Here is a 144,179-nt window from a genome sequence, read left to right as displayed (position 1 = left end):
GCACACAGACAGACAGACACACACACACACACACACATACAAATAATGACATAAAATAAACACTCTTCCTGGATCCTGCAAGATGGCTCTCAGCTCAGCACATCACATCCTTTTTTGTTACTTTTTCATATCCAAGCATTAGCAAACACAGTTGGCCATACAGGAGAGTCGGCAGCTGAGAAGCAAACAGCATGAGGGCACCATTTTCAAGCTGTGGTCACCAGTGGCTCCTGGCCGTCCGTGGCCTCACAGCGTTGCCTCTGCACCGGTGGCTCAATGCAGGTATTCACACACTGGATTCCACTGGCCACCAAACCTCTTACTCAAACAGACACAGTGACTCTTCTAGGTAAATAGTGACCAGTGGCAAAATCGAAAATTCAGAGCTTCTCTCACATAGACTCCCTGTGTTAGTTTGTGGTGCTCCCTGGCTTTGTTTCCCTTTGCTGTTGATGCCTGTCTAAAAATTGAAAATTGCCATGCTGTTGCACAGACCATAACTTACATCAGATAATTAATCAGTAATAACATAAGCACTACATTGCCGCTATCTTTTTTCAAAAAGAGGAACAAATAACGGTTTGGACTGCGATGCTTCCATTCCGTTTACATAAATATGTATCAAATTACATTACACTGTGAAAAACAAATGTACTGAGCAACAGAGAGTAATTTCCCTTATTTTATTGGTAACTTGTGTAATTATGATTATTATCATTCTACATTTAGCGCCTCAACTGAGCATTACGGTGGACTGGAGGAGAAGTGAATGATTTGGTATTCTCTTGCCAGAAACAAAATACAAATATGGGGCTACTGATGAGGCAGAGACAGCTCATGAGAGTACAAACCACACCACAGAGAGCAAAATCAAAACCAAGATCTGCCTTCTGATACCAGAAAGTTCTATTTCCCTGCACACCTCAGCTCCGATTTTTGATTGATTTACTGTCTATTTAAGTTTTCTTCTTTGGCTAATTGACTCATTGGTTTTCATCTGAGAGGGGTCGGACCCCCAACTGTAATAGCTTCAAACAGTCTTTGTCTCCAATAGTTTTTAGACCTACTCTTCATACAGGACGGTTTTGTTCGTTGGTTGTGTTTTTCTTTGTCCTTTTGCTATTTTTCTTTTATTTAATCAATTGTTGTCGCATATCAACAAGAACCTCATTATCGATGATATTCAAACTAATGCAATACTGAACTCATTTACTAATGGAAATGTAATGATACTTCTCACTTATATTTCTATTGCTGCATTTTCAAGGATGTTATTGTCAGAGGTGAGATATGAGACAAGGACTGTGGGATATGGTGGGATAGGGGCGAAATGACTGTTCTAACTGTTTTAAAGAGGGGGTTTTATGTGGTAAAGGTTATTTAGTATCCCTGTTATGTTGTAATTGTGCTGTCAAATGTTTATTTAGTCTTGAAGCCATGAGGGAGGGAGCCAGTCAGTTTAGTGGATGTCAGCTGTTGTCCTGTATTTAGTGCATTAAAAAAAGGCTTTAATATGGATATATAATACACTGTGTGAACAAGCTTTTGAGTCTATCATTATAGTATCACTATAATATTCTAGGAATGAATAGAACCCAAGAAATCCATTAACGTATGATTGTAACTGAGTGTTCTTTTAAGCTGTTCTCCTGGACATTTCTTCTTTCCTAACATTTTTTAGCAAATACATGATAACCGTTAAATTCTGCTGTTAACATAAATATTTGATGAAAGTATGTGGACAAGAGCAGTTCCTCTGTTTAAAAATAGTCAGTTCCATGCCAACGGTGGGTCTAAACTTTTTCAGGCTGGATGGCATATCGTTTTCAAGTTTTAGTTTGGTATGTTTTCATCCACCCCTCCGTGAGCTGCCAACTTACCGTGGTGGAGGGGTTTGAACATCCCAGTGATCCTGGGAGCTATGTTGTCAGGGGCTTTATGCCCCTGGAAGGGTAACCCAAGGTGAACAGTTTCTAGGGGAGGGACAAGACAAAGACCCCAATGAAGAAGAAAAACTATGGATCCAGTCTTCCCTTGCTCAGACGTTGGTCACTGGGGTCCCTTAGTGGAGCCAGGCTCCAGGGTGGGGCTCAATGGTGAGCAAGTGGTGGGGCTTGGCCTTCACCCATGGGGCTTGGCCACGCACAGACTGGAGAGCTGACATGGGTCGCTCTTCCGCAGGGCTCACTACCCACAGGAAGAGCCAGGGGGGTCGGGTGCAGTGTGAGCTGGACAGTAGCCGGAGCGTGGGACCTTGGCGATCCGATCCTTGGCTGCAGAAGCTGGCTCTTGGGACATGGAATGTCACCACTCTGGAGGGGAAGGAGCCCGCACTGGTGCGCGAGGCTGGGAGATTCCGACTAAATATAGTCGGACTCACCTCGACACACAGCATGGGGTCTGGAACCAGGCCTCTCGAGAGGGGCTGGACTCTTTTTGACTCTGGAATTGCCCCTGGTGAGAGGTGTTAGGCGGGTGTGGGCATATTGATTGTCCTTTGACTCTGTCCGTTTGGGTTCAACCCAGTGGATGAGATGGCAGCCTCCCTCCGACTTTAGGTGGGGGGACAGGTTCTGACTGTTGTTTGTGGTTATGCACTCAACAACAGCTCAGTCTACCCATGCTTCTTGGGGTCCCTAGAGGAGCTGCTAGAGAGCGCACTTACAGAGGACTCCATCCTATTGGAAGACTTCAGTGCTCACGTGGGCAATGACAGTGCAACTTGAAAAAGCATGATTGGGAGGAACGGCCCCCTGATCTGACCCAAGTGGTGTCTTATTATTGGACTTCTGTGCTTGTCAGGGATTGCCTGTAACAAACACCATGTTCAGGCATAAAGGTGTCCATATGTGCACTTGGCACCAACACACCTAAGGCCACAGGCCTTTCTGGCCTGCCTGTGGGGCTCCAGAGGTAACAGACAGGTGCTGGCAGACCAAGCAGCACGTGATTGCTGTGGCAAAAACTCAGGCGGAGGAGTTCGGGGAAACCATGGGGAATGACTTCCATTGGGCGTCGAGGAAATTCTGGTCCATCATCTGGCGTCTCAGGAGGGGGAAGCAGCACTCGATCAATGCTGTGAACAGTGGGAGCGGGCTACTGGTGACTACTCCGTGAGATGTTGTCGATCAGTGGTAGAAATACTTTTGATATCTCCTCAACCCTGTTGAAATGCCGTCCAATGAGAAAGCAGAGCCGGGGGACTCTGGGGCAGACACAACTATTTCCAAAGCTTAAGTTGCTGAAGCAGTCAAAAACCTCCTCAGTAGCGGGACCCAGGGGTGGATGAGGTCAGCACTGGGCTCCTCAAGGCTCTTGATTCTGTAGGGCTGTCCTGGCTGACACACCTCTGCCGCATTGTGTGGATTTCGGTGACAGTTCCACTGGACTGTCAGACTGGGATGGTGATCCCCCTTTTTAAAAAGGGGAATCAGAGGGATCACACTCCTCAGCCTCCCTGGTAAGATCAATTCAATGTTGCTGGAGAAGGCCTGCCGGGTCCTTGAACCTCGGATCCTGGAGGAGCAGTGTGGTTTAGTCCTGGACGTGGAGCAGTGAACCAGCTCTATACCCTTTGCAGCGTCCTTGAGGGGATATAGGAGTTTGCCCAACCAGTCTACATGTGTTTTGTGCATCTGGAGAAGGCATTTGACAGTGTCCCATGGGCAATCCTGTGAGGGGTGCTCCGGGAGTATGGGGTACCGAACTGCATTATATAGGCTGTTCTGTCCCTGTATGATCGGTTTCTGAGCTTGGTCCGAGCATAGCCAGTTTTAAGTTGGACCCATTTCCGGTGCGAGTTGGAGTCTTCAAGGGCTTCCCTTCGTCACTGATTCTGTTGATAACTTTTATGGACAGAATATTTTGACACAGCCAGAGCATCGAGGGGATTCGGTTAGGTGGCCGCAGGATTGAGACTCTGCTTTTTGCAGATGATGGCTTCATAAGGCATGATCTCCAGCTCTCACTGGAGTGGTTCACAGACAAGTGGAGACAAGCAGACTAGCAGTTGAGATGTGGATCAGCACCTCCAAATCCGAGACCATGGTGCCCAAGAAGAAACGAGTGGAATGCCCACTCCAGGTCGGGTAGGGGTCATGCCCCCAGTGAAGGAGTTAAAGTATCTCAGGGTATTGTTGAAGAGTGAGGGGAGGATGGAGTGGGAAATCAATAGGCAGATTGGTGTGACATCTGCAGTGATGCAGACTCTTTACCAGTCTGTTGTGGTGAAGACAGAGCTGAGCGAGAAGGCAAAGCTCTTAATTTACTGGTTGATCTGTGTTCCCACTTAACACCTATGGTCACGAGCTGTGAGTAGTCACCGAAAGAACGAGACTGGAGACACAAGCAGTCGAAATAAGCTTTCTCCGCAGGGTGGGCGGACTCTCCCTTAAGGTTGGGCGAGAAGTTTGGGAGGAGCTCAGATTAGAACCGCTGCTCTTCCTCATAGAGAGGAGTCAGATGAGGTGGTTCAGGCATCTGGTCAGGATGTCTCCTGGACACCTCCCAGAAGAGGTATTGCGGGCATGTTCATCTGGGAGGAGACCATGGGAAAGACCCAGGACATGTTGGAGAGACTATGTCTCCAGGCTGGCCTGAGGACACCTTGGGGTCCCCCCAGAGGAGCTGGACCATGTGGTGGGGGAGCGGGAGGTCTGGGCCTCACTGCTCCGGCTGCTGCCCCCATGACCCGATGGATAAGCAGGGGAAGATGGATGGATGGAAGTTTTCATCCACTATCTCTCTATAGGGGAAACAGTGGAGGGAAAAAAACAATTGGACACAAAACCGGATATCTACAAATGACAGGAAGATAAAACATACACAAAAGTTAACAGAGTAACTAGACACTGTGTAAAATATAAAAGTACCATTAAATACAGTGAACGGACAAAGAGCGAATTATGATAAAAGTACTGATAGTTAAAAATATTCAAATATATCATCATATATTGAGACAACAAGATGATAGAGACAGAAGAGGTGTGACAGTAAGGGCAGCAGGGCAAGACACACACTGTATGAATGGGAGTTCCATAGGTCAGAAACAAATATAGTACAATAGTACAAGATAATACAAAAATGTAGCCTCAGGGCGGCATGATCGGTGCCTTCCTGAGCCAGCCTCGGGGGGGCCATGGGCAAGTGTCTCCCTGAGCCGGTCCCAAGCCCGGATAAATGCAGAGGGTTGCGTCAGGAAGGACATCCAGCGTAAAACTTTTGCTAAAACCAAACATGTGAATCAATCATAATAACCAGATCATACCAGATCGGTCGAGGCCTGGGTTAAGAACGAGCACCATTGGCACCGATGACATACAGGGAACCAATGGAAACTAGGCTACTGTAGGTCAAAGGAGAGGAGGAAGGCATGTTCGGAAGCAGAGAGAGAGGAGGAAAGGCAAGACTCTAGGACTGAGTGAAGGAACTTTGAATATTGGGACTATAACAGGAAAAGGTAGAGAGTTGGTTGAGATGATGCAGAGAAGGAAAGTGGATATACTGTGCGTCCATGAGACGAAGTGGAAAGGAAGTAAGGCTAGAAGCTTAGGAGCAGACTTCAAGTTGTACTATCATGGCACTGACAGGAAGAGAAATGGAGTAGGAGTTATCTTGAAGGAGGAGTTTGTTAAGAACATTCTGAAGGTGAAAAGAATGTTAGATAGACTTATGAGTCTGAAACTGGAAATTGAAGGAGTGATGCTCAATGTTATTGCTGGCTATGCCCCGCAGGTGGAATGTGAGTTTTAGGTGAAGGAAAAGTTCTGGAATCCGCTAGATGAAGTGATGCAGAATATCCCAGAGATGAGAGAGTGGTAATTGGAGCAGACTTCAATGGGCCTGTTGGTGAAGACAATTGAGGGGATGAAGAAGTGATGGGCAGATTTGGTATACAGGATAGGAACCCAGATGGACAGATGGTAGTAGATTTTGCAAAAAGGATGGAAATGGCTATATTGAACACTTTTTTCCAGAACAGACAGGAACATAGGGTAACTTATAAGAGCGGAGGTAGGAGCGCACAGGTAGACTACAGCTTATACTGTATAGACAAGGTAACCTGAAAGAGACCAGAGACTGCAAAGTAGTTGTAGGCGATAGTGTAGCCAGACAGCATAGGATGCTGATTTGTAGGATGATTCTGGTGACAAAGAAGATCAAGAGGACAAAGGCAGAGCAGAGGACAAAGTGGTGGAAACTGAAAAGGGAGGAGTGTTGTATGGTTTTCAGGGAGGAGTTGAGAAAGGGTCTGGGTGGTTAGGGAGAGATACCAGATGATTGGACAACAACAAGGTGGGAGAGAACTTGGAGTGTCATCTGGAAGGAAAGTAGATAAGCACCCTTGGTGGTGGAATGAGGAAGTGCAGGGGTATACACTCTATACACAGAGAAAGCGGTTAGCAAAGAAGTGGGATACTGGGAGGACTAAAGAGAACAGACAGGAGTACAGGGAGATACAACGTAAGGTAAAGATAGAGGTAGCAAAAGCAAAACAGAGGGCGTACGATGACCTGTATACTCGGTTGGACAGTAAGGAAGGAAAGAATGATCTATACAGGTTGGCGAAACAGAGACATAAAGATCAAAAGGACGTACAACAGGTCAGGGTGATAAAGAATAGAGGGGAAAATGTATTGACAGGTGCTAGAAGAGTGATGGGATGATGGAAAGAGCTGATAAATGTGGAAAATGTAAGACAGGCAGGGGTAGAATAGGTGACTATTGTAGACCAGAAAGTGACACAGATTAGTAAAAGTGAAGTTAGGAATGCATTGAAGAGGATGACGAGTGGAAAGGCAATGGGTCCTGATGATATACATCTGTGGAGGTGTGGAAGTGTCTAGGAGAGGCAGTGGTAGAGTTTCTGACTAGATTATTCAACAGGACGTTAGAGAGTGAGAAGATGCCTGAAGAATGGTTACGAAGTGTGATTGTGCCCATTTTTAAAAATAAGGGGGATGTGTAGAATTGCGGCAACTATAGAGGGATAAAGTTCATGGGACATAAAATGAAGTTATGGGAAAGAGTAGTGGAAACTAGACTAAGAGGAGGAGTCAGCATTTGCGAACAGCAGGGTGGCTTCATGCCTAGAAAGAGTACTACAGATGCAGTATTTGCTTTGTTAATAGAGAAGTACAGAGAAGGCCAGAGGGAGCTGCATTGCATTTTTGTAGACCTAGAAAAAGCATATGACAGGGTGCCAAGAGAGGTGCTCTGATATAGTATGAGAAAATCTGGAGTGGCAGAGAAGTATGTTAGACAGGTGCAGGACATGTATGCTAGCTGTGAGACAGTGGTGCTTGTGTGCTGTAAGGGTAATAGACAAGATCAAGGTGGAGATGGGACTCCATCAGGGATCAGCTCTGAGCCCCTTCTTGTTTGCAATGGCGATGGACAGGCTGACAGATGAGGTTAGAAGAGAATCTCCATGGACCATGATGTTTGCAGATGATGTTGTGATCTGTAGTGAGAGCAGAGAACAGGTTGAGGAAAATCTAGAGGTTGAGTTATGCGCTGGAAAGGAGAGGAATGAAAGTTAGTCACAGCAAGACAGAGTATATGTGTGTGAATGAGAGGAACTCCGGTGGAATCGTGAGGCTACAGGGAGTGCAGATGAAGAAACTGGAGGATTTCAGGTACTTGGGGTCAACGGTCCAGAGCAATGGAGAGTGAGGAAAAGAGGTGAAAAGACATGTTCAAGCAGGTTGGAATGGGTAGAGAAAAGTGTCATGGGTATTATGCGACAGAAGACTATAAGCCAGAATGAAAGGAAAAGTATATAGCGATGCTGTATGTCCAAGTAACAGTTCCAATGACCAAAAGACAGCAGGCAGAACTAGAGGTTGCAGAGATGAAGATGTTGAGGTTCTCTTTGGGAGTGACCAGGATGGACAGGATCAGGAATGAGTCTATCAGAGGAACAGCACATGTTAGATGTTTTGGAGAGAAGGTCAGAGAAGCCAGACTGAGATGTTTGGGTCATGTACAGAAGAGGGATAGTGACAATTTTGGTAGATGGATGCTGGAATTGGAGCTGTCAGGCAGGAGGTCTCAAGGAAGACCAAAGAGAGGATTTATGGACATAGTGAGAGAGGATATGAAGGTGGCTGGTGTGAGAGAGGAGGATACAGAGCATAGAGTTTGGAGAAGGTTGACTCGCTGTGGCAACCCCTGAAGGGAAAGGCCGAAAGGAGAAGTACAAGACAGTACAAAAGTTATCTGTAGTGTTAGTGAAATTTTCCACCAAAAATTGCAAAAAAAAAATTGGATTGCCATTTTTATTTAAGTCAAGTTTCTATGCAACTGTTTTAAAGCCAGGGGAAAGGTAAAGTATCATGATGTTACAGAAATGTTGTTTTGTAAAGTAACGCATCTTGAAAGGTCAGAAGTATAGTTAACCTCCTGCCGACTGAAAGATGTTGGAATGTGGAATGCCTGATCAAAATAATGTATCAGTTACTTATTCACTGGCTTCATCTCCTTCTGGTGACTTCGGCATTATACCTGTCATGAAAACAAATACTTCTGATTACCTTCTTCTAAATGTATCAGATTTTGACGTTTGGTGTATTTTTGCAGAAACCTCACCAGTGTCTAGCTCCGGCAAGCAGTGGTCTACAGGCTTTCCACATTTATCGAGTATAATTGCCGCTTAAAGTCTTAAATTATTTATTATTGTGAGATCTGACAGTGCTGCTCAGAACCAAATTGGGATCATCTTCCATGACCACCAAGGATTTGCAGATTGGAGGCAGAACTAAGTTTATTTCCTCTGCTCTGCTTTTATCCCTGCAAACGAAGCGTTTAAAAGGATCACCCTCGACAGATAACCACGTTACTGTACAGACGAATAACGCTGCTGCTCTTAAGATCCTGATTTTGTCTGTGGCTTTTTTTTTTCTCTCTCTTCTCTTCACCCCGGTCTAATTGTGCTGATGCTCTCCCTGTGGGTTTTAATGTTTGACACGCCGAAACGCTCTTAAATCTTCCACACTGCTCCCTCCCTTATGATGCCTCGTATCTTAAAAGCAAAAAGGATGTATGTCTAATTCACAAATTTATCACTTCACAAAATGATGCATTAAATGAAAGGGGACACGCTCTGATTTTAAATGCTGACTTTAGAAAAGAAGTTCTGATTTTCAAAATGAGTTTAGCTGGGCTCCCCTTCACCCATCACCCACCCGCTTGCCTCCCACATCCTCCTGCTTTCTCAGTTATATGACTCTTTTTCCTTAAAACTGGAAGCCATAGGGCTGATTCTTCATCTGTCGTCTCACTTAATGTCTCTCACATACAAACCTGTAACTTACATTGAATGGTCTGAATGGATAACAGTCAATTTTGCTTTTGTATGTCCATTTGCAGTGCTTTACACGAGTGCATATCTTGAACCTCCCAGACTTGTTGCCAAAGACATCTCTAGCATTTGTATTTCTTCCATATAAAAAGACACTTCAGTTCTATCAGTAGATAAAACTGTCACTCATGTACCACTTGGTCTTAACATAAAGTTTAATTAGAAAGGTGTGAAATCATCATAAAAATACAAACTTTCTATTTCACCCCGTGTATAACCCAAGCAGGTAAATTGATGCATAATTTATGCATTCATATGTGAAATGCACACCAGATTAATGGAGTAGTTAATTTTTTTATTAACAAAATTGTATATTCTTGAATTTAAAATAGATGAAATATTTATCCCCTGGAGCTCCCAAGAGGCTAAAACCAGTAGAGGCATTTTGAACACAGAATGAACAGCTTTTTGAACACAGATCCACGAGCTGTGAAGGACCATTGAGCTGCCTCTCGATAGGTCACTCTGCCAAGAAACAAGTTTAGAGAGGAAAGAAGTGTGTGAAAGAATAAATGAAAATGCATGTGTGCGCTATAGATGCCGGGATCCCTGGAGATGTGTTGTAACAAGGGTGAGGACTAAACTGGTGACAACTCAGCCCCCAGTGGCTACCTTGTAGAAGAAGAAACAGGGTATGCAGAGCTTTGAAATCCACTTGCTTGTTAATGACATTTTTCGGCTATTGTTCAAATCGTGAGGTAAAGTAGTCCAAATAAGTTGTAGAGGCCCAAAAATTGTAGCTGTTACAAGATGTAAAAGGTATTTTCAAAACCCTTTTATGATAAAAGCTATTAAAATTGCTTGGAATAATCTCAAAAACTAACCCAAATTTAAAGTAAATGCTTTGTATCAGCCCTCACATACAGTGACACCAAATTTGTTTATGGTAACACGAAATCAGAAGAAATTTGTGGTAACAAGATGTGATATTCCTGCCAACTTAGTTACATAGTCCACTCAGAAAACCCAAACATAACATGTGTTGCTATCATCCGATATAAACTACTTGGTATAGCCCATACTATATGTCCTATACTAATGTCCCAATGCCAGTCATTCAAGGTCCTACTCACCAGAAAAACAGCTGTAAGCAAGAGGGAGTCACCAGATCACTGAAGCACGGTATGTGGTTCGAGGCTGCAGGTGTGTGTTCTCAAATGTGAGAAGCGGAGGGAGGGAGAATTGTGAGGAAGTCCAGAGCAGAACTGAGAGTGTACTTAGATATGGTCACTTCCTTTTACTCTCCAGGTGCAAAAACATTGTCGGAATGACTTTGCTCACCCATGTAAAAAGATGAATATATTCTCTTTCACTTAAATTTTTTTTTCCAAATGTAGGTGAAAAATTAATATAGATCCATAATCATTTACTATAAGACCTTGTTTGGCATTTGAATGGTAATAAGTGCTTCTACTACATTGGTTACATTCCTAGAATTTAAAGTTTATTGGTTTGGTAATGTTTTGCCACTAGTGGTTGTGTCATTGCTATTACTACTTTCAATCCCCTGCAGTTGCAATTATTTTAACTCTATTGTTGATTACCAGATCAGAAAATCCACTCGCACTGTTTTCAAGAACTGATTTTGCATTGATCTTAAAATGAGGCACGATACAGTAAATGACATTTCTTTGCCTGGTCTAAAGTTTTATCGGGCACACCTCATCCATCTATCCATTGTCTGCCATTTATCCTGCACTCAGGGTCACGGGGGGATGCTGGAGCCTATTGGGCACAACTCATTTTAGATAACACTGATGGTGGTGTAAAACTCAAGGTGACAATGTTAAGATGTCTCAGAACCCAAAAGAAAAAGGATTATGTTCATATTTTAAATTTTTTATTCATACATTTTTAATTAATCTATTTAAATTGGAGACTGCAGGACAGGATGAATTTTCTGTTGGTCAGTATAGAAAAATAGGTGGAAGACTGCTGACTTGCAACTGGTAAAAAACAGTTGAATTTCTTCTCTATTACAGTAAACTGATGGTATTTGTATTATAGGTTCAGAATGAACAATCTATTCATTACTCTAAACTCTGAAAAAACACTTGTCAACTTCTCCTGATAATAAAAATCCAGGCCAATATCATCAAGGAAGGTGCTTTCAGCTCAAGACAGAACACAGTTTTGCACCCCTTTTCATATATATTTGTCTTGTCCGTTCACAAAGGACTGAAAATAGATCAGAAATGGATCACCGGAGGCAGAGAATTAATTTACATCGACTAATGATGGGCAAATTACAAAATTACACATTTCTATCAGCCCCTACAAAGCACTGCTGCTGCTATATGGTAATATTTTGGCAAATATGTATCTCACAAATACATATTATTCTGATATTTCTTTTGTATTTAGTTTTTTTGTATCAGAAACATCTATGGGAGGGAAAGGATGTGCAGAGAGTATTTTCATTCTTTTTTGTTTTGTTATACACCTTTTCAATAAACTGTCATATTTTACTCCCGGAGACACTGCTAAGTTGTTCCGCACCGCACCGCTGGCGGAAGTAGGATTTTGATATGACACATGGCTCTGGAGGAACAAACATCAGATTGGTTTATCAGCATTCGACAAATAGCCCAGTCTGAAAGGACATGGGACAAACCCAGTGAAATCAGCATTTTTTTCAGCAAAATTTGATAATATAGTTAGTTAATTAATTAAATTAGATTATCAATAATAATAATAATAATAATCAATACTTCTTGAGCTTTTGTCCATATGTTCTTAATCAGCAAAAAAAGGTTTTGTATGTTCCTCTGCATGTGTATCCATGCACAGATACAAATGAGTCCCAACGCGTGGATCATATTCTATGTTGCATGATGTTTCATCTTAAATATGAATCGAGGGCCATTGTTCCCATCTGTGTTTATGCATTCCTCAATCTTGATCAAAAAGACTCCTCATAGCCTCATTGGATAAAAACAAACACACACACAAGCAAAACAAAAATACACACACTTACTTCCACAAGCACAGACACACACATGTACACGCGCACACACACAGATACAAATAGAAAACATGCATATACACACACGTGCATAAATATCCAATTGCAATGTCCAAAACGAGCTTAGAAAGAATATTCATATTGCAGTTATGTAGTTCACTCGATACACGGACTCATCACTGTGTCCCTGAGATTTCTATCCATGCTACAGATTAGCTCTCCATCTCAGAGTTTATAGATTTACGATCTACTCTCAACTTCAGCTGAGATAAGGAGAACAAGTGAAAAACAAAAAAAAAAAAAAAAGAAATCAAAACCGCACACCCGCTGGGTGTTCGTAACGGGTGGGGGAGAGTTTGAAGAGACTGTAAAGGTGAGCAGGTGAAAGAAAAAGCAGACGAGTGTAGCTATCCCAGCCACCTCTCTGCCCTCCATTGCACCCCCTCCTCCCAGACCCCCATCCCTGCATCACCTCGCCTCAGGGGGTTGAACAACTACTCTTGATGGGGGGGCAAGTGTTCTCTCTGTTCTTTCTCATTGCCTCCGGGTGTACTACTGACTCTCACTACCCTGGCGATCTCCTGCCTCCTCACACTCCCAGAGTTTCACGCATACGGAAACACAAACACACTTACTAACACACAAGAGCTGTGCTGCATCTGAACTCACTTCGCTCTCTGCTCCCTCTCATCTTCCTATGTGGGGCTCTTTGTAGCCGCTGTGCCTGAGCTCAGTGAGGAGAACAGGGAGAACAAAGCCAAAGAAAAAAGAAGGGTGGAGAAAATAAGGCTGAGGTGGTGGGCGAGAGGAAGAAGGGGGGATGAATAAGGGAGACAGAGGGAAGGAGCTAATGTTCACATCACATGTGGAGTGTCGCCTGTTGTTGCTCACTGAACATCGGTCGGCGAACGTTTGTGCAACACAGCTTGATTTTGGGGCTGTCCTAGGTTGTGCATGAAGACGGCACAGAAACGTGGCAGAGACTCTAATTAGACAGGCCTAAGTGTATTGAACTGAAGGAGAACCCTAGAGCGCAGGCAAATGCTGCTCAGCCCCCCTGCAAACAGGGCGGGTGGAGACCCCCAACAGTAATTACAACGTTTCACAAACCAAGCAAGACAGCTTCAGGAAGGTTTCAATCAGAGAAATCCTCTTCCACTCACTGGGGAGCTAGGGAAGCGCTGTATTTCATTAGCCTTCACCATAGGGTCCTTTTAAAGAAAGGGAGATTAGGCTTTGGCTATTGCGTCAGCTGTTATGGTATCCCATCAACTGTGATTCAGCATTGTTGATGAAAATATATGAGGCACAACATCTCTGCAAAAAAAAAAAAAAAAAAAGTAATAACAATAAAAACCGACACCTCACACAGACACTGTTTGCAATAGGCCTTTGTAGTAGACTACTTTTAATTGAAATCAGACAAAGTACTTAATGTTCTTATTCATGCCTTTTACTAGAAAACATGGTATAAAATCAAACTGACTCCTCTTTAAATTTAGATATTTTACTTTTATGTAATGAAATTACTTAATTCATCTTTCTCTAGAAAGCTTGCCAGAGTCAACCCTAAATGTATCTTTATTATGCGTGTTTATTACTGTAATTTTTGAAAGCTAAGCTCTTTCTGTGCCGCAGAACACAGAGATAAACACAGAAAGTCCGGTGTTCACTCCAACCAGCATTCACTGGTGTTGGTTTTAAGCTTATGTCTGTTTCAATGCACTTGATCTAATCACTAATCATTATGGATCCCACTGCCAATGCTCTCTCTCTCTCTCTCTCTCTCTCTCTCTCTCTCTCTCTCTCTCTCTCTCTCTCTCTCTCTCTCTCTCTCTCTCTCTCTCTCTCTCTCTCTCTCTCACTCTCTCACTCTCTCACTCTCTCTCTCTCACCCACACCCACACCCACACCCACACACACACACACACATACAAGTACTGTTTACGTCCCTATATGTGGGTACAAAATTATCTGATAATTACTGCCCAAACTAATAATCTCTTAATTTTCCAATTGATAATTCCAATATATTTAATCTATTTCACAATCATATAGAGGCAGTTGTTGAGGTACTTTTAAAATCAGCTGTGCAGGTATTATATGTCACATCTGTGCTTTTTTCTGTTTAGATGACCAAAGCACATCATGGTATGGCTGTAATGAAACACTAAGGAATAAAAAAGAGGAGCATCAGTGATATAGGACACATTCAACTTTACCGTCAGATGAACTGCAGTACTTAAAGAAAAGGATGCGAGAGCTCAAGAAATAGACGTTATCTACCCAGGTATTCATTTCCAGACTTGATGAAAGTGGCAAAACTATTAAATGCTACACATGCTTAAGTATTGTGGATAATATAAGCACTGAAGTAATGTATTTTATTGACTGATGTAAATATATCCCTTTTACATGTATTTTATGTATAGGATTTACTAACATCTGAAATATGAATTTGAATTAGCTTTATCTGCTCTTCTTAAAACCCACATGCTTTTATTCCACAGCAAAGATGGCAATTGCAATCATACTAAATAGGCTTTAACCGTATCGAAAATTAATTAATATCAAATTTATTTGGGTTATCCATTTCTAAAACACTTGATTTTTGCATGCAAATGCCACACTTTTTTAAACATTCCTCCAATTCAATTAATTGGAATATCATTTAAGTCAACACGTTCGGTGAGTTTAATTCTTGTGGACTATTTAAATTGCTCCAGAGCAACAGAATCCCCTTCCTCTGTAAGTGGATTAATTAATTTGAATCAATAAAGTCTCTTGCACCACTCCCCCCAGAAAATACATAAATGCACACAAAGCCTTATCAACTGCAACTGAGGTCCCAGCTTTTGGTTCTCAGCGTGAAGAGAGATTTTCACTGAGACGACTGGATGTTGAATATTTCTATCCTGACATATGCTCTTTCAGCAATTTAGATGTTGTTTTGTGGTTTGTGCTGCAGGGTCTTATAGAGGCCATGACACATCGCTCTCTATTTTTTCTGTCTTTATTTGTTACTTGAAGAATAATTACTCGTGTTTGGCTAATTGCCCATAATTTGAAGTTTTCAAGTATTAAATGACTATTCAGAGCTAATGTCTGCATTTATGTACCAATAAAAAACATAATTGCTCAGTAAACTTTTATCCTGTATTTGAATTACACTTCAGCTCTCTTCCAGATTCCATGCTGGCACGCACAATCATTTTGATTTCTCACTTCTTGAAGTTGAGCTGAAGCCTTTGATTTAATTTATAATTTGCAATCTTATTTTAATTGACCATTATGTTTTTTTTTCAATTTAAATCGTGTGTTAATTATGATGCGGGGGGATTCCCATTATCTTAACGGAGTAGTCATAATCTTGTGATTGTTGATAAATCTTGTCAAGCTGCTGTGTTTCAAAAATAAACCTCATTTCAGACTCACTAAAAACTTATTACTAACCAGATGTATTTGACATTATTGATTTATAATGTACAGAATACTGTTGTCTTTTAAAGATTGAAAGCCTGGAATTGATTATGCTAAACCAAGAACAAAGCATCAAAATTGGATGAAACCATTGTCTCTCATACTATTTCGCAACATAATACAGGATAAGTTAACCTGAAAGCTGTTTTTCAAATTAAATGCAGTTATCTTACTACAGTCTGAAATGTAAAAATACACTGTTACAAAATAAAACTCTTATTTTGGAAAAGATGATCTGACATTATCAAACGCTTAACGCCAAAAACTGTGCCGATTTAATTTTATTATCAATATATCAAAATAGCCTCCTGTGACATAATTGGATCTTTCAAGCCTACACCACTGTGAAAAGAAGAAAAAAAGAAAACATTTTATAGTATAATTGTACATTAAGGACATAATAGTAAAGTACAAAATAACAATAGTTAAAATAGCACAATGACTGACCCTAAATACAAAAAAAGTCACATATCATCCTCCCTGCAAGCTCTGGCAAGCTTTAAGAAACTGCAGGTGGTTGGAGGACATTGGAAAGCATAGTTGAAGAAATACAATGAGAAATATAGGAGAAGAAAATCCCTACTGTTTGGAATTGTTTGTACTCTTTGCCAATAATATGTGAAAATGACTTTTTTCAATCAACCTAAAAACATCGTTTTTAGTTTCAGAAAATTTGATTTTGTGTAGCCCTTGAAAAATATGGCTTTTGAGAATGTATTTCCATCATCTTTCCCATTAATACAAAGTTCAATAATAATTACTATGGAAATTACATTTTATATATTTTTTGTTCATCGTTGCAGTACTTGCACTTATGTTTGAATGGCATAGCTTGTATAAATAAAGGTTGAATACAATTATGAAGAAATGTGAACATGGAAAAACTTTTGAGTTTTTTCCAAAATATCAAAAACAAAGCATATTATTTTATTTAATATTAATAGTATAAATGGTACACTCCGTACGTAATCGTAAAGTATAATAGTAAAATAGTTAAAATAGCACAATAACTAACACTAAATACAAAAAAGATGCTTATCATCCTCCCTGCAAGCTTCACACAGTTGACAGGCTTTAAGAAACTGCATGTACTTGGAGGACATTGGAAAGCCTTGTTGAAGATACAGTATACAAGAGGAAATATAAGGTAAAAATCCCCTCAGAGCTACGGGTGATAAACTCAAACCAAACTTCAGTTTCACAATGGTGGCGTTGTTACCCCGATTATAGATAGCCTCAGTGAGGTCACCGCTAAAACATCATGAGCAAACAAAACAAAACATATTTTCACCAAACCTGACTGATCAAATGATTATTTTATTTAAAAAGAATGAAAACCCCATATGATGAGTGCCAAAGCTATGTCTAAAAAATCTGAACATATTATAAGTCTAATTTTACATGATTGGGAATAGAAAATTATAACGCTACCGAGATGAATTGCAAGTTAAGCTTAAAAGAAAAAAAAATGTATTTGGAAAAAAATGCTTATCACTTGACAGGTTTTGTGTAAGGCGCCACGGGACAGAGTTGCCCGATGAGTCACGATGACTACCTTGAAATGTAAAATTCATGTAAAGAACAATGTTCAGCCTCCACATGTCAATGTTAAACATTAGTTTTGCTGTTTTAGTGTCATTTTACATTATTGGAAAAGCATAAAAGTGACTCGCTATGCCTCAACATATAAAACAGCTATAGTGGATTACTTCACATTTCTGTGTGCTCCCTTAAACTTGTAAAGAAGATCAGTCATGGTACATTTGATTCCTACTTTCAATTAAGGATTTAGTACAGCTGTCTTTAAACATAAAGATTATTTTGTGTGATTTGTGTCAACTGTCTCTACAGATTTTAAAAGGAAAGCCCAGTTTAGTTTTGATATCCATGGAAGACTGTGTCTGAAAATAGGGTTGACGGATGAGACAGTGTGAGAGCAAATCGTTCTCCCCTGATTTTCTGTGCTTTCCGAAAAGTCAGGAAAACTAAATAGTTCTGCATTAATATCGTTACGTACCAACATTTTCATTCCATATCGGCCGCTTGTAAATGAGTGCGAACAAACGCAAACACAACCCCCTCTCCCCCCTGTTCACCTCCCCCACTTTTCTTCAGCTAAGGTGAGGAATCTAATACCCAGGTGATGCATTTCTGTTGTGGGAGTGCATGTCAGGAGTGGAGTTGGTAAAATCCTCATATCTCAATATCTAAAAGATAGCTAATGATAGGGGCCTGTATAAAATGAGAAATTAAAAAGCCATATTTAAAAACTTTGTTGGTCTGTGATGTGATGTTTTGGAAAATAAATGTCTCAAGTCTGATTTGACTTTCCCAGAAACTGGCTCTGGAAAATCACAGATGCATTTTTCACACGTACTGAAAGTGTATGCCCACATTTTACTCTGCTTTTTTCAGCTCCGGCTTGTCACTCAGCTAGATCAAACTACTTGTCATAAAACAGAAATTGCAATTAACGTCTAATACAGGACATTGGTATAAACTACTCTAAACAGATGGCAATAAAAAAGGGTGGTATTTTGATGGAAAGACCACACAAAATAAAAAATATCAAACTGTTGTAAAGCTGCAGCCAACTTCTTTTTGGAGTCTTTTCAGAGCAGACAGGAAGTGCATTTCACAGAGAGAACACTGCAACAAAATTATCAGCAGATGCCCTCTACTTTCAGACTGATATAGAGGCCGACACCACATTATTAGTCAAAAACAAAATTGTTTTCAAGAGTGGCACTGAGAAGTTTGATTTTCTCCCTAATTCAGTATATTTTCTCATATGCATTGGTTTTAAAAGGACAAAAACGATAAAAGAATGAAATGGCGATCAAAGTACCCGATAATTGATTTCAATGTATTTGTTACTGAGTTGTTTAGATGTAAGTACTTTTAGCGCTGTCAGTTGCCAAGTAATGTGAGGTGCCTAAACAATATCGGGCCATGAAATATAATATTTGGAAGATGAATATAGATTATAGCTGTACAGTTTACACACTGTAGGACGGTTAATGGCAGTCATTGTGACTGTGTAGGGGAAATCAATATTAAATATGGAATTTGGTATTTGGGTGGCACGTGTGCCGCAGTTGTTAGCACTCCAACCTCTCGCAGCAAAAAAGGTGCCTTGTTCAATTCTGACATGTTCTCCCTTCGCCTGTGGGTTTTTTTTCTCAAATTGTCCAGTTTCCTCCCGCAATCCAAATCCATGCAGTAGGTTATTTGAAGAATTTAAATTGTAAATCAGAGGGAGAACAGTCAAATGTTTCTGTATATGGCCCTGTGATCGTCTGGTGACTGGTCCAGGGTGAAGCTCACTGCTCACCAGCGACAGCCAAGTACCTATGTAAGCAGTACAGACGATGAATGAATACATACTTGTGTCTTTCCTGTCATTCTGTCTATGGAATGATATCATATCAGCGGTTTTGTTCCCATAATAAACAAATAACCCAAATTTAAGTTGATTTATTAATTCATTTAGGTTAGATAAGGTCACGTGTTTCCCCTAATCCATTCACATTCCTAGATGAGGATTAGCGTGTCTTGATGTGGATCACTTGGCTCCAGCTCATTTCGGAAGTTGATTGATTTGATCAGGTATTTGAATCAGAACCAAGAACACGTGTTCCATTTCAAGAGATCTCTTAGATCTAATGAGTACAACTGCAATCCAACACTCTTTGTATTGCCGGTGGAGCTAAAGCATCACATTTGTTCATAACAAGCTGCAGGCAGTCTCTTTCTCTTTCTCTCTTATGATCCATCAGTTCTTGTCTTCAGGAGCTGTAGAAAGGTTAACTTTTCAGTCCAGTACAGACTTGCGATCCTGAGTTAATCATGTTGGAAAAAGGGCGATTACATGTATTTTAGTTATGTACAAAGAGAATAACAAGGAGAAAATGATGCTGAAGTCAAGCAGTATATTTCAGTTCCAGAAATAAAAGTAAAATGGAAGAAAGCAGGGGCCCCCATTTACTGTCCTTTTTATATGCTTTTTCAGTTTTAAGAGTGGTGGGCAGTTGGGCACTTTAACCTAAAACAATGTAATGGGTGACAACTCAGGGTTATACTGGCACTCCACATCCATCTGCTTGGAGCAGCACTAACAGCACTAACAGAAACCAAGCTCAACCAAGAGCTGCCCTTTCAAAAATCCTTTTACCCCCCAGAGGTTCCACACAAAAGTGTGTTATGGACTGTATCAGAAAAAATCAATACTAAGTCGAATCTGAAATAATTTGGAGCACAACTCAAAAGAAGTAATTCCAGGACCTAACCCCTTTTGCCGTTGTTGATATTTCTATTTTCAATCTTTCTTGCCCTCAAAGCAATTTGAATAAAGCAATTAAAAAATGATGAGGTATAGCATAGAATTTATAGAATTAATTACATAAATAAACAGTATATAATGCATTAATGTATTAGGTGAATTCTGATTGTTTTATTACTCTTAGATTCATTCAAGGAAGACAGGGTTTTTATACGACAAGAAATAACCATTAGTGCTCCCCATAATGACACAGAAAATCCAAGCGGACGTGAACCGTAATCCAACAGCAGTGCCAAGGCATATGGAAGATCCACTGACATGCCTCTCCATCTTGGTGGATCCATCTGTCAGTCTATGCTTGTGCTTTGCTGCTTTCTATGGCATATTTGACAGCACCACACCTCACTTAGATTAGAAAATTATACAAATGTAAGAGTGGAAAGGTGTAATTGAAGATGGCGAAAGGGCTGATTGGGAGACATTTAAATGATTATTCTCCTTTGTTCAACATGGAAAGCGTGTGGCAGAGGCCACAGGGAGAAACACTAAATCATTACTTTTCCTGACAGGTGGATGACAAGTCCCACTCTCTTCTCTGCCATTCTTTTTCCAAGAATTTTTGCAGAGGGGGTCAGAAAATGTATGATAATGCAATGACCCATTTTGGTCAGGAATATATTTGAAAATCTAATGGCGTAGGTAGGCTTTAGCTTTACATGATGTGGTTTCCTATTGGGGGAAATTACTGTTTGGAATTGTTTGAACTCTTCCAATATAAAGTGAAATTGAGATTTTTCAATCGACCAAGAGCATCGTTTTTAGTTTCAGAAAATTTGATTTCAAGTAGCCCTTGAAAAATGGCCTTTTGAGAATGTATTTCCACCAACGTCCCCATAAATACGAAGTTATATAATAACTACTTTGTTTGTGGAGGTTCTCAGTCATCCAGATCATAGTGAATTCTTGTTGAAAACTTCTTGTTGTGGCAACTGAACTCAACTTTCATCACTTGAAGACATTTCACCCCTCATCTGAGAGGCTTTTTCAGCTTTTCTTCAGTGCTTCTTCTGAAGAAGCTTCTCGGATGAGGGGTGAAACGTCGTCAAATGAAGATATTTAAGTCCAGTTTCCAAGACAAGAAGATTTCCTGATGGACTGACCCCCTGTCGGGATTTAAATTGGGCACTTTCATGAATATGGCATGAAATAAAGCTGTAAAAAATACCTGTTAACAATGACAGCAATTGAAGACATCCATATTTTTCTCAAAAGTTTAATTTAAACTTATGAAAAAAGCTAGTGAACCGACTGAAACAAATAAAAACTTACAACTTCAAAAAATATGTAATGTAGTTAAAGACTTGTTGCAGCCAGGTTTCACAGCCCAACACAGCAAAGATTTGTTCATTTTATGTGTCAATACATACTGTATGTGCAGATAAAGCCATGTCTGTGTTTCTCTCATTATCTGTCAGCAAGATACAAAACTTATGGTAGTTCTCCTGTCAAAACAAGTATTATTTTTCATACCTTCCTTATTGAAAGGACTCGAGATTCATACAACATGTTTAGAGCAGCCTGAATAAGAAATCCATACAGAATGGTCCCATTTCCAGTACTTTTTTGTCATCCCCTTTCACCACTGCCAGTTTCAACAGTGAAATTAGAGTATATTAAAGTTACTTTCAGTCATTTGCATGTATGACATTCATATAGCATGTGCTATACTTTTAGTCTGTCAGGTTAAATGTAGCTGACAGAGAAGCGAGGCAACACCCAAAACCCCTGGCCTGAAATTCACTGTACTGTGTTCATTTTGGTAGTGCACTGCAGGCCATTGATATTCTGCTTTCCCAGTATCCTACTATTAAACCCATGTGGCTTCGTAATATATGCATTCTTTTGATACAGTTATGGCACTCAAAAGAAACACATCTATAATTTTTATTTTTGAATGCAGCAGTGAGTATGCAACATGTCAATAGATCTGTTAGCAACGTGTATTGCTACAAGTAGAGACTTGAAATGTTCTGTGAAAACTTTCTTTATGTTCATTTAATTTAGTTTCATTTATGGGAGCAAATAAGTCTCACTTTTCAAAATCAAGACACACAAATCTCAAGTCCATGTTGCTCCTTGGCAAGAAGCAGCTCATACACATCATAAAAAGACATGCATGCTGGGTATATAACATACAGGAAATTAAGCTGATTTGCTTCCAAGGCACAGTGATTTTTTAACATTTTTGTGCTTGGCGAGAGTGTGTTGAGTGTCTGGTTTCTCTTTGCAGTCAATTTCATAAATCCAGACCAAATGATGCATATCAAAACATAGCATTAACATGGAAGCCTCCTTATTTGGAGGCTCAATAATGTTATCTAATTTGAGCAATATTGTTGTGCTTTTGTTCTTTTTTAAGAATACATCTGCATGTTGCAGATTTAAAAAATGCAAGATTGTTATAGAAAAAGATATGGAACCGTCACTGCTGTGGTGACCAGCTGAAATAGCAGTCAATGAAAAACACAAAAATTCTGCATTTCTATACTCAGCCTTTTTCAACTCTCTTGTAAATTGACCACTGTCTCTCTGGATTGATCCAAAGCAAAGAATTGGATGAAGACAAGGAAATGTGGTTGGCACGCTCAAGTCTTTCATATCACATGGTTCACCTCCATGTGACTTCATAAGCCATTTGCATTACTGTCAAAGTGAAGTTGTAAATCTTCAACGTTTTTGCTGTGTCAAATTTGGAAGAAATGAAATTTGTGACTTAGAGGAAAGTTTTACTTTGTCACAGTAAGGGGATGTGGCTTGAGTGTTTTTCACTTTCCCTGCACATTGGACGGCACGGTGGTACAGTGGTTAGCGCTGGTTCGATTCCGACCAAGGAACCTTTCTGTGTGAAGTTTGCATGTTCTCTCTGTGTCCGCATGGGTTTCCTCCGGGTTCTCCCACCGTCCAAAAACATCCAGGTAAATTGGAAAAAAATAATTGGGAAAATTGCTCTGAATGAATGAGTGAGTGAATGGTTGGTTGTTTGTCTATATATGTGGACCTGCGATTGACTGGTGACCATTCCAGAGTGTGCCTTGTCTCTTGTCAAGCTTGGATAGGCTCTAGCATCCCCCACAACCCTGAGTGCAGGATAAGCAGAAGAAGACGGATGGATGGATGGATGGATGGATGGGAAGCTAATTACCAATCTATTTCCCAATCAGTTGCAAACATGATGTTGGCCCAAATTGGTGGTGGGACTCAGTGGACAGTAAATTATTTTAACATGTGATTGGCCACCATTGGCCCTTTTTATTTATGTCTTCATTTTCTTTTGTCATTTTTGCTTCTGAACTTGAGACCATATACAATAGCTTACTGGTGTATTTCCACTGAGGTTTTAAATATTAAGAATCTTAAAGAAATGGAAACAGGTATATAACAGGTTAACCAAAGACTTATCTTTATCTCTTATCCTTAATTTGCAGTGAAGTTAATGTGGATACACCTGTGTGTGTGTGTGTGTGTGTGTGTGTGTGTGTGTGTGTGTGTGTGCTTTTTCTTAACAATTAAATTATTACAGTAACAACTTTGGTTGCCATGGCTATTGTTTCCATTGATGAGAATAATTGGCATTTCTTACCAGTTTCAATCAAGTAATTTTTTTCCCAAAAATGTTAAAGAAGTGATTCGTTGCGGTCAATTTCTTTGGAAATAAATTTAATCCTCAAATCCCTTAAATTCATCGAAATTAATAAGATCATATATATTATTTTGTTTTCATAACATTTAACTATTATTTTCATTTCATTCATGCCACGGCGTATTTTTAGATCACACACACACACACACACACACACACACACACACACACACACACACACACAAACACACGCACACTGATGCATACACACTCAACTCAAAGTTGAAGGGCAATAGACACCGCAAGCTGTCTGCATCAGTCCCATAGTCTCCAAAGTTTAGTAGGACGTCAGTGTCAGTGAGCATAGACATGTCAGAGTGAGTTTAAACTGCAAGTGTTTAGTTAATGTTGAGCGAAGCCTAACCACTCCGGATGCTTAAGGTGCAGATATACTCTGTCACAAGAAAGGTGTTTTTCTTGACCACCCTTTCTGCTCACAGACCAGAAATTCACCCTCATGATGGCCTCACCAAAGGAATTTCCTACTTGAAAGTTTGCTTCTCAGTTCTCATGTGATACAAGGGCTTGTTACTTTTGAAACTATGCAAATGACTGAATTTTAACAGAGCCAAGCTGATGTTTTGTTTCAGGAGGTATTCTGTCAGCCCATTCACTCTCTAACATGGCTTATAGCTCAACTTACCAACACGCGCTAGTCAATGAATAATGAAAATTTTGAAAAATAAAAAGAGCATTGAAACAGAGAAATGTTTGTCCCAGTGTCCCCGTGAAGAAGCTACAGAGACTTCAACTGTTCATTGTTGCTTTGCATTGTTAATCATAAAAATACTGAGTAGAGCATGAAAGAGTAAATAATAAAATATTAATGGTGTAGATATTTACTCCTTATCACTTTTGCATTATCCTCAAGTTCAATATATAATTCATGCTTTCATCAAAATTGAAGAACTCCCGGTGTGAAGTTACTTTCTGTCGCCACATTTAATTAATTTGATGTGACAAAGACATCTAGTAATAGTCGAGTATGTAATGCCCTGTTTCAACAAGCTGAAGATCAACATATTACGCATTGATACTATGTATAGCTTGACTATGAAATATACACTAATAAGCAATTTCTTGCCTGGCATGCTTTCAAAGGAAGTCAGGAACATTTACTGAGTTATTATGGCCTCACTGATTAAAGTGTGTAATATCGTTAAGTTGGGCTCAAATGGCATCCCAAGTTCATCACTGCTTCCCTTCCTATTTACTTTCAAATCAAAATATCTGTCATGGAGGTTTAATAGGTGGGGGAAAATGGTCCAAGAGCAAAATGGGATGAAAATAAGAGTTAAAGGATTGAGATTTAATTGAGTGATGTGGCTGCACTGTTTCTAACATCATTGATTAAAAGCATGAATATTAATCCAGTATGTATTACTGATATTGTGACTTTGGCCCAATCTACTTGACACAGCTTATGAGATGTGGCTAATTAAAAAGTCACGCTATTTTTGCCCTTTATTATTCTTTGTTAATATCTTTGACATTTTCTTAAATTGCAGATATGTGGCTGAACATTCAATTGGATTGCCCATCAATTTAAAGATGGTGCCTTGAGCCATTTAGGATCACCATTTGAGAGAAACAATGGTGAGAAAGAATAGGAGAAAAAGAGGGAATTATAGTATCACAAAGACTACTTTGAAAGTTCTGAAAGCACCATTTTGTACATGCTTTATTGGTATATTTTGTCATGGTAAATAAACAGAGGACTTGCTGCGGTCACAAGAAAAGAGCTCTTCATAGCAATTTGCTCTCAGCACCCTGGAAACATGGATACAGAAACATGAGGGAGCTTGCAAGTTAACATGAACACAGAGCAATGAGTGCAAGGGTAAGTGCTTCACTCTGTTACCATGGCCACCTGGAAATGCTTTTTGTTTATCTGTAAAGAAAAAATGCGGAACAGACCAGGAGGCAGAGAAAATATCATTTGGAAGGGGCAATGTTTGATGTAATAAAGGATTGTTAAGGTTGTGCATATAGGCTACATGTATAAACACACATACATAATCGTATACACACATCACTAGTGCGTGTGTGTGTGTATGTGTGTGTGTGAGCACGTATGCATGTGTTAGCAGGTGTGTGTGTGTCTGTGCTTGGGTGCGTGTGTATGTGTGTGTACATACAACGGAAACTGACATTCAAGTTTCACGAGCTGAGACAGGGTAGCATTAAGAAAGATACAATTCCCAAAGGTCTTAAAAGAGTGCTTCTATTTTACGAAATGTGGAAAAAAAATGCATATTTCCAAACTAACTACAACTAAAATATTTCATGCTCTAACTAAAATATTTCTTTCCGCTTTTATTTGGCTTAATTAATAGTAAATGCACACATACCATCATTTCGGTCATCCGTGTATCCGGCCAGGAATTATCATTTACATTAAATATTGGATTTCAGAAGTAGAAAACATACATTGAATTGACTTTTTTTTTTAAATTTAAGTCATGCATAGTATATATGCCTGATACTAGTCACATTGTCCTTTTAAGAAAAATGTCAGGCTGCACTTAGAGGCTGAACAGTGTGGGATAAAGAGTTAGCCATGGCACCAGTCATAATCCACCCCTCAAAAGAGCCAGATGGAGAGGGTATGGTTTCAGTCAAAATATTGTTTTTGGATTGAGGTGCGTACCCACTCTCTCCCTCTCATGTACTCTCAATTCTCTGTCTCCTTTCCTCTCAATCTTTCTCTCTGGTACTCTAAATCTTTCTAACCCTCTTCTTGCTGTGTTTTATCAGATTCTGTCACAGCAGGCCTCTCATAAAACCAACACAGCTCATCAGGATAGATCTCCAGAGAAACAGCTTGGTCAACCATCTACAGCGGTCCAGGTTAGATTGAGGCCTTGGTCAGTGTTTATGAAGAATATCAGATTTGGAGAGCTGATTCAAATTCAACATATCAAATCTATGGGAAATGATTGGTGGTGAAGAGGACAATTTAACGTACCTGAGCAGCAGTCTTAAATCATCAGTCTTACTCTGAGACACTCGATAAACATACACCTCCCCAGTTTGTGTCTGGATTGCTGGGCCTGTGGGGCAGGAAGGTATGTGCTTAGTTGTGATTGTGTGCCATGGCCTCCCGTCATTCTCGGATGCTGAACACATAGAGCAACCTTGTGCAGAGCAGTGGGCTGGGCAGACACACACAGAAGTCAGCTCACGCTATGCAGTCCTAAGTAGGCTAAATATGTCGTACTAAACTAAAAAGATTGCAAATTTACAAATGATAAAAAATACAAGTTTTATGGGGAATGGCTGACAACTGGAACCGTGTGTGTGTGTGTGTGTGTGTGTGTGTGTGTGTATGTGTGTGTGTGTGTGTGTGTGTGTGTGTGGGTGTGGGTGTGTGTGTGTGTGTGTGGATGTGTGTGTGCAAATAATTTGAAAATGACATACAAATACAGTTGTAAATATTCATACACACATACATGAGTGCATATATACTGTATATATGTAGGCACATATGATTATAACTTTGGTAGGCCAGGTAGGCCACATCTTTTGAATGCCAGAGTATAAAACAAAATTTCCCCCAAAACAACTGGAAATTATATTCAGTGTCTGTAGCTGATGGTATAATAGTTTGTTTCTATAAAATACATAGTTCATCAGTTATCTTGGGGAGTCTGTATGAGTTTCTGTAAACATAGAATGAATGAAATTTTCATCTTGCTGTTAGTGCCAGATAGTATTACAAGGTATTAGTAATATAGGAGAGACATACACAAGTTTGTTAGGAGTTTAGTAAATCATGAGAATGTTAAAATATGAACCTCAAAACAGGGGACAGTAATCTTTCTTTAATTTATGATTGTATTCTGCAAAAAAAACAAAATAGGTTCAGCAGTTAGTTCTGAAGAACCTTGAAAAACCTGATTCTGCACTTGGCACCACAGCATGACTTTACTGTGTTTAGCGCTGAGTTGCTGATTAGTATCAGAGAATGCTTCACAATGTTTTTTTTGTTTGTTTTTTTTAGATAACATTTTCTTCATAGTATTTTTAAACAACATGTACAGAATTCTGTGCAATCATTAATCAATTCACATTCTCTTTGGTTGTCCCCAAGTTTCACCTGGAATTTATAATGTAGGTTCTATAAGGAGATATGTAAAAAAAGTATACATATGAAATTGTTAAATATCAATTCCACCATTGTAGGTACAGCAACCATATGAAAGTTACTTCCATACTGAATCACTCAGCCATCTAGAACCATCATAACTGAATTAAATTCCCCTGTTATCCATCATCCCATCACAACCCAGCCCCACCCTAGAAGATTACTAAATTCATGTCCATTAGGTCATTCAAATATCAGAATGGCCAGATACAGATCCCTAAATGTATAGGGGCACAGGGAGTCATGGTGACAGAAATGACCAGAAATAATCAGATTACTTGACTACCTGTGCCCAGAAACATGTAAACAATACAACCAGATCAATACAAAACATATTTTGCTGTCAGAGGAGTGTGAATAAGAATCATCAAGGGGACACAACTGTTTTATCCTCTCTTGCGGTGGATTTCCTCCTCTGGATGTATTCTGAGGAAAAATCTGTTTTCCCATCATGTTTCCTTTATATCATCAATCTCCATTTTTACAAATTACCTGATTTAAGAGGCATTTATAAGACAGTAATTTCTGGAGATCATTCATTGCCATTATCATCATTTGATTTTGGCAGCAGGTATAAGACCCCTGGCTGGAAAATGCTTGATAAAAATACAATTACCCCTCTGCCGCCCCCACAAAGCTCTGCTAATCAGAAACATGTCACAGGGAATATTGGGCTTGTTAAGCTTGTTGATACTTACATTATACTGAATATCATTAGAATTGAGAAATGAATTATTGTCAGGCTGCAGCAGCTTAAGGAAAGTCATAACTTTTCTGTTGGAAAAGTCTGTTGGAGAGGTGAGATTTGTATCAGCTGTTTATGTGGGGGGATGGGTTGTGGGGACTACGGCTGTTTCTTGACTGTAACTCTTTGAGGCAAACTACTGTGGGTGGATTTCAGTAATAGATATACTTGGTAAAATGAGCTTGTAATTACCAAATTATAGGTGTATCCCATTGCACCTGGTATTTTCACATTAAACAAGATACAATCAATAACGGCTAATCTCTTCTCTCAGATCATTTATTTTTGATTCACACTGCTTTAACTGATGTCAGCTATAAAAGGAGTATCCGTATGCTGTCTAAGCAGAGTGTATATTTAAAAAAACACTACCGTCGTGATGTTATTCATCGTCACTGAATATAAATAAATAATGCATTAATAAGTCTGGCATCATGTTTGATTTCAATGACTAAGTACATCCAAATGTAGCACACCATAGGTCCTTTTTCAAACGTCTACAAATAGGTGAGGAAAGTAGTGTTAGGTTCAAAGTGTGGGTATATGACTGCCCGTGTAACAGCTCTATTTCGAAATAGCATCAAAAATGGCATCACAAATGCCACTCTGAACAGGGCAGCATTCTTGCTGGGGCAGTAATCCTGGTTCAGCTATGAAGTATATGCCATTGCTGACAAAGGTCTGGGATGTGTTTGCTTGCTTATGTATGGGAGTGCCAATGATACTTCAGTGGGCTAAATTTACTTTGGATTGACAGGGGCAGGTGGATTAAGCTGGGACAGGGGTAGGGCTGGAGGCTGTTGGGGGTGGTTGCAAAGAACTACCTGGTTTCAGATACAGATAGACAACAGGGGCAAACACAACCCAAACCAGGGTTTGTTTTTTTTCTCAAAGCCAGCTGGTCTGGCTTTACAATATGCTGGACATTGAAATCATGCAGGTTGTGTTTATATAATTGTTTTCTGTTTAAATTTAAATTTTGTGAACTGCAAATGATGATCCTCAGCTGGTGCTGTAGGGTGTAACTTCCTGGGGAAGCAGAAAATACGGCACGGGTGAGTTTTCTCAGCACAACTATTCCCTTGTTTTCTTTTTTCCAATCTCCCAAATTTAAAATGGCGCTGGGTTTGGTTGGTCATGATATGTAAAATAGATTAGGCCATCATTTTGATATTTGAGCCTCCTAACCTTTGGGAGATTTATTTTTAGGGGCTGTTTCCTAATGGATTTATTATATCCTTCTTGGATTTAGTGAATGATTTCTTTGTCATAGAGCCCATTAATGAAATTGCTGTACCAGCGTGAAAAAGCCGAAAGATACATTTAATTGATGTTTACTTAAAGTTTTCCTTGCACTTGACAAAGCTGAGAGACACCAGAGAAGCTCTGCTGCTGCAAGAGCAGTCATATCCCAGCTGTTGCCAATCATCTCTGTGGAGAACTTGGGGAATGGCTGATGTAGACACCTGGAACCGTGTGTCTGTGTCTGTGTGTGTGTGTGTGTGTGTGTGTGTGTGATAGTTTTAGAACTCATCATTTTTATTCCTCCAAAGCAGGACAAATGGTTGGAGGCGCTAAAGTAGAACTTAATAATGTTGTTCTTCTGTTTCAAATTCTTCACAGTCACTTTGGCTTATTGGTTCTTTTAAAGATAATTGCTTACAACATTTCACTGCACACTCTGGAATCACTGGTGAGGGGAAAGTGCATAGCTTCAGAATGCTGTTTGGTTTAAAAATGACTCATTTCCTTAAGGTAGCAACTTAAGGTGGTAAATACACACTTCAATAACAATATGTGTCAAGGTTTGGTCTTTCAGTTCAGACATAGTGGCAAACCGTTAAGACAAATGAGATACCTTTGGCATAAAATGAACAGGAGAAGATTTATTCCTAACCCTGTGGTTTTGCAGGAGGCAAAATGAAAGTAAATGGTTTCTACAGCAGGGCATTTATCCTCTAAGAAAAAAACTCCTCTCTTTATTCCCAAGAAAATACTTGATTTGAATGAATGGTGAAGAATTCATACTTATTCATTTATATTGATTGAATGCCCTGGTTTTTCCATTTTATGCTTTGATACTTATCTACACACTCATTCCTAAAGACAACAGGGTGGCACCTTCAGATCATAGACTAGACACATGGAAATTAAAAGAGAGCATCACATACTAAAAATAAATTAATCATATCCAAATAAATAGAAAAGGCAAATTGGAAGAGTGCATCTTATATTTCAATTGTACGTCATTAAATTTTGCAAGTTATGCAACCTTTCACACCTGCATCCAAGTCAGAGAGCTGTTGTCCTCTCATTGTTAATCTAAACAGACAGGACCTGAGAAATATTGACCCAGGTTACAATAACTGCTCAGTCTTCACTTATTAGCTTTTCTGTCCCTCAATTCCATCACTTTGATGGTCAGCAGAGTTGAGGAACTCTGTTGTTTTCTTTCTCTGTAGGGAGGTGAGTGTTCTTGCACATTTGCCTCTGCGCCTTTGAAACTTACCTCATCCTGTCATATTATCTCTACAATGCCACTGCATTGTTGCAATGCATTAATACTGTAGAGGTTGCTAAGGGTTGTTTATTTTCATTGGCAATCTGACAATAGAATATATTTTGATGCCCTAACCTGAATAAAAACTGAAAATTACTTAAGTGAGCCTTCAAAGGCACAGCTGTTCATGCTTGTTGGAGCTTGTTTCCTTCTAGTCGGAAGGTATTTGATGCAGATATGCTGTTCTATGTTTTGACCTCTGTAAATACAAAAGGGGGATTAAGATACAGCTTAGATTTAAATCACTGTTTTATTTCTGTTTGTTTTGTTTTTGTTTTTTTGTCAATACCTCAAATTTGACTGTGGTTGTTAGTGAATGTACAGTAGATTTTATTACGGAATGTACTTTACATATTTTAAAGCAAAATGCCACCGAACCTGGATCGATTTCCTTTATGGAAGCAGTTGTATTTTCGGTGGCATGGTCAATAGAATAATAGCTTACAGTAGTGATGTACTAAGTTACTTTTTGAACATTTCCATCTGGTGTGAGACCTCCTTATATGAAAACTCCCTTTCCAATGACACCCCCAGCTCTTCTGAGTCCATAAAACAATAAGACGCTACAGTGCCACTATACAACGCCTGTATGCAGGGGCCGCCTAAATCTACAAAACATGAGTGCTGGCACGAGGCAGCTCTTTTGATCTGGAGCTAATCTCAGCTGCCTGCCTCCCCTCTGATCATGTCTGAATAAGAATGAGTTGGGGGTGATCCTGGAGGCACAAAGCTGTAGACGGTGCCGTTCATTTGCTGCGATCAAGTGTGTAAAGCAGGCCTATATCACTGGTCACAAGGCCTCATTCAGATATATTATATTCTTCTGTTCACAGTCAGATGCTATCAGCTGCTTGTGGAGAGTGTGGAACAAGTTGCATGGCCATGCTGAGTGATCTTTAATTTTAAAGGAATTGGCTAAGGACAACAGCTGCAGGAGGACTTCTGCTATGTAATTGTTACTGTGGGAATGGAGGAAATAATGGCTGCAGGGATATTTACAGTAATGTGAATGTATTATGAAATACAGTTTAAAATCCTATAGTTTGATCAATCAAAACAAATCAAAAGAGGAAGTAACAATTGTGTTTTCTGAACTTGTAGACCATGAAAAAAAGAACATAAGAACAAAAAATGAAAAATGATCAATGACAATGAATTGAATAAAATGAATTATATCAAAGACAGGGTGTTTTACATAATTTAACAAATAATTGCAGCTTAAGATAGTCAATCTATCTGCAGTAACAAACCAAATTCCAAAATATTTTGGCTTATTTTGATTTTGCAATATATTATGTCAGTTGTAACTCATAACAATTACATATGTTTGCAGTATCACTTTCTTAGACATGAGAAATATCTATTGCTGCATTTTTTTTCATGTATAGCTTTTGAACCATTTCAGGGCATGCCGGTGAGAACAAATAACAAAAAGAATCATTGGCATCTTGCCTTTATGGGCACAATTAGAGAAAGGGCAGCTAGAACAATGAAATAACTGTGCCTGTGTTGGAGCAGTTAACAGGGAATTACTTTCCAACTATTCAAAAGGAGGAAAAATCATTAGCAGAAAGTAAATTCCATTTTCACCCTAACATGAAGCAATCTCGTTTGAAACAAAGAGAACTTTGAACCAATGATATAAGAACAAAACATATTGCTTGCATGTCTATAGATAAAGAAATGCTGTGAAATTAACAAGAAATATTTGGATTCTGTAAAAAAAATAATATTCTGTAAATGTTTTGACCTTTCCACAGAATTGATGGTACTATGCTGTCAACCAAATTACATTTATGAGGGGATAAAACTGACTGGCTGAATTTTGTACAGCAATGCCTCCAGTTTAACCCATTCAGGCGGCTGAGAATGAAACAGAGCTCCCCTGCAGGCAGCACAGTCAATTACACAGTTCACAGAGTCCAAATGCACCTCTTAGAAGACCTTGCACATTTCTATATGAGGAAGGGTTGTGATGGCAGATAAATTCGGAGGGAGAAAAAAGTAATGGGATTATAAAATCAGTCATTGTGCAGATTGCAGATATCAGTCAATTCTGTCCTCTTTTCTTATTACAAAATACACATTATACATACTTAGGAAAATCATATATCATTATATATATATATATATATATATATATATATATCATCATTTTTAAAAAACTTATTCTTTGTTAAATGTCTTACTAATTGCATTGGAACTTATATTACAAATAAACATCCATGTGTAATGAATATTTGAGTTCAATGTTTTCCATTCAAAAGTCAAATGTCATTACTAACATGAGAAGCAACAGGTACAGTCAACAGCTCAGCTGATAGCTCTGTATCTTAGCCAATGCAGCGCAGTCACAGGACCATGGGGCTTTTCCTATGATGTAACTGGAGCATCGAGCAGAACAAAAGCAGAGCTTGTTGTTCAGCTTGTGCCTCATCCATAATGCATACAAGGTGTACAGACAGCAAACTGTTGGTTAAACACGACACATGCAAATCACCAGTACCAGTACCGGTCTCATATTGAGCACTGCTCAGTAAGGGGTTGAATAAGGGTATTGCACTCTTCCAGTCCTGACCTGATTTTATTGGGTATTGGGATCAGGGTTCTGCTCTGAAATAGATCTATGAGGACCAGCATACATTTGAAATACTTTGGAACTACTGTCATCTTTGTAGGACAGAGTTAATGGCTCCAAACGACACAGACATACTGTTCTATTGAAATTAAAGCTCTTTTTAGTTTCACTGAGAAGTGAGTCATACCTTAATGGAACAGTACATTTACTGATAACTAGCCATAACTTTTTTTTTCCTCAGTGTTCCTGCACTTACCATTCATACAAAAAAAAAAAAAAATCTGGTTCATTATTGTCACACTTATAGCAGAATGTAAATGAAAGGCAAAAGCATATTTTTGAACCATCAGATCCATGGTTCAAAAGTATTTAGAGGATATTGCATTCTTAATGTGGTATGATGAATGCTTCCCACAATTAGGAATTTAAATTAGGATATAAGTCAAATTTGCCCTTAAAGAGTGAGTGAGTAAATGTTGTCCGTCTTTGTATGTGGCCCTGCAATTGACAGGTGACCAGTCGAGGGTGTACCCCGCCTCTTGCCCGATGACAGAGCTAGGATAGACTCCAGCATCCCCTGCGATCCTGAGGATAAGCAGCAGAAGATGGATGGATGGATTATTTCTGATTTCTATAATATGACATCATACTCCTATTAAATTAAAAGCAATTTTCTCTCACCTTTGCGTGCCAAAATATATTTTACAATTCAATCCAATGCAATGCAATGTATGCCGAAATTACTGATGATATTACCTTCAGTTTCATTCTGAATGTCATTACTAAGAAGCTCAACTTCACGTGTAATACACTGCTCTGGAAGATTCATACAAAGACCAAACAGAGATCTGCAGCGGATAATTTCTCATTTGGAATGTGACATGACTCCCGTTACAGGGACATGTAACCCAAAAAAAAAAACACAAAAGCAGATTTTCTGTCACTTATGATATGGATATATACATTTCACACAAAGTAAATTTAGGGGATGTAAATGTGTTCTTTATTGTGGCCAAAAAAAAATATTGTGAAATGACACTCAAACTTAATACCTAATATTATACTCGTGCAGGCACCTGCTGTGCACATCTTTGTCTAATTAAATATATTGACCTATTATATTAACTACTTGATGTCATCTTGTTCTAATTTAGTAATGATAGCCTGCACAATTTGTTTCAGTTATGTCTTCATTTTGACTTTTAATAATATATTGCATTTGCAAAAAATACCTCTGCCACAGAATATAAGGACACATGATATTTTTAATGATTTCTGCGGAAGACATTTTCACAAATAAAAATTGGGATAGTATGCATTCACTTAAAAAAGTCAGGCAAGAGAGGCTATGGGAAGACCCACAGTGAAACTCAGATGAAGCTGTTACAAATCTTTAGACGTATTTGACGGCAAACACTTTGTCTTGTAGTGCTTCTGTAATAGCTGGCTAATTCTCAGGAGCAGTGAGCAGGGTGCTTAACATCATCTACTGTGACAGGCAGATTGTGTTTTCACGTGAGCATGATCGACAACAGATTGCAGTGAGCCGGGGCTGTTCTTGTTTGCGCTAGAAATGTGTTTTTATTTATCTTTTTCTTGAGAGAAGCATTCCTTTCTTTCCGCCTCTCTTACAAAAAAACGGTCTCATTTTTAAGCCAGCTGTTCTGAAAGCATGCACACGTACATACGTGTGTGTATGTGTATGTGTATGTGTATGTGTGTGTGTGTGTGTGTGTGTGTGTGTGTGTGTGTGTGTGTGTGTGTGTGTGTCTTGCAGGCTATGTGACTGCATGAAGAAACTTAAGTAACAATCCAAGCAAGATCAGTATCTGCAAACCACACTTTTGTGTTTGTCTTAATATCCAAGTGTAATTTCCCCTCACTTTTTATATGCAGCAGATGCCAAACCTCACAAAACTGCGTGGGCCAAAAAGACTTAAGTGTGTTTATACACACTGTGATATTCTTCAAATTACATAATTGTTTGGGCAAACTTTTGATTTTGATTTCTTTAGAGGTCTTTAATGCAACTCTCTCAACTCTACTTGATCTTATAATCACCACCTCAAAATAAAAAAGGATTGTAGTGAAGAAATGAAATTAAGTAATTACTTGGGTTGAAGGAAAGAGCTAATTTCACAATCTTAAAATCAATTAACCTACAACACACCTATTGTCTTAACTCATCAAGATAAAAAAAGGATCATCTACAGTGACACAATACAGTGTAATAATAATTTTGCAGTACCTGTCAGCAATATTTAGATTTGGCTGACACTCTATAGAACAAAATAGGCAGCAGGTCTTCCCAACTTTGCATAAATTGTGGTAGCACAGAATGACCCTGTTAGGATGTTTTCAACCATGAATCCGTGTAGACAAGTCAGAACAATTTTTGAACATGCATGCGTGAGTGTTTGTTGCGTTTAATGATTTTTCACCATTGAAATATATTGCTCCTCATTGTCATTACTCCTTCCAGGTGCCAGACACAGACAACCTCAAGCGTTGAGAACCATCACTTTAGGACAGCCGATGAAGGGGAACTGAAAGTGGTATGTGTGATTACATAGGTGCCCGTTTGACTGATTTAATTCAGTGCACTGTAATCTGCAGAGATCATCTTATACCTAATGCCATTGATATCTGTTATTTTAAATTGATGAACCTTCTGTGGGCAATAGACTGCATCTTATTGATTAATACGAAGGCTCGGGGGCCAGAGGAAATGCTATTAAAGATTAAAGGGTCAGGTGATGTGAAGGTGGTATCCCGAGTCATAAGACACCAGAGGGTTCAGTTACAAAATGTTATGTTCACCCGTCAGGCAGATTAGCAAGCTTGATTTATTCATTAACTGATTTTGTATCCCCCAATTTCCTTCCTTGGCATGCTGATTGACTGAGGGTCTGACTGACTCTATACAACTTACCTTATGCTTGGCAGGTGAATGTCAAAGGAATAAAAGATAAGGACACTGCAAAGTGTCCATTTACACTACACGGGCAGTCGGCTCGGTAATCCAGTAAGAAAAGCAGTCGGTAGTTTGTAGTAGTTCTAATACTTAAACACATTAGAGCCGGTGTCAATGGATATGCCATATGTACAGAATTATTTTTTTGGTAATATAATTGTACCTTTTGAGGAAAATGTAAAATTTAAAAAGGTCTAGAAAGAGGATGACCTGACATAGACATCAATACATTAATTAAGGCTATTATTTACTTGGTAATTTTATGAAAACAGCCTGAAAAATACAATAGTGTAACATTTAGTTACACGAGAGTGGACTGATAAACACTCGAGAAACAGAGCTGATGGCGTCGGGTCTATTCAAGACTAACTCTTCAGAATCTTTTAAACTGGTAATCAGCCATATAATATTAGTATAATAGAGCTGCAGTATTACAAGGTCTATCTGGGATACATCTCAGCACATAAAGCCATTGCGATGCCTGTCTGGGTCTTATCTGGAGTGACAAACTTGCTGTTTTAATTGTTATCTTCACACTAATAGAGTGGATGTTTTGAAATCATTTGGTTGGATGGATAAGGCTTGGTAATTCCCCCGTGCTTACTGTCTATGTCACAGCTTATCAGCTGAAGATAGCTGGTTTCTAAGATAATGATTGGCAGCATGCGGGAGGTGGAAAGTTTGGAATGGCTGAGAATGGAGAGTGCAGAAGAGGAGGAAATAAATTTGTGGGAATGTGGCCGGCTATAATATGTGCGCAAAGGGAGCAGCTTTTCTTTCTTAATTTCAACTTCATAACTTCTCTTTTTTTTCTCTGTGAGCGTGCTGCCTTTATTAAAAAGACAATCCTAGCTCTTTTAAGGGGGGCGACCAAATAGTTCAAAGTACCTTGTCAGTTTCAGACTGACTAAAGTTTTTACTTATTATGGGGCGACTACAAGGAAACAAACTGCGAGTGGAAAAAGAAAAGAAAACAAAACTTTGGTCCGAACTCAGATTTAGCTGTTTGAAGAAAGAAAGGAGAAGGAGGGGGAAGCAGAAGTCAGCAGCTGATGCTTAGCATGCTCCCCGTTGGTTCATTAGTTAAAGTACATATTCCCCATCATCTTCCTGGAGTAGTCCTCTCTGAGCAGTTAATTGTGCGTCCACTTCATCGGGGCTGGCGCGATAATAGAGCATTAAGAGCCGTTCCTCTTTCATTAAAGTGGAGTTAGGAAATGTGAGCCCGCCCCCTTTCAGAAGTAAAAAGAGAGAGATAGAGAAGAGAGAGCGAGAGAGGGAGAGAGGGAGAGGAGGCAAAAAAAAAAAATCGATTATTTCTCCTTGCGCCAAGAGAGGAGAAGGGTTTATGGAAAGACTCGGGTAGGATTGTGGGAAGGAAGAGAAAACTGCCTTTTCGAAATCATTAAGCACCCAGACGTCCTGCAATACAAACCCGCGCCCACTTCCACCGGCCGGCTCCGCACCTCACCGCACCGCGCCGCAAAGCGCAGCAACGCGCCGTGCTACCGGCTCTCCGCTCCACCTACACCTCGATGAGAGGCAGTGCGAGCGTCCTGCCTTCTGAGCAGTGAGAGAGGGAGAGAGAGAAAGAGAGGGAGAGAGAGAGAGAGAGAGAGAGAGAGAGAGAGAGGGAGAGAGAGAGACTTTAGTTCTCGATGACATTATAGAGACTCCAACCACATACTGTAGGTTACTTTTTTCCCACCCCGCGACGTACTCCGCCAAGTTACGCTCCTGGATTTTAAGTGCGTCTCGGCGAAGTCCGTCCTCGGCCACGCATCCCTGTCAGTCGGCAGGACCCCAAAACGACCGGCGGACCGCTCGCACCGCACAGCACCGCACCGCACAGCACAGCAACGCAACGCAACCGTGCCGCGCACACCCAGCTGGATGATTTCAGGCGAACATAAAGTAAGTACCGCGCTCGGACGCGCAGGAGATGGTGGGTGGTGGTGGTGGAGGGGGGGGGGTCACAAGTTTGTGCTTTGTATTTTTTCTTACCTTTCAAGGGGGGGGGGACTTCGGGGTCTTGTTTTGACGCGGCTGCCTCCTTCAACTAAGTAAAGTAGCTGGGTCTATTGATTTTTTTTTTCTGACCCCCGTCGGCTCCTGCCTGTGACAACGATGTCACACAATTAGTCTACACGCTGACATCAAGGGGCTATTTATGGTCTATTAAGGGGGACAAGGTCTTGTGTCATGTTTTAGTCAGTGCTAATGCTGGGTCGACCCAATGCAGCTTTATCATGTCCACATGCAGCGCACAGTCCTAACTCACAGTCACTTAGGCTGCCCCCTTCTCCCCTTAAAAAATACAATGTTTTACTTTTCCACTTAATGGGACAACATTTAAAAGTTGGACTTTATAAATGTTACAGTCCCCAGTTTATATCACCTTCAATATTGGTCATATATGAGTTAAATAGCCATATTAGATATTTTGAAACTTGTAAAAGAAAATGTAAAATATTAAAAAGTTTTAAAGTAAATTATCACATGTTGAATTATTGCAGTGTGGGAAAAACCCACCGCACATAATTTTAACATTAGGGAAGTGATGATTCATAACCGTTGCTTTTTGTATAGATTAGACCAAGAGTCATTTAATAAAAGTGCACTTGTAAAAATGTAATTTTAAACACTGATAATAAATTATCTTTATAGAAACTGTCAGCTCAAGATGACCCCGAGACACAATGATGATCCTGTCTGTGAATCAGTGTGCGAGAAGATTTAGGCACTTTCTTGCCGTCACATCATTTCTTCTCCGGAAATTTGTGACTAGGGTGATGCGAATGTACTTCACTCCTGATGAAATGATTTATTTATTAGATCAGTGCTAGATCGTCTCTTTTGTTCACTTGAACCTGTTGAAGTGAGACGATGACACCGTAATCCCCCCCACCGCTAAAATTCACATACAGTTGGTTTAAAACTAAACCAAAATTTCCATTCCTAATAATTAAAGTAAAGATGTCGGGCAGTATGATGAAATATCCAAATGCAATATGTCGGAATATTTATTTGAAAAGTGCCACAGCACGAATTCTTTAATTTAGCGACGTGTGTGCATTTAATCCACTCTGCAGATATGAACATAAATGTGCACCCGCACTCTTATCTGTTCATTTTTGTTGTACCTTCAGTTAAATTCAAAAGAGAAAATTCTGTCACTTTTGAACTAAAAAGTGTGTTTCATAATTATATTGGAAAAAGTTGAAGATTCTTTTATTGAAAAAACTGACATTCTAATCTCACAAAATAAAAAAAAACATTCGAGCATTATCACATTTTAAATGCATTTGATAATCAGAATTTAAAGGAAGGAATACATTTTACGAAGAAAGCATTCGCCCGTTTTATGAATAACTTGAATTTGATTGCATGTCATTGTTTTCCTTTTTTGAGAAAATGATATGCTGTCAAAATGAATAGAAAATGATTGATCTACACTTTTGAATTCCTAATGGATTGCAAGTCCATTGTTCCACATTACTTTTTAAATCTTTAGTTTGTAAAAATTAGCTGCTAAATAAGATCACCTTTTTTGTGGTCTGTAAAAAGATCTTACTCTATAAAAAGATTTTACACATCACTTAACAGTTTTGGCCAGTGTCAATGAAGTTGTCTTGAGAGGCCTGTCTGGCCTGTTGCTCTCTTGGGATTTAGTGTTCGGTTAATCCGCTCAGAGGAAGGTGAGCGCTCGCATGTGTACCCATGATTACACACAGAGGACTCTGTCAGCCAAGCACTGTAATCTCAGGGACCCTGCGCAAACGCACATGCATGCATGCATGCACATATGCAGTCGCAGGCGAATGCAGGCACACACATTCAGAGACAAAGGTCTGTCATCTGTCTTCAAGTCTTTCAGTTGTGCACACACTTAAAACACTCAGTCACACACACACACACACATGTGCGCGCACCAACACCCACATGGGCCAGTGCTACTTTTGTTTCTCTTTTTCACTAAGACCTCTACCTCTTGACAAATCATTTGGGATTTTGGGCGCTGATTCACAAAACCAACAGTGACAACACACTCTTACCCTTCTCAGAGAGGGATTAGCAGGTCACGTGTCCTTGTGATTGGCCAGGGCATTGAGCCGATTGTCAGGGCACTTTGCTGTACACCAGGGGCTCAGTAAAGCTTTAGTTAAGTGAAGGGAGGGACCGTTTGTGTACCATGGTCAGGGTTTGCCATATTTTTTTTTTTTTATGAAGTGGTTACACATAATCAGCATGGGATGGACTGTTGCATATATCATTAATCATAAATGTCTAATATAATTCCCATAAATGTGCAAATAGTTACTTTTACTGCCAGGCTGTTACAAGCATGACCATGAAGAGGGAATTAGCCTCGGAGTGCAGTAAAAATGTTTGTTATCAAGTGTGTATCTTAAAAAGGGGCATGAAATATACAGAGTGCACCACATTGCCATTTAATACTGTAGCAAAAGGCACATTTCAGAATTCTCTCCGTATGGAAAGCCAGATCTATGAAAACATTCGTAACGGAAACATCACAAGTATTCATATTTAAGTAAATAATTTAATAGCCCCCTTTGCTATGCTTTAATGTCTTTTTTTCTACTAATGGTTTCAAATATTTTGGAAGGGGTTTGCAGTTTGTTCAGTTTAACATCAGTAAAACACCCATTTGTAGATTGCAGGTCGGCAAGATGTGGAGGTAGATATTGAAGTACTGTAATTGGACTTTTTACCCTTTGGCTCAAACAAGGAGGTAATATAAAAGTCAATTGTGGAGAACCATATTTTCCTCATATAGACACAGAATATAATTTCTCAAACCATGAAGAAGCAGACATGTATATCTATTCAAAATGCATACATTTTAAGTAGACCTCAAAACCTAAAATCAAGAGGTTTTACAAGGACAAACTTTTTAAGAGAATAAATGTTCCTTGAATTAAGCGTAATCATATGAAAAAGTCTTATATTTTTGTCCCATTTAATGTGTGTGCTTATGACACAAAGCAGGTGGCCTTGCATTTACCAAAGTTTCCAAATTATATTTTGATATACTTTAGGCTAATGACACACAACAGACAGTCTTTTTATTGACTCATGTTGAATGTATTTATCTCCATTATCCAGTCGTGCAAGTCAGGATGTATATATTTTTTAAATTCATTATTTATTTATTTATGCGTTTGTTTTATTGCCTCAGCAACACTCTGTGTCTCTCCAACAGACCGTCACTCACTTTCATAACCTGAAGACACTAATCTTAAGCAAATAACTCCATTTTAAATGGTTGATGTTGGATTGAATGCATATATTTGAATATGTCCTGGTTTTTTTCCATAATGATGCAAAGTCTCCCTCTGTCTCTATCTAGTAATTAGCAGTGACGTTCAGCAACTTTCTCTGTATGCTGTAAGTGGATGAGGGTGTATGGGGTTTGTTCACTTGGGTGTTAAAGATCACAGAGGAATATATCAGCCTTTGATGTTTAATTGTATTGTAAAACACACTTTAGAATATTTCTCCATAAAGTAGACTTCTGGCTGTGCCGTGCTTTGTGTTTGCTGTTTCTTTGTGTGTTTGTCTGTCAGTACGCGCTGTGTGTCTGGGAGGTGCGTGTTCGTATGCGGGTACGTGTATGCGTGTGTGTGTGTGTATGTGTGTGTTTGTGTGTGTGTGTGTGTGTGTGTGTGTTTGTGTGTGTGTGTGTGTGTGTGTGTGTGTGTATGTGTTTGTGTGTGTGTATGCGTGCGTTCGAGTTTGTGTCTTGTCTCCGTCTGTTTGCACATCAGAATGTTTGTGCTCTTGTGTTGTTGTTTTTTTTTTGTCTGAGTTTTGTGAGGTTGTTGCTGGTGTATATTCAAATGAAAATGCACATATTTCTTTTTCTCTTCTCTTCTCGCTCCCAAAAAAGGGTTGGATTTGATGTCTGGGATGATAGAGCAGTCTAGAAAACAGTGTCAGTGTTAAGGGCTGAAAAGGCAAACTGAAAAGACAAATGCACAGACCGACAAGAGTGAAAGAACGAGAGAGAAAAAAGGAGAAATCGCAAAGAAGACAGCGAGAGAAAGAGAGAAAGGGTGATGTGTATTTTTTCATATTCATGTATATCAATGTGGAAATTAGTGAAATACTTAATATTTTGGATTTGATCGATTGTTCCAAGAAAATGATGCTGTTGTGATGTCACAATTAACATGCTGATCTAGATGAACAGGATGTCCTGCCTTCCTCTTCCTGTTTCCTGTTTCCTGCTTGGCCTGTTGGTCATTATGGCAGCAGCTGCCTGCTGGGTGGTCTGTGCTCAGCAGTGCTGACCACACAATCATATCGTCAGCTGCAGCCCACCAAAAGAGTCACCCAAAACACCTTACCATACTGCTCTCTGAAATATTTAGACAAGGAGAAAGTTCTGGAAGCCAAGAAGGCTGGAGGAGTGAAAGGAGTCGAGGACTATAATTGATAAGATAGAGCGAAACATTTAGAGAGGAGCAGGCAGTCGTATTTTCCTGTCCAAACATTGAAGTGTTCTGTTCAGGGTGGCTGTCTCTGCATCAGGGCTCAAATGTTTTGAACTTAACAGTTTAACACATTTGTTAAATTGTTAATTACCTTCCCCTCAAATCATCTTAACACCTACTTTAGCTGCCCTCCAGTGATTTAGACTATGTCAAAAAGGAAACCCTATCAGCCTCAAATCAAATACCATGTATACTTTGCATTTGAAATTATATGAATATATCAAACAATAAATCCAGAGTTAATGGGGAATTGTTTTTAGTGGTTTCAGGGAGTTTGAGTTTGAGTTTGATCATAAACCTGGCATCGGATGGCATGTTGACCTGTAAACCGTGAGTGGCAACTTTTCAACCCCTAATGTATTTTCACAGCCCCCACCCAACCCCATTCCCGTGCTCCTTTGGTGTGGCACACATTTGGACTACACCCAATGGCAAAAAAATAGAAAAGAGGTGTAGAGACAGAAAGAGAGAGAGAGTGTGAAAAAAAAAATGCAGAAATGTTTTCCAGTAGCTGTAATTTATCTTTGTCACGACTGCAACATAGCAGAGTCATTCTGCAACATAGTCCAATGAGACGCACAGAGGTAGCTCTGTGCCTTGGCCTCACACAAGCTCACATCCATCTGAAACTCCTTCTACACCCGGCTGTCACAATCTGTGCTGCTGCTACTGCTCCCAATCCATACTGCTGGTAAGCTTCTCAGTCCTATCAGGTATTTTTAGTAGGACTCCAATTTTACCAACTCGGGCTGTTTTGTGATCTTATCCCATAACGGAACAGTGTTGGAAATTTCCAACACTAAGTAGCAAAATTTTAAATAATATTATTTTTCTTTCTCTAATAAAGAATAATAGTCTCAAATGCAATGTCCATTTCTCACCCTGAGGCATAGATGTCTGTACAAGGTTTGTAAACTTAAAATCCGTGCAGATGAACTCCAATGGGACTGCGCTGCTGAAAATGCTGTTAACACTATCTGAAAAAAAATTCTCGGTAAGAATCCATACTCAGTGCTCTCCCTCTTCCACAGAGCACACAGGTTCACCCACTAGTGTCCTGCCAAAGTCCACACGGTTCCTTTCAACTGTCATCTGGGCTGTTCGCACACCATAGTTGAGTCGGTTAAACAGATCCCCAACACAGGGGCAGGCTTCAATGCTTACATGAATCAGCTGACTGAAAAAAACTCGGGGAAAAATAAAGACGGAGAAAGATGTGGAAACAGGCTGAAGTAGTTGCTGTGACATGAAAAAAAAAAATCTACCAAAAGTATACCTGTGATAAAAACTTAACAAAACACAAAAAATGCAATATGACACATACCCTTCTATCTCTCTGTCGCCCTTTGACTTTCTTTAAGCCCCGGTCCTTCTGGTTCGTGATGTATGGCTTTTTCCTACAGTGGCTCTTCCAAAGTGCAGCTCATGATGTCATTAATTTTATTCATTCTTTATGGATGCTCTGTCTGGAAAAGTTAAAAAAAAAGAAAAAAATGAGAGAAAAGGCTGAGGAACAATGTGTAGAGAGAGAGCAGGAAGCTGAAGAGAAGGAGAGAGGAGAAGGGATGGTGTTGCGGAAGGAGATTTTCAGTGCAGTTGCATGTATAATGAATGAGGGGGCACTTTGTTTGAAACTTCAGCTCCGCGCCTCACTTCAAGGTTTGCTGGGCAGAGGGGGGCCTTGTGATCTCAAACCAGCCACTTTATTTATCCTGCCAATAGATGCTTTCACCTGGCACTATGGTTCGACCTAGTGGAAAAACAAATAGCCTTGTGTGTGCGTGTGTGTTTGCGTTTATATGTATGTGTGCGTGTGTGTGTGAGAGAGAGAGTGTCAATACTGACAATTGAACAAGGGTTGGGTGGAAAGGTAAGGAGTGGGTAAGAGAGGAAAGAGGTGAGTTTGTATAACAGCGAGGCAGTGAGAGCCCAGACGATACTGAGGAGAATACTGGCACCCAGCCCACACTTCCTAAATAGTGCTCTCTACAGAAATAGCTCAGCCTTGATATTGACTTTTGTCTGCTCTGTGTGCGTGTTTGTGTTTTTGTGTGTGTGTGCGTGTGTGTGTGTGTGTGTGTGTGTGTGTGTCCTTACATCCATCTGTGTGTTTGTATGATTTTTTTAGCATGCTCAATACAAAGAAAAAGGTAGTTTTCCACTTAAGTATGCTCTGTTGTCATGTTTTTGTGCTTGACAGTTGTGTGGAAAATGATAAATTACTATGTGTTAGTATTAGAACACAGGAATAATGGAGTAAGCCAACTTTGCAATTTGTGATTAAAAATTCCCCCCGTAATGTTTTTTGCCCAACTTTTAGAATTGTTGAGGAAATGCATGTGTGTGTGGGTGGAGGTGTGGGTGGAGGTGTGGGGGTTACCTGTTGTGGCTGCAGTGTCCCACCAGCAATTTCAGCTTCCTTGCCGCATCCATCCACTGCCTTCCCACTCAGAGCAACTCCCAGGGGCCAAGAAAACAGGATGGGACTCCAATCGGGGGTGTGAGAAAATCAGTGTCTGTAGTAAAACTCTAGTAGTGCTCGCCATTTAGCATGAGAAATCTTTGTTGATACTGACAGGCTCCGTGAAATATGACTTTAACAAAATGAGGACATTTCTTTTCACATGGAAAAATATCTAGGCAACACAAGGAAATCTAGGAAACTTTTAAAGTGAGGACTTGCTTTTGCAGCCCTTCGACTCCAAGTAAGGTCATAGGGTGGTTTTCTCTCTCTCCTCTGCTGTCTGTATGCCGAGGTGTCTTGATAGTTTCTGCTCCGCATCTGAGGTAGATGAGCTCTGAGAGAGTTAACTAACTCTTTGTGTCACGGGCATAAAAGTGTTTCCCTCACATCTTGCTCTCACTTTCTTACAGGACTATTTCGCTTGGAGAACTCAATAAAGAACCAACATGTTTGATTAGATTGTTGGTTTACTGACAGTGATGCTGGTGAGCATGTGGATAGAATTTGTTTTAAGTTGTTCATAGTTTACACCAGTGTAAATCTTATCTATGCAAAAGGTTTATCAAGTGTCAAAATGCTTTCTTATATTTATTTTTCTTATCAGGCTTCCTGAAATGTAGCAACCTTTTTTTGGCTATTTTTTTCTGACTTAACTACAAATCATCATTAAATGTTCATTTATATCTTTCTGAATAATCGTATGATTTTATGCATGACTGAGTGACACACTGTTAGAACCTTATAATTAGGGTCCGGAAATAATACTGAGAGTGGGAAAGAGAAACAAATAGACAGAGGCAGAAATCTTCGATTATCTCTAATACCCTTGGTGTCCTTTTACACCACGAAAGATAAATTATTCTCTCTCAAAAGTCCCCCCCCCAACCTGTCTCTATGAAGGGAATTGTGCTGCCTGTTATTAATGTTCTTTTGACAGCTTAATTTGATAAGCAAGAAACTTATTAAAGAATCCTGGGATTGTTCTTGTAGAAAGAGCATCCTTTTTTTTCCCTTCCCATGTTCTTCAAAATCCTGCTGCATGGTCTGTTGATGACCCACTTGTGAGAGATGGTTGAAAACAAGGAAGAACAGTGCAAAATCCACAGGGAGACAAATTGAGAGGAGGCAAGAGGGTAGCAGGACAGAGAGCGGGAAAGACAGAGTGAGAGAGAATGGATACTTTAAGTATTAAAGTGAATTGTGGGAAGTTAACGGTTTTTCTCTTTTCCTACTCTCTTTTCTCTCCTCCACACTTCTCCTACACTTGAGCAGCCTTCCTTCATGGGTTCCTCTTCGCTGTAGCCTAATCAGAGAAGAAACGCTGGGAACGATAACACGGATTAGCTTCCTGTGCTCACCAGCTCCCCTCTGTTAAGTACACGTGTAATAAGTTGTTTATTTGGGATAATGCACAGTAGGAGCAGCAGAAGCCAGAGCCACAACCCCCCCATCGTTCACACGCACACACACACACACACACACACACACACACACACATACACACACAGACAGTGGATATGTACATCCAGTTACTGCATAACACTCAAGCTATGCTGCAATATACAGACAGCATATGCAGTGTGAACACTGGTGTGTGCAGGTATGTGCAAATACATTCATTCACACACTCAACCCCCGGACAAATATACCCGCACATACACATTCCCACACACAGCTGTGATGCAGATCACTCGCTGTGCAGTTGTAAAGAGAGGAAAAACAAGGAGTTTAGAGTTGGAAGGGAGGGTTATGTGTTTGTCGTGTGTGTGTGTGTGTGTGTGTGTGTGTGTGTGTGTGTGTGTGTGTGTGTGTGTGTGTGTGTGTGTGTGTGCATGCGGGTGCACATGTGTGTGTGAGCGTGTGAGCACTTGAGCGTGTGTGTGTGTGTGTGTGTGTGTGTGTGTGTGTGTGTGCGTGCATGCGGGTACACATGTGTGTGTGAGCGTGTGAGCACTTGAGCGTGTGTGGGTGTGTGTGTGTGTGTGTGTGTGTGTGTGTGTGTGTGTGTGTGTGTGTTTAAGGGGGTTACGTTCTCAGGCTTTCTCAGGGTCAGAAGGCCGGGGAATTTTTCTCAGGGTGAAGAGCAGGGGAAGAAATTGAATGATATGAGAAAAATGAGGCAAAGAAACAAAGAAAGGGGAAAAGGATAAATTGTGCCCACTAATGCGTGCATGCCTCCACATTTTTGTGCACCTTGTATGTGTGCGTGTGTATACATGAAGTGGAAAAAGCTGTTGCAGTGTAGAAGGGACGTGCTCTGCTATCATTAGCCAAGGGGTGGTGGGGAGTAGGAGGGGGCAGGCGAGGTTATGTGAACGGTGCAGCTGTCCTCGCAGCCGAGGGATTTGAGTTGAGTGGGGAACTCCAGGCAGCCAGGTCCTTCGCTGAACCACCAGCTCGCAATGCAGAGAGTAGAAAAATTCAACCAAGCAGTAGGGTTTGTGAACTAAATACAACTCGCCGCCACCCCCTCTGTCCGCCTTCTCTCCGTCCCCCCACTCCCTTACTCCTCTGTTCCTAAATTTGAGCCCTTTTCTTCCCAAATAGGAAAAATAAATAAGTAACGATTGATGCTTGATGGCAAAGATAGGAGTGCAAAAGAGAGGAAGAGGAGTAAAAAGGAAACATCCATGATTTATGCATATAGTTAAGGTTATGCTTTTCTGCCCCCCATTTCTGGTTTACTTTGTATTTCCTGCCCAATGACTGTCGTGTAACAATGATAATGTTTAAATTCACACAGCACAATAAGAAATTAAACGGCAAAATGTGATTCTGTCATTACATATCAAATCACAGGGATTTCCCAAATGAATGATATACAATTCCAAAATCAGATTTATTGTAACTTTCCTCCCTAAGCCATGTTATTTTTCTTACTGAAATAGCACGTAGCAAAGGATGATGGCAGACTTGGACCCAAACTTGCATGTCAGCCTGTGTGATCAGTTGAGAGACAAGGCAGAGGTGGCTGAGAAATGACAGAACACAGAACAGCATCGGTGCGCACTGTTAATGCATTCAACCTGCCACCATATCCAACAACAAGGCAAAAATCATATAACTCATCTCACAAGATGTTCCTACAATAACATCAACAATAACAGAGATATAAGTGCGTACACATACATGGAGACAGCCAAACACAGACGCACACACATACATAAATAACCACACACCGCATGTTAAAAATCAACTATGAGAGACAAGAATTGGAATCCAAATAAACAAGTCAGAATTTAAGCTTTTTTTTTTTTTTTTTTTTTTTTCATAAAAAAAGGAAATACATAAATGCAGTGTATCAGTATTCAGACTTTAGAATTAAAAACTCTTGGCACTTTTTAGCCTAACTGTGAACTACATCCAGCTCAATGGTGAGTGCTGAGCTATATTTAGAACGTGGTCAAACGGCAGTGGTTCTCTGGCCTGACAGGTCATCTCCATGTAATATAGTGGCACTGACTGTATCCACATATTGGAGCAGAGGCACTCTGCCAATGCTTGTAACTTCACAGCAGTAATTTAATATTTGTTTGTCTATTATTTCACTCTCTTTCTCCCTTGCTCATGCTTCGGGGGGTTAAGTAACAGTGAGCTTTATCAGATTACCAAGTCTGAGGTCTTTTTCAACCTCTCTTTGCTATCTTGATTTTGTGCAGCTGTGCAGACTCTTTAATCATGAGCTATCTTTTTTCACTTGCCGTCCCCTCCCCTCCTCCCTTCTTCTCGTCATCCCTCCTCCTTAACATATGTTAATTGGCTGCTTTCTGTGACAAATTACGAGCGCTCGCTTTGATGAGGTCAGGTTGTGATGGTGCTGGGAGTGGAGTGCAGTCAAACTGCCAGTCCCTCGCCAGTTCCCCCTTAACCACTCCAAAAAGAAGCACAGCACCCAGCCGTTGACTAATGAAAGACTTGGAGTGGGTCTAGCCCAGCTTTGGCCTTGGTGGGGCCACTCCCCTAAACAGAGGCTGATCTGTAGGTACTGTATGCTGCCACACACCCTCCTCACTCCATGCAACCTTATTTCTCATACTCCCCGCAACCAGTTGCCCAAGGAACTGTAAAGCATTGTAAAAATAGATAAATGGCGTTCATAATTTTACAATTTTTCTGCCGGGGTCATTTTACGTCGTCGATAATCCCAAAAGGAAAGGCTTTCTAAGGTTTTTCCTCAAAACAATCCTCTTCGGATTATAAACCCTTGCTCTCATGTAACTTAAAAAATACATACAGAGCCTACAGCTTGTGTATTGAGTTTACATTGTCTGTGTCTCCATCTGTGGTTAAGAGACAGTGCCAGGAAACATTATACCAGCTGTGCTCAAACAAATGTTAACAGCGGAACAATCTCTGTTTAATGATGCACAGCATCAACAGGGAAACAATCCTCACCAATAATCAACACAATCAGCTTGCAGTACGCAGGAAAAAAGAGAACCATAAAGCTGACATCATTGCAGAAGTTGTTTTCCTCTCGTGCTTCATATTGGGTGGGGCAATATGATACATAATTTGTCACTTTTTGTGCTCGGTCCATTTTATCACTGCTTTTGTATAGATGGTCTCTGGCACATGTCTTTCCCTCTTTCTGTCTCTCATTTCTTTGTCACATCCCCCCCCTCTACATGCTCCACAATCTAGGTTACTCGGTTTCCTAGCTGAGCACAGGGACCAGGAAAAGACAGGAAAAAAACAGAAGGTCGACTCTATGAAGGACATCCTTGTTGAAGTGTGCAACCTTCTACTTTGCCGCAAATTACCCACATGCTGTGCATAGACCCTGTGTATAAATGTGTGTCTCTCTCTCTTTTCACCTCAGCAAGCCTGTCACTATGACATGTAAAACTGTTTTTCTGCCTCTTTTTAACAATAAATGTGACTGAAAACAAATGCTCTCAATTGGACACGGGGTGTGTAAAGTGTGTAAAGCTTGTGGTGTATGGATTCTTACATGGTAATAACATGAGATCCGAAGAAAACAGAGATCAGAAAGGAGATGACAAGAGAGAATACAGGCAAACATTTTGAGCTGTCAGCAGTATGAGATCTTTTTGATACATCAGCAGTTTTAATCTTAACATGTTACGGTCACAGTCTTAAAAAAAAAAAAAAAAAAAAAAAATTGTTTTGGAATACACGCGTCCCGTTTAAGCACAAAAAAAGTTAAATGTGAATTCCACAACTTCCCCGTAGACCTGACATTGACAATATGCTGACTTAGTTACGACAAATACCCAAAAAGGGAAATTATTTAATGTGCCTCTCTCCCCTTCAGCAAATATGTAAACCATTGTGACTGTAATGAGCAAGCAGGTTTTTTTCTTTCCTTGTCACCAGGAATCTGTGTATCTGTGCGTGTCTGTCACGCACAGATACACACTTGCCGGTTAATGCAATAAAAGGGGTGACAAAGTGAAGCCGCTGATGAAAAAAGAAGTGCACCTCGTGGTTTCATGAAGGTTAGCCATGTTAGCATTAGCCTGCGGGTCTTGATTGAGGCCAGGAGGGAGCACTTAATAATTGCTGTCAGAAGATCAAATTTAATTCTCCTCTCTTCACAGCCACCACTGCTGTAGGGTAGAGTGAAACAAATTGTCATCAGAGATTTCTAAATGAACAAAGCATTTAATTAGGGTGATTAGAATGCTAAGGCAAAGAAAAGGATTGAGGGCTGTGGGTGTGATGACATCATCAGTGGATCATCTTTACGCCGATGTCTGGTGTTGATAAACTGAGGGGAAGCCGGAGGGGTTGTTGCACTTATACCTAAGTGAGTATGCCTCTTGTGGTGATGGGCCTTTATCCTCATCGTCCAATCTGACTCACACACACACACACACACACACACACACACACACACACACACACATACACAATCAAAATGGTCACTCATTTTCTGCCCCCTCCAAATAGAGAGCATTGCTAACATCCTGAGACATTGTCATGCTCAGCAGGGAACATAATTGGGTGAATATGTTAGTGCTTTGTGTTCTTAGTGACATGACTTGAGGCTGTCCCTGTGGGGGCTGGGTACACTCGTTGATGGTTGATACAGTAACTCCACTACGTAGTTTTTTTTCCATGTTTAAATGTCGCAATGTTTTAGTTTGTTGTTTTGTAATATGAAAAAGAGGTTTAATTCTCTGTGAATAAAGAATGTTGTTTTTATGTGATAGCGTATTTGTGTATGCTGCTTCTCATCCCGTCATTGTCCACCGTCGGTTACAGCATGTGCGACACTTGAAATAGCAGTTCACGTTACCCGTAAGTCCTTTTCTTCGGACAATAATGACTGGAAGGAAAAAGAGAGGTGCCGTGATGAGAAGTGCGAGAAATTGTGGCAGTAATGTGAAACTTTGTGCAGTTACATGTGTGTAAAATCAGATATGTGCTTCACCACAATCTGCATCACTTCCATATTCCAAACTGTTATACTGTTATATCTCTATCAAACTCCTCTGTGTACACACTTTTATTTGTTAACTCTATTATGTAGATTTTCCTCTTATCATCTGCTTTATATTGACTGAATGTTATGCCATTTCTGCTGCCTATGACACTGACAGAAAGAATACACTAAATGGTGATTCATTGTCACTCTTCCGGGGCTTCTGAAAATTGTGGTTTGCGTTTGCTCCTCCTTTTCTGTTGCCTTTTTTTTTCAAGCACATGGGTATATGTGCGGTAAAATTTAGTCTCCTCTTTGGACAATTCTATAAATACTGTGACAATAGCAAATTGCTTAAAATTAATAGGGAATGCTCCCTTTATTCTAAGCAGCAAATCTTTCTCTATCCTTGCTAGCTACGACTCACCATCAAATGTGCGTCCTCTTTCCTGTCTGCCTCTGGCCGAGCAGCTGTGGCTTTGCAGCCCTTGGCCTCCTTTCATAGATGGGGTTGACGCATTGTGTCAAGTCATTTTGTCCTTGGGGAAGTTTGCAATGGGCTATGGAAAGATGGCTCTCAACTGTCTCCATACTGCCTCTGACGAATGGCAACCTGTCTCCATTTAGGTCTGATGGCCCAAGGCCCCTGTTTGCTGGTGCTGAGTGAGATGTGCAGCTGCCCAAACGATGCACTGAGCAACATATTCTAGTTCATTTCAACCTGTATTATAACTGTAGGATAAAACCCAGCAATTGGTTCTGCAATCAAGAAAAAAAAACATTATATAGTATATAGTATATTGTATTCATATGCAACATGTGTCTGTGAAAAATACTTTTTTACAAGTAAGAAAGAAAATATATAGTATGAAAAAATAATTCTCAGCAAAGTGATTATTCTTAAAGTTTTTAGTATGTTCTCCTTTTGTATTCCTAATTTGGCACAAATTATTTGCAAAAATAAAAATAAATAATCTTTATGGTGGTGCTGAGTCCACATAATGTATCACTGCTTTGTCAGTTTTAATATTTTTAGAATGCATCTGTATAAAAGTAAAAAAAAAAATTCTTACCTTTTTCTGAGGTTACATTGTTGAAGAAAAATGGAATCAAAACACTCCAACAAAGTTAAGGCAAAATGTATATTTTGTACATCAGTCCCAAAACCCACAGAGCGTCTTGTCTTGAATCAAAACATTTTGATTGCATTAAATTCATATTTTGTAAAGGCAGGCCAGCACCTTCAAAAAATCCAATTATCTTTCATATGTTGATGTCACATCCTTCCACTAAGCCGTGCGTGTGTTTCCTGAGTTTCTGTCTTCATAGACCGTTTGGCAAAGTTTGAGAATGAAGAAGAATGAAGAATGAAGGCTGAGAGTGGAACCAGCGTCGGCAATCTCATTAATATAAACGTCATGTGTGTTTGAAGTTACAGCATGGAGTTTAAGTGGAAAGATATGTGTAGCCATTGGTGGCAGGTAACTCAAAGCTAATCTTAAAGCTTTTGAGTGTTACATATAACAACATAATTCACCTAATGAAGCCAATCACACTTATGAGTTTTTGACATTGTGAAACTTACAACATCACAATCTATTGGATCACTCCTTTTCATCAATAGACAGGTGCCTGGTTGCTATGGTATTTTAAAATAGTATACATACGAAATCATTTCACTCTTGCTAATGATTTAAGTAAACCATGAACTAATACAGAGAGACAGGTGAAGGCATCATAAATATAACTACTCACACACATGCACACACCCACACACATGCACACACACTCACTCACACACACATGCATGCATACATGCATGTGCACACACACACACAAACACAAATCCGATGGCTTCTTCAATTCAACTTTAGCTAGAACCTTCACAAAAAGAATGAACACATTACAAGATGATCCACCACTATCACACTAATCCCCAGATGTTGCTAATCTCTTTAGCTGCTAACATGTTAAATTACCCCTAATATCTACAGAGATTCAGAGCCGTAGAGGCCCTCCCACGCATGGGCTACCGCCCAGGTTTGGGTCACTTCTCTCCCCTAGCACTCTAAAAAGATACAGACATTAGCGTGGGGTGGTGATGGTGGTGTGCGGGGGGAGTAACAGTGATAGCCATTCGTCATCCTGCCTATCTTGCTCTGACAGATGGGGAGAGCGGCATGCCACATAGAAGAGTCACTGCCTATAATGACATTAGAGGCACAATGAGGCCTGATACACAGTTTTCTGTTCTCATCCAGCCTGGCCATCGACTTGCGTCTTGCTTGAGTCTTCTCATCTAATTTATGTTGGTGTATCTTCATCCATACTTAAAGGGACTATGTCTGAATAGTGCCATGGCCAGCTCATTCCAAAACACCACCATCACATAAGCCATAGTAAATACTGTCAAATAAACCAGCATGCACCAAACCTCCAGAAGTCCAAATTCCAAAAAATGTATAAATCACTGAATAAATCTTGTACTATGTATTATTTGGTTTTTTTTTTTTTATTATTTTAAGGAAACGCACATTCATACGAGAAAAAAAAAAACAGCTGACATTAAAAATGTATTTGGTAAACTGTATCAAAGACTTTATTTTCATCCACAGCTTCAAGGAAATGAGAGTTTATTTAAAAAGAGAGAGTGTTTATTTAATGTACCATACAGCTCCTAAAAGGTTTACTTACCTAGTGTAATATCTTCACTACCACATTTCCTAGGGGGGTTGAGAATAATGGTATCATGTATTCGAAATATATATATTTATATAAATATATCATTTTTTGCAGGACACATGCTTTTACCAAATGTGTTGCAGATGTACCATGAGCTGAAACTGTGTGGTAGAGGTGGGGTTTCTTGGAAAAACATAGCCAATCCTGTCATGATAAATCACCTTGCCCAATTTGCTATTCATGTAGAATTAGGTTTCGAGAACATCAGTGTCAGCACAATTCCGCACACATTGCACTGACTCGATTGTCAGTTTTGGTTTCAACATGTTCCTCTAACACGTTCCTCCAATTCTCTGAATGTAGAAATCATCTGAAAGATGACTGTGCACAACTTGTATTTGTATTGTTCCCATTAGTTTGTGTAAGCTGCCTTCAATATTTCACAGAGACAGCAATACAACATTTTTTGTAGCGATCAATTTGTCCCAAGCTTCAGTCAAAGTTCTTCCTTTTGTCATCTCATTGATTTAGTCATTTCAGTGCCTGTCCTCGGTAACAAAGCCACATTAACAAGTACCCTACAGACCGTCTATTAGAATGTGAAAAAGAGCTGTGTGCTGTATATTGGTTTTAGTGACTAAACACTTGGGAAAGAGGCGACCTAGAATCAAGCCTTTGGCGCACAGAGTGTAGATGTTCTCATCGTCCTCTCAGCTCCCACTTCTGAGACATGGAGAGAGAGAATGCTCATTAGATCTATGTGCTGAATCGCTGCTCCCTCTACATTTCACGAAATCCTCCCCCAGCCTTCATCTCTCTCTCTTTCTCTCTCTCTCTTTCCCTCTCTCTCTCCTGCTCTCTCTCTGTCCGTCTGCTTAACAGATGGGAGGGTCATGGGTAGAGCTCTTCCCCTCCCCCTGGAGAGGCATAGTGCCTGTTCAAAAAATCTCCCCGCTTCACTCCATTTCCCTCTTCTCTCTCAATTTCTTTGTTTTTCTGATTCTCCTTCTCTTTTATTGTCACCTCTCCAACTCAAAGCACAGAGATTTGGGACCTCTGGTATAAAACAAGCAGAGGATCAAACAGCCTTCTGTCTGTCTGGTACCAGCCTGCTCTCTGACATCAGTGGTCACCCATTTAGACATCTTTCCAGTCACTACTTTTGTGTAAATGCAAGTTTACCATTAATCACGCATGGCAGAGAAGAAAAAGAAAGTCTTTTTGCTATTCTTTGTAATATCTAATTTTGGAATTATAGACTGGTTTGTAATTGGTGCACTATCTCCGATTGTGTTTCTTGATTTAATTTCTTACCTCTTGCTCACCATATTTGCCCTCTTAAGGTCAGGCATCAGTGTCAAACCCTTGTGAAAAATTACCAACACTTTACCATGCTCACAAGGTGTTGCCTTTTTCCCACATTTCAGGTCACCTCTCTATCATGGCGTCCCGAATCTAAATTGGATTCTGTGATTCAGTGGTAATCTGTTAAGTTAGCTGATGCTCGATCCACCACGAGGGGAAGGAGAGGGAATGGAGCCCAGTGAGGAGGTGGGCAATCAGTTTTTATCCATGAGCTGCCTGGCACTCATATGGGACGGAGGCGGGTGTGAAGAAAGGGGTAAAGTATTGGGTAGGGGGCCATGCGATGTTGTGTAGGAGGAGGTAACGGAGGCATGAGTGAGAAAGGATGAGAGGAGGAGGTTGTAGAGTTTGGGAGCAACTGACATGGGGCTAAACAGCAAAAGAGCTTCACCTCAGGGACCGTTGGCTGAGACTGGAAGCCAAGAGCAGGGATTAAATGTTCAGGACATGGGCTTAGTCTTAGCGTTGTTACATAAGGCCTAAGGTGTTGCCCCAGCGGGTGTTGACATTGAGAGGTTCAGTGGGCTGAAGGAGGAATGAGGAGGAGGAGGAAGCCAGGAGGCAGGGATCACTGAGGTAGCCCCCTGTATTTTGGAGTGATGCCCGAGCTGGTTAGTGTTGAGTACAAAGACTGGGAGGGGATGATGTTGTCAGCCTAGGATTGAGGTATGCTGGCTTGATTGATATTCTGTCTGGCTGTCGTGTAGCAAGCGCCTTAGTGCTGGCTTGTAATCCTAGTTCGTCTGACAACATCCCTCTTTGTTTTCCTTTTTAGAGGGTATTTCTTTGTTTCTCTGTCTAAGGATGGGTGTGTTACACACAGAGCAATGCTAAAATGTTCAGGATGACACCCTCAGAGCTGCCACAGAGTTAATTTTAAGTCTTATTATTATTAGCTTCCTCACTGCCAACATTTGTTTATGTCTGTATCCCATTTCTTGCAAAAGTGGGTGTTTTCCAAACCATCAACTCTGTTGCTGTTGTTTTTTTTTTCAAGCAATTATTGTTCAGATTGCATTATTTGTCTGTTTTTTGTGGTGGAATTTTTTTTTTACTGGAAACCCCCCAACTATGCATAATAATCAATGAAGTAGGGAAGTATAATTAATAAATGACTGTCTCTGGGGGCCCTAAAAGCACACTTCTTTCTGGTCCAAACTTAACACAGGTTTTCTTGACTTGTCATCTGTAATGTTGAAAAATCTTAAAATAATACAAGGGAGGTTCTGAAAATCCTGCACACAATGTTGCTAATAGGTAATAATTTAGTTTCCTGTCTAGGGTCTATGTCTATCTCAGGGTCCCTCAATATTTATTTTGCATTACTCAATTGTTCATATCCCTATTAGAAAGAGGTCAAGTGCACGGCAATGTTTTGTGCCCACATCAAGGTTCCTTTACTTTCCCATGGACTATGTCCAATACATACATCGGTTAAGGAAATGATAAAAAAGGGGAGGAGGGAAAAGAAGAGCAGTAAAATCTGAACATATGTGTGAGGCAGTGTGCAAATGAGACAATGTGAGAGAGTGAGCAAGAGAGCAAGGGTGCATGAGAGAAGAGAGAAGGAAAAAGAGAGGGAGACTGAGACTGTCATGTCTTTTGGTGAAGCAGTGTCGTCTTCCACATCAATGTCTGATGCTTGTGCTGCCAGGTGCCGGAAATCTGGTTCAGAAAGGAGAGAAGAGAGAAGAAAGAGAAAGTAAAGAAAAAAAGGCAGGGTAGATGGAGGATTTTTTTTTATGTGACGGCAATGACAGCTTCCCTGCATTGCACTGAGCTTAAATAATGGGATGCTCATTTGCATAACGAGGGACGTTATCACCTCTACTGTCAAAAGAAAACACAACAACAGTTCTTCTGCTCCTCCCTGAGATAGATTGGGTTGGCCTACTTTAGCACTCTAGAGAGATGCACTGGATCTCTGGCTTAGCCAAGCTCACACAAGACTACACACTCACGCACACACACATGTGCACACACACTCACACACACACACATACACACACGCACGCTCGCACACACACACACACACACACACACACACACACACACACCCACACACTCACGCACACATGAATATCCAATCAAGACACACACTTGCTCATGCAAACTTTTGGTGTGTTGCCTCTCTCTTTGCACATGAAGTCCAACACATCAGCTGTTGGCCTCCATTCTTCAAACACAGGTTTAAACAGGAACACACACTTGTACACACACACACACACACACATGTGCACGGAGTGAGCCATCCACCTTAAGTCATCCAATGCTTCTCAGATACCCCCACTGATGTCTCCATCTGGATATAATCCATGAAGGGATTTTGTTTGATTTCTGTTTCTCAACTGTGCATTTACCATGTTTTGAGAGATCACTTTTGGCACTTTTTGTCTTTTGTTTTTTTCTTTAAGACATGGTTGTGCCAAAATGTGGCAAGACTGTGCTTAGATTTACATCTGCATTCTATCCACTTACTCAAGTCTGCCATTTTGGAGATGAGTTGCAGATAGAGCAGACAAAGTCTGCCAGTTTCTTTGTCAATACAGCGAAGCTTCGTGGGAAGAAACAAAATGTATTTCTCATTCTCAAGGTAATGTTACAGTGTTGGTGATTAGAGCGTTTAAGTTAGCGGCACTTCCAAAACACTGTCAAACTCTCTATGAACGAGGCGAGATCCTGACAGCACTGTCTCCTCTCATAGTCTGTGCTTTGGAAAAAAAAAAATGCAGAAACTGATTTGCATGATATCGACAGTGAAAAACACAGCAGTTCTCACAACATTGTTGACAGATTCTTTGTCTTTCTTCACCCTCCCTTGTGGCTGCCATGATGCCACTTTTATATTTTTTTCTCTCAGTATTTTGCCATATTTCATATCATTTAATGCTTATCCTCTTCTCCACCTCCCCCTTTCTTTCTTGCAGGTACAGATGTTGGAATCTTTGATTTGATTGGAACAAATAGAAAGCAGAAAAAGACAGATAAAGAAAGAGCAGAAGAGGCAAGAGGAAGAAGAACAAAGAGGACTGAGAAGCAAGAATAAAGTTCTGTAGAAAGAGAGAAAGAAAGAGACGGGGACGATGGGGAGGAAAAAGATTCAGATCACGCGGATTATGGATGAACGCAACAGACAAGTAAGTCTCAAGGGAATAGGAGGATGGATGAGTGTAAGTATGGTGGGTAGCAGGGGGATGAAGGAGAAACACCCTAAACAGCCCTCAACAATAAGAGTCTTCTGAGAGTGTAGCAAATATGAACTCGGGGACAGAGAGGCATATTGGAGTATAACACTGTTATTTCTATGGGTGGAGGTGTTTTAGTAGCTTATAATGTTTCTTTCTCCCACTTCAACAAACCTACCTTGGGTACGTGAATGATTTTTGTAAGAAGGGGAATAACATCTGAATATTTGCAAGTCTTCAGACTCATTCTTATGACACTGTAGACTCTGAAGACTGTTGCTCACACATAACATTAGCACCCTTTTCACCATCCACTCGCATCATACCACCCTTTTTAGCTCACTAGCAGTGGAATATTACCAGCAGAGGGTGGACATACCAAAGTGGCAGCTTGGGAGAGGGCAAACAAATAAGTAAACTGAGATATGGTCTAAAATGGCACATTGCAGCATGGACAGTGGGTTGGATTGAGCCAAGTGGGTGGAAATTAATGACAGAATGGAAAATCAAGATTGAATTTTCATTTGTCTTGAAGTACATCATTGTTAAAAGTATTATAAGCACTTATTCAAAAGATGAAATCTGAGAAACTTCAAAGTAAATCTGCACAGTTTGAATTTGGACGGTCACTTTTCAAATGTTAGCATTATTTTTGAGGGATGTAGCAAAACTCAGCACAATGTGGTCTAAACAGTCAGGTTTTCTGCAGGAAATAGATTAAGACAGACCTCACAGACAACCCCCGAGGCTCCCAATCGATCACTTCCTGTGGGCACAACTGACCACTGACACTTTGTCAGCTTCCTGGCAGCCCAATTGGATCCATACGTTGTTAACATGGCCAATGGTCATAGGTCAAATACATGCATAGGTTCACACGCAAACAGCTAGTATACACATAGGACTGCTTCATTTTTTGTTTTTATTACACCTTAAGATCAGAAATATATTTGATATAGTATCAGTTTTTTTCTTCATGTTATTCATCAAGCACTTTGGTTGCGTATCAGCAAATTGTATCTTTACAATTAATGTATAAGCAATACTCAATAGGTAAATTCAATAGATTTTGACATATCCTGACAACTGAGATAGTATTAAAAAGAACATGAAAATAGCAACTTTGAAGGACAATGAAGAGAGAGTAAGTCAACCTCTTAAGAAATGGAATATAAAATGAAAAAGGGTAAATGACAGATGTTTTTGGGATGTATTTTGTATACTTGTCATTGGAGGACAGATTGAATATAATACAGAAGACCAAATAGGAGGTCACAGAGTTTTAGATGGGGACTAAAGCTATCATGTCGCGGCAGGACCCACTTCCTCCTCACTGTTATCTCAGCCCTTCTCTCTCATCCCACCTAGGACAGGCCCGCCAGTTACACCAGGCAATCCGGCTCCTCAGGATAAGGAGGGAAAAAGGGAGACAGGAAGGACACCTGAGGGGAATCGATGCCTGAGATATCCGGGCTTTACTTACAGGGAGAGGAGACAGGGGAGAGAAGGGGTTCAGGGAAAGGAGAATCAATATAGCACTGGACTCAGTTGTTTTGATCCTTTAAGTGATAAATTACTTATTTATTGTTTTTATTGTTAATTGTTGTTATTGGTATGATATATTACCAAGTCACATGGTAAACACCACCTGGTTTTGGAGAGCAGCTTCATTCACACTATGACCTGGATAGATTACATCATCACAATGTGAAGCGATGTGCAATTTGAGAGAGAAATGGAAACATGAAATTTCTTTTTAGACAAAAGTGAAAACAGAAGTTTTGGTTTTGCATATTTTCACTTCCTTTTTGAAAATAATGTTCCAGGGCCAAAGTGTAATAAACATCAGATACATTTTCAACAGTGATGATTTACACCTTATATCATCTATATACCCTCAAGGGTTTATGTTTAAATACCTGAAAGTTTATATTTAGTATATTTTGGACATTTCACAGCAGTAAGTTGGCTAAATTGTATCTAACGATTAAAAAAACTTGATATAGTATCTTACCATCACTTTCTATTTAAGTATAATATGAGCCATATTTAAAATTTCCCTTTTCCCACCTGTCCACACTCTTGCCACATACTGCAGCCTTTGATGAAATGTCAAAAATATCTGTTGCTGTCAGCAGTACTGTGCCACCTACAATGTTAGAGCCTCCCCCGAATCACAACCCTTCCAGCAGTGGCAGCATCACAGTGGGCATTGGACTGTGCTCTCCCTGGGCGGCCACTTTGGGCTGCCACCCCAGGCCCTGAAACACTTCCCCAGGGTAGGGGCAGAAGGACCAGGCCTCCCTGGTGTTGACTGGTTGCCCGGAGCTCTGGACAGTGGGCAGCAGTGTATACTCCCTGGCTCCAAGCCCCCCAACCACTCAGATCCTCTCCCAGCCTCGGGCACATGAAAGAGCCCCCTGTGCCATAAAGTCATGGATTGCACACAAACAGGAGACTCTCTTGCCCCGACACATAGATACAGACACACATACAGTACAAGATAATCACACAGGTGAGAGCGAATACACACCCAAGCATAGATTTAGAGAAATTGCGGATTATACATAAAAAAAAAAAAATGACTAAATGCATTTTGACTTGATGCAGCCAGGCATGCATGCCTGAGAATCCCTGCACTGTTAAAAACATATCCATATCAATTGCAAGAGCTCAGCAATTAATTAACTCAGACAACCTATTATTATTGGTACCTAGCCAACCATTATTCTCCTTGGTGTTGTTTAAGGGGGGATTTTATGAGTGTGTGTGTGTGTGTGTGTGTGTGTGTGTGTGTGTGTGTGTGTGTGTGTGTGTGTGTGTGTGTGTGTGTGTGTGTGTGTGTGTGTGAGGGTGGTATATTAGTTAGGGGGATAGGACCCGGAGCCAAAGGTTAATCATGGAATCAGGTCATCGGTGTCAGGAAGCGAAACAACTTAATCTCTCAATTCCTCCAAACAACAGTCACATACATTGCTGGAAACAGAAAAATAAGGCATTTAAATTGTACTTCATTTGCCTCTCCTCTTCCCACACAATGTACACTACAGCAGCTGATATCAGAAGTCTTGTTTCTACGACAAAGCATTAGTCTATCCAATCAACAGCAGTGGAGTGAGAAAACGTGTGAGTGAAATTAACAGCAGGAAAATAATGAGGCCCACAGGGTAGCTACTCACCACTGCACCCCTCCTTTTATTCCCTTTTTCCCACCTTAGTACCAGGGGCACACTTCACTGTCATATCTTCAACTCTGCAAGAACTCACCTGAAAAGGGTTCTTCACTAAGCTCTCACCTCTCTGCTGTTTACACAGTCTCATTTGGTTTCTCAACTATTTTTTCATTTGTTCCTAATTCACCTGTTCATCACATGGTTAATTACGTTCTTTCACCTCCACCACTAATTTCCTCGCACACTTGGGAATATTTTGATGGCTTCTCTAGCTTCCTCTCCTTTCTCAACTGTTTGGTTTGATGTATGGGTGTTTTTGTTATCAGAAAAAAATATATGGGACTTGATCAGGGCTTCTTACGAATGTTTAAAAATAGTTACTCTGTGCTTGGGAAAAAAATACAATAGAAAACCTGCGTGAAAATTAGTCTAAAAATACAAATGTACTGAAAATAAAAAAATAATGTCTCAATATCTCTTTGGTACTCTTGTCTTACAAAGACTGCAGTCACAGAAAACCGCTTTAACTGTTTTTTTGCAGGAGTAACTTTATAATTACTGAATGTGGGCACATAATCCATGTAATATACAAATATCAAAGGTGACAAAAATAAAATCAGCAGTAAAAACTCAAAATATGTGAATGTATGGAGATTTTGTTTATACAAGAGATGAACAAAGTTATGGTTTGGTCTTAAAGTTTCGTATGAGCAAGCAAATGACAAGTTAGTTTTGTTCTTCTGCCAACTAATTTTGGCCTTGAAACGCAACTCATGTAAAAAGAAAAAAATAGCAAGCCATCATTCTCGAGCAAAACAAAAAAGCCAACCTAACAGCTATTTGCATAAAAATTGGCATTACTGTATACCACTCTCCATCCGTTCTATGAGTTCTTTGTCAATTTTAGCTGGTCAGTTGATATTTTATTCAGTTTCTCTCAATTCAGACCTCTAGTGGCCCTTGTTTCTACTGTATAATGACGACACACTGAAAAGGATAAAAAGGAGGGTTTTGAAAAAAGTGAACAGCATGGCATATATTAGAGGTAGGACAAAGCTTCCTTTGTCATTATGCCCCTCTCAACAGCTTCCTTGGCTCTGAGGCAGAGTTCAGGCTCAGGTCCTGGGTTCCTTTTATTTCTTTTTGCGTAAGTCCATGTCTTCCTGCTTGGCCCCTGACAATGGGATAAGTGTTTGTCTCAAGACAAACTGTGCTGCTCCATGACTGACTGACATGTGTGTGTCGCCATGTTTGGTTTTCTAACCAGTAGTTTTCACTGCCTGTCTCTCTACTCCTCCTCTTCCCCCACCACCTCTACCTCCCCCAGGGAAGCTAGCAGGAGGTGGGAAGCAGAAGCGAAGCCATTGTGAAGGGGAAGCCACTGGCCTCTTCCTGTTATGAGAGGAAATGCATACAAATGTGCTTCCTGAGCGTCCACCCCCTCTCTCCTCCCTCCTCCTCTTGCTTTGTCTCCCCTTTCACCCATGTGGCAGTGAATCTGCCAGTATCTCTCCACTCTTCATATCCCTGTTTATTCTGGGCGTTTTCTCCTTGTTTTCCCTAGGAAATCTAACATGTCAAGCACAACTGATTATATTTATATGTGTTTTACATCATTTCACATAATTTTGTAACTACGTTTGTCTTATCACACAAAAATGCATATTTAAATCACTTATTATATACTAAGTGGGAGATTGAGGAAAAAAAGTGAGAACTGATGGAATTTGTTGGTAGGCTGATTTGAGAGATGCCCCCTGCTAATTTGTATTTGATTGAGTTTTGATAAAATATGACAGATAACTTTTTTTACTTCAACAATCAGCTTTCTTTGAAAGTTGAAATATTCATTTAACTTTTTTTTTCATTTTGAGAGCACAAGTGATCTGTGCTTAAAATCAAAGTTTGAAATGGTAGATACCGGGAGCCATATGAAATGAAGCAGGACACGCACATAAATAGAACATGATGCGCATGTTTTTATCCAGAAAGTATGATTTGTCAAAATGAGAAATGTTATAATTGACTCCCTTACTACTCACTCAGCTTATGACCCATGTATGGTGAAGAAAAGGGAAAGCATAAATATGGTTATTTTTTTTATATTGGTAGTAATGCCAACATGGGCAAATTAAGTTAGTTTATGAAGGGCTTCTACCTCTTTTTAAGTATCACAAACATTTAAAAGAAATATAACTCGTTTCTAAACTTTTTTCATAAAGAATTGGAAATGATACATACCTCTAAAATGAATTGTTCTTATATGTTATAGATGTAATTTATTCTGGGTTTTGCCAGATCAGTAGTATTCAACTCGCTATCAGGAAGTTCAGAGATCTATGGGTCTTCTGTGCAATTTACAGCTTCTTGCCTTGCTGGTATCATTACAGATATCATCATACTATGAATCCACAAGGTATTTTTTAGATTTAGGGATGTGCTGTGATCGGTGTAATTGTTTCTCAAGTTCAGCCTGCTGAGAAATTTGAGAAATTTTCTCCCTCTGTGCCTTTGTCGAAACTGTTAATGACAACAAATGTCAAATGAAAATGAAGTTGCTCACTCAACAACTTACGACTGAGCAGAGAAGTAGTGAGCAGATACCCAGACTTCCTGGTTTTTGTTAGTTGTCTTTCTTGTCCATTGTCAAATAGTACGTGAGCAGCAACCAGCTCATAACCTCAGGAATACTGTACATTCAAGCACCCTTTGTGTGCTGCATGGTGCCTTTAGTAAGATTAATATCTCCAACAGAGTGAATTACTGAGAGTGTGGGTTTACAAGACACAGGTCAGCAGGGGCTTCAGCTACCTGCTGACGATCAAATGCAACATTCTGCAAGGCCAGTTACTGATAAGTCTGCTTCAACATTACTTCCTTCAGTTTCATCTCATGTGTGCTCATCCTTGATTTATATTTCAGACTTGGAGAGACTGGAGTCCGCACAATACTGTTGTACAGCTCAATGTGTCGTGGATATGACAGTTAATCTTACCATCATAAGATAACTTTTGGTCTCACAGTGCCGATTTTTTTTCTTTTTTTTTGTTTCTTTTCTTTTTTATAATTTGTTTCACATTTCAGTATGATTGTTTAAATGTCAGCATGGTATTTAGAGCCCTTGGGAGCTTTTTGTCCTCATGTTGTTGGTGAGTGTTTATACAGAGGTGCAGAACCTGCCATTGCACACTCGGGTTTGTCAGTAGTTTGATGTCTCTTGTTTTCAGCCTTCAATTGCTTTATACAAACTCATAATATTGGTAGAGAACCATCTTATGAAAGCAGCTGGCCCAGAATACAATAATATACAGTTTAAGGTAAACCTTAAACTGTCTAGCAGTAGAGCGGGACACAGAGAGATAGACTGGGTGGAGGTGAGAAATTGTTTGCTATTTAGTTTCCCTATTGTATCCTGGGCTATATAGTGTCATGAAATCTAAAACTATCTATCAATATCCATTACTCTCCAAGTCCTCTCTCAGGTCTCAAAGCTGTAAAGATAAAACATGAAGGGCAATGTATGATTTATGCCACTAATGTATTCAGATATGACCTTGACTGACCACACCTTACAGGCTTATTTTTGTTTTTTTTTTATAGGCTAGTTAGTCTTTTCCATTGTGTTCAAAGCACAGTTAATGGGGGAGGAGGGGGTCTGGCTTTTGGCCGTTTTAAGTGTCAGAAGAGAATAGACAAACATGCAGTTAATCAGCAAACTGATCCATGCCAGCTGAGCGCAGCTCTGGCTGAGTTTGTCTGTAAAAAGCTTTGTCAGTACAAAACCCCAATATAAATAATACACAGATTCAAAAAAGAAAATAAAAGAAGCCTTAAAAAAACAAAAGCAGTGTTGCTCAGAGACAGAGCTCTCGCGCTGTGTAATCATAGCACACATGCCATAAAACAAGTGCATCTCTCTGAAATCAACTCACTTATAGTTCTGGTTTAGAAGAAGAATAGAGGGAGGCTGTTAATTAAGACTATCAGCTCTTGTGTGCCTGCGTCTGGACGATTGCACACACCTATAAATGGAGAAAGACATATACATACTCATGAAGTCCTTCTCAACATTTAGGCACTAACAAACCTTAGAGTACAGTCACAGAGCCCATCTGTTATTTATGTCTGTAGCTTGTTAATCACAATGGTGGCCAGTTATGAATTCACGATTCACTAAACAATGTGTGTTGATGGTGTGAGAAACTTGGGTGTCTTAGAATAAGATAGTGTTAAATGGGAGGTTTCTGTTAAAGAGAATGAAAAAGTGATTTTCAAACTGCATTAAATTTACATTTTATCTGACATATATCTCCCGTGTGCTTTGATGCACCATAGCAGGTTCTCATAACGGTTTTTTCTTTTCTTTTTTTTTAACCCTCTGTCTTTTTCTTTTTTTTCTGAGACCAAGTATTTTCAGTTCCTTAAATACTTCTTTTTCCCGGCATAATGGTTGGACTGTTACAATCAGGGACTGTTGAACTTTCAGCAGACTTCTCCTTTCCATTTATTATGATTCCCTGAATAATAAAATGAGAAAACCCTTACTATTTCAGATTTCAGTTCCTTGGTGTTTTATTTTAATGTTCTAATAAAATCATTATTATAGATACAAAATTCTGGGTAGGATTATATCAGTGTGGCTTTGTGATTGCAGTGCAGCGACACTGCAAGCTTGAAGCAAATCTACTATCTTCTATTCCTATCACAGCTCATCATTATCTTCTCTTTTCCTTTCTCTCGTTTACCTAGGTGACATTTACAAAGCGAAAGTTTGGCCTGATGAAAAAGGCATATGAGCTGAGTGTGCTTTGTGACTGTGAGATTGCCCTGATCATCTTCAATAGCACCAACAAGCTGTTCCAGTATGCCAGCACAGACATGGACAAAGTCCTGCTTAAATACACCGAGTACAACGAGCCTCATGAGAGCAGGACCAACTCTGACATAGTGGAGGTAAGTTACAAGAAAACACATATGACACACATGCAAGTGCACACAGATGCACTGGACCACACACACATGCTCAGACAAGCAGACAGATGGATAAAGCATTTGTGACTCATTCAGGAACCTGTACTTCTCTCTTTTCGTCTTCACATCTAAATAAAGTGTAAGAACAATTTACTTCAGTAACATATCAACCATTCACTTCAGTGCTGTTGAGAATTTTTGAAAATAACTTCAATTTTCATCTTGAGTTGTGGCTGTTTTAACTATAACACTGGCATAAACTCCTTCATAAAAGCTTATGGGAACCCTTGAAGGAACAGTGCTGTCAGACCAGCCAGCATGCGGGTTGTTACTGCAGGAAATGACACTCGCACTCTCCGGGAACCGTGAGCTCTTAACATTAACCTATTATGTAACATTTTAGCTAGAGACCTTACCAACCTGGTGGGCTTTGTTTATCCCCTATTTCCTCAGTGCAAACACATGTACAATCACACCAACAACCGATCAAAGAGTATGTAACTGTACATTTTAGATTTGTTTTTGTCTTTCTATCATTTTTTGACATGTCTTGCGATTAAACAAAATGGGTAAATTATTAAATGCATAACCTACTTTTAAAATTTAATTTCAAAAGGTAATTAGAGTCATAGTTATGAACTGCATGAGACTATGTACAGTATAGCCTTATGCATTTATTGCATTGCAGTGTTATCTCAGAACCTACCAAATAAAAGTGTTGAACCAAGAGTTTAAATGTATGCCGATGCCACACACACTCCTATGGATCTGGTTTGCATGTCCGACACAGGATCAAACAGCATGGAACACGCTTTATCCTTTCATAGGGGTGTCACTGGGCTTGTTGCCCATTCATGGGTGGACATGGTCACCAGGTACACTCCTGCTCTTCCAGATGGCACTCTGCCCCTGACTACAAACCTTTTGAATTTGCACAGTTGGATCAAATGTCTTACATTATTCCAATCCTTTGTTCTTTTTCCATACATTTTTGTACTTAAAGAAACGGCATGGATATTTTGAAAAATTAATCACAGATTGAACTTATTAACAGGGGTTCTGTTTCATCACAATTTCCATTTAATTATCATGTTAATCCAGCTCATACATCAAATGATACTCTACTTACTATATGGCTGACCTGAATTAGACCTGGGGCTATGGACAGTACTGGGTGCATTATCTAGAAACAGTAACAGGTACAATTTTAAATTCAGATTCTTATACCCTTTTCTCCTTCTATAAAGCCTTATTTTGAGGTACTTAATGTGGTTATCGTGCTTATATTCATTTTAGACATGAAATGTGCTACAAGATGTTATACAACTGTAAAACAGTGTATAATCAGCAAAGCTTTTACCGCACCATATCTCCAAGCTCAGTTTGAGTCTGATAGGTAGACCATGAACTTCCACAGTTCGTACAAATTCACCATATCCAAGTAAATCAGAAAGGATAAAAAATAATCCTCTATGCATTATATCATTTACATTAATGTATTTGGCATTTGGCAGCTCATATAACTTGTGTGCTCATAAGTACTGAGATCCTCCACACAGCAATCTCTTCAGCCATAGTGTATCACCCCTTCAACCACAATGTATTAACCTTCTGGCAAAACCAGAAGAGCAGAGTTGTCACATGATTCAGCAAGTACATGTGATGAGAGCTACCTGCTTTGAAGCTCTCTGTTAAACTGTCTCCATTAGCAGGCAAAGGATAGCGTACGTGTCAGGCAAAGACGCTAAAAAGCCTAGTGGGGGAGAGAACTGTTGAGCCCTCCCTGCACAAGGATCCCCGGAGGACTCAAGCTCTGCATTCTCAGAGCAAGTCACAGCGGGAGAAATTGATCTGAAGAGGCCCTCAGATTTAGCTTTAGTGTGCTAATGGGATTGGCCACTGGGCTGACACTAGTATGTTCAGCATGGATGGGAGGAGGGTGTATTCATGGTAAGGAACAGGGGTCGGCTCTCTCATGTCAAGCGTGTAGTGCTGCTGCAAAGCTACATCATGGGTACATGAATGTGGGTGGGTTGTTGAGTTTAATGGGAGGAAAGCAGCAGTAAATTTCCTCTTAAGGTGGCAAGATGATAAAAAGGGAGATCAATAATAAAATTAAAAACTTTAGTTTACTCCATGGATGATAATCAGCTAAAGACGGCATTCATGTTAAATGTCAAATTTGTTAAATACTTTTGCCTTTAGATGTATACAGAAATGTATATATCCCCCCTCCTCTGTAGCTGCTGTGCCTGAAGGTGTAGTGGGAGGAGAGGCAGAGGTAGGGGAGCGGAGCTCAGTGTGGGCGGCTGGCATGGAGGCCTGCTACATTAGCAATAAAGCTCTATGTAATTAGCATGTCTTTGGTTGATAATTAGCGTTGTTGAGAGAGTGGCACCGAGAGCGTTGCAAAGCCTCTATTGCCTTTACATGTTTACATGAGACTGGAGGGCTTCTCTCTCTCTCTCTCCCTCTCTCTCTCTCTCTCTCTCTCTCTCTCTCTCTCTCTCTCTCTACTGCTCCCTGTTTTCACATTGTCTCTGTATCAATTTTCCCTTTATATTATTATTATTATTATTATATTATTACTTGTTTTTCCATTTAACCTGACATTGGTGTATGACTAAGACTAAGTTGAGGTCAGTGGATTCATATCTGTCTGACAAAAATGAGAAGGGGGGATCTTGATGACTCGCTGTCTCAGCTGGGAATGACACTTCCACAGATGTCTTTGAAAGCAATGATGAAAGAAATGTTAGCCCTCCTCTAAAACTAGTTAATTATTAGTGGTAAAATAAAACCCCTTTTAAAATTCAATTTGCCTATAAATTGATATGTACAAATCATATCAGATTGGAATTGGTATTTTTTTTTATCTCAATCTAGCTTAAACCACTTGTAATCTATTATTCTGTGTCACACAATGTAAGAAAGACTCCCATCCCTAAGAGCTTATTTCAAATTTTCAAAGTAAAATCTAAGAAATATATTTCCGTTTTATTTCTGTAATAAAAACACACAGACATATCCTTAATGTGTTGTACCCCAGTAACTGAACATTTAACTCTCAAGACTGACTAGATAAATCAGTGAGGCATGCAGATAGATTTCCATAACTCAGTCTGCCAGTCTAGCAGACTGTGTACATGCAAATAACATTAGAAGAGAAATAAAATAAAACATAAACATAGATCCATCGCTTCTTTTACTTATCTTTATATTAGTCCTGACAGGTTTAGCTTCTGTACCTTACTAGACAGGCAAGTATAGTGATTTTATATTGTATTTAGAACCATTTCTTTTTAATTCAATGTATACTTTATTGATCCCTCGCAGGGAATCCCTGCATTTAACCCATCACGGATTTACCATAAGCAGTAGGCTGCCATCTATCAGCACCAGGGGAGCAGTTAGGGGTTCAGTGTCTTGCTCAACAACACTTTGATACACTAGGAGGAGCCGGGAATTGAACCAGGAATGTTCAGTTCCAAGGATGATCGCTTTACCTCTGGTGCCATGCCGCCCCCATTTTCCTGTCAATGATGGTAGTTTGGACCCAAAACAATGAAGTCCTGGCTGCTTCTTGACATGACTTCTCACGACTTCAAATCTAATATCATACTTGAGTTGTGCCAAATCCCTGTTTCACATGTTTTTTTTTCCTCTGTATTGAAAGAAAAAACAAAGGGTCATGAAATATTGGCTGGTGAGAGCTGAATTTTCCTGACTCGTAAGATATTGAGAATTAGAAAAAATACATTTGCTAGGATTCTTATAATAAGCCCATGGCCTGGACAGTATGTAGTTTATTGTGTGCCCAAACGGATACACTTAAGATCGGATGTTTGCATTCATGTGACTGTTGCTGGTGACAGTTGGCTTGAACCTTGCAGATTTGACGGTATTTGATGACATCAGCAACCATAGCACTCTTATGCCATTGGCTCAAGTATCACATGGCATTGCACATGGTCCTTGGTACTTAGCTGACCTCCCTGCCTGCTTGCCTACCTGCCAGAGGAAAGGCTGTTGGTCAATCCCATTTCCAGCAGATTAATCTAATCTGAAAGTTCCCTCTAATCTTAAACAGCAGCAGCAGCAGCAGCAAAAGCCTGCCGCCCCACCTATCCTCGATTTCCCCTCCCTTCGCTTTCTCCCTGTTCTCACCTAGAAAAGCTGCACACAGAGAAGGGGTAGGGGAGGAACATAGGGATGGATGAGTGTGAGAACGGAAGGAGGGAGGGAAAGAAGGATGGGGGGAGAAAGGCTGGTAATTATTTCCAAAGGTCATTCTGTTAATGACTACCCACTTGGCTAATGAGATTCAGCAAAGCTCCCTCACCATGTTTCACCCTGCGTATGTTTCACCGATGTGCCAAGATGTGTGAGAGGCACAGGTGTGATTTTAGTCCAGTGACAGTCCACTGGAGGGGTGTAAAGTTGCAGACAGGTGCATCGAGGAGACAGCAAATAGAATTGCTATATATGAAAATATTCACCTCACTTTTTATGCCTTATACATTGCTTGTTTGGCTATGAACGTGAAACATGAATTCAAACACATTCTAGATAACGTACCTTGGGTAATTTCAATGTCAGAAGGCTAGTCCTTATTCATTTCAATAAATGTATTCCTCAGCTTTCTCAATCTCCTTGCGAGTCAACAGGACATGTGATCTTCCTCTCTGAAGTACCAGTGTGCTCATGTTCTGCCCTTCTGCTGAAAAAATATTTTCCAGCATGTGTGCTATTCTGTGTGCTTATTTGGTTTCAAAACAGCATGGAGAACATTAGCCTTAAGGAGTTTCTGTGTTGATCAGCTCACTGAATGACTTCTTCTCATAGCTCTCAAAGACTGTGCAATTATTTCAGCCTGAATACCATTGCTAATTTATCCTCAACTACTTTTTAATTTGTCAGCATCCAGGGGAATTAATGGAGTCATATCATATCTTTTATCCTACAGTTGTCCACAGTAATTTCACGCTGCCATTTTGAGGTCTTAGGATTACTGTATACGGGATACAACATGAGGGGGGAGATGGGGTATTGGGTTGGGTTGCCACAGTGATCACAGTACTTTAGTGTTTACAAGTGGTGGAGAGACTAGCTTGTTTTTCTTGGTGGGCTGAGGATTAAGATCTGAAGCTTCTCTGACTAAGTCAATTAACCTTATGACACCAGTAATTCACTGTAACTTAACATCACTTTTTCAAAACAAGGTTCGGTAAAATTCTATGTAGATGTTGAAATGCATCATTGAAAAGAATATTTTCCAGTTTGGGCCTCATTCTTCATTTGCTGTGAACATGCGCCGTAAGTGAGCCCGCTGCAAGTAGACGCTGAATAGCAGTTTAAAATTGGCCCTCACGTGTTCTCAGTGATCACTTGTGATTGGATTTCTTATCCCTTGTCTAATCATGTAAACATTGCACAATTTCAGTTTGTAAAGTCTGAATATGCTGCCATTTTGAACAATGCTATTTACATATCAAACTTTTTGTTTCTTACTGATACCATATGTTGATATTTTTTAATGATCTTGAATTATTTTTAACCAAATCATCGAGGATGTTAAATGGTGGCATAGTTGTGCATGCGGTCAATTCATACATTTGATGTGAAAAAAATGCCTAACCAGGAAGCGTTTGCAAGTAATTTAAGGAATATATACATTCAAAATAGGGAAGATTTTTTGCAGATTAAGTACTTTAAGTTTTTACATACAATATTATGTTAGATTATACTTGCCATAGAGACACATACCTTTATATATGTCTGTGATCCTGAATATGTTGTTGAAATTAACTCATTAACAGAAAGTGTTAATGTAACCGAGTGTACACCAATAAGGCCTAGGTCAAGACTGCATTCGTTCTTAGGTAAGAATGCGGCTCATACGAGTCAAATCTCTCTTTCAATATGATCATGCTGTATCTGAAAGTATTTGCAAACGTTTGCCGAATGCATTTGCTGTACGGTTGTCTACTTTATAACTGGGATGCCAGGTTTGAGCTGCACCTGAGCAGTGTGTGATATAAACCATGTTGTAATTATGAAAGGTGGGAGAAAGCATACCTCAGCCATTTCATTTGCACCCAGTTCTACTCTTAGTTAATACACTGCTCAAAAAAAATAAAGGGAACACTAAAATAACACATCCTAGATCTGAATGAATGAAATATTCATATTAAATACTGTACTCTTAACATAGTTGAATGATCAATGGAAATCAAATTTATGAGCCCTTGGAGGTCTGGATTTGGAGACAAATTCAAAATTAAAGTGGAAAAACACACTACAGGCTGATCCAGCTTTGATGCAATGTTCTTAAAACAAGTCAAAATGAATCAGTTTTGCTTCCTAATTGGACAGTTTGATTTCACTGAAGTGTGACTGACTTGGGGTTACACTGTGTTGATTAAGTGTTCCCTTCTTTTTTGACCAGTATACTTGCTGTATACCATGTCAATATAAATGCTAGCTCTGGGAGTATTTCACAGAATATAAAACGACTTTACAAATGAATAGAAAAAAAAAAAAAGCTATCACTAAATGCACACTTTAACATCACTTGAATTTATAAAATGTCTAAATAAACAGCAATTTAAACAACAGTTTTTTTGATTCTCACTGTCAAGGGTAAGCCTTTATTCCCCTGTTGTCCTGTTTTTACCAGCAATGTCCCTTTTAGCTTTTCCATGTAGCTTCAGATCTCCTTTACTGTTTGTATAAATATGTTGTTTAGGCAGAAACAGGGAGAAAAAAAGTGCCAAACAGCTGCCTCTACTAGATGTTAGTATATCGGGCTTTTAAAAGATCTTAATTCAAAAGTCAGCACAACCGCTTGAAGGTTGTTAAATGGTTTAAATCTCATCTCAAGCTCGCAAACATCATTATCATTATCATTATACTCATTGTGAGAATCATCATTATTGTTTATATGATGGACTCTAAAACTTTATATTTAATACGTTTCTAAAGAAGGTTGATGGCCTAGAATTAGATTATTATGAAGTAGAACATAGTAATGTTACTAGAGTTCCTGTGTTGGGGTGATTTTTGAAAACAGATGTGTATATGAGAAATACTATTATATTAATTCTGTCTCCATCTCCTTATTTCTCTTTCTGAGTATCAAGTGTCATGAATTGCCCCCAGCAATCCAATGCACAACCTCAAAGTTCTGAGACACTGCAGTTGCTGTTAACATTTGATCCCATGGATAAAGATGATTAATCAATTCCCTTGTCCTCCTCCCTAAATGCCTAACTAAGAAACTCAGCTATTTAAATGACTTGAGGCAGAATAAAAAAGTCTTTTTGAAATAAGATTGTATATTGCCACAACTGTCAGTTAGCTCCGACACCAAAAAGTGATTTTTTTTTTTATCCTTATCTTTTTTTAATTGGCTGTGGTAGGCAGTGGCAAAACCCAGAGAGGTCCCAGTGCCCGCTTCAGATGTCGAGAAAATCACAGAGTTCATGTTTTATACGTTTATGCCACTTTCATTTTATATGAGAGGCTAAAACAAGGTTACAGATAATATACTTGATCTACAAGCTCAGCATTTTATTCCACATCAGACAGCCACTGCCCAGAAAAGCAGAACCTCAGACACGATGCTAAGTACCATTTGTTGCTCTGTCAGAGGTGTTTTTAAGGTCAATATGTTGAAGCGGAAGTCTGAGGTACACACACAACAACAAAAGAGGTTTTAAAAATAGATTGTTTGAAATGTGCCAATATGTGGTCCCTGTGGTGTAAAGCACTAAAACAGGCAGGCCACTTCTGAGGCCATGCTGCCAAAGGCAAGCCTTTTCCACCATACAGCCCAAAACAATTCACGCCAGCCATTAAGATGAAATGATGCCTTGTTCTTTGAAACTATTTGTAGAAAATTCAAAATAATGATGAGCTATTTTTAAAGATGGCATTCCCTGCCCTGCCTGGAGCCTCCCCCTTACTTCAACCCCTCCCTGCCATGATCACTGCTCTGGGCAGGGTTTCGAAATCCAAGGTCACTTCACAGAGGTCAAGCAGCTGGTCATTGTTACTCAAGGCCTCCCTCAGGCTCCCTTTTCCTGCCGTGGCACCACGCGATAAGCGACTGAGAGACAAAAGACGATAAATGATGATTAGTGGTGCGAGCAATAGAGTGTGGTTTTAAGGAGACTTGAAAACTTGAACTGGGGTCACTATGTCCAGACTTGACTGTCACATGTTGATGATCACTGCCGCCACGTTACGTTTTGTGTGCAGTTGCATTAAATTTCATAAATGTTAAATCACCAATACACATAAATTCATTATCATGTCCCTCATTTGAATAGACATGTATTATGCAAGTGGAGAGTAGACAGGATGAAAGACTAAGAATGTAGACATAAGTGCCCTCTTTATCCAGTTTTACTGAGCTGGCATTGTGTCTCATGTCTATCTGGATAATTATACAGTGTAGTGACTTGTCTGAATGACCACTTTGTTCCCAGTGCTGCTATGCTGCTGGACCAAACAGTGTTGGATACTGACATGTGCTTAGTGTGTGTGTCTTCCATATGGGAAATACTGAACCATCTGGTATTGTGCTGTGCACTGGCTAGCAAAGACTGCCTGTCTGTGAGTGGGCTCATCCGCAGGGGGCCTCTCTTAATGGTGATTTTATGGCACATGCACATCTCAATGACACGATTGGCAATATGTGGAGAAAAGTGTGGAAACTTAGTTTCCCTTTTGTGTGACTCTTTTTCACCATCATTTGCTCTAGTTCTTACACATTCATTTTTAATGTTTCATCCATCTAGTCAGCGGTATACAGTTCATAATTACTCAGTTAACCAGTTTCATTGTATAAAACCCACTGTGCCTATGTTTGATGGATACAAGGTGTTTCTGATCTCAGCAAAGGCTGGGACCAAGAGCCCGACTTCTATCAATGCAGTGTGAGGATAAATGATAACTGAAAAAACTTGGAGGTTGCCATTGTTTAGAACCCTAACCTAAAAAAAATCAAGGGTCCCTACCAAAATGCTCACTCACACATACACACTATAGCCATCATCTATGGGCATGCCCCTCGACATGGTCCTGGCATGTTCAAACCACGCTTAATGAAACTGTGGCCTTCTTGCCTTTGGTCTGCCATCTGCTTCCAATAAACTAAGCCAGCCTGATCCCTCTGATGTTCCCTCCACTCTGAAAAGCAGAGGGAAAGAAAGAGTGAGAAATGGAGACAGGGAGAGTGACGGCTGAAACAAAAATGAGAGCATGGCAAACAGAAAAAGAAGCAGAAATAAGAGGAATGAGAATGAGAACACATCCGTAACATTCTATTAGCCCATTACTGCTGCCAGCAAGGCCACTCAGTGTGCTCATTGTACGATGGCACTACTGATAATTCACCACCACTTCATATCCCCCTATCTGGTTATTTGTGAGGGAAAGAAGCAATGTTTCTTCTCACTACCTCAATCCATCAGACATTCAGCCACACTATTTCTCGCTAGTCTTCTTTAAAAAAATTTAGTTTCTCTAATGGCAAAAGCAAGACGGCTGCCTTGTGACTTACGGCTATCCAAACATCATTCCTTTTCCTTATATTCTACCTGATTTTATGTCGAGACATTTCATGTGTACATTAATATAAAGACAAGAGCAACAAAATGGATTCAATTTAAGAACAGGAAATATGATTCTACTCCTTTTTTAATATAGTTAATTTTGGTTCCTAGTTTAAAATTTTTATAGTAAGAAAGTTTGGTGGATAAAACTAAAGTAGAGAAACCACAAGGCGGTCATGACATTCAGTCATGTTTATTTTTTATGGCAAAAAATGATGCTGTACTTTCAGTTTTTTTCAGTTTCAAAATAGTAATCAGTTTGTTATTTGATTGGATGTCACCATAAAGTCATAATTGCTGCTATTGTGAAAACTTTTTACATTATGGAACTACCCAAGGTCTTTTATTTATCTATATATCTATTTATCTATCAAGCTGTTTATTTATATATTTATCTATCTTTGGTTCATTTACAGATATGTGTATTCTGAAGTGCTGCCAAAAACTTATAATGGTCTGGTGTAAATGGGCCTTTTTTTTGTGTCTTTAGTTTTTGTTTTTTACAAACAAGTTAGTTGTTGAATTGATGCTTTCAGCTATTAGGTTGATGACATTCAGAAACGTGGCCAAACTGTCACCGATAACCATAAACACAATACTGAAAGTGGCATTCCCTCCAGTAACTGCCAAAAGGACTAAAGTGTGGGAATGGTTAGTAATGAAGATCTGTCTCAGTACAACCAATCGTCTCATTTCCTCTACCAGAAATAAACAAATCACGTCAGCAATGTTTTGACTTATTTGGAGGTATCGCTCAAAATGAGGGGAAAGGACAGAGGCACGGAGACAAAGACAGACTGAGCACCAGACTGGGACAAAAAGATGAGAACAGAGAGACGGATAACGGGATAGAGAGGGTGAGCAGGGTGGCAGAATGCCGAGCAGACGGATCCTGGTATGGCAGGAGCTCTGGGCAGGCATCAGCTGTCCCTAGCAGACCCCCCTGGGGCCCAGCAAAATTCACTCACAAATACCCTCCACAGTTTATCTCAGGGGTTCCACGAAGTTCAGTGCTGCACCCCAAAATTATGAAGTGCGTGAAAAAACATTTTCAGTGCTAATAAAACTCATGACAATATATTTGACAAAAAAGATGGTATATCTGATGAACACTTGGTTATGGTTAGCGTAAATGACTGCTGAGATACAACCGCAATGATATTAATTGTTAAAAAAAGCAACAAAATAATTAGTTTAAACTTGGCTTTTTATTTAAACATGCATCCAGTCCCATTCATTTGATTCATTAACCACCTTTATCTAGCTTTTTAACCCTCATATTATGTTAAGGGTCAATTTGTCCCATCTGGTCAATGGGTCAAATGGGTCAAATTGACCCTTAACATAATATGAGGGTCAATGAAGTTGCTTTGCATTGGTCATAATTATCATGTGTGGCCGATTACACCAGTATCTTTAACTTCAGCAGGTAATCGGCCCTTTTATTTCAAATTCGCTTCATATTACCTACTTTCCAATGAGGGGGACTTTTCTTAGCAGTGTTAATTAGTATATAGTATAATAAGTATAAATGATCTCTTTATTTATAGCCTGATTCCTATTTGTGTGCCGAATTTTTTACTAGTAAGTCAATATGCACAACAGGCCTGCCAAGGCCTCATTACACCTTAAAGGACAAGGGCCCTCATTACTTTTAGTAATGATGCCTGTGTTAACGCTGCAAAGAAAAGTTAAAAATCCCTTGTAGATTATGGGCCGATGTTCACCGAGAGTGCTTTCTTGGCCAGCAAAGCTGTGGGTGAAGAAGCTGAAGGGACGGGTGTCTAAGTATGTAGGACACTGTGTCTATGCCGTCCCTGCATCACAGAGGCCATGTGACAAATTGTGTCATAAGGGAGCATCTTGGAGAAGCGGTTTAATTAGGAACGAGCCTTCAATTTGGCTACAAAGAAAATGGAGCCGAGCAAGCAAACTGGGCTTTTTGCAGTTTTCCCCTCTCTCTTTGTCTCCATGTCTGTATCCAATGACTTCCCTAATGAAACTTCCAAACATCATACTTTGTAAAATTTTGTGGAGTTCCTTTTATGATTACGCAGTTAAGGAGTATGGTTGCTTACATTGTTTTTTCCAAAATAACAATATGGAGCAGAGCTTCCAAATGCACAACAAATTAGGGTCAAAAATAAAATACTTCATAATTAGCTGGAGGGGTTGTGCTATGGTGCTCGGCTTGTGGGGTGGTGAGATGGACAGCGCACAGCCAGGGCCTTCTAAGGTTGTATGAGCTCTCCAAATCATCTGATTGGTTACTGGGGTTGTGTGTCAGTCTTTGGCAACAGGTGTGATGTCACTGAGCAGGTGGACATAACTTGGATGAGTGGCATTGCGCCCTTGTACCGCACCCTTGGTGTGCTGATCCCTGCTGGATAGCGAAGCCTTGGCCACATGCTTCAAAGTCATATAACACACACACACACACACACGCACACGCACACGCACACACACACACACACACACACACACACACACACACACACACACACACGTACATCATGGGTTCTTGCGACCCATCAACGCCCAACATAACCACTGCCAAGCCCCCTGCCAGACTACGCGCTCAGTTTCCCCATATAGGTGTCACCTTTTCCCCAGCTCTCGTTCCATGGTCCAAGCAATGTCCCCTCTCCTATTGCTCCAAGAATGGAAGCAGATCTGTGGCGGTGAGAGCAGAGATCGCTGTATGAAGAAAGAGAAGTTTTCTTTTTCTTTTTATTTTCTGGCTTGGTTTCTCCAGCAAACTGAAAAGACCCAGTAGTTCTGCTCTTGTCAGTTCAATATGATGAATTGCCAAGACCAAAATGTAGCTGCACCAGAAAAAAATGAAGAAAAAAATCAAAACTTTCACATCTCATGCCTTTGCCAAAAAAGACAGCATGATAAACCTCTGTAACCCCTTTGTTCTTTTGACTCATCCACCTCAGATACAACAAATGTGCCTGATTCACTGTGGAAGTCAGATCTCCTGCATCGCCTTGGTTGATTTGTTTGGTGTGATTTCCTGAAGACTGTCAAAGATGTGAGAGACACTTTCAAATTCAGTATTTCAGATTTCCACTCTGGGGGCCAAGTGAGGATTCAGAGAGAGAAGAGGAGAGCCAGCAAATGTTGACACGCTTACAGTAGCTGCCTCGTCACGAGACGCCTCAGGAATCAAACAGTTAGCGCACACACAAAAGAAGCCCTCTAAGTTCACTAAAACCACACTGAAAACAGGCCTTTGTTGCGCTGACATGAGAGATGAGTGGATTGTTATTTGTTTTCTAAGCAGACAGATTGCTCCCTGTCACTTCCGTTGCCAGTGATCGAGTAGCTAGCACTCATATCTGTCCTCTGAGTGAGCACTGACGGAGACAAACAAATGAGAGGAAGAAGTTCACCAAGATTAAGTTATCCTAGCATCTATCTTCCTCATTTCTCCGCACTGTCTTTCTCTCCTTTTTTCTTGACGCTAACACCCACTCTCACACCCACGCATACGTGCACAAACACACTCGTTCCCCTCTTCCCCTCCCACACACAAACTCACACCAATGAACACATTCACACACTATATCATATACAGAGGCATGCGCGTACACACGTACACACACACACACACACACACTCACACACACACTTGATCAGCATCAAATACAGGGTGTACTCAAGTAAATTTAATTACGTCTGTCTGATATAGAGCTTCAGATGAAAGTAAGAGAGCGCAGTGTGAAGCAACGACTGCACAGACAGAAGCAGGCCCATGATATTCCTCCTGTAGACTAATCTCCCTTTATTAAAGCCAGAGGGAGAGAGGGAAGGGGGGGTTGGTGGGGTGGGAAACAGTGAAGGGGAGTAAAAGGAGGGTGTGGGGGACTGTCTTTGAAGAGATCTTGATAACTGTCAGCTACTGTACTTTTCTCCACTCCTCGTCTGTCTTTGTCTCTCAGTTTTATGAGGCAAATGAACACAGCACCTATCGGCACGCGTTTCCCGGCTCCAGCAAACATGCACTTGTGCTATCACACACAGTAATGCGCGCTGAAACTAATCCCAGTTGTTATGGTTGTCAACAATATCTAAAAAAGGACAGAGGCAGCTCTCTCCTGCGCACTGCCTCTTTGTCTGCGTCTCTTATCCACTCCAAGGGAGTGGTGGGCAAGTTTGAAGTGAGCTTTTCTGCCCATCTGTGAGTTTCTGGAGACTCTAATGGGAGCAGGTGGCCATCAGGTGGCCAAAACAGAAACTGCTCCATTCAATCGTGTGAATATCACAGACGTAAACTAACACTTCTATATTTACCTTGACTTCTCCATCAGTGTCAAACAGTCATTTTAGAAATTGTGTTTGTGATTTTCCTCTTCCCTAAATAACTTTGCATTTGAAGGGCCCTTGTTTTGTCATTAAATGCTGGAGTTTGATCATTTGTCTTGTGTGCGAAAGAATCCTGCGATCCCCAGTGTTAAAGCTGCATTGTCTCGCAGCATGTCAAAATACCTTGTGGCAAAAAGCCAGAGTCTCAATTTTGGATAATGAATGAGGAACAAAACATGCCTTCCTTTTTTTAATGTCAAAATTGTTTCCACAAATCCTCCCCGTCTGACTTGTCATTTGTCTACTCTTGATTCTTTTCTTGAAACCACCGCCACATAGCATAGCTCTTCATCATTTTCCCCTCCCCAACTGTTCACCTGGGTCACAGTTCCTCAAACCCATGCCCTTCAACTGTGCAACTGCTCTGTTTGCAGACATTGAGAAAGAAGGGCCTAAATGGCTGTGACAGCCCAGACCCCGACGCAGATGACTCGGTCGGCCACAGCCCCGAGTCAGAGGACAAATACAGGAAAATAAACGAGGACATTGATCTGATGATCAGCAGACAGAGACTGTGTGTAAGTACCTCTTGTTGAACCCTGAGCCTTCCTCTCACTTGTCTTTCCTCTCCCCCTCCCCGCCCCAACCCCATTTTCCCCTCATGGTCTTTGTCACTTTTTGTCCTTGTCTCCTCGTTTCGTACTCTGTCCCCACCGTCCACCTCTCCATCCCTTCGTCTGTATTTCCCTCCATCCTCTCTGTGGTTTTGGGACCTGGCAGGCGTTGAGCAAGAAGGAGAACAAAGGCGGCGAGAGCCCGGAGCTCGAGTCCGCTCTCATCCTCACCCCCCGAACTGAGGAGAAATACAAACAGATTAACGAGGAGTTTGATCACATGATTAAAAGTCATAAGATACCTGTAAGTACTGGGTTGCCATTGCGCAGCATCCTTAGCGGGCTAACAAAATGCTGACAGGCCAGCAACTGCCGAGCTAACCCAGCTAACCACCATTGTTTGCTAGAAGACTAAATACACCAAGTGAGAGTGAGCGTAAGGCCGCAGATTATATTGTATACTTACGGTAAAAAAAAATTACAGTTCTTTGATTTTCTCTGATTACAGTTGAGGAAAGGTCTCTAATTTGACATAACTGTAACCACAACTAGTGGGCATTTTGTATAGTAATTGCAGACTTTCTGTCATGACAACTTTTAACCCTACTGGGTTCCCACCTTGAACCTGTTACCCATAATCCCTTGCCAGGCTCTCAGGGGAGGTGTGGTCTGCATGTGTTTTACTTTTGCTGCACTAAATAACGGCGCTCAGTCACCCGCAAAAAGGACAGACAGGATGGCGATGAAACAGCAACAGACATCCAGAAACAGAGGCTTACTGTGAACCTCGCAAAACCTGTTTGAAAAAAAATACTTTTTATGGCTGATATATACTTTTCCAAAATATCATGTCTGTTGATGAAGTTTTTTTTTTTTTTTTGAGACGCATCAGCTGTTGAATTTTCAGCATAGTTAGATTTTACAGAAAAATCAAATCTTTAGCCAGCTGCCAGATACCGCAAAATAAAAGCTGCTTACTATGTAAACCGATCCTTCCCCCCATTCAGAGATTACCATGTTGGAATGGTTACTCGAAAATATATAATCGTATGGTTCATAATTCAGAGAAGAACAGTAGTTTCTGACAAAGCCCCGTGGTGCACGGGGTGGGGGGGATGTGGTTTCAAGCAAAATGAGTTGGTGAGCTCGGGTGGTGTGGTGGGGCGAGATGCTTTTGGGATCTGGGTAGTGATGGGGGGTGGAGCAGTGGGTGGGTGTGTGTTGGGGGTGGGGAGGGGATCAGCACACAACAAGTGGCAGTTCAATGTGTGGTCGGGGTGGCTGCCAAGCACTAGGCCTCTGGATTGCAGCGGACTGGTTGGGGGAGTGTGGGGAGAAGTAGAGGAGGAAGATGAGTGAAAACAGGAAGGATGCCACCCGTTAAAGGACAGCATACAAACAGGGCCCTTTCCCCAGCAATGGGTGTAAAACACACAATCCTGTGTGAGGATGTAAAATAAGTAAGTTTGAGTAATCGTCCGCGAACTCCAAAACAGGACTCAACCTGAAAAAGCACAGATTTTTTTTTTTTTAAAACTGAAGAAGACAAGGTGGCATTAAGCAGAACTCTCACTGTGCTGATGTTCCCGTGGATGAGGTCCCTGTGTTCTGAGACACATGGCAGTAATTTAAGGCCCTATTTTCTTCTTCCTAAAGCTAACATTTTAGATCAACCACTTCCAGGGCACTCCCAAGGTTAAACCTTTCTGCCAAGTGACACAATAAACATGAAAAACTAGATGCCTGGGGCTTTTTCTCTTCATCTCCTTCATGATGAGACTGCTAACTGATCTATGTATACCTGCTCTGTAGGCTCAGTGATGTTTTCACTGGCAGTTAGAATTATCCCTTAGAATAGTCAAATCGAATTGGCTGAGTTCCCCATAAGATTCATTATTTCGTAAATATCATAATGCTGTAACCGATTATCAGTAGTAAGCGCTCACTGGAGCAAACGCTTTCGCCTCAACCTTTTTTTCTTTTTTCACTGAGATCACAATGAATATCACAAAACATCTGGGTAAAAGCTAACTTGCGGGAAGATATTCAAACTAACCAACCTGTTCTGATGGATATTAAGCATTTCCAACCCAAACATCATAGAAGGCTTTTGAGTTACTCTAGGGGGAAAGTTCTAGTACTTTTCTCTCTGTGCCGTGTTCCCCTTTAGCACCCACACTTTCTTTGGGTTTCAGTCTTTGCTTATGTTTTCTGTTTCATTTAACTGTGCATGGCTGTCTGTTCTGATTTCTTCTATTTGTCCTTTTCAACATCAGTGTCTGTGTTTTTCTGTTTGGTAGGTTGTTTTCTCTTTTATTTGATGTATTTTGGAGCAACACTGTACAGACAAATAGTGTAAATGTCCTCAGTTTTCCTACAGCGAATCTGAATCATCGCGGCACTTTGATTCCTCAACTACTGTTTGTGGTCTTGTACACTAATGAAATTGGCCGTCTGTCTCTCCATTTTCCCTGTATTTTTCAGCAGGCCATGCCCCCATCAAATTACGACATGCCCGTGTCCATTCCTGTTAGCAACCAGAACAATCTAATTTACAGCCATCCTGGCGGCTCCCTAGGAAACCACAACCTGTTGCCCCTGGCACACCATGGTCTTCAGAGAAACAGCATGTCCCCTGGCGTTACACACAGACCCCCCAGTGCAGGTAACACAGGTAGGGCCTTACATGCACTGTGTATGGGCTGTTTACCTATTTGTTTAACTTTAGCAACTGTGTGCTTGTCTGTCATGCTAGACTAAGTCTGCTGAACATCCTATTTTCTTTGTGGCAACAATACTACTAAAACTCATTTCAGTAAACTTAAGTCAACTTACTTCCGAATCATACTAAATCCTCTTACATAGTCTTGCTGACTTATTTTGAGTTTTTACACATAGGATATATGGCCCTATGTCTAGTCTTTGAGTTGTTGGTGACATAAGCAAATCAGGCCTGCTGGTTTGTTATTGTTGTCCAGAGTCCTTTTTCTGTCTCACTGGTCTTCAGGCTGCCGCCCACACCCTCACCCTGTCATTATAACTGGATACTAGAAGTGCCAGCACAAACTAAATATGAGTTTTGGAGCTTGGAGCATCCACACCAAACCGCACATGTGCTGGACCCTCCTACTCTTCCACCTCACATGGCTTAAAAATAATAATGTGTCATTTTTCTTGGATAGAAACTACATGTATTCATTCGCAGTGTCCAGTTAAGGTTTGAGTGGGAGGTAGTATTACTTCTGGTACCAGTGCACATATGATACAGTGAAACACACATGCACACAAAGCAGACTGTGATTAAATTGAGTTTGCTTCTGAAAGGCCAGCGAGGTAAGAGAAGGGAGGCAGAGTGGATGTTATGTGGGTGTCTATCCTCTAATGGTTTTCTCTCGTTTGCTCTCTTCTTTCTTTTCATCTTTCAGGTGGCCTCATGGGTGCTGACCTCACCACTGGCGCAGGCACCAGTGCTGGTAAGAATGGCCTCTTCTTCTCGTGCACAATTGTCTGCTTACACACACACACACACATACACACACACACACACACACACACACACACACACACACACACACACACACACGCACGCGCACACGCACATGTACACGCACACACACACACAAACACAAACTTGGTACCTACTCACCCACTCAAAGCCATAAAATGCATGACTAATATTAAACCAAACCCATGTGGAGATTTTGTCCATGATGTGTTGATGTTAGTGGTCATGGAGTTCATCTGGGAATGTTTGCCCAGTGCTGGAGCTGTGACATATCCTGCCTCCGTTTAGCAATAAAATGATATGACACGGGGAAGGAAAGAAATTTACTTTATTTTATTTTAAAGCAGCAGATTGACGAACAAACAGAGGAGGTCATGGTGTTTTGAATTCATAGGGTTCCTTATTCCTCTATACTTATTTCTCTCTTAACTACCATTTGAAATACCATATTGACTTGCAGAAATCTCTTGCAGTAACTACAGTAATTTATTCATAATTATGTTAAAATGTTAAGATGTTAAAATGTCTCACTGGGCTATAACAGCCCTGTATGTCAGTAGGACTTTCCCTGAAGACACACCAGGCCAAAGTTTATGGCAAAGAGACTCCCTTTTTAAAGGGTAATATTTTACTGCCTCGACATCTTTAAGCGTGTAAAAAGAGAGAGAGAAGGCATGGGAGGGCACAGCTGGGCGGCACTGTCTGCCCCCTGGGGCTCCATCACAGAGGTCAATGCCTGGTTTCTCTGTCTAGTCACTCATCACACACACAAACACATACATACACAACAGGACCAATTGTTGTGGCGTGTGTTCCTTCAATGGCGTGTTGCAGAGCATGCTTAAAAATGTAGTCTTTGTCTGGCTGAGGCGACAGAACACAGGCACTCTGTCAGTGCTGCACGTCGCTCAGCAGCAGCGAAAAACACAACGTGAAGAAAGACTTGCGCATACTAAAAGATTCCATTCAAAGGTCTCTTAAGAGAGAGCAAGAAGGGGGCCAAGGGATGACCATCCACTGGTGGGAGAAGCATGCTTGCAAGAGAGACAGTGGGCTAACAGATGGATGTGTCATGTGAAATTGGGCAGCCACAGTGCTGCCCGGAGTGACTCGGTTGCGAGGTGCGCACAGAGACAGGTTTTAAGGTTCTCCTCACTGAAAGTTCTGATACGGTTTTTTACCTGTCAAGTCCACATGTGAGTTTAAGTGCATGTCTGGATTTGTGTTTGTGTTTCTGACAAACACACAGCACTTCCTTTGTTTCTCAGATGTCATGGTTCCAATGTGTCTAAAGAGAGAAAATGACAGCTTTTAAAGCTTTTGTCACATGAGACTAGTATTAACTGGGGTCCCCCAGGTAGGATTATAAGTTGTTTATCTGACTCCCATACAAATGTGTCCAGCACTGTGATGTTAATATTCCTTTGTGAAATACCTTCCGTATTTTTAAAAACACAAGCCTTGTTGAGATGGACTTGATTGCCTTGTCATCTTGTCATCAAGTGCTTTGGATTAACTTTTAATGGATGAATTACATTCAATATGTTTTCTAGTTGCTGTTGTAATTGGAACTTGAGCATTATTTTTGTTAATCTCGTGAAAATAATAGCCTTGATAGTGTTAAGTATAATTTTAGTAGCTTCCCACCTCTTGGAGAGTAGAGTCCACATGAACAGTCCAATGAAGTGGCATTTTTGTTATTTTAAGTTTTCCTCCCTAAATCATGCATATTATATTATCTATTCAAATTACATCCCAGTCACTTTTCTTGTTTTTTTTATCAGGTATTGTCATTAAAAAGGGAGGATTAATTACTTTTACTTAAGGAAAGTTTTCGGGGAAGGCCTTGTTACTGATTGCAACATCGGGTCTCCACTTTAAACCTATTGAACATTACAAACTCCAGGATTTCATTTCTATTTGACATTTAATATGAGAATAGGAAGAATTCATCATACACAGAGATAAACCTTGGTAATACTGTTAACTAGAAAACATAAACAGTGGAGGTATGTTCCATGAAAAGCAGACATTGGAAAAAATTCCAGATCCAGCAGTCCTCCCCCCCAGGTAATGCTTGTCCAGCGCAAATAGGGCATGTTACTGAAAAGCTGAATCATTTCTTCTCCTCTCCCATATGGAAATATTGTGGGAAGTGTGTACGTGCATGTTCACTCAGTCATGTACAGTTTGTGTTCAGTCTATCAATTCCTGTACTGCCTTAGAGAGAAAAGTAAGGTGAGGAACCAGACAGAGTGTAAGACAGAGTGAAACAGAACTGACGAAGGAAGCCCAGGCTTGTGAAAGGCTCCCACAGTCTCCATTTGTGCGATTATGGAGCTGTCATCCTATGCTTCCATCAGCGCTCTGCTGCCAACCAAAGCACTGCAACGAATTGACCACAAACTCCTGTCACTTCACACACCGATTACTCTAAAAGGAGTTCGGACGTGATTATCTCATCACTGATTAAAATCACAAAGCGATGTAAGATGAAGATGGCAATGCTGTCTTCAGAATTGACAAAAGTTCAGTTTCAGATGATGAGACAATGTGAGTCTCAAACTAACGGCACAGGTTCTGAGCATACGTGTAACACCTTGCTTCAGTTGGAGAATTCAGGGTTGAATGCACATTAGCCCAAACCGCAACGGAAGAGTGTGTCTATGTGGAATAGAATGGAGCGCGCCTGTTAGACCACAACAGGACATCAGAAATTTGTTCAGTAACAGTAAAATATACACAACTTTAACCACACCTCTCATCTGTGTCTGTGTGTGAGTGAGGAAGAGATCGAGACTGCACAAAGAGGCAAATTGTTAACTTCTACCTCAGCTGTCTTTTCCACATCTCAGAAATAGCAATCTTAGATGGTAGTAGATCTGAATCTTAGATAGTGGATCAGAAGATGCTCTTCGTGACCAGTTTTATACAGCAGCATAACAGACACCTGGCTTGGCCGGGTTTAATTTTGGTACTTCCTCTAAACCGTTGATGCCAGCCCTATGCTGCAGCTTGGCCATGCAAAGTCACACAGAGGAGAGTAGTCATGAACTCTGAATATCGCATATCTATCTGAATCTGGCCGTTGAGTGAGTGTGACTGCTCTAAAATCAGCTTGATCAAGCTCCAGAATGGAAAGATTTGAGTCACTGTTCTCTTTTCATTAGCTTGATTAGCTCATGATTTTACTTATAAAGTACTTAAGGACTAGCTTGTCTCTCATGATCATAGTCATCCAGCAGATAATTGACTGGACTACAGCCATCTCCACAGGGTGGCCATACACAGATGAACTGTTACCAAGACGAAGCCTGTGTCATCTTGACCAAATTGTATATTAATGTCCCTGTAGATGATTCCCTTTTTTCATTCATCTGTGCAAAACACTGATGTATTTCCTGCTGGGTTATTTACTGAGACATGTGTATGTGTCACATGTATGTGTGTATTATTTGTATGTGAGCTCTCATTCATCCAACTCCACATGCACCCACTCCAGCTTACAAAGGGGCCAACCATGAGAATGCGAGAGCAGAAAAACTGAAGAGGCAGCTGCCTCTTCACTAATGTGAGATTGACATTGGAACCCAGAGGGTCCAATACAAAACACACGTGCATCCACGTGCATGGCTTGTGCGTAATCAATCAAACAGCTTATTTCATGGAGTCTCATTTAATACTCTGCGTATAGACACTCACGCGATTCAATAAAATTATACTTGGGTGCGAGGCCCGTCATCATACAGAAACCGCATATCGGAAAATATGAATCAACGGTTCTTTAACAGAAACCTATATGTTATCATAAGTCCCACATGCCAACAGAAGCACCGTCACACACACACACACACGCCAGCAGTCACACACTGCTTTATAGTTTTATGTCAGACGGCCCCCTTTTTTCTTTTTTTTTCACCACTACTATGCGTTTACTCTTCAAATTGTTCAAATTGAGCTTTTGAGACTTTTCATTTCCAAACAACAAAAACCTCGCTCTCAAATTAAACAAAGATCAGCAGGGGAAATTGCCCAGGAAGACATCTGCGACTCATTTTCCCCTGGAGTATATGATTAGGAAATTCATTTATGTCTAACGTATAATTCCTGCCTGTCTTTCAAGTGGGAACATCCACAGTGCCCTATGTTCTACCCCTTGGAAGAAGGAAGGAGAAATAAGGGGAAAAACAGTCTGCGGGATTTGGTTAGAAACAAAGACGATGTTGCTTGCAAGAATGTTTCACTCCTAGTTTTTTAATGACGTTGCGAGGATTTAGCCTCACCAACGTTCAAGGGAGAAATGTGTGCCGCACGAGGCTCTCCGAACTTTACAGATCGGGTGGCAACCCCAAGGCAGGCGCTTTGTCTGGAAGAACCACACGTGTTTAGCTCCGATGGCCAAATGAGGGGTCCCATCCCTATGTGGTCCTGCTGCCCATAATTAGATGTTTTTACATGATTCACTGGCTGTTGCTGGGCACACATAGCATTAACTGACAGTGACAGCGGTAGAGGGTGAGGTCCTCTCATTGTATGAATGCCAAGCAAACAGTGGTGATCATCAAAGCAAAAGCAGTATGTCTTTTTGAATATCTGCTATGCCAGTGTGCGCCACTTTCACAAAGCACCATTTACAAGTCTCCTTAGAGCGGTGGTGGGTGAATACAATTTATACAACAGTAGGTGACAGACGCTCGAATGGAGTCCGAGGTGAAAATGGAATTTCAGTCGTTTTTAAATGTACCGCATAGTCATGGACAGCAGGAATTCTAACATTCATTTAACTTGGGGATTAGTTTTATACAAGTGCAGAACTTCAATGAGACCAGTTGAAAAAAAGGTGAATGGAAGTTTAATAGGGATTTTACTTTTCATATTAAACTCTCTCCAACCAAAGTTGGCTCAAGTGAACTTAATTATGATTTAACAACTGACAAGAGCAAATGATCTCTCTATATTTTTTAATTTGTTTTGTATCTCTAGTTAATTTCTCAAGCTTTGTGTGATTCCTTTGTTTGATTGGTTGATTGATTGATTGCTTGATTGATTTGTGCATTTTGTGTTTGTGATTTTCTTAGGAAATGGATATGGAAATCACCGTAACTCACCAGGTCTTCTCGTCTCTCCGGCTGGTATGAACAAGAATATGCAGGCAAAGTCGCCCCCACCTATGAACCTGGGCATGAACAATCGCAAACCCGACCTTCGTGTGCTCATCCCTCCTGGCGCCAAAAACAACATGCCCTCCATTGTAAGTCAGCAATCTGCCCTCTTTTCCGTTATCACTCTGTAGTCTGGCTACCATGACTTGCTTATCTCCCTGTTGTGGGGGATCTTTTTTTTCCTATTGTTTATTTTCTATTGTGTTCAATGATGCTTTTATCTCTTCACATCAGACTTGGGTCTATATTTGTGATTAAACAGAATTTGGATTCATGGGATCTTTGTTGTTTTCTCATATGGCCTTGCAACTACTTAAAGCAAAAACACTTTATTTTACATTTGGCCCAAATCTGATTTATTTTCTGCTGTGTGTGTGTGTGAGAGAGAGACCTAGTGCTTCTTCTAGGAGCAGCGATATTTCTTTCTTTTAGAGCCTAAACTAAGGTGCAATTGGACAGTGATGTTGATCCTGTTCACAGCACCTTTTGACATTACTTCTGTTTTCTTCTGTTTGTACAATCAAGTAGCAGCTCCATCCCTAGACTCACATCTAGCCACCACCTCTCTATACTTACTTACACACACTAATTTAAATGTATTGCCCTCCCCTTTTAATGCCATCAGTCTGAGGATGTTGATCTGCTATTGGTAAGTCAGACTGCCACTCAAATTTAGAAACGGACAACTGAAAATCAAAAATACATTTGTGCTTAATGTGAACTGAAAGGGTGCTGAGTTTTACCTGAGATTGTCAGTTTGTTCAGTTATTTTATCGCAGCCCAGCCTAACCTCATCTCGGTTTACCGTTAAGAAAAGCATTCCAGACTGAAAAGTTATTTCAACGTATATTGCTGCTGACAGTGCTGAGGGCTCAAACGTACTCGCACAGAGCATTTTCTTTGAGCACACAGTGCCCCCTAGTGGCTATACAGGGTAAAAGCTGCCTGACTTCTGCCGAATGATGTACTTTTTGACATAATTCCTTTTTTATTATTATTATTATTCATCTACATTTAGAGAACGCTGACTGTACAAAACATCAAACTCTTTGTTTATTTCTTTAAGTGCAGAAATATGACTCAAGACTTTCATTGTTTTTTAAACATCCATTATTATCCACTAGACAAGACCCTCTCCTTGCCACAGTAACATGCCTTTCCCTTGCCATTGCTACCATACGTTGCCATGGAGATTGATGTTGTTACTATAGTGACAGTGGGCCTCCAGTAAGGGTGGTAAATGATAGGGTTGGCAGGGTTCAACCATGCTGCATGTCAAGTGAATAATTTCTCCAGAAATTGGTATCACATTCATTTTCTCTATTGAATTTGTTTAAGGACAAAAGAATAACTTTTGTTTTTGCTTTCGTTTCTCAAGCCGCTTTTATCACTCAGTCTTCTCTTGTGTTCTTTTCTCTCTATTTTTACCGTTACCTCTTACAGAACCAGAGAATAAACAACTCCCAGTCTGCTCAGTCATTGGCCACCCCAGTGGTATCAGTAGCAACTCCCACGCTACCTGGACAAGGCATGGGTGGTTACCCATCAGCCATCTCTACTTCTTATGGTACTGGTATGTACCATTGTTTGCATTTCTTTCCTCACCACAATACCTTTTTATTAAAATTATCCCGTGACTTTTCCCATAGTTGCATTATATTAAGGTTAGGTGGTGAAATGTTTGTCTGTTATCTTTTCAGAATAATAAAACCTTGCATGTAACTTAGGTTACAACTAGGTTTTATCCTATGTGTTGCAGATCTGTATACAGTATCATTTGCTTTTTAGTATATGTTACTTTTGAATTTCCGTTTCACTTTTATATAGCACATAATGACCAGCAGAGGGTGCTATTGTCACGCCCACAAGCAGAACGTAGCGTTTACTGTAGACAAAATTCCCTTTTCCGTTTTCGTTGTAGTCCTATCAGTGACTTAACATATTTGTCTTTCTCCTTCTTTCTGCATATATTTGAACACAGAGTATTCCCTGAACAGCGCGGACCTGTCCTCCCTGTCTGGTTTCAACAGCGGCAGCTCCCTTCACCTTGGCTCAATGAGCGGCTGGCAACAGCAGCACCTTCAGAACATGCAACATTCAGCCCTCGGCCAGCTCGGGTAAGTGCATTCGTATGAATTTGAGGTGTTGCGTCATCAGCGAGCGCACGACAAATCACAGATGTTTTCACTTGATGTTTCGTAAGATTGTGCAGTTCATTATTTTAGAGTGTGCCGCTGTTTTCAACCTTTACTGGCATTTGTTGAGCACAAACTACAACACCTTTTTGTTTTGATGTGGTTCTTACATTTATAGTATGAAAATATAAATATGCCTGCATGAATGCTAGAGTGTGAAATACTTAAAACACTTTGTTTCTTGCTCTGTAACTCTGTAACCCCTTGCGTTTCCTTTCCTTCCTACAGAAATTGTTCTAGCTCTCACTTATGTCAGGGTTCAAATCTCTCCCTGCCCTCTGCTCAAAGCCTGCACATCAAGTCCGAACCTGTTTCTCCTCCTAGAGATCGCACCAGCAGCACACCGGGGGGCTACGGTGGGGGGGTACCACCTCCCCAGAACCCCGCGTCCCGCCAGGACTCGGGACGCTCCCCGGTTGATAGCCTGAGCAGTTGTAGCAGCTCCCATGAAGGCAGCGACCGCGATGAGCACAGGAACGAGTTCCACTCACCTCTGGGACTGGCCCGGCCTTCTCTGGATGAGCGCGAGAGCCCTTCTATCAAACGGGTGCGCCTGTCAGAGGGATGGGCGACATGATAGCTCTACCCTCTCCCCAGCAGTGCCCACATTGCCCTGAGCCCCCCAACAGTGTCATGTTCCGATGCCCCCAGTGTCAGCTCAATCTTTTTGCTCACACGAATCATCGCCCGATCCCATGACCGCTCTCCTTGTTTCTCTTTTTTGATGAAGGAAAAAGGGCAACGCTTTTCAAAAGTTTGTAATTTCTGTTCTTTTATCTTTATCTTTCTTTCTTCTTTTTTGCTGAGTGTGTGTGTGTGTTTCTGTGTGTGTGTGCTATCAGTATTGACGTATATAAAAAAACAGTGATTTATCATGGGGTTTCGGGATGATGGATGTTGGCCGGGATGGAATCAGGGTAGTTTTGTTGGGGATCTATGCATAAAATGTATTGTGTGTGGATAATAAGAATCACAAATGCATATATCTTTACACGTGCGTGTATGTATACATATATGCATATCAATAAATAAACAAAAAATAGTCAGGTACTCTGTTTCATAAAACGTACTTAAAATATGCCTCAGCGATAATTCAGTGGAAAAAGATGGGAAAAAAAAAGACAAAAAAAAAAAGAAAATGTACATGAGTAGTTTGTCCGGTGGAAAACACCTTAGCACTTGAGTTGGACAAACAACACATGTGTACAGTGTCAGTTTCATTGCTATATACCTTCTGCAGTTCTCCCTTGCAAAAGTGTGTTAACAATAGATGATGTCATGTTGCAGGTTCAACGTATTTATGTAAATAGTGGGTGATGGGGGGAAGGGCAGGGGCTCAAAAGTTGCCAGACATTTCAAGATTTATTTACTCACAAAATGAAACGCTATTATGCAACATTTGAAGGATTGTACAGGTAATCAGGCAGACCCGATCCTAGACTTGTGGAACCTTTGATAATTTTAGCGCTCCCCAAAATAACTGGAGGAGAGCGAGGACCACCCTTTGATCCAAGAGTTACGTTAGTGTAATCAAGAAAACTCTGGATCTAGTATTAAATATCAGTATTAATAAACAAAAAAAAAAGAAAAAGGAAAAAAAAACAATTGTACAATACACTTGCTTATATTTTCATATGAAAGGAATACAATGCAAAGCATTTTTGTGGCTTTTTGTAGTTTCTATAAGCCAGAATGTGTTTTTGATAGCTTTGCTAATAATAGATGGAAAAATAACCCCATTGGGAAATGACAGGGCTTTGTAGCCCTAAGCCATGAAAACAGACTGAGATCCAGTGCTTTGCTGAACTGTTTTATCTTTGTAGAGGTTTGTTATTAAATGTGTATTTCTAATTATATATAATAATGGTAATATTAAGAATTCTTTTAAAAAAATCTGTGAAATTAACACGCTTGTGTATAGCTTTCTAATATATAAATATATATAATAATGATCTTTTTTTTGTTTGTTTGTTGTTTTCTTAGTGGAGTTTTTATGTGCGGTTGCACATTTTGTCTGATTTGTTTAATTTGAGCCCGGAACATTGTTGTTTAGGGGTGTATTTAGTCTAACCTTAAAAAAAAAAAAAAAACAGCTGGAAATGCATTGCCAGGGTTTGCGTGACGGAACAAAGACCGGCCTGCATGCTGAAAACCAACCAGTTACTGGCAAATGTCATGAGACTGGGATGGGTGGACGACAGAAATAAAAGGTGACACATGAGTAACATGACTGTCACGCTGATTTGGAATTATGACTGACCCTAAGCTCATGACAATTTCACTCTTAACCTTTATTAATTTATTTAGCATGTTTTGGGCCTTATTTTCCCCCCAATTCAGATCCTAACGAATTTCGCCTGTGTTAAAGATGGTTTACAAGTCACCGTTTAATCTACACAAATTTCCCTGGTTTTGTCAATGTAATACAATTTTGCAATTGCAATTGCATTTTTCAGGTATTATACCAGATCATCCGCAGGCCTAATTTCATTCTGTGCCCACCTCACCCCCACACCCCCATTCCCCAATGTCCCCTTGTGTTCTAATCATAAAAACAAGGTTCCACATCATTTACCACATCGCTGACAGTTTAGTGTCAGATACACAAGAAAGAAAAAAAAAATGATCATGCTGGTTTTGGAGAAGCACAGTTGTTAATTTTAGATTACTAGCTGTTTTGAGTTTCTTTTTAAAACAATTAAACTAGCCACATATGTCTCTGCCTCCAACTCCTGTATCTGCTGTCATTTAAGTGTTATGATATTTCTATGTATGCATATTTTATGCAGGTTCACTATGTTATTACTGTATACAGTCTGTGTAGTCGAACAGGGGCAGAGCCTCTGTAATGGTGTTCTTCTCCTCTTTATTTTTTAATTCAATTCAGAAAGGCTGAGAAAAAAAAAACAAAATAAATAAATATGATGTTTCAGGCAGCATAAATGTGGAGAAACCAAAGCCAGTGGCATTTCTGTGTTGTAAACTCAACTTTTATTTTCACCTTCATTTGTTTTTTTTTTTTGTTTTTGTTTTTTTTTTCAAACAATGAAACAAGACAATAAAAAAATGCTCAAATGTACAATTGTTTTCACCTTTCAATTTCAGTCAGTCAAATGTAAACCCCACATTGTAATTTTACACATGGATCATTTACACATGGAAACAACATAAGTTTGTATTTACCGCTCGCCGTTCACGTGGACTTGACAATATCATTCAGAGCTAAAGTGTGTGAGAAGCATGCTGGTTGTCCACTTGAATAAATCACATGACATGCTAATTACCATACTACTTACTCACTGACTGAAGTCCTGCCACCGTGTGTTGGGGGTCATGGAGTGTTGTAGTTTTGAAAATAATTTAACCAAAGAAATGGAGCACACTAGCCTTTTTTTTTATTTTAAATCTTCTTTTTCTTCTCTTTTTTTGTGTTTGTTAAATCTGAAGATATTCTTTCTTTTCCATCATCTGTTGATCAGTTGTTCTTTGTTATTTTAATAAGAGATTAAATGTTGGTACCTCAAAATTGACCCAAGCAGTACCTCAGCTGTTATTTTAATAATTCACTTGCAGTGCAAAGAGAGACCATTCACCTGTACAGCCATGTGTAATTACATACGATTGCTTGAGGTCCCTACATTCACACGGGATTCTTTGTTGCTCCACGGTCTGTGGTTTATTTAAAATTGTATTCAAAAACTAAAAATGAATTTTAAAAATAGCAATATGTCAATATTCTTAAAAAGTCTGTCAGTAGTATTAAATGTAGCTTGTATAAACCTTAAAATGGGGGACGTTTGAAAATAATGTTTTCTGGAATGCAAGAGCGGCTTTCAGCGGCATAAGCTGGCCTTTGTCGCCACTTGAGACTAAGATGGTATTAAGTTAAATCCATATCTCTGTAACTCAAGGGACTTGATTCAGCTGTATGTAGTGAAAACGTTTGGGGTTGAAATAATCATCTCTCCTGGAGGGAACAGCTATTTGTATTTTGCAGAGATTTCAGTAAAGTTACTGGCTTTTCTTAGTTATCCTGATTGTGACTTGGTGTGATTTCATTGTGTTTGAATTGTTTCTGCATGCATTCCATCGGTCTCATACTTATATTCCCTGGAGGAGGTCAATGCATGGCTCAGTGAATACAACTGTACAAAAAAATAATTTGCATGACATTGGGGGGAAAAAACAGCTGCTATTGTTACACAGGATCCTTTCCATTTTCATTTTCGAAAGGATAAAACAAGTCAGTCACACACATTTATTCTTAAGATCCATGTTAATTCTAAAAACAATATTTTATCTCCCATAGCATGGCAATGACCGTGATGCATTTAAAGTCTGGTAAAAAATAAAATAAAATAGGATACTGCACACGTCTCACGCGTGCACGAAAAGATAGAGTTGAATTTGGAAAAAGAAAGAAAGAAAAAAGATAGAACGAGAGGGAGATGAAGAAAAAAACGTGCATTCTTGTCAAGAAGAGCAGCTTGCCTATATTTCGTTTACCCATAACGAGCCATATATTCAAAAAAAAAAATCTGTCACATTTCTATAACGACAGGAACCCTTTCTTTATATTTCTAAAATACCCACAACCGTAGTAGTTGCATGTTCATGACCAGATGCGCCGGATATGTCGTTATAAAGTCGTTATAAACGAAATACACGCGTTATCCCCAGTGAGTGAAGGAGCGTCTCCCCGGCCTTTGTGTTTCTCTTTCTAAATATCGGATCCCTCTTGGATCACATTCAGCTAGAATTTACCTTAAAAGAATTGTCCAATCATCCTCTTATGTTCATTTGTTACTTTTAGTTTACAGAACAAATTACAAATATAACCTTATAGTTTGAGGGAGTTCCGAGAATGAACGCTTCCGGTGCCTCTACTGGCTTTTTCTTTTTTTTTTTTGTTGAAGTAATCCCCTTTAACTCAAATTCTTTATTCAACTTTTCATTAGCGGATGATGATTTGATTGACTTTTCTGAAGTGTAAGACAGGGGCCCGCACCGCCGAATGGATGCTATTAAAACCCGGGCTTCCTGCTCCGAGTCTGACTCCTCCGAGCCGAACATGAAGGCGTCGAATTCCCTTTAATCGTTTTAGTTTCCGTTTCCATTCAAAAAAAATAGCACCCGGGGAGGGAGAGGGGGGGGGGCTCCTCATCCCATAATTAAATCCGTCCAATTACATTAAATGATGTATGCGATTGTGTCAAAATAATGTGTTTAGACCTGCTGAAAAGACGCGGGCCTGTGAGAAGGATCATTTAAATGAAGGGTAAATCTAATTTAAACTGAAAACTGCCTACAATTGATCTCAAAAGTCCCTTATTTTTATCGTTCAATTTCTTGTTTCAGAGGTTTTTGCTATTAAATGATCCTGTTAAATAAGAATTGGAGGATTGGATTAGATGTTTTTTCATATCGTTGATATGAGTTATTTTATATAAAAAAAAACAAATAGAAAAAAGGACATTGGAAGTGTTAGATCTTTTGAGGATTTACAGGCGGATATATTATTTTATTCAATGAAACGACGCATTAAAGTAACATTATCGCCTCAAAATATCGAAATCCCATGGGAATGTCTTTCTCGACGAAGCTTTTTATTTTTTCCCACGCATCTCTTCAACGAGTCATTTTTCTTAAGTCTATTAAAAAAACACCCGTGTGCGTGTGTGTGTGTGTGTGTGTGTGTGTGTGTGTGTGTGAGTCTGTTTGGGTGTGTGTGTGTGTGTGCTGTGCGGGTGTGTGTGTGAGACTCTCCACACTCGACGGGCCCCGCAGTACGAGAACGAACCGCTGTGGTGTTTATATTTTTTAAATGTATGGCATCGCCATTTTTATGCGTAAAATGTGTAATTCTCTTTAAAAAAAACATTTTGCCAATTTGCCTCGTTTATACGAAGCCTATTAGGCTAAACCTGAAGGGTTAATTCCAGGGAGGGGTGCCAGGGGCGTGGGGTGGGGGTGGGGCTGATAAACCCACCGTTGGCACTGCGTGATTTATATTATTCACTGTGACGACGGATCCGTGCGTTTCGCTAAAAGGTCACCGTCACGCAAAAAAAAAAAAAATCTCTGGCGAACGAGTTGCGTGCCTATGATCGATGTCTCGTGGGAATTGACAGGCGTGGAAAGAAAGCAAGAGTTCGATAAAGGGATATAAATGAAGTAAAAAGTTATTGTTCAAGTTGCAGATTCGGTTTAAAAAAGGAAAGACTTATTCTAATTTATTTCATTTTATTTCAAGCACGTCCAAAAACAAAGATTTAAACAGCTTTCGGGCCCCGTTAGAGGCTCGGCTGATTTTATTTTTATAAATTAAAAAAAAATCAGTTAAGACGTGGTAATATCTGCGTAATGGCGTTACACTTTCGCTATCCCCCACTAACCACCCGCAATTTCGTTGAAGCGTACGTGTACGCGCCTGTGTCGCGGTGGGTCGAGCGGGGATGCGCGGACTTCAACCCACGGCAAAGCCCGGCCGCGTTTCCACCCGCGACCTTCTCACAATGACCGCTAGATGTCAGCATTTGGTTACCAACTAAACGCCACCATCGTGAGTGTGGAGGTGGTGGTGGGGGGGGGACGAAATATTCCACGGGCTCGGCGTGGCGTGGACAGACGACATGGATATCATTTGAGTTATGTGGAACATACTTGTTTGTTTCAGATGAGATTTGCAATAACACGAGAGGGGGGAGTGGTAATAACACAGGTAAAACGGCAAATAACGACTGTGGTGATGTCGTGATAATGTCAAGGCCAGGAACAGTAAGTGTGCCACACATGATTTGACAAAGAGATTAATTTTGTTCAAAAATGCATAAATATTGGCTCTTTGCCTTGGGTGGGGGGTTCGTCTCGGTGAGTCTGCCCCTTCGTATTGAAAAGTGTAATATCGGCCTAAAAAAAAATATCCGAAAAGTTGAATGATTGTGCGATTTCTGCCAAAGAAAATTGAATTATTTCCAATATCATCATTCAGAAATAGACTCTGTTCCATATGTTGATGATAACGTTTTGTCTGGCAACCAACTCAGCACATGTTGTCAGCAAAGATGTGAATGATTGAAAATAATATAAAGAATAATAGTGTCTTTTCTGACGTCTCAATCTAATAAATGTCAGCGTTATCACACAAAATCTAAATTCAACTAAATCATCTCAGCAGTTTGTATGATCCGGACCCCGGTTTTTTTTCCCCTTGTTTGTTTGTTTGTATGTTTGTTTTTGAGAAGTGTGTATCTGAAAGACGTTGCGGTGCTTTTCGGGTTAGACTCCGACACAAAGAAGCCCATATAACGATGGAAAAACATGGGAAAAAATAAAAATAAAGACTTTCCAGTTATAAGTAACCTCAGCCAAACACTTGTCCGCAGACGTCCCAGGACTGGGTGGCACAAATCCAAAGAAATATTCTCTGGCGGAGTGTGTGTGTGTGTGTGTGTGGGTGTATGTGAAGGGGGGGGAGGGGGGTAACTGTCTGTTACACAAAATTTGACCACCAACTAAGTGAAAAAAACAAAACTTTTGACAGATTTTGTCATATCGTGTAACATCTCTGTTATAGAGCGAGACGCGGAGCCATGTGAACCCACGGGGCCCCGTGACTTGGAATATCCTTATGTGCGTAACGTTGACCATTGGTGACGGGCCACGGACGGTCAGAGAGCGAGGGTCGCTGACGGATGGGAGGGTTGAGTCGGAAGGGATGCATTCCCTCCTTCATTCATGCGTGGAGTGAAAACACTCCCAGCAGAAAGTTTTGCCGGCTTGCAAAAAATGGTCCCCGCAAACTTGGCGAATAACGTGCCCGTTTACTGGAGCGTGGTATTCCAAATTGAGGTAAGACTCAATTCGCCCTCACCGCATTTCTCAGTGGACATCCCGTAGATTGGGATTTACAAAAAAAAAAAAAAAAAAAAGCAGATCGCACCGGCCGTGGATTCTCACCCCCCTCCTCATTCAACTATCACGCAAACGTTTGCTGCGGGGCCGCCTAGAATGTCATAGCTGTGTCATCCGGAATTCACGCAAACTGGTCAAGGGCACTTTTTGGGGAGGGAGGGTTAGTGGTGAGGGGGTTGGGGGTGATTTCCACGCTGACCGACCGGTCCCGTGACGAGACAGCCGTGGAAACAAGCCCTTTTCGATATTTACCTCCATTACCGCTCCCCTCCCCACGGGCGAGCTCTTTGTTCACGCATCGACCATTTGCATCATTCAAATGAAAGGCACATCTTCATCGCCGCGCCGAATCCACGACACGCAGGGCTGAAATCGCAAGATATCGATGTTGCCCCCCCTCTTACCCGGACAGTTTATCGGAATCGATCGCCACGCACAAGACGCAAGATAAGATGCAAAAATCCGTCCGCTGAATATACATGATTTAAATAAATAATAAATAAACAAATAAATAAATAAACAACAACAACAACAAAGACAATAATAATAACAATGATAATAATAATGATAATAATACCCACACCGGAGCCCACGGCGTCGGAGAGCGGGTCCTGTGCCATTACGCATGGGCTGCTTTCCACGCAGGTTCAGCTTCGCCTTCGCGTCTCCAAGCATCCTGGGAAGAAAATAAAATTAAAAAAAAAAAAAAAAAAACAAACAAGCCGGAGTCGGCGCAGCTCTGAAAACCCGCCGTGAAGACCCCCGAGATACGGCTGGGGGAGGATGGGGGGCCCGGGGAAGGGTTGTGGGGGGACCGGTTCCGGCTGCGGCCGGGCGGACCCGGCTGCAAGTGGGATTTGCATATTTTGATGCGCTAATTGCCTTGATGTATTTAAATATGGCTGCACGTTGCCGATGTGCACGTCGACGTCACCGAACGTGCTCGCGCTCCACGGCCCCAACGTGAATCCGCCCGCAATTAGGTGAAGGGGAGGGGGATATTAGAGAGAAGGGGCTTTGAGAACAGTTTGGGTCATTTCTCTGTGAGATTTGTATTGTATTTTATATTTTTACTTATTTATTTAATTTGAGGCCTTCTGATTATTAACATGTTTTATTGTTTTTAATGTATTTTCCGAGAAAGTTGGAGCGTTTACTCTCGACGAAATCAAAACGCCATCACTAGTACAATCGTTTAAAAAAATACATTTAAAAGAAAAGTGCAATGGCAACTCTTGGATTACTTACAATTAGGTAACCTCATTGTTACTGTGATCACACGTTCTTCTTATTTGCCCCCCCCCCCCCCATCGTGTGTGTGTGTGTGTGTGTGTGTGTGTGTGTGTGTGTGTGTGTGTGTGTGTGTGTGTGTGTGTTTGTGTGAGTGTCGGGGGGGTTCCAGTGTACAAAATGTGATCCAGGTGAACTGATCAATCTGCCTGTTTCTGGGCCTTGCACTGAAACTCATAACTCTTGCATCCAAACCCAACCTTATGAATGAACATTTTCAACATCTTTATCATTATTATTATTGTTGTTGATCTCTCTGTGGACTTAGTTTTGGAGATGGTGCGCTGAATAAATCCCCCCCCCCCCTTCTGTCTGAAGCTCGGTGTTGCGTTCCGTTTGTCAAAGCCGGTTAGCGAATCGCACCGCAGCAAATTCATTACCGTCCGACTGCGGGTCCCCCGGCACCCCCACACCGCGTAGCCGTCACCTGGGCGGGAGGCGGAACGCGACGGGGCGGGAGAGGGTCCACGCCGCACCGCGAAACAATGCCACTTCAGTCCGTGAGTGCAACAAAAGAAGCCGAGGGAACTTGTTTGATTTGCAGAGCACGTCCTCTCCTCACGCAGAAGGATGGACTTTAAACACCCCCCACACACCCACCCATCATCCTCCTCGTCCTCCACCTCCTCCTCCTCCTCATCATCATCATCACCATCACTGCCAACCCCCCCTTTCCTCCACACCCCATCCCACCCCATCACCAACGGGGGTTAAAAAAACTTACACTATGAGAGCTCAACTGTGCGTGCACTTTTTCCTATGTGTACGGCTGTGGGAAAGTTGTCTCTCTCTCTCACTATATTCGCACCCCACCCACCCCCACCCCCCCCCCTGCCCCCCTCCACCCTCCTCGTCTATCATGCGCTCGGGACATGCTCGTACTTTTGCACAGAGCGGCTGAAGGACGCCTCACGCAGGCGACGTTTGTGTGGAGCGGGCGATTTTTGACTCGACGACCCCTCCGAACGAGCACCGCGCCTGGGATATTTCTTAGGTGGGAAGAAAAGAAAAGAAAAATGAAAAGAAAAGAAAAAAAAGAAAAAAAAAAAAAAACAAGCGCCCCACGGACACCCGAGTCAAGACCGCCGTTTTTCACCTGCCTGGGACACTTTCTGGCTCTATAGCTGTGATTTGACGCACCTCTCGGAAGTAAGTCCAACTTTTGTGCTCCCATTTCGCTCAAAACACGTCCCGGGCTGTGCTATTATTTATGATAAATTTCCACGCACGCCCCATGAAATGTAAAGTTTAGTTCATTTTGTGTGTGTGTGTGTGTGGTATACCAGCTCAGTCTAAAGTGACTTGATAAAGCAGTAATTACGATGCTGCTTTTTGGTATTATAGTAAAAAAAAAACCTACACATCAACTATAGCACTAAATCAAAATGTGCGTAAATGCTTTGTGCTTGCAAGAAAAAAAGGAATATTTGGCATCCAATGATTTAATAGGCACCACGTGAAGCGTCAAACATCTGGATACGGTTCAAACCCGAAGCCTCTTCGCTCGACCGTGAACGTGCAAAGTGTCAGGGTGTGACGTGTGCGAGCCGGGAAATTGGGGAGATGTGTTTATTTTTGTGTTTATATCGGGCAACACACTACTGAGGGGAAAACAAAAGTGAACGTTTGTTCATGGAGTAATCAGCAAAAAAAAATGGACTAAAATCAAAAGTATTCACGTAAGTCTTCATTCGGGCGTCGTGGAGAAGATGATGGGGAGATAATCTTATGAACTACACGCACGGTGCATTGCATCATTTGTTTTTAATTTATTTATTACGGCCCCTTCAATCTCCTGACAATCAATCAATTCAAATATGCCCTCGTCCATCAGCACGTTGTAAGAAGTAAAAAAAAAAGAAAGGCTCCACTGCGATACTGCGTGGCCTCTCCGTGGGAGGCCCAACACAAGCCCTCGCGTTTGCCTTAATGAGTGGATTGTTAATGATAATATTTCCTACCATCAAGGTGATCTTACAATTCGCTGGACCTGTACTATGGAGGTGGTTTGGAGGGAGGGGGGGGGAGGCCAGGATGAAGACCTTCCGGAACCGGGGATTCGCCGGATGCAATTACGCACGCCGGTCACCGTGTGCGTAAAACCCCGGTGTGTGCTGAATACTTTTCTGTGCCATTTGGAGACGTCGAGTCCTGTCGGTGTGACGTTGCGAGTGTGTGTCTCGGTGATGATTGGATCACAGATAGGCCATATATAATGTTTAAAAAAAGCCATACGAACATGCACGGCCAAGTTTTTTTTTTAATAATATGCAACCTAATGAGATATTGGAATGCACAGCACCTCCCCACATTCGCTCTTTTACATACACCTTTGCTCCTCCCACCCCAAGGAACAGGAGTGAACTTGTGAGGCAGGGTCTAAAAACTGTTGCTAGTAAATGGGGACGGAGGTTTTTTTGTTTTTTTTTTGAGTCGATGATGTCACTGAAAACTGACCTGGTGATAATCTGTCACCGTCCAACAATTCACGCCTCTCTTCTTTTACTGGATTCGCATACACAGATGCGCACGCAATCATCTCGGCTTTAGACTCAACGTCATTATGAAAAAAAAAAATTAAAACAAATATGGGACTGATGTCTTTGGGAAGCGGGCTGTGCGTTTAGGGGTCCGAACTGCATCAAAGTTGTGGACAGAAAAAAAATAAATAAATGTATATATAAATATATAAATAAAAAATGCGCGCTCCTGCGCAAGTGCGCATGATCCGTTCGCCGGTCAAGACTCCCCCGCCAAAGATCGGCTGCCGCTGAGCGCAAAGCTCCACAGTTTTTAGCGATAAAACTCCACGTAGGAGTGAGCGCCCCGGAACATCTGGACCGTGCTGAGCGCCTCACAGAGGAGGGATGGAGGTGTGGGATAGGGGAGGGGGAGCGGGGGGCTTTTATTTCCCAGAGAGCCGGCGTTACCCGGTCTACCTGTGTGCCATTGTAGTCTCTACCCCACCGGATGCGACGATGATCACAAAAAATCGACAAAATCGAGCGAACGACAGCGATCGAACACCCGATGAGCCACGGCTGCGGATGGAAGGGGGACACACGCACATACACGCACACATGCACACACGCGCATAACCGAGTAAAAGGTTCTTCACGGCGGATAAGACGTATTCAGCCACTGGTGGATGGACGGCACACGCTGGCAGCTCCGGGAATGCTTTTCTTCACTTTTCTTTTTTTTTTTTCTCTTCTTGCCTCTTATATGCTGAACCCGATCGCATTTTCAATTTACAAAAAGAAGAAGCCGAGTCGCTCATATTTTGTGATTAACATATCTATATATGTTTGTTTTGTTGTTTTTTTTTTTTGTTGTTTTTTTTTTTCTTCCCTGCCATCCGTGGTCGTCCCTGTTGAGAGGGAGCAGACGTCCTCGCTGCAAAAGCGGACTTCCTTCAATGCGCTCCGTGTAATGGATGGAGATCGTGCGTGGATATGGGGGGAAGGGGATGGGAAGGAATGTGGGGGGGTTGCACTTGTCTTTTTTCATGACATCACTGCAGTTACATTGTCGTGGTCCGAGGCCTTTGACCTCATCTGGGCTGGTCCATATTTTTTGGGCTACCCCACATGTTGTGGGGATGCCCCTTACCCCCGACCCCCCACATATTCTTTTCAGACTGACCAACCAAGCAGCCTGCAGAACGGGACTCATTCGGCTCAGGAGTCATCGGGCTCTCCTTAAACACAAGCTGGATGTGATCGGACAAACCTAACACTCTCTGGCCACAAGAAGGGGGGGAAAAAACAAGCGCCTGTCTTCATAATCCGAAACATTTGCGTTGTAATTCCTTGCGCTGTTATTACACTTTCCACGGGAAACCGGATTTCCCCCACCACCACCACAACCTCCACCACTTCCCCTTCTCTACCATGTTTCTTCTCCACCGGCCTCGCAGGATATCTATTGCCACTGCCACAACGACTTAATAGAGGCGAAAGAGCCTTTGTGGGATTGAAGGTATTTGCATTGCAAATTAGGGCCCCTGTGCAAGGATGACTGCACTTTACCCGCGGTTTTCAAGGCCTACTTCAACTCTGTAATATTGGTTAATGTCAGGTGAATATGACATTGACATTGGGATTATATATCACTTTTTTCTTTTTTTTCAAGGAATTGCCACCTTTTCACACCGGGGTGGTATACAATACTTGGGGCCTCTGCAGTAGGGACCCTAAACTGCATAAAAAAAGGAAATACAAGGAATATAAGGCGCACAGAGGTCTTTTTCCTAATATGATCTCATTACTGAGAGTTGGAAACTTTGGATCCCAGAAGAGGAAATGTACATGTGGATTTATTGCTGAAGAATGGGAAGTGAGTTGTTATCTTTGGTTATCTAGCTGTATGAGTGTTCTGCTCGTCATAAAGCTAGATAACCGAAAGTAAAAACGACTTCCAGACTCATCGAACAAAGGAAGATTTTTTATTTTTCACCCCCCGGCCCCCGCATGGATCCAAGATGGTAGATGTCAGTACCTGACTATATTGTTCTCCTCTTTTTAGTTGTTTTCTCCACAAAGTCAGTAGAATATTTCACTTTGGGTAATAAGGATATGTTCAGCAAAACAGAATTTCTTCACCAGCTTAATGAGCAGCGTTATGACGGGAATATAACTGTATAATACTACTGTTCGCACAGCTGCGGTGGCCTCATATTCCAAAATTATTTTTAAATCTCTTTAAATCTATATTTTAAATCTCCGAACACGCACAGTGGGTTGAAACAACTATGGCTAAATATCTATCAATCTATCTATCTATCTATCTATCTATCTATCTATCTATATATATATATATATATATAGATTCATAGATGTATATTGTCGGCTGGAGTGACGGAGACGACATGGTTGGTGCCAGTGGAAGCCGGCGTGTTTCCGCTGAGCCTTGATCAAGTCCAGCCAGGAAACATCGCTGGCATCCCTAACAGTTGGTTTAATTATTAGGACGTATGGTGAAGTGACAAAATGTAAGAGGAGGGGAAAGACGGGTGGGGGGAGGGGAGCAGTGAGAAAAAGAGGGAGAAAGAGAGAGAGGGAGAGGGAAAGAGGGAGAGAGAGGAGCGGAAGGGAGAGGAGAGGGCTTCCGAGGGGGGAGGTGACAGAAGAGGGAGGAGAAGAGGGGACGGGGGGATGATGGTGGTGGCGGCAGGTTGGGGGGGTGAATGGGGGGGGGGGTCGGGCCTGCTTAATTGATTCCGTTAACCGCAGTGCAGGAGATGTGAACGACTGGACGATCCCATTCCCACGCTCGGCGGGGCAAGTGGCAATGCCATGCCCAGGCCCTAGTATGACAGACAGCGCCGTGAAGGCCTGGGAGGGCTGGGAGTGGGGGTGGGGTAGGGAGTGAAGAGGGGGATGGGGAACCGACAAAGGTCATGAAAAGACGTCAAGTGCACCATACTCATCTGCATCCCCAAAGAAAGAGGCGATGTTTCCCAGCCCCGGCCGACGCGCCGCTCCTGGACAAGTAACGGCCCTGAATGCTTAATGCCACGCAGATTGTATGGATAATGAGAACGTGGGGTCATTATCTAAAAACTGTGCGGTTGCATGGATTTGAAAGGGATGTGCTGCAAGTCTGTAATCCTGCTTGGCCCCCATCTGAGCACCTTGCACTTCTCTTGCGAGTTTGTAACAGCGCAGATACTACTGCGTAATTTCTTAAAAGTGCGTTTCAGTTGGTGACATGTCATGGTTTTGTTTGAGCTCCAGTCTGACATAATACAGATCTGTGTGAATGTTAAAAAACCCTTTGCTTGAAGGATATAATAAGTGAATCAATAGTCGTTTAGGAGGGTTTTTTAAAAGATCAGCGCACACAACCCCCCCCCCCCCCCCCAAAAAAAAAAAAACAGTTTTATTTAACGGCTAAATTTTATTAAAGAAATAGCTGGAAGTAAGTAGTCATCAGTTGCAAACCTTACTAAATTTTAACTTGTAAAATAAACACAAAAAGTTGTTTCCTTTAAGATGGCATATGTGCACAGTGACAACTGGATATGTAACTTGAACTCTTTTGACCATTGGTTATGTTGCATCAAATTGGGGGTGGGGGTGCACTAAACTGTGAGCCAGAGACATAGAATATAACTACTTAGGGAGTTATAACCTTGACATAATCTCCTCTCATTCATTAAATCCACGACAGTAGCCCCGCCAGTAGCTCTCTTGTGTTTTAAATTAGCAGGTGTGGAAATTGAGTCCATTTTCCCTTGCACAAGAAAACCATCCGCTGTCTTCATTTGTCCTGTAAGTATTTGTTTTGTTTGGCTTACCTGCCTGTAAGTATGTCATACAATGCAACACTGAGATACACTGTTATCTGGAGAGTGCAGCATCATACGTTGTAGACATTTGCAAATTGCACTTGCACAAATCTTTTCCCCCTGACTTATTTTAAGTATTCCCAGACTTGGTGGAAGAGTGGAAATGGATATTGCTGATCACGAAATGAATCAACTGATTTACTTGATGCACTGTACACGAGGTCATGGTGCTACTTTCACAATGATAAGGTGGACTGAAGTACGTTTTTTTATGAATTTTGAGTTTTGCCATTTCACTTAATTGCCATTAATTTCACATTGCTATCTATCTATCTATCTATCTATCTATCTATCTATCTATCTATCTATCTATCTATCTATCTATCTATCTATCTATCTATCTATCTATCTATCTATCACATACATACATACATACATACATGAATTCATGCACATGGTTTGTGTGTGTGTGTATGTATGTGTTTTTCTATGTCTATCTGTCTGTGAGGGATTTGCATATGTACGGATCCTTTTTCCCTATTCTATAAATAAGAGCTATATATCTGTCTGTATCTTCGTTTCACCAACATGCCCATGAGTGATAAAACAGTGGTAATCATGGAACTTATTTTTGAAAATCAGTGTAGTTAATGTTGGCGCCTTTTTATTCGCTCTGTACTTGCGTCCATGGCAGGTTTAGTTGATAGGATGAATTTGCCTTTAGTATTATATGTTCCATGGCCAAAGTTACTTATCATCTCTTTCTTCCACTGTTTTGCATTAAAGGCTGGTTGAAAAAGCTATCAGGCATATACATTATGAGAAAACCAGTGAGAATTCTTTTATCCACTAGGTGGAAATGCAAGGTCATATTTGTTGATTAAGGATAGTCGCTTGCATTTGCATAGTTGTGTGATTAGTTCCCGATGCATTTGTCTATGCGGTTAACTGACCAATGCATGTCTGATAACTGGCAAGGCTACCACATCATGTTGATGAAAGGGAACAAAAGCTGTGTCTCATTCAACAATGTCTGTCTGTCTGGCTTGGGCCATGTCTCTCTCTCTCGCTCTGTCTCTCCAAGTGCTGTGTGTGTGTTCCTGGACATGAACTTGAACTTGAGACAGGCAGCCAGACACCATCTGTGCACCAGGGGTAATGAATTCAGTGCATTCATGTCTGCGGAGCAAGCCTAGGCCACCGCCACCCATTGATGAGCAGATGACCCCTATAGTCTGAGTTAGCTCTTCATCACTAATACAATTCAACAATACCAGCTGGTAGAAGGGGAGTATATTTTGGCTGTTTGTCTTCAGAGGAGTAAGAGTAGATGTGTGTCAGTGGTGGTGAAACATATGTTCATCATGCTAGAATGCATGTGTCTTTATGTTGTGAGTTTGCATGCCTTGTTAAGCACAATGAAGCCCGAAGCGCCGCATATTTTCTTTCTCGCTTATCTTTTCCTCATATGTGTATGCAAATCGACTGTCTTGCATCTCCTCTCATGCCATTCAGTGCCCCTTGCCCCAGTAAAGCCCTGGCTTGTGATTTTATTGGCAGAGCCATGTTGAATTTATTAGCCTGACAATTAAAAGGGTTAGTTAGGTTTTCTCTCTGATAACGGGCACCCTCGTAGGTGTATGAGGCATAAACCTTAAACAAGCCAGGCACAATGTGAATTCCTGTAGGTCCTCCTTCGCTTCCTTCGCTTCCTCCACTTTCTGTCACAATCACAGCCACACACGCATGCGTACACAGAATAAGTCTTTTCCCTCTGGTTGGTGTCGCCACGGCAACGGTAGGTGAGATCATTGTGCGCATGGCAGCATCCGCCTCTGCCAATGCAGGACAGGTTCCTAGTTTGTGGAATTATGTGTGTGCGTGCATGTGTGTGTGTGTGTGAGTGTGCATGTGTGTGTGCAGTTCTCAATTGAAAGTGGTATACAAATCACCAATTCATTGTTTTCACGGCTCGATGTAGACACACAGTGCATCATTTAAATATGTATCTTGTCAGGTATCCTGACAAACACTATAACTGTTTTTAATAACAAAAGAGACACCCTTTGTGTCCGTGTTTGTAACTGTATGGAAACGGACAGTGTTTTTACTCAGTTCCTGGTGTGTATAAAGCACATTCTCACCCTTAACAGACACGATCGAGATTAGAATGGCCTATGATGTGAACTCAGCGAGTTAATCAATGTCAATCAGTTACCGGCGTCATCGCCACTAAACAGGGATCTGTTTGATCTCGCTCCACAACAGATCAGCCAGCCATAAGTTGCCAATAATCCACTGAGGAATGCCATGGTAGGGTCCTTTTTAATGACATCATGCATGGCCACTTGAGCGTCTTGTGGGGAGCAGCGGGCATGCTGTGCTCTGCCACGGTGTACGGCCCTCCCCTTCAATTGGCCGCATGGATATGCATGGGGAACATGTAAGACAGTCATCCTTGTTTTGTACCAGAGCTTTTATATACATTACACAATACAGACTGAAGGGTTGTGTTGCCTTTAAAATGTTGAGTTCTTGCACAGCGGGAGGGTCTTGGCTTGTTAAAATTATCTTGTTATTTGGATACAACATCCAGAATAATATTGAATAATTGGTCTGAAAGTTTTAGTATTTGTTAACAAATCTAAGCCCCATAAAATGTATTATTATTAGAAACATACGGTAACACAGATATTCTTGAAGCAAATAATGATTGACCTTATTATCATTGATTGATTATTAACCAACCTTTGTCATTCAATATTTCTATTGGCATGCTTATCTGTAGTGCATTACAGAAACTGACATTCACTTCGCTACCCAAAGAGCCTGATGACTACGGAAAAGACTCAGTCAATAGAAATCTCATAAAGAACAAGCAAACATTTCAGATAAAACAAACAATGCCTGTGTATTGGTTAATTTCCATGTATAACACTGTATAATAATCAGCACATATCCAAATAAACTGCAGACAGCAATTAAGAATTTCACTGTACAGGGAAACACGTTACTACACTGTACATGTGACAATAACTGCTTTGAATCTCTCTTGAATCTTTTGAATCTAACAAGATAACATGAATAATATAACAAAATTACACATTCAGTCGTAAACACACACGCAGCCACACACACACGCGCACACACACACACACACACACACACACACACACACACACAAACATTAAGATTAGACATCAATATATTACAGCATCCATGCACATGCTGACCTTATATAAATGCAATTTTTTTCACTATAGATCTTGAACTGGCTCTCATGCTGTCTTCCAAGATATCTGTGCTCCACTGACTTTTGATTATGCAAATAATATGCAGTATAAATAAATTAGTATAATTGAATCTGAAATATGCTTTGAATTATCCTAGAAGATGAAAGGGTTTAAATAATATATTTTGTGCCATTGCATTATTCATCTTCTATTAATTACAAACATTGAGGCATGTGGTCTGAATGTGCTGTATGCTCTATTTTCCCATTAAGGAGATATTTTGGTGTCTGTTGTTCTTATAGCACATCGTGCCTGTGCACTGATTTGGCCATATCAGAGTATTTTTTAGTATAAATTATAATGCCTGATGTCTTTCTTGGCTTGTCCTTCATTTCTGATTTCTTTACACTGAAACTTGAAAAAAAAAAGTCTCAACACCACATGACTTTTAGAATTAAAATGAGATTTGAAGTTTGAACTACCTAGGACTGTAATGCACTGTGCCCCGCATATTTAATGCACAAAATATTCATTTTGTTTTTATCATATGTAAAAATGTATTACAATGCGAGAGAGGAGAAGGGCCGCAGAAAACATTAAGAAAGCATAAATACTGTATGACACCTGGCCAGTACAGCTAAAATATGCCAGATAGCCAGCTCTTTTTAAAGCCCCGGGTATTAGGGCCTCAATGAAATTTGCATGCAGCAAACCATTTGAAAAATATACGGTGTTCGGCAATTAAATTATATGGAGTCCCAGACTTGGAGCCTCTAACGCTGCATATAGAATAGTGAGCAGTCGTTGCTATGCTCGCATTAGCATCTGGCCCTTTTATGTAAATTTGATGAGAGAGGAGTCATGCATATATGGCAGGGATGGGGTGTACTCACCTAATATCCTTATTAGAGAGAGGTGAATTAAATATTTATTAGGGGGGGGTTAAGGGTTAGGAGGGGGGCCCTGTCCTGTGTTGTCGTGAGGACCTGAGGTGGAAGAAGGGGGAAAGAGAGGAGGAGGTTGGCTATTTCTACGAGTGTCTCTCTCTGCCTCAAGGTGCCACCATCTTGAGGCGTTTGGCAGTAGTGAGAGTGTGAGAAGGGTAGACCTAAAATGTCCGCTGGCATAGACATGCACATGCATACACATTATCGCATACAAATTTATGTGCAGTATCTCGACAGGAACACAGAGAAAGTCAATTATTCAATTACTGTCATTGGTGGCTATGCATGCTGAGCATTTAATTTGCATGCATTTATGCCTTCAATTACTGTCACCTGTGAGATCCGCTGGCGTTTAGCTTTGTAATGCAAGCGGTGTATTGGGTACGGAGGTGTAATTCTTACGCTGTGTCCACCAGAACTAAACCATTACATGCTGCAGATTTCAGACTGAAATTTCTTTTATCAAAAAGAGGGTACAGTACGTGCTGGCATTGTAGAGTTTAATTAGACAAAGCACCATCATGGGCGACTTGAGGCATTGCCTTTCGAAAACATACCATTAGATATAATTAAATCTCTATTTCTGCTTTGAAAATCTTCATCCAGTAGCTGTATAACTGTAAATCTTAAACATAGTTTGGCTCCTCACTACACATATGTGACAGGAGAAATGACTGTGGAATGCAATGCAATGCATCCTTGCATTGTACAAGCTCCTTTGTTTGTACTTCTCCTGTCTGTCTGATATACTGGGCAGGTTTTGTGAGTTTAGATGAGATTTTATTTCAATTCTTAAAACACATTTATATGAAACAAGCCGATCCAAACATTGGGAATTTATGTAAACCGTTCCCTATATTCCATTTTTTTATCTGTCACTCGTCACTCTCTGTCTACAGTGGCTGACCCCCTCTATCTGTTAATTGCTGTGTTTGATCACACACACACACACACACACACACACACACACACACACACACACACACACACACACACACACACACACACACACACACACACACACACACACACACACACACAGAAGCGCACGATTGCCAAACAAATACACATTGTGCAGGGAGATACAGCCGCTGCATTACCATTCCCTTTCATCCAGAAGTGCTCCTGAGGCATAGAATAAAGAAGAATGTGCAGGAAATTATTCAAGATGAATTATACCACACATCATCACATTTCTACAATAGACATGCATACACACACAGTTACAGCAGCAGTCATACACAAGTTATTCAAGTAATTTCTTCTTTTTCCGTGGGTACCGATTTACTCTGTTGGATGTTGATGTGCTTTTTTTTTGGGCCGTACACAGGCAGATTTTCTACAGGAAGTTATGGTATTAATATAAGACAAGTGTGTGACTGTGAATGTATAAGATATAAGCCTGTTGTCCCTATGTACATTCAGAAATTACATATACAATATCAGTTGCTGCCTGCTTCCTATTTCCTCTGATGAGTGGCTCAGGCATGCTGCCAAACAAGAGAGAATAATTAAACGGCTATATGTGTGAGCTTAGCGTTCACTAATGGATTGTTACCGGGAGGAAATGAGACAGGCAGCATGGGGGAGTGTGGTGTCAAAGCAGACCTCGCCTTTGAATAATGAAATGCTGTAAGCAACTGCTCACTCTATAATAATAATAATCGTTGTAGCCTTAGTATATATTTTTTTATTCTTTTCTTTTCCGTTCTCTTTGGCTCTGTGTGTGTGTGTGTGTGTGTGTGTGTGTGTGTGTGTGTATGTGTGTGTGATTGCGATGTATGCTCATGAAGGCAATTTTTACCATAGATATAGCATCCTCTGCATCTCCACACTGCTGTTTTTGGAAAATATGGGTTGATACTTGGCAAAGTAGTGATGGGGAGCAGAGGGGGTGTGGGGGTGGGGGGAGCAGAGGAGGGTGGTAGGGGGAGCAGGAGGGAGATGGGATGAGACAAGCCACACAAGCCGCAGAGGGAAAAGAGAGATGGTGGAGGTGCAGTGTGGTATAGTTATCCTAAACCCTGCCGAAGGGCTTGAACACACATACATGCACATCCACACCGGTTTGCCACAAGTAGAACATTGCAGTTGGAAGTATGAAATAAATGCCCCAGATAACTGACATCCTAGCTGTTTCCTCTTATAATTTACTTAAAATATTTTTTTCAAGAATATAAAGAGGATGACTTTCTCATATTTTTGCCTTTTGTCAGGGATGTTTTTTTAAAACTTTGTTTGTGATAATCAAAAACATGAATAAAATTTAAACTGAACTCAGAAGACTATTGTGTGGTTGTCTTATTACTTTGTTGTATCTTGACAGTGTGTATGTATGTGCGCGTGTGTGTGAGTGTGTGTGTGTGTGTGTGTGTGTGTGTGTGTGTGTGTGTGTGTGTGTGTGTGTGTGTGTGTGTGTGTGTGTGTGTGTGTGTGTGTGTGTGTGTTTTAATATTAAGCCTTAAAATGCCAGAAGAGCCCCAATCCCTTAAAAACAAAACAAGGAACATGGTGGGAAGAAAAGGTGCTTTTTCTTTTTCTTTCACTCATGTATTCCAACTCACCATAGTATGTGACCATTGGAAAAAAGGAACGCTACTATGTATAGCAACTCCAACATTGCCTCTTTTATTATTCAACTGTGCTATTTTGACTTGTGACCTATTTTATTGAGGATTTACTTCATCCAACACATAGACTGCCATCAGTTAGTTAGAGATAAATTATCTAAACGAAGAGAGATAGAGAGAAACACATCTGCAAATGTTGATTCTCCCCGGTAAAAAAATAAATGTAAAATAGAATAAAATAAAATACAATACAAATACAAATTTAAAACAAAAAAAAAAAAGTACAACATTATTAGTAAATGAAACAAATCATTAACTCAGGTGCTAAACTTTTTGCTACCTTTCCTTATCAGACAGCAAATAACCATAATTTGTCAATGAAACTTGTAAGACCAATGTATGAAATCAATGTGATTTATACTAATTTCTAGACGTTATAAATCTTCATCAAACACACCCACATGAAAATGTAACTCAGACATTTAGTCAATATTATGCTCAGGAAATTTCCTACTTTTTCTCCTTTTCACACAATGTCCAGCAGATTCTTGTCCTTTTCTTATCCTCTTATCCATTCCTTGCTGTAGAAATATGTAAATGTATGCACAAGAGCAAAATCTCAACATGTGAAGATTAGCTGTTGGTAAATGTATTCTTCCATTGCTGCAGTGATGGAGGATGGGAGGAATGGAAGACAGGAAGATGAAGGGGGGAGAGGTCAATGTGAAATCTGGAATTTTCTCTCCACTGAATCCACCTAAGGTAAGCTGCGGGTGAACCAAAATCTCTGTGCGTGTGTGTGTATGTATGTGTGTGTGGTGTGTGTGTGTGTGTGTGTGTGTGTGTGTGTGTGTGTGTGTTAGTGTGAGAGAAAGAGAGACCGTGCCTGCGTATGCATGCAATTTTGTTATGACTATAGATTTTTATTTGTGAAAAAGTATGTCAGTATTAATAATGTATGTATTTAATTTATCTATCCATCTATCTATACACACATATTTAAATATATAGTTCAGTTGTGTGATCAGAAACACGAGTACTACGTTTCATTTAATTTGACCTGCAGCTGTGCTATTGTGCAGTGTTTTCAGTGTATTATGAGTTAGTGCATGAAAAATAATTAAAAATAAGCAAACATGATCTAAAAATGCAATGAAATATGTGAACCACAGTCCTGCGTGTCCTGACAAACATTAATATATTTAAAAAATATCAGATGTTCTTGTGAATATTGTGACACTCCTTTTTTTCCCCAGCCCTGTTTTAACTTTTTGGCAGTTCAAGGGTTTTGAAACAAAACTCAGAGATTTTCTATCAAATATGGATGGTACTTTACCCAATTCATTATGCAAGTTCATAAATCAATATCACTTAAAGGTGAATTATTCAGTAGATACCTATAGTGGTCCTTTTAAAATTTGGGTGATATATTTTTCTTTTCTTTTTTTTTTTTTTGTACTGAAGATATCAAAAACATGCACATTTCTTTGTTGGCAAGGGTTTGTTTTCCCCTGTGTGCCCATCTCTGCTGATGTGTGAGCCTTTCTGTGTGTGTCTCTTTGCCTGCAGCAAAGTTAGCCCATATGTGTATTGGATGAAGGCAAAATGTTAGTAGTGGTCCAGAGGACACAGTAAACAGAATAATCGTGGTTTGAAGGGAGCCCAGGCAATGTGATTGTGGGCAATATCAAATCCCATGACCTACTCCTTGCCCTGTGGTCCATACCCAAGACGAGAAGAACAGGGGGAGCATAGGTTACTCTTCACCGTGCATCATCACACCAATTACATCATGAATGTTAACACAAACACAAAAACACACATAGACTTGTAAATGATATCAAAATGTGTCTCAGGTCACGGAAATCCATGCGTAAATGTAAATTGCACCTATTTGTGTAGCATGGATAACATACTGTGCTTTCAATTAGACCCTCAATCATTATCGCATCTGACATTTTAAGCTAGAGAGGGGAGACAAACAATTTTGGCTAATCCTGCACTAATGGCAAGAAAAGTTTACTCAAAAAGCTGACAGTAAAAGCTGATTTTTAATTTGCCTTTTATTTAAACTCCAACCCCTTCTTTCTTAAATCTTGTCATATAAAAGATGAGGCGGTGTAATAACTCAGGGATTTTAGACACATACACACACTGAAGATAAATAACAACCACATCTGAAATCTGTTAATAAGACAAAAGTACAAAACAGCACATGGTATCTTTGCCCTTTTTTTCTTTTTTACGAATCAATATGTCGCAGCAGGAGCATGGTTAAAAGAATGGTAACTAAATCAAAAACACCAATTCTAAAATTCAAAGTTGATAACTGTAGTGGATGAAGGGGTATTATTATATTTGGATCTTTAAGTAATTGTTGTAATTAGGGCAAATACTTATACATATGTCTCTGAAGGTCCTATTAGAAGGCAAGGAATGATGATAGGAAAGACTGTTTAGTCTGTTTTCAACCTGAATGTAAAGACAAACGGAATGTGCCATCAATCCTCCAATGATCTCCCAGTTATTTTTTTCAAACGGAAGTAGTCATGTGCTTTGACTATTCAATCTTTCAGTATCAATGTTCTGCATGTGTCCTGGATTGTTTTTGAACAATATTTAATTTTAGAACCATTGGTGACGATTGTGAAATCAGAAAAGTAATGAAAGTAGTGTTTTTTGGAAAATATATTGAAGTGTTTACAGATGGTCCATCATGATGCCTTACAGTGGTCTAAAGATTACATTTGGACTAAAATGAAATCTTTGTTAACATTTAAAGCTATCACCTTTGACAGATGTCACTCTTAGCCAAAAGCGTGGCTGCCGAAGTATGCCGAGGGGATTTGACCCTTATATCAGAAAATGCATTATTTAGTTAGAAAGGTGAGCAAGAAACACATAGCATCCTAACAGCCATTGCCTGTGAGCACATCATGACAGGGTCATAGAACTGAGGCAAAAACATGAAACCAGAACAGTTCTATGTCCTTAAATAAGGAAGTATTTTAGCATTGAAAAGCAATGAGCCTATTTGATATGGGGACAAGCTTTATTGTCAAGGCTTGCATTCATTATTCCATATAGAAATATCTTAAGTATTATCTGCTGCAGCATCTGCACACATGGGAAATGATAGTTTCAATATAAAGGCTTATATAGTTAGTGCTATGAAACGATTATTCAGGTTTTTTGCTCACGCACACAAAATGCTATGTATAAGTGTGTGTGCCTGTATGTCTGTGTCTGTGACTTTGTGTGTTTTGCAGGTGGTCCATCCTCAAACATGAGAATAAACAATTGTTCACCAAACAGATGCAAAGATTTAATTCTGAATGATGTAGTAGTACAGAGGCCAACAATCATTAACGATAACTAAAACCAGGAAGTAACTAAGGATGAGGACATAGTATATATTTATGAAAACCGGTGAAAGATATTTTTGTACTCAATGATTTAGTTTCCATCCTTTTTTCTATTTGTCAGGTAATTCCATATTTCATGCTTGGATGCTATCCTTTTCCCATGTCATATTGCCAATGCACATGCCTCTTAGGGATAGCACAATCTCCTTTCCATGGTTGTGGGAAGAAAAAAATAGGAAACACAAAATAGACCATAAACATTTTTTTCTCAATCTAATGCTTTAAAATACCATCAGTATACTCGAAAAGGAGTCAGGTAATTGGAGATATTTTCTTATACATTTTAATAAAACAAATAAATACAGATCAGAAATTTCAATATTCACATGGCATAGTGCAGTGTATAGGGAGGGTTTTCTCTGCATCATCATACAGCCAGAACAAAGGATATGCACATTGTAAAATCATGCAAATGAATGCAAATCGCTGGCAGCAAGGAATAGCAAGGGAGAGGGAGTTTGAAGAGAAGAGATGCCGATGACTTTGTATACAACATTTGGTGGACAATCATCCCTTCAGTTGCAGCAAATAGATAAAATATATTAGTTTTGAGTAATGGGCTTTGATTCCAAACCTCTTCTTAACACACTTTGCATAAAACAAGACACTGAATTGTTTCCTCAGCTTATAAAGACAGGACATACCCGGTTTCTCACAATGCCTTAACAAGATGAAGATTGTTTTTGTTCATTTCACATTGCTGCAAATTTTACCCATTTGTTTCATGATGCAGCATGGTGCATCATGGAATGCAAATGTGACTTGTGACCATTACTGCATTGTTAGCAGTTGAATGATGCTCTAGTTTGATAATTTGACCTCATCAAAGTACTACATTCTAATGGTAATCCAAGAATCATGATTCCTGCTCAAAATCTTGTTCAAAGCATTTACCAAGTTAGGAAGTAGTCAAAGACAACATGTACAGTATATATATATATATATATATATATATATATATATATATATATATATATATATATATATATATATATATGATGGTAGAAATATGGTATCATTGTCAATATATCAATATAACATTGTCAACTGTCTTTGGATTGCTAGTAGGTGTATACAACACCATGGTATCAGAACTATATCGGTTTCTACTTTTGTATGTTATGTTAAATGTATGATTGCTTGTAGTACATCTTTATATCATAAGTTCAAGAACAATGCAGTGCTGTGAAGTGTAAAGGCAGTTTAATTCAAAACTGTCATTCATTACTGTTTATCTTTAAAGATTATACTATTTGTAATAAATAGAATGGAATTATTTTCCCAAGCACATCTTCCTCATGAAATTAATGCTTTCAGAATCTTTTCCCTTGACAAAATGGTGATATTGCTGAAGATATAGCTAAACTATATCATGGACAGAGGATCTTATTGCCATACAATAAACAGTAATTTATATCCACATGTAAAAACCGATCCCTATTTAAATATGAGACAGCCCGCACTCACACACAAAATCCTATCCACAGACACAATATGGGGGAAAAGAGGGGGGTGCATAGACAGGCATTCAGAATTGTGCATAATGTTAACATTCTTGCATGTCTAATGCAGGAGATATTGAGACAGACACTAGCTGCTCTTGCAGTATGGTGTGTGTATTCAGGGGTGTAAACAGTGGCAGTAAATAATGATGTATTAATTATGGCCTTCTGCAACTTGCAGCGTTCGGGATCCTGAATGAGGTTACTGCAAGGCCTCCAATGCACTCGTTAATCTAATCAAACATATGCACGACCACGCTGCACTTGATTTTCTGGCCTCTAGAATGTAAGATGCACTACAATACGTGAGGGGGAGAAAAAGCAGCGGATGTCATTGCTTACTGCAAAATTGCAACTAAGATAAATATTAGATGGTAAAAAAAAACTGCGTCGGTAACAGCAAAATACAGACCTTTTTTGTATTCACTTGTTGTGGCTTAAAGGGTTTGCCTTGATTTCAAATGCAAGCAGTTTTAATAGTCTTTGTTGTTTTTTCTAACTTCCTCCCAAATAGTTACAAAAACCAAAGGTAGAGATGTGGTTATGAAAATGGAGCACAGAAATAATAAAAGATGAAAACAAAGGGGGACAAACAGACAGCATACACTTAGAAGGACAGGCAAAAGATGAAGCTCATTTTCCGCAGGCACCCAGTGGCGTCTGCATTGCAGATCGTTGAAATCCCTCTCGAATGCGTCCCTGGGCTTAAAGGGGGTGGGGTGGGGATGGATAAACAGGGATGGGTTTATGCTGTCTCTGCTTTGGTACACTGTTTTTTTTCCTCCCCCACCAAAATATATTTTCTGTCTGCATCAAATGTCAAGTTAATTTCCTGGGTGCTATGAAGGATGTGTCCTCCCCTTCGGTATGTGTGGCAGGGAGGTGGATTCTAGCAGGGCGTTGTGCGTGCCAGTGTGTGTGTTTATGTTTGTGTGTGTGTGTGTGTGTGTGTGTGTGTGTGTGTGTGTGTGTGTGTGTGTGTGTGTGTGTGTGGATGCTGTGTGGTGGGGGAAAGGGAAAGAAAAACGGAAAGGGGCATGGCAAAGCAAAGGGAGACAAGAGGTGGTTAGGGTAGGTTCAGTACAGTATCTATAAATTGGCTCCCTGTGAAAAGCTAGAAATGTGTGTTCAAAGTGTGGGAACATGTTTTGTGTGTGTGTGTGTGTCCGTATTTGGCTGTGTAAGAATATGATCCAATTATTAATAGATGCTTTTGTCAGTGTCCCTATGCCCATGTGCCTGTCCTTATTGTGCATTCACATGGTTATTCCTTTTGAAGGTTCATCTAAAATGAATCCTAACTCCCCCCCACCCACCCCAAAAAATCATATAAATGCTAAATAATTCAAAGGCCTTGTAAAAATAAAAAATAAAAAAGCAAAAACTCTTCCAGGTAATTCTTAACTATATATTTGAGTGTGTAGTGAGATTTCCTCTGACTTCATGGTTGCCAATAAGAGAGTCCAAAGCTCATTACCAATTGATGTCTAGTAGCATATTCATTCATGAGTGTCAGCCCTCTTTTAACGTTGTTGCTTAGCAATAGCGGTCTTTGTGTCCCTCTGCCATCTAAGGCTGGCCAAGATTTATTTATTATTTGTGGTTCAATCCATTATCACTGAATAATTGTCTGCTTCAGATATTGTTACGTGTACCGCTTTTAGCAAGAATTAAACTGTTACCTCCCCCTTCATGGAACACACAAATTAAGCATTCTTGAATTTGAATATTCTGTCTTTCTTGTGACACAAATTGTTGACTGTTTTTTTCAAAATGGCAAAATGTTATTTCCTGTCGTGCCATATTTACATCAAGCGTTAACACCTAACATCTTTTCTTCATTTAAGTATGTGTCTCTGTGCTTGTGGTGGCTTGTGTCATTGTGCTGATGTTTCCCTGCATATTCACATGAATGCATTTTTCCATGCAGCTCTTCTGTCTATAGAAGCCAAATTGTAGATTTTCAGCTGCAAAGTGCAAGAGCTTTATTTTAGAGTAGGTTTATGCATTTGGCTGACGTGTTTATGCTGATGTACGCTCCTGTCCCACAAATGTCACATCCAATAACTAAGAAAAATTACACCCGTCCCACGTAATTATGCATATTCATGTTACTGTTTTGCATAAAGCTGGTAGCATATTTTTATACTAGCAATAGAACTGATGAATATGGCTGAGTGAGAAGGTTTTCAATCCACCGATTCAGTAGATCTACTAAGTGAGAAGCAGAACACCAACTACATACCTTTAATATGAGCTGTGCCTAGTAGGGGAAGCACATTTATCTTTAACTCCAAAATCTGCCATATTGCAACTGCCTTCAGCATATTCAAACCTAGTGGGAATTTAAATAAAGATATTAGCCTAGAAAGTGCAAGCGATTTTCAAAATGGGCAGAGTCAGTATTTCGCTTTGTATTTTGTTAATAGTTTGCCATTTATACTCAGTCTCTTCCAATTTGTTCATTTCTATGTTTTCCTCTTTACTCTTTTACAAGCAGTAAAATAGAATTATGCATGTTAATCGACTCACAGGCAGGTGTGGTTGTACAGAGAGGGGGAGAGAGAGCGAGAGAAGCCGTATAAAGGTATGGCTGTGGAGGAAAAGCAGTGTTGGTGAAAAAGATTGAGGGGAGTGGATGGCTCGCTCTGTGGCTTATTGTAACACTTGCGGAACGGACTTAATCAGACTTTGCCTGGCTGTAATGAAGAAGAAATTCCATGCTGTACCATTGCTTGGGTAAACAGTGATTGTTTCAGTCCAAGGTTCCCAAACATGGGCAACAATGGTGCCATTGTCCCGCCAGCTCTCATTAAGAGGAGAATCAGAGATGTGCTGGGGAGAAGCGTTGGGATGGGGGTGGGGGTGGGGAAGGGGCTGATGGTGAAAAAGGGGCAAAAGGGGAGAAGGGGGGTTAACAGAAAAAGTATGGGGGAGTGTCGTGGCAAGTGGGAACCTGTCAGTTAGAGTGGGTAGGAGGAGGTGATAAGGGAAAAGTGATGGATGGAATGAAACAGCAAGATATGCTGCTCTGATCCTGATTTTATTATTTTTTTTATCATGTCCTATATTCCCACCACCTTCTTTCAATATCCAAATAATTCTTGTTTCTCTGTCATCATCTAACCTCCTTGTCCTTTCTTCTCATCCCGCTTTCTATATTTTGCATCCTCCCTACCACCTATTCTACTTTTCCACCTGCCTTTGTTCCTCTTGGATTTTGTATTTGGGATGGTAAAGGACACCCTTTCCTGTCATACCAACATTGCATCACTTTTTTTTTCTTTTGGCGCAGAAGAGAGGGACAACGAGTGAGAAAAGGAGCATGAAGGAAGAGAAACAATAGGTAAAGATGAACAAGTGTAAGAGCATATAGAACTATCAACAGGGGCATGTGATCACAATGGATTGTATTGTGCCGATCAGTCAGTTAAAGCATATCACTGGTACTTCCTTGAGATTTCATAACTCAAGTGTGTGAATTCAGGAACTGCTACACCATTTTCCCTAAATTCAGAATCCAGCAAACAAAAATATCGTTATTCTTCATTTCCAGCTGCTCAGTGTAAATCATTTTGGATTGTATTTTAAAAACAGTTCTAAAATGGGTTGAAATATACAACGTGTAACAATGTGTATGGAATGCAATATTTGCAAAACTGCATTTAGCTCCTTTAAGTAATACTATTTACCTGAATCAGACTGCACTACCTGACTAGAACATCCCCTCACAACACGATACCAACAAAAACTTGGCTTCCCATTGGAATATGATGACATTGTCTCTCTGAGTGACACTGACAATTGCATGCTAAATTGAAACTCAGATCCCGTCAGCAATTCATATAGTAGTTATGTGAAATTTCCTCATCCTTTTCCTTCTATATTTTCCTCTTCTTTTTGTGTCATCTAGAGGAATGGCTCCAGATAATGGCAGCCATCTATATTGCAGAGGAGGCAGGGAGCAGTTCTGTGTTAACACAGGCATAAATAGCCACTCGGGTTGTGCTTGTGTGTTGGATGGGCAGAACACACTATTTCTGTTGTTTTCGCCAAGGAACTCTGCCATGAGAGTGGTGATTGAGTAAGGAAATAGTGGCAAATAAGCAAAAAACAGGTTTGTGCAAACCATGTATTCAGAATAGGTTTGTTTATTTTTTTTTTAGTTTTGTTCGCTAAACAACTGTTATTATTTTGTTTTCTTGGCTATTTTCACTCCATGATCATGTGTAAGATCTCAATACATTCAATAGAACATATTACCATACTTGTCGATTTTACACATTTTTTGCGTCTCCTTAGAAAACAATTTCTTACCTTCAAATGTTCTCAAAAAAGGGTCAAAAACAAAATAAAAAAAGACAGTGGTAAAACTAAATCATTATACTTTTGTTTATTGAGCTTCCTGAATATCTCCAATCATTGCTTTTCAAAATTAAAAGTCATGTTGAAATACAAATCAGTTTGGCAATGTGTGTTTACAGGATGTCACTGTATCCATGTGCTTTTATTTTCACACCCTGCTCTGGATTTTCAGCTTTCATGTTAAATTCTACTTCACTCCCATATCTATTTTTTCAAGTTGATTATTTGTGCACTAGGCTGCAGAATTCAAAGTCTACATTAGAAGAAAGATTTAGCAAAAATATGGGTGAATATGCAATGCATTACAAGTACAAATTCTTGATATTTTGACCTCAAAAACTGCAAATTGCAATTATTTCAACTTTGGTGCAATTGTGCCAAGTTCTGATTGAAAATCAACATACTTGAGGAAATTTAGGGATGCATTATTTTCCATTTTGATCACAGGGTGGGGCTAAAATATATTAATCATTAAAGCTGAAATAAATACTTTACATTTGGAATAAATGACAAATGCTTATATTTTATTTTATCTATGTATTTGTTTTTTGAAAGTCTAAATATTTTACATTTAATGGATCAGGAGCAAGAAAGCTATCATTGGAGCTGGGGCTATAGGCTGTATTTTTCAGTTTGAGTAATGCATTTGAATATGTGGTAGGGATTAGAAATTTCTCCCAGATGAATACACTGAAGTCAGATTAATTGTCAAATCACTAGTACTAAAATAGGCTATTGAGATATCATTTCAGGGGTGATGTGATAAACCATTGGTTGACTTTAAGGAAATATACAAAACATAAAACATCATGAAATGTATTCACAGCTATCATAGTTTGTTAGGTAGTAAGTGTTTCACTTAATTAAAATCTTGAAATCTTTTCTCAGTTTTGAGCTTCAGTGTCTGTTCTTGTCTCGATCACCCACTATGCTCCCACACTTCTGGGTCTCCATGCACACATAATGATGCTGCTGACATTTGTATCGAAGTAGGACCCAGTGATATGGTCTCTAACACCCCTTGCTGGGTCTCCCTTTGACATTGCTACCCCCTACAGCCACCCTTAACCCAACATGTCCCATTTATCTATGTGCTTGGAGTGTGTGTCTATTGGCGTGTGTATTTACGTGCTTTGCAACTATCCTGTGGGTATGGCAGATGTGTGTTTAAGCCATGTCCAGATCAGCTACATTTGTGCTTGCCTGTAGCTTGTTTGCACAGTAGGGGACACATTATGGAGCAACCATCTTTCTCCATTGGATTCAGGTTGACAAAATACAACCAGTGCCAGATGGGAGGTGGCTGGTTACATGCAGTAATGAATAAATCAGTCCGACAAGAATTGGAACATTTGAGGTCTTTTCTGATAATGTGTCTAAAATTTAACAACATAATTTATATAAACAACAAATGCAGCCGTACCAAGCCCAGATAATATTTTGAAGTGTGGATGGCCAAAGCACAGAGCATTGTTCTTCTCAAATGCACAAGCACACATGCAGAAACCTAGACATACTCTGTCCCTGCAGCCATGGGAATGGAGAATGCTGGGGTTCAAGGTCATTTCAAGTATTCAGCTGCCTGGGGCTTTCCATTGTCAATGTACCACATCCTTTGCTCTCACGAGCATTCAAATGCACACACAGACAAATAGACGCACAAGACATTGTAGGTAGACATATATCATATGTACCACATCTCAGTAATACTTGCATCCAGGACAGAAAAGTGTGTCAGTTGAGACATTGAAACTTTGCTCTCACATAGTTGCAGGTCTGTGTCTTCAATATACAAAATTGTGTTTGTTCCTGTTGTTATGACTGGCATAGAAATACAAGAAAAATTGGCGGATGATGGGCAAAAACACTCTCTTCTTCATTTAGCTTTTGTGCAGCTTTTTTGGTCATTTTTAGTTTTTCTTCTTCTCGAACCCTTCAAGGTGTCCTTTCTTGTCTAAATGGTGTCAGATGCTTGCCACTGTTGGAAATAAATATTTCCTTATTTTGGTCCATGTTTAGTGACGAGTTTGTGAGGATGTTGTAGAGATGGATTCTGTTGAGAAACTCAGAGAGAGGGAGCAGCAGGGTGTGATTAGCTCCTTTGTTGGAGGTCTGTTGAGCTTCATTGGCCGCAGAGAATAGGTTCCTAATGAACCCAGCCAAGCTTAGACCAAACTTTGTGCTGAGGACAAACTAAGTTATGTTGGTCTGGTGGAGCACTGGGGGTGAGCCAAATGATATTCAACGCCTAGACATATGGTCTCCCCATCAGGGCCTCCCCCAAGCACTTTTTCATGTCCTGCCTTATGTGTCTATGTTTGAAGGTCTATCTTACGCATAGGATAGGATGTGCACAAGAAAGAATATTGATAGCAAGATTTGCTTTATTTGTTTGATAGGTTTGAAACAGAGGGTTTGAGTTGAAACAGAGGAAGCAGAGAAAAGAGGAGGCAGGTTGATGCTTACTGGAAGCGACGGAGGAGAGAGGGCTGCAGGCTTTGTCTCTCCAGCCCACCCCAACGCGGAATCTTTTCTGACATGTCCTACAAGACATGGAGTAACTGAGTAAATCAGGCCAACCTAGCTATGGATCCCTGCCACAGCACTAAAAGGAAAGCAGGGAGTGTCTCAGAGAGTCCCATTATGGCACTAGAAATCTGACAGAAATACACTTTCATATCCCTTCATAGGAAAAGTAATTTGTTAGAGTAGTAAGCTTTTTGTGTACATCTGCATGTGTGCAAAATATAGGGGAGGTGAAGGCAAACCTGACTATGGCTTGAGGCTAATTGTTTGGGTCAGGGTGGGAGCGTGGAGACCTGTGGCGTTCGTGCGTAACCAGCAAGGCTCTCGGTAACTGAGCCGGCAAGGGGGAGAATGGGCCCACTCCAGGGCCACACAGCAGGCTCAAACAACACTTATTCTGCTGGCCAAACTGTCAGCCAGAACAACTTCATTGTGCCAAAAATTGGACTTGAAAGCAAGGCACAGACTTCGGAGGGGAGGGGGCAGTGGGAAGGTAGGGAGAAATAGTGGATGATGCAGAGAGAGGATAGAAGAGAAAGGGGGCCTGTGGGAAAATTTTGGACTGGAAAAGAGGGAGTCCAATAGAAAGTGCAGTCTTGGAGATGAATGGGGTCAGACAGTGTGAGTTATTTTGGTTCTCATAGATTGTACATAAGGGCCAGTTAGCCAGGTCTGCATTTGTGGCTGGAATGGGAAGAAGCGTGACACTTCTGTATTTCAGTGTCTGTCGATAGTCAGTGAAACGGTCTTTTGAAATCTTCTCAGAAAGCTATTGTAATTTGCAAAATGTTTCCTTTAAAATGTAATCGATTGTTTGTACTTTAATCATGTCATCTATCTTTCCTCATTTTGGTCTTCCTTTGTCAAATACCAAAACAAGCCCATATTTTGGAGAAATGTCTCAAGCCTTTGAAATATATCTGTACCCCACACATGCTGCACACAAGAATCGGACATTTCCCTGCAGGATTTCTTTGGCTCAAACCCTGGGAGGGAGCCTTGCCGATGACTTTGATCTGTGATTTGTATATTATACAACACCCAGCTCCTTGGACTGACATTAAACCCGTCTAAATCAGTCCAATACTGATTTGCGTCACCTTTTCCTTTTTGTGTCCCCTGTCTTCTCCTCTTGCCCATTTCATATTCATCTTCTTGGCCCCAGAAACCACTGCAAAAGAGTGAAGAAGTTAAGTTTGTCACACTGAATTTAGGGAGATGGGGAAAGTTTATGTTTGGGTTTTGTGTGTGGTCAAAGGTATGTGTGTATGTGTGAATAGCTTTCCCGTGCAGTGTGATTGTGCATGTGAGTGAAATGTGTATGTGTACACACACACACACACACACACACACACACACACACACACACACATACACACACACATACACACGCACACAAACTTGCACACATTTGATCCAGAGCTAGCCCCGCAGCTCCCAGAGACTTAACAAAAGGCCTCCTCTATCTATTGTATGAGCAGTGTGTTTCCCAGGAGAGCTCAGACTCAGTGAGAGAAGAGCCCAGGATTGCTTTCTTGTGACATAGATGTTTATTCGCTCTATGGTCCAGCAGAATACACTATAAAAAACTGACCCTAGCATTTTGACATGCACGACACACAGTTTGGGAAATAAAGAGAGGTTCTAGATGCTGTGAGAAAGTACAAAGTAAGTAGCCTTGACAAACAAACAGCCGAACAAGACGGACAGATACTGAACAAGCCATCTATAAACGTATTCGCCCATATGAAAAGGAATATTCAGGGTTTTGTCTTCCATTTTATTTGTTCCTTTGTCTTTACACTAGTCAGCTTTCCTGTCAAGTTTGTTCATGAATGTAGATCCACCCAGTGGGTGGGAAGAGATATCATCCTGATCTTGACAAGCTCACCCATTGACTGCATACTAATTTCTTTCGATCCAGCTCAACACAAATACAAATTTCAGGGACTGCTCATCATCGCTAGTAAAGTCTTTTGATTTCAACAGATTGCAGCTGTCGAATTTAGGTTAGCAATTAATTGTACTGCTTGCTGTGGATAGCAGTTATAGATGCTCTAGATATCTTTGGACATCTAGCAACTTGTCTGACTTTAAACCCCTGAGCAAATGAAGAAATGTGTGAAGCAGCTGCATATCTTTTGCCGGTCATTTAAAGACTTCAAAAGTTTTCAAAAATACCTTAGCAACAGATTTCGCTGTCCTTATGATTTGTGGTACTACAAGTTTTGAATACTCAGTATCGTAAGGCCTCATTTCCTCGAGTAATATCAAGTTGAACTTGATCTGTTATGCAAGATTGACCATATCTCAGAAGAGCTGCAAAGGCAGGCACCTGAAAACAAACATAGTTAGTTGATACCATCGAACCTCTTGAACACCATTATCGTCTAAGATATCGTAGCACTCCCCTCTATACCAGCCCCCACCACACACACACACACACACACACACACACACACACACACACACACACACACACACACACACACACACACACACACACACACACACACACACACACACACACCCTCCAAACCGGACTTACTCTCTCCCTCTACACCCATTGTGGTAAAAGCTTGTCTGCTGAGGCAGAGAGTGAATGTAAGTCATTGTTACGGCGTAACCAGACTCTAGAGCAGGTTGTTTGATCCTCTTTTGAACCTGAAAAGCTTTTTTTTTTTTTTCCTCAAACCGCCACATCAGCTGAGAGGGTCAGACAACAGACTATTTGTAGACTTCAGTTTGTGAGCTTCTTTTTTCCCTTTTTCCCCCCTTTGATTTGTTTTTTGACTGTAAAAGTCTGTCAACCAGATTCAGTCTGACTCAGAAGCTTTAATTATAATAAAGTGGAGAAGGAACCCATTGGCATTTCTCTCGAACAGACACAGGGTTTATGTTTAGCCTCATTTGCACCTCAAGTCTGCAATAAAATAAAAACGGTACTGGTACTGGAGTGTGCTGTTGATGACCTCTTGTAAATTGATTTTTTTTATACACAATATGTCGCTCAGTACTACACACTGTCACTGTGTTTCTGTAAACACAGCATTATATCATTATTTTACAATACAATATAGAACCATGCCATTGTATAGGTAAAAGGTTTTGGCACTGCTTTGCTCTTCTTGCCATTGTCACTTTTTGGTATTGCATTCTTATCTTATGGTCTGTTTGGCCTTCACTGCGGACAATGTGGATGCTAATATCCCAGTCCCATTATGCTGGTTGTCTTTGTACGTCTGCTTTCTTCCCAAAGAGGTATAGATGAAGAGTAGTGGAAGGGGGGGATTGAATAGTGTTGTATATTTTGGAGGGAGATTTTTGAGTGCACACACATGCATCCATCTGTGCCCCCAACCTATTTTAGATGTGAGAAACTGTACCATCATTTGCATAAGAATAATTGACACTTCAAATTAGCCTTCCAATCAAAGAGGATTATTTTTCCAGCATATGTGGAGGCTCTGAGCAGTGGTATACCGAAGAATATGAAAAGGAGGGCAACAGAGAGCACAGGAGGGAACACGTCATAAAAGCTTAACCCTATCATTTCCACGTCTCAGAATATTGGATTTGATGTCCCTTTTTATTGCACATATAACTTGATGTACAGTAAAACAGACTTTTGTAGGGAAATAATAAATTATTTCTCCTCTAAAGTTACATTTTCTATGACTGTCTGGTACAAAAAACAATTTCTGATTGATAGGTTGTCTATTTTACCTTTGAAAGCTTAAGGTGCTCTGACTGTGTTATGTGCACATTTACACATCTAATATTCACTTCACTGGCTATGGATGCAAGCCAAGAGTATGAGTGCTGTTAAGTACAGTAGTGTGTGTGTGTGTATGTATGTATGTATGTGTGTGTGTGTATTTGTGTGTGTGTGTGTGTGTGTGTGTGTGTGTGTGTGTGTGTGTGTGCCCGTGTGTGTGTGTGTGTGTGTGTGTGTGTACTAAAGATTTGCTCGTATTAAACCATTAAACCAAGTGCAATGTTAAATTATTGATAATGGTTAATGAAAAGGATCAGTTCAGGATGAACTATGGGCTTAACCATAGCCTGAAGGCGAACACCCACACTTTTATAGCACACACTCACACACTCACACTCACTCCCACACATGCACGCGCACACACACACGCACATACACTCATCAAAACATTCTTTTTCATTGTTCATCATCCATTGAAGCTCTAAAAGGAATTAATAATTTAAATTATTTAAAATTATTATTTTTTTCTCACTCCATCAGCTTCCCTCCATTTATCTATCAAAGCGTACTACTGCAGTTAGAAGTTAGGTGCTTCCTTGACAACCTGGTCGACGACCACAGAAAGATTTCGAGGCTTTGCCAGTTTAGGGGAGTGCAACGATTCAACTTTGGGGAAAGAGGCTGAGAATTGGAGGTTGGGGGTGCCATTGGCGCCAGCCCCTCTGAAGAGCTCAGCATCCCCCTGCTTACAGGATGGCGGATGTGTCTAAGGGTATCCATGACAACACTGCTGTATGCCAGGGACATACCTCAGCAATGTGGCTGAGTAGAGTTGGTGTGTGTGTGTGTGTGTGTGTGTGTGTGTGTGTGTGTGTGTGTGTGTGTGTGTGTGTGTGTGTGTGTGTGTGTGTGTGTGTGTGTGTGTGTGTGTTCTATTATGGCCCACATTTCGGTGACATTAATATTCACTCAGTATCAGGGAGAAGCTGCTGCAGCCCAAATAAGTTTGCTACTCAACAGAAATAAACCTTTGTATTGACTCACAAGGAAGGAAATGTGGAATGTGTGTTTTTCAAATGTACACAAAATTTCTACTAAGTGGAGAAAACCTAGCTCGGACAAACTTGACCATGAACTCAGGCTCTTGCTTTTTTTTAGGCTTTAGGTTTAGGCTCATTCTATGTATTTTATATTAAGTAAAGAACTTATGAGGCAGAGATCAGGGCCAAGTCTTTAACAAAAAAACACACATTTGCAGAACCACTCTTTTAGGTCAAGTGTTGTAATAACCCTATCTGAGTCAGCCAGGATTCTCATTCTGGAAGTTGCCACATTATACAGCTCTGATGAGTTCCCATGTAATAGAAGTGTGAAAATGTGAAGAATGGAAAAGAGAAATGCAGTTTTATATTTTCAACCCACATATTCCTTACAACTCACTCCACTGACACACACAAATATATAGTCAAACATAGTTCCTATGGGAGTTTATTTTTAACCCTAACAGGCTGTGCATTACTGAGGGGGTTAACGGGCCAAATGGTGAATCATGTAAATAATTTACAATAGCTGAAACTCTTTCGATGTAACCTCAGAATGAAAGGGGTAGGAAGACTAAAGCGAGTTCCCTTTTCCCTATCGCACTTGGGTAAGCTGTACAAATACAAACAGGAAAAACTAAAAAATAAACACAAGTACAATCTTCATGATTATCAATAACATGGAATTATTGCTATGTATCTTGCCATGTTACATTACATTACACTACAGTCATTTAGCAGACACTTTTATTCAAAGCGACTTACAAAAAATGTGTGATGTATCATATCTTTGTGTATAAAATGTTTCTATTTAAGTGTGTATTAATATCACGAGCAGTAACCATGATATCTGTTCTGCAATTTTTAGATTTCCTGGAGACTTCGCAGATTTTGACCCAGAAACAAATGTATTGATGGGAGACCCCTGGCTAAAGTACCTCAAGGATATTCAGTCAGTCTCAGAGGTGACTGTCCTCGCTCCTTTCAAGCATTACGGTTACTACCCTTGTTTTATATGGGCTATATTTCATAAGTTCCTTGCTATGGATCACTAGTTTTTGCATCTGCTTTATCAGAGAATTTCATATAAGAAGTGTCTGAGACATTTTGAGTGACATTGCTTCTGTCAAACGGTTGATTGAAGAAGACACAGACAGAAATGCTGTGCTAATGAAATCATCTGACCCACATCCTTTAGTGCTATCCATTTCTCCAAAGACACAGAAAGGGCATTTATACAGGTAAACCATGACTGGTCCCTGAAGTGAAAGAATGCTTCTTTAGAAGGAAGAGAAGCATCCATTATTTACTATACTAGGATTGCACGACACTTAGGAGATAATGCATTGCTTCAAGCATACAAAATATAGAGCCTCCTCAGTGCAACTGAGGCCATTGTTGTGTTTTTTCGAACATGTCTGTTTCCATCTGTACTGATAGATGAAAAAGAATATGTCTCCCTAAGGTTCAGAAGCACAGACAGAGTTAGATAGAGAATGGAACGGAGAAAAGATGTTTTGTTTTTTGCGTGTGTCAGTCATATCATTGTGTGCATTTGTAATTCATGTGTGTACATTTTTGTGCATGCGTCAGTATATTTCCATGAGTATGCTTTCTGGCATTTGTGTGTGGAGAGTGAACACTGCTCAGGTTAGTTTCTTAACAATACGGTGCAAACACAAGTTTGGCTATTTAGTCATTTGTGCAGGCACTGCATGCATCATGTGACAGCTGTGAGATACTGCATGTCTGTTTCAGTTGTGATAGGCTTTAGATAAGTCTTATTCTCTCCAGGTGAACATCACCTTCCTACTTGTGGAGAGAGGAAGAATCTATCTGCTGTCTATAGGGAGTTGTTAGCAGATAGAAAACAAGGAAAACATCTCCTCCATCCTGTTGTAAGACTTGGGGCAGCGCCAGGCACTACTTTATACCTTTGCCAATCTCCCAGAAGACACTGCAACATGAAATCTTTTTTTTTTGTGGGAAAAGGAGGGACTTTTCCCAAAAATACCTGTACATTTTTGCATAAATCTGTGCTGCAGTGGAGAGCATGACATCTCTCAACATATTTGAAGACATGGAATAATCCCAGTCTTCTGACATAAGTGAAAATCTGAATAAAAAAAAGTTTAACTGGGTCAAACTGAAGCAAATATTGCATCAATGTCTTAAGTATGAATTCTGTTAATGAATAAATATCATAGTCCTATCTCTAATATTGTTCATTAAGATTATTTTTTAACAGAATATGTTTTTCTTTTGTTTTTCATTTTTTATTGTTACCAAAGATATTGAAATATTTTCGCTTAGTGAATTTCAGGGCCCCAAAAAATTCACTGGTCTATAACATTCTTTATCCTAGTTTCCTAATATCATAATAGCACTAGCTTTGTAAATGCCACAATTTTATCAAAGCTGGCTTCAGACTACAAAGAGTTAGTGAAAGTTACACTGTGCCTACAATCCAGGACCTGGATAAATAGTTTGTAGTAGAGGTTTTGAGTTTGACTCTTGATATGTGACCATCTAAATAGATTCAAAGCCAGAGATGGGAAATATATTAGATACACAAACTGAGTCTGATTTCGTGGGAGACATCAGAGTATTTTGATTTAGAAACAAAAGTATCTTTCACAAAATCTTTCACAGTTTTTTTTTCTTAAGTCCCTTTAGACATGATTTTCTGTGGACCTATTGGCTATCAAGCATTATTATCTCTATCTGAAGACAGCTGGCCATTTCCTTTCATCCCTAAAAAGCAATGTTGCTGCTACATTTCCAAATTTAACATTGATCTATTGAGCTATTGTTTGCAAGGGTTTTATCTGATGTATCTATAATATAAAAATCTATAATATCAGATCCTAAAAACCATAAAAAAGCTTTAACACAAATACATATATATATGTATATATATATATACATATATATATATGTATATATATATACATATATATATATATGTATACATATATATACATATATATATATGTGTATATATATATGCAGATGTATAGATGTATGTATATGCAGATATACATGTATATATATACATATGTATATATATACATATATACATGTATGCGTACATATATAGATATGTATATATATGTATACATGTATACATATATATATATACATACATAAACATATGTATATATATACATATATACTGTACATATGTATATATGTATACATATATATATACTCATACACACACACAGACACATATGTGTGTGTAGTTTTGCACGCTGTGAAGATCATCCTTTATTTAGGTGAGGTGTCAGCAGAGAAGAGGAAAATGATGCAGAGCGAAGCAAACGCAGCTCTGACTAAGATCAGCTGCCACCGATAGACAGACAGGCCAGGCAAGAAGCATGTGCCCTTGAGGTGCTGTGAGCAGGCAGGGTGGTGTGCTTGACTTGTCTCATTTCACCTCCCTTCATCTTTTGCAATTGGGCTGAGTTGGATTGTTGATGGCCCAGGGACCCCATGTAAACCCCCAACAGTTCTGTACTGTCAGCCAAACATCACAGAAACATGTGGAAGAAGACAGCCTGACCAAAACATTATTTTGTACAGTCTGAATTCCTAGAAAAAAAATAAGGGAAGAAGTTGACTTGCAGCCACTTCCATGGGACCTATTCAATATCCAGAGATTTAAAAATTCTGACAAGACAAAATGGAAGCTGCATTTGGAGTAAAACCTTGAGAAAACATCTTTGTTGAAGTCAGTCAAATGATGTGTTATTCTGTGTCTGTTTGATGCAAACAATGACACCATACACTAGAGATATGACTGAGCCTGTCAGGCATATCCACTGTTGATCTGAAATGACCCCAGCTGTTTTGAGTCCATACATCCATTTCGGGCCCCAGAATACCCCCAACCTTGTCAGCAAGCTCTATGGTTTCAAGGAAATGTAATACCATAATGTCTTTCAAGGGAAGGAAGTGTCAGGTATGGTGGGAGTCACACAGGAAGGGTGGAAGTGCAGGTAACAGGTTAGGTGGGGTAAAGGGGATCCGATAAGGCATTGCCTGGACCCTAGAGTCTTCCAATTTCTTCCATGAGAAAATAATAAGCAGCTGTATCCCTGAGACACTCCCAGGACACTGTCCTTAGCCACAAAACCATCAACAGCATCTTATCAGGTTCTAAGGATATCATGTAAGACAATACATGTGAGAAGTGCTGGAGAAACAATGGGAGAAAAGCACAGTGTGATATGAAGATACAAATGTCAGAGGCTATTTTTTAGCCCTTTGTTGCCTTCATGTACACTGAAAACACACAGTTCAACATTCGTCTTTTGTTGAAAATAGTCACCTTGGGTTTTGATATAACTACTCGAAGTATAGAGACTCAAGTTAAAGCAATAATAATGTACACGGTAAGGATATGTGCATGTCATGGATGAAGCACAGTAAGCAAATTGGTAGATCCCATTAGATCCCTTATGATGAATGGTTATGAAGTACTACTTTACCATAGCTTTAAATTGATAGAATGTTTTCCAGAGCCTTTTCAAATTAAATGCATTTACTAATTTTTTGTATTTTTCATTCTAGGTATATGATTGCTGCTGATCAACCAAGAATCTGGATTTCACCACAAAAAGTGCTCAAAGTGCTCTTCAGCTGCTCTAAAGTTCAATTTCCGCTGTTAAATTTGGATGTGAACTCTCCTTTTCTTTGTGTTCATTATAATTTGTGGAAAAGGGATAATATAAATTACAACTAAAATGTTTTCAAAACTTGTATTTAGTTCTGTGCTGGTGAAGCACAAAATGTACATTTTTTGAAAGCTAAATAAAAGCTTTTCTTCTGATTTTGTGTTGTGTTTTTTTTTCTTCTTTCTTTGCTGTGTTCAGGCACTCCAGGTAAAGAACAATAAGCTTGACATAATTGGATCCTATTTGGTTATGAAAGGGCTGTGCATACTGATAAGAGCGGGCAGGGTGATCCAAGCATTGTGTATCCAGATCAAATGATACAGTTGACACAATTTTAGTTGCAGATTTCAGACAGAACGTGAGCCTCCCCTTGTAGAATCCCTTACACCCTCCCGTATCTTGTAATGTATTTACTGCAGACCTGTCAGATTAAATGTACCTTTATATAGTATGTGCAAGAAACAGGAATATGGTCATTTTCTACACTATTACAAATAGTGGAACATTTCATTGCATTTTCATGTGCATGATCCATATTTTTCAAAAAAGGATCCAAAAGTCCAAGATAAATGTAGGAAATCAATATCTCCCTCTGAAATTTTTTGGGGGGAATGAGAAATAAGAGAATCATTTTTCATCACTCTTCTCTCAAATCATCGTCTTTCTTCCCCTCTAAATTCCTTTCCCTTCCTAACATATTTATTCTCTCTACTTAATCATCACTTTTTTGTCATGATTTCACATTCTCATTTCCTTCACCAGCATCGCTTCTCCCCTCTTTTCTCTGACTCCGTCTCAGTCCATTCTTCTCCCTCATCCTCCCCCACCCTTACCCTTTCTCCTCACTTTCTCTCTCTTTCATTCCGTCTCCGTTGTCTTTCGTCTAAGATGTCAGATCACAGTCTAGTCCTACCCTTGCCCTGTCATCACATTTTTCACACAATCCCAACCCCTTAATTGGGCCTGTATCATCATATCATATCATAGAATACCTGATCACAGCAAGAGATGAAAGATGGTCTCCACCTATTCCCTGGCAGACAGACAGACACCGATATAGTGTAACACGAAAACAAAAATATAGAGCCAGCAATCATACAAACACACGTCATGGGACAAGAATCCTAGCTGTGTCTGTGTACATTGTACTTCATGTTTGCACCAAGTTGTCAATAGGATGATTACAGTGTGATAGGTGAGATGGAGTGAATTTCAGTGCTGTTTGAATCAACTGCTGGGGGCTTTTGTCGTATGGTGAAGGATGCCCTGGAGCTGGTGATGTTATATTTGGCGACCAGGCAACCAGACAATGTAAGGAAATCTCCCATAAGTGTCCCAGGACTGCTGAAATAACTTTGACACGCAATGGCATTAAAATGAAAGATGCTATGTGAAATCTTAAACACACCTAAAAAGCAGGGGGCTTTGTCAGCTGTCAGAGGAAATTCTTAATTTCTCAAATGTATTTTAGCGGACAGTCTCAAGACCCCTGGCAGGGTCATCGAGGGAGCGAGGAAGTTTGCCCAACCAATCTACATGTGTTTTGTAGATCTGGAGAAGACCACGTCCTGCTGGCAAACCTATGGGGGGCGCTCCAGGAATATGAGGTACCAAACTCCATCTTACGGGCATTTCGGTACTGGTATGATCGGTGCCACAGCTGGGTCCGCATTGTCGGATGTAAGTTGGACCTGTTTCTGATGACAGTTTGACAACGCCAGGGCTGCTGTTTATCACCGATTCTGTTAATAACTTTTATGGACAGATTTTCTAGCTGCAGCTAGGGCATCAGGTGGGATTGGGTTTAGTGGCCGCAGGATCGAGTCTCTGCTTTTTGCAGATGATGTTGTTCTGTTGGCTTCATCAGACCATGATCTTCAGCTCTCACTGGAACGGTTTGCAGCCAAGTGCAAAGCGGCTGGGATGAGGATCACCATCTCAAAATCCAAGACTATGGTGTTCGACTGGAAACGGGTGGAATACCCACTTCGGGCTGGGGAAGAGGTCCTGCCCGAAGTGGAGGAGTCCACGTATCTCGGGGTCTTGTTCACAAATGAGGGAAGGATGGAGTGGGAGATCGACAGGCAGATCGGTGCGGTATCTGCAGTGATGTGGACTCTGTGCCAGTATGACGTGATGGAGAGGGAGCTGAGAAAAAAGGTGAAGCTCTCAATTTACCGGTTGATCTACGTTCCCACACTCACCTATGGTCATGAGCTTTGGGTAGTGACCGAAAAAACAAGATTGCGGATACAAGCGGCCGAAACAAGTTTCCCCCGCAGGGCAGCCGGACTCTCCATTACAGATAGGGTAAGAAGTTTAGCCATCCGGGAGGATGGAGCCGCTGCTCCTCCGCATAGACAGGAATCACAGGTGGCTCGGGCATCTGGTCAGGATGCCTCCTGGACGCTTCCTGGAGGTATTCCAGGCATGTCCATCTGGGAGGAGACCAGAGGGAAGACCAAGGACAGGCTGGAGGGAATATGTCTCTTGGCTGGCCTGGGAATGCCTTGGGGTCCCCCCAGAAGAGCTGGACCATGTGGCGGGGGGGGGACGGGAGGTCTGGGCCTCACTGATCCGGCTGCTGCCCCTGCGACCTGACTCCTCATAAGCGGGGAAAGATGGATGGATGGTTTGGTCGTCGCAATCAGCCATTAATCAAGTGGCCCTAATCTTAAGTGATCTTTCAAAACTTGGTTAAACATGAAGAGGTTTTGCCAGTTCTATCAAAGTTAAGAAGGCTCTTGGATGAGAGGTGAGACTTTTTCAAGGAGAAAAACTACATCCAGATGATGGATGACTGAGAACCTTCACAAGCATGCTGAAAATCAAACATAAAGAGGAAAACATTCAACCTCCCAAGTAAGCTAAAGTATAAAGCTTCACCAATATTAACATTACAACCATCTTTTACTAACAAGCTGGATAATCTGAATCCCTCTTTCATGGTCACAGGTGGCAAACAAATCAAATCTTGGGTGATAATCTCACACTTTGTTGTAAGAATTCCCAATATTCGTAGCCACTAGATAGCTGCTAAACAAACTAGAAATTTGATAAAGCGATCTGGTGGTAAGTGAGATGCAATACAAAAGTGTGCAATGAACGTCGATTGTAAGTACATTATGGAGAGTGTAGAGTGTGGCATAAAGGGTTGTTAAAACTGAGACCCTTATGTTTAGATATCACTTGTTTGAAGCCAGTCAGTCGTTTAAGGACCAATGAGGTGGTGGTGGATTCCAGAAAGAACTGGAGGGAACCTGTACCAGTCACCATCCATGGTGAGGATGTGGAGATTGGGGACTTACAAGTACTTTGTGGTCCACATAAACAGTAAACTAGACTGGATCTAAACCACAGATGCCCTCTACAGAAAAGGTCAGAGCAGGATGTTCTTCCCTAGAAGACTGAGGTAGGTCAGTGTAGGGGGCCCCTCAAGACCTTCCAACAGACTATGGTAGCCATTGCCCTCTTCTTTGCTGTATTGTGCTGGTGGGGCCAAGACTGGTGAGTTCAACAGACCCTGGTCCCTGGTTCAAGTCCAATAGGGAGTCTTTCTGTGAGGAATTAGGATTTTCTCCCCATGCCTGTGGGGGTTTTCTCCGGATTCTCTATATGTGGCCCAATGCTTGACTGGCAAATGGTCCAGAGTGTACCCCATCTCATGCCCAGTGGCTGATCAGATAGGCCCCAGTCCCCCTTTAACCCGAACTTCAGGATAAGTGGTGTGTATACCATATATTGATGGCTATCAAACAGATGATCAAGCTGGTGGGGAAAGCCCGCTGAGTGGTGGGACGACACTTGGACAGTTTGCACAGGGAGGATGAGAGGAGGGTGAATGACAAACTGGGAACAATCCTGGACAATCTATCTCACCCTCTGCACGATGAGCTGTGGCTGATGGGCAGCCCATTCAGCCAGCAGATCCTCCCACCCTGGTGCAGAACTGAACACTTCAGACAGCAAAGAAGCAACCTGGACAGCACACAACTCTGACCTGCTGGAGTTGTACCTGTACTGCTGGACACTACCTTCAACTGCCACTGTGCTCCTGTTCCCATGTAGCAGTTTGTTATCTGTTTTTATCCTTTTATTGTTGTTGTCTCTGTCTTTTTAATGTTATCTATTGTCAATTTATTAACCTTTAATGTCTTTTGATATCTGTCCTCCTGCCCTGTGCTGCTATGAAGCTCGTATTTCCCCCATGGGGATCAACAAACCATAATCCTATCTTCTGTTAATTTGGTTTTAGCAATTTGTATACAGATATCATTTGAACTATGTCTCTACTGAACATCTGGGCTTTTGTCAATGCTTTACAATACACATGTGATCATTTTGTGATAGGACATTAAGCTATCTCTAGCTTGCACACAGGGCAAACCTCCGAATTTGTTATTGAAAATGGCCTAAAATTATTATCAATATAATATTATTATCAATATTAATATAAATTGCCTAAATATGATTATTAATGCCTCTCTTCCCAAAAAAACTAATTGTGCCATTATTCCCAGGAAAATTCCAATCTGCTGTAAAAAGATCATCGAAAATTTTCCTTCCTTGACCATACCATAGCCCAACATGACATAACAAACTTCGTCAAAATTCATTAACCTTGGATTATTCCCCCCAAAAAGATCTGCAATTTGGCACAGCCCTGTGCAGCTTCCTGAATTTACATTTCATTATCTGCCCTTTGTCCTTTGAAAGTCCCTTGAAAACTATAAACAATTTTATATTCTCACACACACACATACATATATACATATATACACATATACACACATACGTATATTGCTTCACAGCAAGAAGATCCCAGGTTCGAGTCCAACAGGGCCCCGTCCTGTATAGAGTTTGCATTTTCTCCCCATGCCTGTGGGGTTTTTCTCCGGATTATCTATATGTGGCCCCGTGCTCCACTGGCAAATGATCCAGAGTGTACCCCGCCTCTCACCCAATGACTAGCGGGATAAGACTCCAGCCCCCCTGTGACCCAGTCAACCGGATAAACAATATATACCTGTATACCATATGCTGATAGCTGGCAATCAAAAAGGTGATCAAACCTGATGATCGTTGAGTTTGGGGATTTGGAGTGATGGTGAACATGACCATTGTATTCATCAAGCAGCACTGTTAACAATGTCTGAATAATGAAGGGTGTGAAATAAAAGAAATGAAAAAAAGATAAGACTATTAATTGTATTTCATATCAAGTGGTTATTCTAGCTGAACTAATTTTACCTCAAAATACTCAGACGTTGTCAAAAACATGAATAATTAAAAAAAAACCTCGATGATGCCAAAAACTGAACAAAAGATGTATTCCCTCATTACATTGTACAGGTCAACGATATATGTTTTTTTTTTACTACATTAAAATGCAAACACGTAAAGACAGGGTTACATTCTTAAATGAAGCTTAAAGAGTCCTTATGCAGCTGTCTACATGTTGCAGTTTTACTGAAGACAGCCAAGATCTCAGATGACTTTGTGCCACACAATTTAAATTCTGAAGATGGCAAAAAATAAATGCAAGAATATAACTAGAGATGCAAAACTTAAAATATAAATCTGTATTTTACATTAAAGTACTTTTCTCCCCAGGAACATGACCTTGGTTCCTGCTGCTGCAGCAAAGCAAATAATAAAACTTCTTAACTCCATTATGTGATAGAACTTTTTTGCTCCTTTCTTTTCTCGCCCCTCTTTTTTTTCTACTCTAGAAGACAGCATAGTATTTCACTTTTATCTACAGATAGCAGGGTTTTTGTGTTATCTTATTTTGTTTGGGAAAGAATTCACAAGTGCTATCCAACCCATGATCCCAACTGACGACATGATACAGGGCTCCAAGTCTGGAAACTTCACACTGAGAAAAATGAGGTCTTACTGAAAGTGCCTTGGTGTGTGTTTAACTCTGGTTATTCTCTGAAAAGATCTGAAATTAATAGTAGCTGTGTGGTACTAGAGTTCTATAAAATGTATCATGAAGAAGGAAGATGAATAAATTGCACAGGAATCGTAGAATAATACTCAATTAAGATGGATAATACATCAGAAGTCTCTCAGAATAACCCAGAAGCACCACATATTAACAATTCACAGCCTTCATATTGCCCATTAAAATAAATTGATTTCTTTATTATACTGCATAAGTTTCACATAGATGGTCTTAATAAATTAACAAATTAATATGCAACTGAATATATTCTGAATAGAATAAGGTGTCTATCAGTGATTAGATTAGTCTGCATTTGCACCACCAATTGTGAAGCAGAAGGTGCACTGGTGTATTTTGTCATAAACCTTTGCCAGAAATTCATTGCATGTGTCTCAGATATATATCTGCAATGTTTTCAACCATTTATCAGTACTTGCCTATTTCACCACCACTTACTTAAGGTATCTAAGCCTTCTTAAACCTTCCCTTATCTTCAAAACATTTCTTACATTTAGCAATTTCACGGTGTTAGTTATTTCTTTAAGCAAATATACTGGTTTTCAATCAATCTTACCCAGTGTAATAGTAAACAAATAAACAAACACATAAATACATACATGCATGCATACATACATGCATACATACATACATAAACAAAGACCTGTGTCTATATGTGTGTATATACATATATTTGCATGTATGTTTATGTATATATATGCGTGTGCGTGTGTACTGGTGGCTTTGTGTATTTGGGTATATATATGCATAGTATCTGTGTGTGTGAGTTTGTGTGTGTGTGTGTGTGTGTGTGTGTGTGTGTGTGTGTCTTCTGGAGTTCAGAAAAGTTGTACACATTTCCTCAGATAATCACAATGACTTGCCAGTCCACTCTTAGGTGGTCTTGCTAAGGCTGGACAAAGACAGAAGAATGCAACATGTGTGAATGTGAGCTCGCTTGTGTGAGTCCGAACATGTGTGTGATTGTGCATGTCTTTTCTTTGTGTTCAGTCAAGAGTGATTGATTTTGAAGTATGGAATCTTGACAGAGAGTTTGGCCATCCCAGGAGGCATGAGACCACAGGGCCGAAACAGATACACAGCCTTCACTTTCTTCATCGCCCTTCTCTTACTTGCTCTGCCTCGTTTTTTACACACACACATGCACACACGCACACATACACGCCCTGGCTGTTTCTGTCTTAATTCCCCAAGGTGTTCCTTCTCTTATTCCCAATATCTAACCCCTTTCAATATAACCGGTTTTCTCCCTGCTATTTCCAACCTCCCCCCCTTGATTGGTTTATTGATATGTAATATTGAAAGCTATTACCGGCTAAAATGAGCTGCAGTCTTGTAGTTGGTGATTGGGGATTCCTTATATGGGTCAATAAGAGACTGTCATGCTTGGTAATTTGCTTCAAGGAAATTCACAGCTGCTGTAAAGTATACCACTGAGCTATAGCTTGTGTCACACTCATCCACACAAGGAGAAAAACATTGATATGAAATGGAACGATCTCATGGAGCATCACAGTATTTCAATATTGTTTTGATAAAAATATTTATTTGCACTCTTCACAATTGCAAACTAAATCATAACTTACAATCCAGGGCAATGTATGTTTACAGTATGTAGGTATTGTACATGAAACATGAGGGTCAAAATAAAGAGAATATATGTAATGTTGAAAATGTCCTTCTTTTGGCCAACATATTACTTAAAAAAGTACAAAGAACCTAAAAATATAGAATATACTTTACACTGCTATATCTAACACAA

General features: G+C 40.4%; 1 protein-coding gene and 1 long non-coding RNA gene across 12 annotated transcripts; both read left to right on the top strand.

Annotated features, from left to right (window-relative positions):
* Positions 1-29,516: 29,516 nt before the first annotated feature.
* Positions 29,517-96,981, top strand: mef2cb (myocyte enhancer factor 2cb). 11 transcript variants are annotated; one of them, XM_086173488.1, is made up of 12 exons: positions 29,517-29,735; positions 36,301-36,373; positions 59,140-59,349; positions 67,320-67,523; positions 81,907-82,050; positions 82,253-82,390; positions 84,574-84,760; positions 85,512-85,559; positions 90,670-90,842; positions 92,197-92,326; positions 92,735-92,870; positions 93,177-96,981. In XM_086173488.1, exons 3-12 carry the CDS (start codon positions 59,296-59,298, stop codon positions 93,523-93,525), a joined length of 1,563 nt encoding a protein of 520 aa, XP_086029614.1. In that variant the 5' UTR covers positions 29,517-29,735; positions 36,301-36,373; positions 59,140-59,295; the 3' UTR covers positions 93,526-96,981. The 11 variants fall into 11 exon arrangements, with proteins under 11 accessions (XP_086029614.1, XP_086029615.1, XP_086029612.1 ...); XM_086173489.1 differs by having other exon boundaries at positions 84,571-84,751; XM_086173486.1 differs by having other exon boundaries at positions 84,571-84,760.
* Positions 96,982-103,005: 6,024 nt separating this feature from the next.
* On the top strand, positions 103,006-136,604 carry LOC147218498 (uncharacterized). The gene is made up of 4 exons (XR_015108798.1): positions 103,006-103,301; positions 115,864-115,956; positions 132,639-132,735; positions 136,346-136,604. It is a non-coding gene; the product is annotated as an uncharacterized LOC147218498 (long non-coding RNA).
* Positions 136,605-144,179: the final 7,575 nt, after the last annotated feature.

This window comes from Fistularia commersonii, chromosome 26 (assembly GCF_037954325.1).
Source record: "Fistularia commersonii isolate RoL2024-O1a breed Wild chromosome 26, RoL_Fcom_v1.0, whole genome shotgun sequence".
Lineage (NCBI taxonomy): Eukaryota > Metazoa > Chordata > Actinopteri > Syngnathiformes > Fistulariidae > Fistularia > Fistularia commersonii.
The sequence above is the reverse complement of the archived record's forward strand: the minus strand, read 5'-3'. Positions and strand labels throughout refer to the sequence as shown.

Bases quoted from the DNA above. Each gene is read 5' to 3' on its own strand.
- mef2cb (XM_086173486.1), top strand. From the start codon at position 59,296: ATGGGGAGGAAAAAGATTCAGATCACGCGGATTATGGATGAACGCAAC. The intron at 82,051-82,252 runs GTAAGTACCTCT...GGGACCTGGCAG, and splicing joins TCAGCAGACAGAGACTGTGT to GCGTTGAGCAAGAAGGAGAA. The intron at 85,560-90,669 runs GTAAGAATGGCC...TGATTTTCTTAG, and splicing joins TGGCGCAGGCACCAGTGCTG to GAAATGGATATGGAAATCAC.